Source organism: Benincasa hispida, chromosome 6, assembly GCF_009727055.1.
Source record: "Benincasa hispida cultivar B227 chromosome 6, ASM972705v1, whole genome shotgun sequence".
In the NCBI taxonomy this organism is placed as follows: Eukaryota; Viridiplantae; Streptophyta; class Magnoliopsida; order Cucurbitales; family Cucurbitaceae; genus Benincasa; species Benincasa hispida.
The window spans coordinates 2,124,165-2,268,343 of record NC_052354.1 but is presented as its reverse complement, the minus strand read 5'-3'; the positions used below and the strand labels follow the sequence as shown (position 1 = coordinate 2,268,343).

Genomic DNA, 144,179 nt, shown 5'->3' with positions numbered 1-144,179 from the left:
TAGTAATTAATTAATTGGAATACTAATTAATTATTTAATTTAATCTAATTTAATTTGACTTTATTTAATTAAATTAATTGAATTAATACTATAGGTTATGTGAGAGATGTCTATTTAAATATGATTTAAATGAAACTATTAATTAAATTAGATTTAATTATTAATTTAATTTAAAAGATAACTCTCATGTTGAGAGTTATCAGAAAACCTGAAATACTTTCCACATTTAACTCTCAGTCTCTCATGCCTAAAGTAGACCTGGAGAGATGAAGAAGTTTTTTTTTCTAGAAGAAGATCAAACACAGAAAGTGATTTGGTGGGGAAAAAAATTATCTTTGAACTTTTCTCATTTTTCCAATTTGAGAGTGATTCCCACAAACCAACAACCCCAATTTCGCTCAGAGAATAGGGAGGTTACCAAATGGTGGTGTTCATATATTCCATCCTAAGGAGAATTAGTCTTTTTGTCCGATTCATCAACGAAAATAAATGACATTTTTCTATTCTTTGTAAGACTAAATTCCCAAAAGGTAGTAGGTTGAAGTTTTTTTTATCACTGTTTTAATCTGTGTGTTTTGCTAATGTACTGGTATTTTAGATTCTAGATTAATTTCGAGTTGGATCTTGACTCTTCTGCTGCATTAGGGCTTTTATCCCTGCAGTCATATCACCAATACTGCTAAAATCATTGATATCATTGATACATGGATATCTCTAATATCTACTTAAGTTATATAATTGATATCACTAATATCATCGATTTTAAATGCTATAATAACCAAATTCATATTTTCACATTTTTAAATACGATTTTAGTGATTTTTTTTTAACATATAAAGACATAAGTGATAGTTAGTGAATTGATCTTCAGTTAATGATAGAATCCTTTAATTGACTAATATATAAGTATATCGGTGGTTATCCCTGATAGATTTATATTTATGTCATTATAATAGAAGTCAATCAATTATAGTTACTAATAGATTTTATAAGTTTTTAGACTTCCATTTTGATCTTGAGTATCTAATTACATTCTAATTACAATCATCCAAACTAACTCTTTTACACTAATGTTCATTTATTCAAGAAGAGAAAGTGTTACTAGACAAATACTTACTAATAAATTATCATACATTAGTTGATAAAAGCCTATAAATTATAAATTTCTATCACTGATTCAAGTAATAGAACCCTATCACTGATATCACAAAATATCAATGATAGAAGTTTATTACTAATAAATGTTATACTTTCAGATTCCTACAAAATAAATAAATAAATATTATAGGCTTGTTTGATAACGTTTCCGTCTCTCATTTCGTTTCTAAAACAAATGTCAAATTTGAGAAACAAAGAAATGTAGTTTCTTTCATTTTTCTATTTAGTATTTATATTTAATGTTCAATTTCATTAATAAAACCTAACAATTGGCTCATTGGTGTCAATGAAAAAATAATAAAAAATTAAGCTTGAGAATCAAATTTAGCAACGAAAAAAAAAAAAGAATGCAGAGCACACCAGCTTGGAATAGTATGTATTCGAAGAAGAAGATCTACGTGACAAACTCAAAAAGGAACAAAGAAATATGATTTAATTCACAAATAATAATTTAATTGTCAGTAATTATTTTAAAAGCTACAACAATACCAAATTAAGTTTTCGACCCACATCATATATATGTTAGTGTGTAAAAAAAATGTGTATAACATTTAGAAATTGTGTTTTTTTTTTATCACATTTTGTAGTTGTTTTTAATAGAATTGTTGTATATAGCTTATTTTAGTTGTCATGAATATCAACATTATTAAAGAGAATAATTTTTTAGTGTTTTGAAGATTATTTTTTTAAAAAAAATATATATAAGAATTAAAACATGATTTTTTTTAATAAGGGGAGATTGAACATTTGACTTTAAGGTGACATTGAACTATATTCATTTTAGTGAATTAAGCACATGTTTGATACCACCAAAGATTGTAATCACCTCTAACTTTTAATTTGAAATAAAAATTTAATGCATATATTAGAAACATAAAGTGAAATATATTCTAGACTTTTAATATATATATATATATATAGTTTGATTTAGTTCCTTTAAAAAAATACTATTAAAGTTACGTTGGTTAGTTTTTTCGTTTTCACTTTTTGAAAATTAAACTTATAAATACTACTTTTATAATTTGTGTTTGAGGTTTGGTTGTCTACATATTTTAGGAGTGTTTTCAAAATCAAACCCACATTTGGACAACTATAAAAAGTAGTAATTTTGTTTTTGAAAATTGTCTAAAAATTTAAATGTTTACCTACGAAGTGTGAAAAATATGAATAAAGAAATTGAAAATAAATAAATACAAATTTTAAAAATAAAAAACCAAATAATTATTAAAGGAGACTCAAAATAATATAGTGCTCTATATGAATGACATGATATGATATGGTAATTAAATATTATAGTGCCCTATATAACTATATTTATGATTTAACTTTAATTTTAGTTAAATGATTAATGTACAAACCCTAAATTATTATTATTATTATTACGATGATGATAAATTTTGACTAGGAAGTGTAAGCAATGAAAGATCTTTTGAGGTTTTTGAGTCCTTAAAAAGATTATGATGTGAACTTTTTTTTCAAACACATTGAGAGCAAACCATAGATTAATCTTTTGATTAATTTATTTCCATTAATGATTTAAAGATACACTGCCATTATTTTCAGTCATTATTAATTAAACCTGAAAGCTTTTTAGTGAATTGTCAAAGGGTCTTGATTGTCTTGTAGATTAATTAAAAATTCATAGAAATCTAGTTCAAAAAATTATTAAATTAATATAAAGACATGAAAACTCTTTAATTATTGTATACATTATTTTTTTTACTATATACTTTTTGATTTGTGTGTTGTTTTCGTGCTTATACTCTTTATTATTTAAATTTTATTCTTGTACTTTAATTTGAGTGTCAAAAAAAGAAAATTGTTGAGAGGTGGCCAACTACATATCAAACATTATTATTTTAATTTTTTAAATTAGATTTAATGTCTTTCATTAATGATAGGGAATATTATTGGAAGTGTATTTTCAAAATGGTCTTTGAAAGATAATATTAAATATGTATATTTCCATTTTGAATGTCATTTGCATTTTTAGTTCCTCACTTTGATTTAGGCTTAATTTGAGATTTGTGTGGTAGCTTTTAAAATAATGATTTAGTAATGGTACTTTTAGAAAAAGTAGTTGTAAGCCATATGCTAAGTTGAGACTTTGAGAGATGATGTATTTCTTAATTATTGTTCATTATTTATTGATCATATCACTCACAAATCATAGAGAGGGAAAAAAAAGAAAAGAAAAAAAAGACTTCAGAAATTATTATGGGTTGGCCTAACGATAAACAAAGAGTATTGAGTTTGATAAAGGACTAAGAGGAAATGAATTCAATATATGGTGACCACCTATCTAAAATTTAATATCTTACGAATTTTCTTTAATATCTAAATGTTGTAAAAAAACAGAGAAAATAGAAGATATGAATGGAGTATATGATTTTTTTTTTTTAGTTTAATTGGATATTTTTCACATTTTAATTATGAATATATATCTTATGGAACTAGTTTACAGATATAAAAGAATTAATAGTAAATATTTTCATTTCTTGAGTTATATTAAAGATTCTTTAACTTTTATTCCTTTAAAAAAATGATTTCTTAAGTTTTCTTCTTTCTTAAATCATTTTAAAAACTTTGTAGTTCAATCATCACCATAATGTGATTGTGCTATATGGTAACAAATTTCTGATCACTTGAAAAATGTAGCTAAGAAACTAAATATTATAAATTTTTTCATACATCTTAAGTTTAGAGTCGATAACTATAATGAATTGATCAAGTTGTGAAACTCTATTCGATAACGGTATTATTTTTTAAAATTATACTTTTTTTTACAATTTTTTTTGCTAGATTTTTCACATTTTTTAAAAACTTGCATTTGAATTCCAAGTTTTTAAAACTACTTTGGCAAATCGAATTGATTTTTTAAAACAATTTTTAAAAAAATATATAATAAAGAAAACTAGAAATAAAATAGGGATTGAGAAAGACTGTAATTTTGGTTAAGACGCATTATAAAACATTATTCTTAGAGAAAACGTGTTTTTACTTGTATTGAGTATTTTGACACTCCACTTACAAAATACAACTTCTTACAAAAAAATGTTAGAGTTTTGGAATTTGCTATTTTTTTTAAAAGATTGTTTGGTCCTTGTCGTATGAGACGTCTTGCTGGTTGTCTCAAGCAATATCCTACAAATCCTAACTATTTGTTTCCCTTATCTGGAAAATCTTTTGCTTTTGTTTCTCTTGGATATTTTTCTTATTTAAACTATGCAGATTTTGAATAGGGTATTTTTCCTTTTTTTCGATGTGCCTATTTAAAAGAAAGTTGTTGTATTGCTAGGGTTATTGCTTTTGAGTATTTTGTTTGAAGCTTTTCGCTTTGTATGGTGGCCGAACTATCTGGTTGTACGTTAATCTTTAAGATTGTGGTTCAGAGTTCTTGTAGATCTTGAGGTTCTGCTCTATATCATTTTGAAGCTTAAGGTTGTCTTCATTTCAGGGGAGCCTAAGATATCATTGTTTGAGAAGAGATTCTCTAACTTAAGGGGAGCCTAAGTCCGTCAAGTGGAGTTATCTTCACTAGAAGGTGGAAAGACTACTAGGGAGTCTCACACTTAGGAAGAGTTTAACTGATTGCTTGTTAATTAATATACTTAAGGAGCCTAAGTGATCATTTAGTCAGTAGAGTTGTTTGTGTGTCACTGTATTTGTCATATATCTATAGGTAAGTACGACGTCATAATTGTTTGACTTCATATTAGTAAAAACATATCGCCAAATTGGATTACCAAACTTTTTGTCTTATCTTTTAAATTTTATTTCTTTGGTTTTTTGTCGTTCTTGCAATTACTGACACATCGTGTGTAACAACATTGGTATACTTTGTGACAAATAACCTTAATTTCAGAAAGATTGTGTACAACTAAGCTATCTTACGAAATTTTTGTTGACTTGTATGCTCACAAAAAATCCCTTCTGACGTTGAAGTTTTGAAAACAAAAAGCTTATGTATGAATATGGTAATTTCTATAAAAAGATAGAGAAGACTGACTCATTCATACCCATCTATTTATTTGATAACAATTTAAAATAAAAACAAATAATTAAAATAAAAGGAAAAGAATATTTAAATTATCCAACATGCACTTCATCAATTTTAGAATTGACTTCACTCTCCTTTTACTCTTTAAACCTAGATGGTGTGTAGAAATAAATATAGCACTTAATATCACAAAATTAATTAAATAATTAACAACTACTCACAATTATATTCAACGTGCTAATTATAATTATATTTACGCGTGAGTTTAGTCTACAAAATAATCTCTTAAAATATGCTATTTTTTATTTTTATTTTTATTTTTATTTTTTACTTTGAAGCCTAATTTTGAATAAATAACCAAAAAGGGAAGATCTTAGTTCCATGAATGTGATATATATTATATATCAACACTTGGAAGCCTGACTTGATTAAAAGTAGCTTTTTACACTCTTCTAAGATTTCAATTAATTAAATTATAACACAATCACATAAAATTATATATCACACAATATGATTAGACATTTATTAAACATATACTTTACACTAATTCTTAATTTTTTATAATTAATTTCACAAACTAGATTAGTATCACTTGAATATTTAAAAAAACAAAAAACAAAAACAAAAAAAACAGAACCTTTATGTGTTTGATATATGAATTATTATTTTTATTAAAGTTTTTCGTTCTCAATCTAATGATTATTTAGAGAATCTCAAATTATTTTATACATATAAAAAAATAATATTGAATTGAGATATGGGATTTGTGATTTATTTTTTTTTTTAAAAATTTATAAAAGTTTGTAATGATGGTTACTGCCACTTAAAAAAACACTGAACGGTCAGATATTAACATCTTTTGTGCAGATTTAAAGAGGAAAAAAATATTATCTAGGCGTGAAGCTAAAGCACTTATAATAAACTATAATATCTAATTAGTTGTCTTCATTATATGTTTAATTATGTGAAAGAAAATATTGAAAGAGAATAATAATAATTAAAAAAGAAAAAAAAGAAAGTGGTGGAGGGGAAAAAGGTGGTGGGAGAGGGTTGGCATATTTTTGATTTGGTATATGGTGGCGCATATTTATTATTTATTATTTGAGATCTTTAATTTTACTTAAATTCTTTAAGTGATAATGATTTTCCTATCATTATTGTTAATTTATCATAGTCTATTACAACCGTGTAAAAGCTAGCCTTTCTTTTTTTCTTTTTTCTTTTTTTTTTTTTTTTATATTAGGAATATTATTCCATGTGAGCATATGTGTATACTAAATAGTACGAGTTCTGTGGTTCGAATCTTTTTACTTCGATTGTACTAAAAAAAAAAGTCTTCTAAAATAATTATTTCTAGTAGTTTTCTTGATCTGTGCGTCTAATTAACAAAAATTGACTTGAACTTTCAATCTCAAGAAAAATAGTACAAATAAATTAATGCTTTGAACGATTAAGCTCATTTGGATAATAACTCTAAAATCTATTAGTATACAATATTCATACTTGACAATAAGTCCTACTTTATGCTAGATAGATTCAAAGACATCCTAAGCGTTAGCATGTATTTATGCTAGCTAGTTGAGCTATAGTCGTTTTGGTAAGTGTATTTTATTAATGAATTATTTGTCTTTTTATTAATTAATATATATGAGGGAGTTCTCAAACATTGTTTTCTCTAACCATTGTTTACTTTTTAGTCTGTTTTTCGATCATAATTTAAGGTATAGGAACTCATACCATGATCTCTTAAACCATAGTCCCATACTATTTGTTTGGACTATGTGATTAGTCTATATGCTTTTGTGAATTTATTTTAATCATAATAAGCACAAATTTCAATAATAAAACAACCAATCATAACATTTCTCTGATTTATTTTCAAATATTTTATAAATTGTTCAAAGATGGTATTTTTAATTTTTGGTGTTTTGTATTACATTAAAACAAAAAGCCTATTCGAAAATGTTTGTGAGAGTAAGCTTTTTTTTCCATGTATCCATAAGTGTCGGGCTAGCTTATCTACACCTCGACTAATCTCATGGGACAACCTGTTTGACTATACAACATATGAGTGTCAAGAAAACTCATATGATATTAAATCGTAAGTAGGTGGTCACCGTGGATTATACCCATGACCTCTTAACTTTTTATCAAGATCATGCCCATATTTGCCATTAGGCGAATCCATGAGTTTATGTTTGCTAGAGAAAGTTCATTGGCTAGGAAATTAAAAACATAAATTTAGCCCTTCAAAATTGAAAAAGCACTAGGATGACTCGCCACTCGATATACGGATGTTAAACCGAAAGCACTGACAACTACTGTAACAACAAAAATACAACCAATAAGTAAAGACACACAACAGTTGGTAATCTAGTTCGGTGACAAACACCTATGTCTAGAGGGCAGAAAGCCCAAGAAAGATAATCCATTAATATTAAAGAGTTAATTTACAATGTAGTACTTATCTGTAATATACCAACTACTACAGTGGCTCACGTGGAGTTTAACTCACATTGCACTTAGGCTCTTCCTAGATTGAAACTCCCTCTCAACTAAATTTAGGCTCCCCCTAAGTATGTTAATATTAGCATCAGTCACTTTGACACCCAACAGTGTGTGGGACTCCTCTCAACTTGATTATCTTCCTCTTGGATCAGTGAACTCCCTTCACTGACAACTCTTAGATCTCCCTAAGATAGAGAACTCTTTCTGAAGCTGAGTCTTTGAATCACCTTAAGACTGAAAATCTCTTCTCTAACAGTAATGACTTAGGCTCCCCCTAAGACCTTGAAACTCTTTAACATGTTGCACTCGACGGATGAAGAACATGCACAGTGGAATAGTGAGTAGACAAGCAAGAACATGATATAGAATAGTTCGGTCGGAATATAGAAAAATGTCTTGCTCAATTACACAAGTGTGGCAACACTCACTTTAAATAAATGAATCCAATAAAGGAAATAAGTCTTCATTTGGAATAAAAGGATGTACTTAAAAAAGGAACATATCGGACTAAATATCACAGTCGGATATTTCTAGATATGGAGAAATATTCTACAAGAAAATACTTTAATGTCACAACTGGATGTTAATACTTTATTTGAGACATCTGCAAAACCCCTACCTTAGAGAAAATTATAAAGTCAACGAACCAAAACTCCAACAAACTCTCCCTTTGACTTATAATTTTTTTTTTTTTTTTTATAGATAGAACAAAAATAAACTACCATTCAACAACAAGCACAAATGTTTGAAAGAAAGTCTTGACAGAAATAATAACATCAACAGAACAATACAAAATAAGCTAAAACATATCAATCCTTAGAGCATAAACACATCATAATCATGAGCAGAAAATCAGATAGAAACCTCCGCCAAACTAAACCACAAATAACTCCCCCTTTCTGGTTGGCAAAAAAAAAAAAAAATCAACGCCCTTATTGAGAAGAGGAAGCACCTGCATCCCAACCACATGATCAGTAAAACCTCATCCACTTCAACCTTTTTCTCCTAAAGCTGGTGCACCAAAGACTCTAGATCCCATGATACAGTGGAAAGTAGCTAAAGAATATAACCACCAAATGAAAAAGTTATTAAATCTCGACTTGAATCATCAAGATAGTAAGTAATCGTGGTAGTATCTAGACTAGGAACATGATGTCCCTGCAAAAGTTTAGGATTGATGGAGAAGAGACTTAAAGATGGGCCAACAACATCTGAAGTAGTGAGAAGACTAGGCTTCTAAGACAAAAGGATACCACAAATAAAGCGAGGAAAACAAATAGGTAATTTCAAGGTTGTAGACCCAATGTGACGTTTAATCTGGTTGATTACAAACACAACATAATTGAATTTTGATCTAATCCCAATCTAATATATTAAAGTAGCAAGAGCAATGGACTTTCCAATCCTATATGAAAAGGCATATTTAACACTTAAGACAGTTGTAGACAGTTGACCCTTACGTGGCCAAATGGAACGTGCTTCTCCAGTCAACTCAAACATCAAATCTCTTAAAGAAGAACGTTGTTCTTTCATAGTTTCAAGCACAGTACGAAAAAAAATTGGTTGATCACTGCAGTAGAGAAAACAAAAGCATGTCGCCTAATATGTACCCTTTGAAATTTTCACTAGTTGATTCTGCAAAGTCTGAGGGAAGATTCATACTGAATTCACGAACCAACTGAGGATAGTAGGGCCCCAAACTCAAAACTGTTCTTTTAATATCAGGAGTTTGAATTAAGTCCATAAGCTCAACACATTCTTGAGTACGATCAGATAATTCTTTCTCATCCACAATATTTCTTTTTACGACATACTACCACATGCTTGCACTCTCTTCAGTGTGAAAAAAGACCCATCCAAAGGCATAGAAGGGACATTAGCACAGATGGTTGTTTTCTTTTGGTTTGAGTCGTGGCCTTAGTGACCCGAAAAGATCATGTAGCTTCTTTGTCTGAACTACTCTTGAAACCCCCATTCAGAGGCTTCCTCAGAAGCAGATTGCTTAGAATAATCATCAGAGGACTGAGAAGAAATATCAACATCATTATTACCATCTCTAAAAACACAAGCACTATCAACAACTTTCTTAGATTAGAGAGCAATAATAAGGATATCATATTCATCATCAAAATGAGTGAAGCGCGGAGAATTCTCTAAACTTGGGCCACTGGAATCAGTGTTAACTTCAGATTCAACAACACATTCTCATGAGTCATAAAGATCAATAAATCAACATTATTAGGATTTTGGTCGGATAAAGTGGAGGACTCATACAAAGTTTGACATTTTCTTTAACATTTTGAGCCTCGTCACTAGGCCCAGTGCCAATAACAATTAGTACCACAGGAGGGCTTTGTGAATCAATACCATCGAGAACAGAGGAGGCAAGAACAATATTCTCAACAACAGAGTTAAAAAAAAAAGGTTCATCAAAGTATTTACACCTTTATTTTTTTTTTAAAATCAGCAAAAATTTCAATATTATCACAAACTAACATTACAGTTGAAGTAGGAACAAACAACTTCTCAAATTCATGACAATTCAGATTAACAACATTCGAACATAACTCAGGAGCAGGAGTTTGAACAACCATATCAGCAAAGACAGAACCAGATTCAAGATTAACATGATAAACTAAACTACCTTAATAAACCCTAGCGTCTACATGAGCTTATAAAAAAGGTTTATCTCTTTAGGTTTTCTAGGCATGGCAATATACTTATGCATATGATCATATTTACCACTAGAAGGAGTTTGTTTGGAATAATTTCAACACAACCCCAATTAAATCAACCATCGTTGAGCTCACCTTTCCTTTCTCTTTAATGTCTAATGGTTGACTTGCTTCAGAACGTCTTCTTTTTGCGGAGGAAGGAGGAAATCCAAATTTCTTATTTCAACAGGAAAACCTCGCACATGAACACCATATTTATTTGTAAAGGGCGGTAGAACGTCATCAATGACATGCATCTTGCACTTTATCTTTTTCTTTATATCTTACCATTTTACTGGCAGATATGTGAGACCCTTGGCGATTACTCATCATTAGAGATGACTGAGAGAGATAATCAAGAATACAAACTTTGAACAGAGGCAGTTGAGAGAGAGAGAAACCTACGATATAACAAGAAAATCTGTCATGATCAAACCGCCTATAATTTGAATTCGAATAGTAATTTGAAGTTAAACCCACGTTTAACTTCCCTCAGTTCTCACTAATCATAATTAAGATAATTAATTGCATGATCTGCCTCATGGGCTTCCACAACTGATGCGTCGAGATTCTCAGTTGAATGACCCATGACATTAATTGTTATGCCTTAAGAACATAAAGACCCAAGGCTACCCTCAGAGCCTCAAAACGATCAACATCAAGAGTCTTAGTAAAAATGTCAGTAATTTGATTTTTTGTGTTAACGTGTTCTTACACAATTTGTTTACTTTCTACAAGATCACGAATAAAATGATGTCTGATGTTTATATGCTTAGTAAGATTGTGTTGAACTAGATTTTTAGATATGTTAATTACACTCTAATTGTCACATAAAAGAGTCATGACATCATGTGAAATATCATACTCCATCAACATCTGCTTCATCAAAATTAATTACGTATAACTACTCCCTATTGTAATATATTCTGCTTCAATCATAGGCAAGGAAACAAAATTTTGTTTCTTGTTGGACCACGAAATCAAGTTATTCCCTTAAAAAAAAAAAAAAAAAAAAGCAACATCCGAATGTACTCTTTCTATCCTCTGAGCTACCTACCCAATTAGCATCACAGTAGCCAGATAGAGCACTACTGGTATCAAGGGTGTACAATAAGTAATAATTGCTAGTTCCATTTATGTATTTGATGATTCTCTTTGCACTTAGTAAATGACTATTTTTAGGACAATATTGATATGTAGCACATACCTAAACAAAAAAGGCAATGTCAGATCTGCTGGTAGTCAAATAAAGAAAACTCTCAATGATGCTCCTAAATGGCTATTTTTAGGATAGGATTGATATGTAGCACATACCTAAACAACAAAGGCAATGTCAGGTCTGCTGGCAGTCAAATAAAGAAAACTTTCAATGATGCTCCTTTAGAGACTCTCAGCAACATTAGTTCCACCGGAGTCTTTTGACATTTTTACATGAGTTGGGGCAGGAGTTTTTTTAGTATGGGCACTTTCAAGGCCAAATTTCTTCACTAAATTCTTCGCATATTTTTTTTGTGAAATAAAGATTCCCTCATTAAGTTGCCTGATTTAAAATCCTAGAAAATAGGATAGTTCTCCTACCATACTCATTTCAAATTCATCATGCATCAATTTCATAGAGAGCTCAACCATCTCTTGAGACGTTCTTCCGAAAACATTGTCATCATCATAAATTTGAACAATCACAAATTTTTCACTAGAGCTCTTTCCCAAGAGAGTTTTATCAACCCCCCCCGGTCTGTACCCATTGTTGACAAGAATTTGGGTTAGATGCTCGTACCATGCTCTGGGAGCCTGTTTGAGGCCATAAAGGATCTTATTGAGTTTATATACATGCTCAGGGTGAGAAGGATCCACAAATCCTTTGGGTTGAGCAACATACAGTTCCTCATTTAGAATTTCATTCAAGAAGGTACTTTTTACATCCATCTAATGTAATTTAAACTTTAAAAGAAAAGCAATGCCGAGGAAGAGTCTGATGGCTTCTAATCTTGCAACAGGAATGAAGGTTTCATCAAAATCCACACTTTCAACTTGTGTATATCCTTGAGCCACTAATCTTGCTTTATTTCTAGTCACATTTCCATTCTCATTAGTCCTTTTTCTGAAAATCCACTTTGTACCAATAACATTCACATATTCAGGTTTGGGGACAAGAGTCCAAACGTCATTCCTCACAAATTTCTTGAGCTCTTCCTGCATGTCATTTATCCAACATTCATCAGCAAGAGCTTCTTTAATATTTTCTGGTTCAACAGGGCAAGTGAAGGAAATGTTACTGATGATGTCAAGATAATTAATTTTGTCACATCTAAAGGCATGTTAGACGAGAGGTTAGGCATATTAGTATTAATAACTGAAGTGATATTGAGATCTTCTTCAATAAAAGGTAGTACGAGTTCATTTGTTGTAGACACGGTAAGCTCAACTATTTGTGGAATATCGAAAAAATATCCTTCCATCAGACTTAAAATCCCATTTCGTTTTAGTTTCTCTATCAACAAGAATGTAACAAACACTTTCAAAGACATGATAATATTTTACATTAGGTTTTCTACCTCTCTATATTTCATAAATAGTGTTTGAAGTTCCTGGTCATAAGACCACTCTATTACGTATGTGACAAGCCATGTTTAAAGCTTCCACCCATAAGTGAAATGACATATGTTTTGCATGTATCATCGCACGAGCCATCTCTTGAAGTGTTTTGTTTTTCCTTTCCACAATCACATTCTGTTGTGGTGTAATAGGACCTGAAAATTCGTGTGAATCCTAACAGACTGATAGAACTCAGTGAATTGAGAGTTCTCAAACTTCCTACCAAGATTACTTCGAATATATATCACATTCAGATCTTTCTCAGTTGTAGTTGAAGACAGAGGGTATGAAAAACAAAAAACAGTGTCTGCTTTTTCACAAAGAAAATGCACCTAGGTGTATCTAGAGAAGTCATCAATAACAACCATAACATATTATTTGCCTCCCGGACTCTTCAGATTGCATGAGTCTTATCAAATCCATATGAAGAAGTTTCAAAACAAGGGAAGAGCTTGGGTGACCTGATTGCTTGTGAGAGGCATGAGTTTGTTTATCGGATAGTCAATCTCCAGAAATAATTCTAGGAGATGCTGATAAAGAGAGGAGAGTGTTTATGGCATTCGTTGCAAGAGCCTTCTGAATAGTTCCCATGCTTATATGCCTAAGACATTTATACCATAAACTCACTTCATCTTGTTTAGAGAGATGAAAAACCTGCAAAGAATGATCAGGACTTGACAGATAACAATTATCAGAAGAATACAAACCTGTCATAACGAGAGCTTTGACATCGTCTGTGACAACACATTTGTCCTTAGTAAAGCTCACATTTAGTCCTTGGTTGCACAATTGACTGATGTTAATAAGATTGGCAGTGAGTTCTTCAACCAACACTACATCTTTCAGTGGAGGAAGACCCGAACAATTTGGTTTTCCTTTTCCAATAATTTTTCCACAAGAACCATCACCAAAAGTGACCTTTCCAGAATTAACAGATTTGAGATTGGACAAATAACTCTTTTCACCAATCATGTGCCTAGAACTTCCACTATCAAAATACCAGTCACCCTTAGCAAAGGAGCTAAGCGAAGTTAGAACCACATTACATTTGTTTTGAACATTTTTCTCTCTCCACACTTGTTTGGCTCTTGTCTAGTTTTTATAATGGTTCTGTGCGAAGTAGGGATCTAGAATAGGTGGGTCTGTAAAGAATCTTCAATAATTGATAGTAAAAAGGTATTTGTGCCCCACTTTTCCACAATAATGAAAAACCCACTTTGGTCTAGTCAAGGGATTATCTTTTAATACAGTATTATTAGTAGATGTACCTGTAAAGCCATAAGACTCAGGATCTTCAGATCTAACAAACTCAATCTTTTGCTTCCCTTTTTGTTTTGACTGGTTGTAATGTTGACTTTCTCTTTTAGAAAATTCAAGCCTAGAGTTATCATTAGTGAATTTTCCTTCTATCAAAAGTTTTTCCAAAGACTCAGGTCCAACATCAACATTTTGATATTCTTGCATATTGAATCCTTTTCAGCTTTAACTTGAGAAAGTTCACACTTCAAATCTGCAATAGTAGATATAAGTATGTGATTATCAATTATCAAAGTCTCAATCTTACCTTCTGCACATTAAGGGCTTTCTGATTATCTTGCCATTTGAGAAAAAAAGTATGATAAGAGGGATTTATAGACTCAATTCTTGTAGTATCATGATCGGTCTTTGCATACACATCATGAGGTGTCCGAGAAGATGTTCTAACAAGCGCTTTTGACATCATCCTCTGAGTCACTGCTATCTTGGATTCAGTATCAGACAAAGTTAATATATATCCTTTGCTCCGTCTCTTCAGAAAAATGGGACATGCAACATATGACCGAATCCATCACACTCTCGACATTTGGAGCTCTTTTCCTTGTGTGAAAGTAGATTGCCTGACTTGTCAGATTTCCTTTTACTATATTGAGATTTGAATTGACTAAGAGGAGTATAACCATCTTATTATTATTATAAGAGCCCGACCTCTTACCAAAATGTTTTAGCACACAGTTAAACTGTTTTGAAAGCAAAATAACCGATTTAGCAAGAGAATCTTTTGATTTTCTATTGTCACTCACCAACTCTTCTTTAACCGTGGATTGAAGGGTAATTCCCTTATTTTTTTTTCGACTTTCCCATCTAGGGACATTTCAAAAATGAGTAAAGAGCCAAATAATTCGTCTACTCTCAACTTTGTTATATCTTGAGCTTCCGCAATGACAATGATTTTCATATCAAATCTCTTGAGTGGAGATATAAGTACCTTTCTGACAAGTTATTCTTCTGAAATCTTCTCTCAAAGAGCAAACCACTCATTAGCAATATCTAGCAAATTTACATTGAACTCATCAATGGTTTCTTCTTCGTTCATTCTAAGATGCTCAAAGTTTGATGTCATCAACTGCAACCTGGACATCTTTACTTTAGACGTTCTCTCATGTGTAACAGACAATATGTCCAATGTCTCCTTAGCCAAGACACAAGTGTTAATTAATCTGAATATGTTACGATCTACACCATTAAATATGACATTCAAGGCACGATAATTTTCCAAAGAGGCTTCATCTTATTCTCTAGACCACTAAGAATCTGACTTCAAAATTTCCTTTCTATCATCAGTTTTGATGGTAAGATGAGTCCATCCGGATACAACAACCTTCCAAGTTTTGCTATCAGTCGACTTCAGAAAGGTAGTCATTCGAGCTTTCTAGTAGGAATTGTTTGTTCCATCAAGAACAGGTGGACGAGGTGGTCGAGTCTCCTTCCTTGATTCCGTCCATGATTAAAGCACCTGAGATAAAGGTGATCCGTTCTGGTACCAATTGAAAAAGCATTAGGATGACTTGCCATTCAATATACGATTGTTAAACTGAAAGTACTGACAACAACTGTAACAACAAAAATACCAACAAAAAGTAAACAAGTAAAGACACAATAGTTGGTAACCCAGTTCGGTGATAAACACCTACGTGTGGGAGGAAGAAAGCTCAAGAAAGATAATCCACTAATATTAAAGAGTTAAGAAATTTACAACGTAGTTCTTATCTGTAATACACCAACTACTATAGTGGCTCATGTAAAGCTTAACCTACAATACACCTAGGCTCCCCCTAATGTGAGACTCCCTTTTAACTAAACTTAGGCTCCCTCTAAGTATGTTAATATTAGCATCTGAAACTTCGACACCCGACAGTGTATGGGACTCCTCTCAACTTGATCATCTTTCTCTTGGATCAGTGAACTCCCTTCACTGACAACTCTTAGATCTCCTTAAGACAAAGAACTCCTTCTATGAAGCTAAGTTTTAGGCTCCCCCTAAGACTGAGAATCCCTTCTTTGGCAGAGATGGCTTAGGCTGCTTCTAAGACCTTGAAACTCTTCAACATATTGCACTCAACGAATGAAGAACATGCACAACAAAATAGTGAGCAAACAAGCAAGAACGTGATATAGAATAGTTCAGTCGGAATACAGAAAAACGTCTTGCTTAATTACACAAATGAGGCAACCCTAAATAGTTTGTAACACTTACTTTAAATAAATGAATCTAATAAAATAAATAAGTCTTCATTTGGAATAAAAAGTCACGCTTCAAAAAAGAACATATCAAACTAAATATCACAATTGGATATTTCCAGATATGGAAAAATATTCTGTAGAAAAATACTCTAATGTCACAACTAGATGTTAATACTTTATTTGAGATATCTGCAGATGCAGAACCACTGCTTTAGAGAAAATTATAAAGCCAACAAATCAAATCTCCAACAAAAATAAAAACCTCCATTTTTTCTATTTATAGTTTTAATATGTGTGTAATGGGTTAGCTACAAATATTGGTACTATGTCAATTATATACATATTATAAAGAGCATAAAGTTGAGGAGGGAGGAGAGATTTAGAGACTCTTGAGCCTATACTAAATCTGTCTCTATGTGTATATATATTTAATGGGAATAAAAAAAAAAAAGATAATGGATGATATTTAAAAGGAGAAAAAAAAAAGAGAGGAAAAAGAGGGAGATCCCATGTGAGTTAAAAGGAGTCAAAGCACTAAACATCTAGTTGTTATTATTAAATAATACTTTATAGCAAATCTGAGTTTAATAATAAAAGTCTTTGAGTTAGTTATTTATGAAGGAAAACCCTTGGAACACTTCTTTCCACTTTACGAATTTAATCGCCACTAAAATCCGCTCGTGCAAGTTTTAAACTTTTATTTTAAAAAAAAAATAAATTTATTTATTATTTATTATTATTTAAGTGTGTGTACAATATCCAATCATTATCAGTGGGGATAGTGACTTTTATAACCATCACATGCCTAACTCTTCCACGGTGGAATTTCAATTTACACGTGGACAAATACATATCAACTCCAAAGGAAACCGACGGAAATGAACGAGAAAATTTCTAATACTACAATAGTATGAAAAATTTTCTATACTACCTCAGTTCGTTGTTTGCCACAAAAGTAACATTTAAGAATCATGTGAGTCCATGAAATAAATGAATAAATTATTTAATGAGGTATCAAATAATGAATGAGAGGATTAGATATTATAATAGTACTAAATATTTTTCCAAAATGAATAACTCTACTAGCATCAAACATGTACTACATCATTACATCAACATCGAGATTTAAAGTTTCATCTCTACCTCAAATATTAACAAAAAAAAAAAAAGACCTCAGGGAAGTGAAGCATTGAAGCACAGTTAGTAGTACAAGTTCTAAGGTTGAGTTTACTTATTTCAAGGTTGTAAGGGTGTTTTTTTTCCTAAAAGTTAAGCGTCCATCAGGATTTTGTGACTTTACTTTTTTTTTTTTGTGGCTAGTACAACAACTATGAGGCGAGGAATTAAACCTCCAACCTCTAGGTACGAAACTTTACTTTGAGATGTATTTCTTTATACAATTTTTTATTTAACATTATTTTTTTAAAAAAACTTATTTTATATGTAATCATAATTGTGAGACTTTTAAAAGTCAAAGATTAGTGTATTTCTAAAATCATAATTTATATATTTATTACTTCAAAAGAAAGAACAATCTTAGTTTTGAAAAGGAAAATTTTCACAGACACAAAAATTGTCAAATTATTTACAAAAATAGTAAAAAAAAAAAAAAACTGATAGATACTAATAGATTTTTATCGGCATCAATCAGTTTCGATCACCAATAGAGATTGATGTCTCTATCAAAGAAGATTAAAATTTTGTTATTTTGTGTAAATAATTTCCCTCATTTTTCTATTTTTGAAAATCCCCCTTTTAAAAATAACAAAAAAAAAAAAAAAGTTGGAATGCTATTTTAAAATCTTTATAACGGCTCTAATTCAAAGTCATAATTGAAGAGATGAAAACATCACTATAACCAACACCATCGTCTCATATTGGTCTCATTACTAGCACACTTCAAAAGTCACCTTAATCTAAAGTAAAGTTTTGTTTTATAATCTTATTGTATGTTTTAATATATAGTTTAGAATTTCCAAAATATCAAAAAAGTCACCTTCATCAACAAAAAGAAGTAGGGAAGGACTTTTATATGGTCATTTGCATGTATAAAATCTTCTCTCATTTTCAAAACTTTCCTGCCAAAAGTTACTAATGTGAGGTTCAATGGGGCACCATCCACACTCAATCTTTGAATCTTTTAAAGAATATTTAAAAAATTATCTATAGATATTTAATATTAAATTATTTTCCACTTAACAACATCTCATATGTGTGTTATTTACTAATTAAATTTTAATGGAGAATTCAAGATATATATAAAAACTACTTTTTATTTTTCATTTCCATATTTATTATTATTGAAATGGACAGTATCTTTAAGATTTTTCCTTTTTTGGATATGGTCTACAAATATTATAATTTATTTATTAATGGAATACCTTGAATCTATCTCTTACGTTTCGAACGATTAAGTAGGGATCTCACTATCCAATTAACGAGTTGGGATCTAAGAAGTTATATTCGTATTTGTCAAATATTTTTATTTACGCTTTTTATCTTAAAGTTTAGAGAAATGCTCTATATAAACTCTCTAATTTTAGAGGTGTCTCTGGCTTTGTAATCTGAAATATTCTCTTTAATAATAAATTACTCTACCTCTGTCTGTTTGGACATAGTTAACACACTATTAATAAATCACGTAAATTTATGAATTCATTAGATTTGAAATTAAAAATTAACGATTTATTAGACATAATAGGTTTGTTAAATTTAAAACAGTGTTGAATAATTTATCAAATTAAAAGTTCAAAAAACTTAGCTATAAAATATTCTTAAAGTTTAAAGATCTATTAAAAATAAAATTGAAAACTCAAATTTTATAAAATATTTATAAAGTTTAGAGAAATGTATTAGACATATAAATATAAAAATTCGAACATTTTATAAGACAAATTTATTATACATATTTGACACCAACATTAAAGCTTAATGCCTGAAGTTGCAATAATTATGTTCCATTTAAATATTAGATTGCCGACTTTTCTTATGGCATTATAAATTGATATAAAATAAATAATAGTATTAGAAAATAGAGGAGTGGGAAATGAAAATAGATGAACAATATTTTAAATTAATTCTTTTTAAATAAATAATTATTTCTATTTAGTGACAGCTAATCAAAGTCATAGATTAATGACATTAAAAAACTATCATAACTTTTTGAAAATACGAAGGATTCCACACTTTTTTTTTCAAAAAAACATGCTAAGTATTTTTTTCTTAAATAAAAAATACGTATAAACTAATTAATTATATTTCATGACAGTTAAAAATTGCCATAGATTGATGAAATTTTAAAATTGTCATAAATTTTTAAAAATTCGACAATTTCTATTTTTCCCATTAAAAAAGCGTTTCTTTTAGCATTTATGACACTTTTTTTTCTATCTCTACCTTAGTTTGGCTTGACAACGATATCATGGAAGCCCACTTTTCTTTAGTGTGTATTGAGAACGGTATCCATCATTTTGCACTCTAATCACACAACAAACAAAATTTTAAAATATTTTTATTTAATTATTAGGTCACAAACTGTAGTTAAACAATTAGATGAGGCAGACACAATTAAGTAATTTTTTAAAAAAAGATAGTGGGACGTGAAGATAATTAAAGAATAATGGGTTGCAGGAAAAAAAAAATTAATTAATTAAAGCATCCTTTGAAAGAAAGATTAGAAGAAAATGCATAATGTTTTGGTGTATGTTTTTGTTTATATTATTAATAAAGTTTTGTTTTGGAGCATGTAAAAAGTCATAGACACCCTTTTTTGGGGAAACTGTCTAAGAGAGAAGCTTCAATATAATAACCTCTAAACTCCAAAGTAGTGCATTTGAGGCCAATTAAGAAGCTGCTGGCTTTGACCTGTAATGTAATTAACTCACTTTTTGTTCCATTTTTCTTATATTATACATTTTTTCTTCCAACAAAAAAAACTTATGTCCTTTATTCAAGTCAATTAATCCAATATAATTCAACTGAGATACATTATAATTTGTTAACGATTAAAATGTCGAATAATAATTAAAAAAGAAGAAGGAAAAAAAAACGGTTGCCTCTATTTAATATTGCTCAAAATATAACATTACAACCAAACTTCATATTCTCCCACATCTCTCTTTCTCTTCACAATGACAAAAACAGAAAGAGAGAGCAAAAAGAAAAACAAAAACAAACGAGTGAAAAATGACCAAATCTCTCTCTCGTCTCAAAAAGGAAAAAGAAACTCTACCTTAGAGAAAATTTATTAAGGAAAAGTACTTGAGTGCATTCTACGCTACACCCATCTATTTCAGCTGTCCAATCAATTCTTTTTTTTTTTTTCCTTAAATTATTCTTTCTAGTGTCTGGTTGGAACGAGGTACAAAAAGATGGGTGCAACTCACGATGCATTCAAGTATTAACTCTGTGTATTCAAAGGCTTCAAACAAACTTGAACGCCGTATTTAGGTTTTATAGTGAGGACGACAACGGGTGCATGTCGGTATTTATCGGAGATCGTGAAGCTAAATTTGGAGATGAGCATAGCCAAGATGATCTTAGTTTCCATAAGAGCAAAAGATTGGCCAACACAATTGCGAGGGCCAGAAGCAAAAGGGATGAAACCACCAGAAGTAAAAGCTTTTGAATTGGCAAATCTTTCTGGATTGAATTCATTTGCATCTTTTCCCCATATTTCTTCACTATGATGAATGGCTAACACTGGAATCCATATTGATAATCCTTTTGGGATCTCTAAATCTCCAAGTTTTATATCTTCAAATGCCATTCTTGGAAGAATACTTGCTGGTGGGTATAGTCTTAGCGATTCATTTATCACCATACCTAACTGTAATTAAGGACAAATAAGTAAATGTACACGAATAAAAAGATATAAATAATTATAATCGGAAAAAATTTGGATGCAGTTACGTAGAAAACACTCGATAAAAATCCGTCATGTGATCAATACTTTTAAAATATTCAATTATTTTTATTTTGTAAAAGGTTGTACCTAATCATGTCTATATATGAATATTTATTTATCAAACAAATGTAAGGGTAAATAAGTAAATGTACAAGTATTTCCTTATATTGTAATAAAAATATGTTAATTAAGCTCATTTAAATCCATAAAAAAAAAATTGTAAATGGTAAAAGATTGACCATGTGTTTATGAGTTTTAATGTCTTTTCAGGGCCAACTGAAGTGGCTACAACAATCATTAGTTTTGGTTAAGTGGAATATTTGGATTTTAATTAATTAATTAATTAATTTTCTTCTAAAATTTGTGAAAATTCAGTTGAGGAAAAAGACATTTATAAGTGGTGTGCCATGAAGTAAGCCATATTAAAATGAACTAGGGTCCCACCCACAATCTTTTTTTTCCTTCCATAAATTAATTTATCTATTTAGTTTATAATTTTTATTTGTTCAAAATTAAATCCATAAATTTTTATCTTATTTGGTTATCTACCTTATGTTTTAAAAAATCAAACTATTTTTTTTTTTAAAAAAAATTATTATTATTTTTAACATTTAAATAAAAATTCAATTCTTTTACTTAGAAAAAATAGAAAATGGTAATAAAAAAAATAAAATGATTGCAAAACTCAGGCTTCCTTTTCCAAATTATAAAATTCTTTTGAAAAATCTTCTATTATAGCTGAAAAGACAGTTTGGGAACCTTAGTGGGTTATCCATCCCCCACTTTTTTAGGATATTAAATTTTCATCTTCTTATTAATAATTTTTTTGGGCTTTATATTATAGTAATAGAAAAATGTTATATAAAATACAAATAATAAGAAATTTTAACTTGCTTTAAAAGGGTGAAAAACTTGATTATCACATTAAATTTTTTAAAAAATAATTTATAAAATTAAAATCTCGACATTTCTTACCAGAGAAAGTTTGGAAAGATGATGAAACGAGGGCGTTTCAGAACCACAGATAGCGATAACTTCGGCTCGAAGCTTGTGTTGCCAAGAAGGGTTAGTAGCTAATAACATGACAGTCCAAGTGAGCAAAAGGGCAGTGGTTTCATGGCCAGCAAAGAAGAATGTTTTGCATTCATCCATTATAATTTGCAAATTCAAACTCAAACCATTCCCATCTTTTTTCTTTTGCATTTCATTTAGCAACATTCCCAATAAATCATTCCCATATGAACTGCTTCTCCCAATTTCCACACAATCCCTTCTGCTTTGTATTATCTCCATTAACAATTCCTCCACTTTCCCTTTCAATGCCTTTATTTCTCTGTTATATTTACTTGGAAAAAACCTGCCAAAAACCCAAATTAAAAACTACCCATCATCAAAATATTACTCTAAAATAACATTCACTTTTATGTGTTTGAATTCTTTTTTTTTTTTTTTTTTTTTGCACACTTTCTATAGTATATATCTACTAGAATTATACGGAAGAATAAAAACTTAAAAAAATTTTAAAAAGAAAAAAATTTGTCACATGACAAATTGTACCTAATAACCTTGTTTGATTGAAAAAATGTAATTTATGATGATTTGATAGCTCTTAATAATAGTTGTTTTTTCCGACCAAAATCGAGTTAATAGTTAGAAAATTAATGTTACAAGAAATCGAGCTTAAGAGGTCGTTGAAATGTTGTAAGTGTGACTTGATCTAAAACGATGCATTAAGAGATCAAACGAAGCAATTGCACTCGTGATAATACAAAAAAGACGAAAATGTCCTTAAAACTACAACATTGCACACCCAAGTTTTTTTTTATCATGAGCTAATATTTTTGTTCCAACAATAAAAGAGAAAAGAGATCAAAATGAGCATAGGACACTCACATAATGTTTGCATTATCAATCTTAAAATTATAAGTTCAATTCTACACTCCACGATGGTAAAAAAAAAAAATTAACAAAATGTAGCTAAAAAAAGAGAGTGAAAAGAGAGTGAAAAAAGAGGAGAGAGAAGAGAGAAATTAGATTTTTTTTTTAAAAAAAAAAATGAAAATAAAGCCATGTCAAAGGTTAGCACTGTCAGCATTAAAAAAAAAAAAAAGGAGAAAAGAAAAAAATTGTTACCGGCTACCGGGAAGACAGAGGTGGCGGCTGGCCTGGGCACAGAGATGCTGTAAAACAGTAAGTAAATGAAAGATTTGTTTTCCCTTTTCGTAACTGCTTTCAAACTCCGTTCTCGATATTATATCCGCCGTTAATCTTGTCATATACTCGCCGATTTCAAATTCTGATCGCCCCGATTTCACCTCATTTTCTATTGACTCCAGCATCTCCCTTGTACACTCCACCATATACCCCGCATAACTCTGAAAAAACAAAACAAAACACTAAAATTCAAATCCAAAAATAAAAATAATAATAAATAATCATTTATTCGTGTTCTTAAATCATTTACGCTAGAAGTTGGATTTCCCCACTCACATATTATAATTTTTTTTTTTTAAAAAAAAAAAAAAAACCACAAAAGCGTACGGACCTTAAGTCGGTCACCGACAAAAGCGGGTGCGACAATATGGCGTTGATGGAACCAATTTTGGCCGTTGGCCATTAAAAGACCACGGCCAATAAAGTGCTTAGAGCCTTGTTGTTGAAGCCATGACTTGCCCGAAACGGCGCTGTATTTAGACAAAAGCTCTTTTATCAAATCCGTTTCTGTCAGACACATTCTTGGCTCAATCCCATTCCAAAATATAAATCTCTTCCCTGAAAAGATGAAATAAAATAAATTACTTAACGATGATAATCGTCGCAATGCAAATAATTTGAGGGTCATCATCATGATTGACTCATCATCGACGTACCAAACTGGGTGGACCAGGCGAGGAAATGAGGGAGGAGACGGGGGACGAGGTCGTGAGAGATGGAAGGCATGTCGGAGGAGGTGGATTTGGAGAGGAGGGCGGCGACGTCGAGGATGTTGCCGAGGAGAGGGCGGGGTTTAGGGCCGCGCACGCCTTGCTTTGCCATCTTGTGCTTGATGCGTCTAGGAGTGAAGCAGTAGCAAGAAAGGGTGTCGTATAGTAAAGAGAAGATGAAAAACGACGTCGTTAGGAGAACTAGAGTTGTAAGGAGGAGTGGCAACATGATGGGCATTGAGAGATCAGAGAGGGTATAATAAGTGTTTTGAATTTATTTATATATATAAAACTTAAATTTTGCCAAACACAGAAGAGAGATTCAGAGTTGGGGAAAAGGGAGAATGCCAAAGATAGAAGAAAGACATGCACATATAAATCGTGAGCACATCTTATGTGAACTTTGCTTCCTGGGCCCTACTTCCAACAGTTTTATTACTATTTTTATTTTTATTTTTTTAACATTACCGGTGAAAGATCGAATCGTTGACCTCTAGAGAGGAAGGATTTAAACTCACTTTTTAACTATTTTAAGATTCAAGTTTAATTGTATCTTTTTTCTGAATTTTTATTTCTATTTTTTGTATAATAATTTCTTAATGTATTAAAATTGAATTTTTCGAGATCTACTAGATATAAAATTGAAAGTTTAAGAATTTATTATAATCGCTTTTAAAATTCAATTATTTGTTAGCAATATTTAGAGATAAATTTGTAATTTAACTTTTTTTTTTTGTTCTTTTTTATTTTGGAATGAATATAATAGAACACTTTATTTTATTAATTAAAAAATCTTGGCATTTGAACTTGGATTAAATTACACATGTTTGGTGATCGTAAATATGAGTCTTGATTAATTAATTAAAGTATATATACCATTAATTAAGAGGTCAGAGATCTAAATTCCGCGTTAACACGTAATGTTGAAGTCTAAAAAAGAATTAAAAATTTGGTCTTAAAACTTTCAAGATTATGTTCTACATGTTTGTAAACTATATAAAAAAAAAGTGTAATAGGAATCTAAAACCACAAAAACTTGAAATTTTAATATTATGATATAATTCAGATAATTTTCGATTTTAAATTATTAAACCGGAAAAAAAGTGAATAAAATAAATTGTTCAACCTAAAGTTGGAGGGCATCTTTTATTATAAATTATCATTTTATAGTTTTGGTCCAATATTTCAATATATAAATAATATCTAATCGATTATAATTGATGTGTAATTTTTTCCTTAAAGATAGAAGATTTAAAATTTCAATACCTACATTTATTGTGTTTATGATAAACTATAGATGTAATAGTAACTAAATTTAATTATAGTATTAATAGCAGTTGTACATATACAAATAAATGAACAAAATTAAATTACTATGTAAAGATTTGAATTTAAAAATAAAGAAATACAAATGTGTTGAACAAAAATGTAAAAAATTGTAGAAAAAGAAAACGTGGCCACAAGAGCATTACATTTTTCAAAAGGTTTGACCAAATAGTTTCCATTCGAGAAAATCAAATTCAACCAATTTTCTTGTGACCAAATAGAATTTATTTCGATTCCCATCTTTTTAATTAAATCCCTTCATTATTCAATCTGTTATTATTTTATTTTATTTTTTTTAATAACTTTTCTTTATTCAAACATTTATTATCATTTCCACTTCTACGGTAGAAATAAGTAGAAAAATAATAAAGAAATTAGACATAAGAGTTTACATAAAAACTATAAATTCGGAGAAAAATCACGATCTACAAGAAAGAAATCCACCATGTGAATAATTTTCTACCAATCCCAATTATAAGAGCACTCTCTCAAAACTTGTATAAACCCGATACCCTTTTTTCAACTCAAACTAGAGAATACATAAAGAAATTTTAACTAAAGTTAGCACATTGAAGTTTAAAGTATTTCTAATTAGGACAATTTGAAACCAAAGTCGTAAGTTCCTTTTATAGTACTTGGAGTCTATCACTTTCTTAAACCTTTTCGATATGGGATAACCACATTTCTAATATTTTGCCAAAACCTAATCGAAATGGTTCCAGTTCCAATTTCCCACATTTTTAATTAAAAAAAAATTGATTTAAAATTTGTTGTAAACATTTTGAAAAACTCAGTTCTTTGGTTTTATATATGATTTTTAAAATTAAACTAATAAAAAAAGTGATTATATTAACGTCCCATTTGTTAAAGATTCTTCTGAAACGTGCTTTAATTAGAGATGAAGAGGGCTTGTTGAAAGCTGTTTGTATATCCTTAATAAAAAGGTTCTCAATTTTATCTCAAATATATATATATAATATATATATATATATATATATATAATTTGATTTCAATTTTCATAGATTTAATTTTAAAAATAAGTCATTTGAAAAAATTTGAAGTGTTTTGCAACCAATCAAAATAGTTTTCGAAATACTTTTAAAATTTATTTTAACGGTTTTTTATCAAAAAGAGTTTACATGAAAATGATTTTTTTAAAAAAATTTTTTTTTTCTCTAGTCAATCTTCTAAGTTTTTTTTTTTTTTTTTAAGAAAAGAAAATTGCAAAAATAAGGCATCTTTTAATAACTATTTCAGTTTATTTATTTTTTTGTTTTTGGTCTTCAAAAGCCATACATGTTTTATAATCGTTTTTTGTCTTTTCACAAAAAAAAAAAAAAAAAAAAAAAAACCTGTTTTTTTCTTTAAAAAAAAAATTGAATGATAATTATTTTCAATTTTCAATTTTTTAAAAAGTGGAGATGAAGAGATGCTTTAGAGAGAAAAAAATATATAGAGATGTGAAACTAAAAATTTTATGACATAAATATAAAATTTTAAGATAGAAAAGTTATACACAGTAAGTTTAGAAACATTTTGAGAATGAGAAAAGGTTAAAAAGAGAATATTTGTTAAGACTAAAAATATTAGTTAGATAAAAATAAAGAAATAGAAGTTAGAGAAAAAAAAAAAGATAAATTTTTGAGAGAAAAAATGTTAATAAAACAGAAATTTCACATAATTTTTTCTCTCTAGCATTTTGACCTTTATAATTTCTATTTATTTATTTTTCTAGCTAATATAGCTCTTAGAAACTATTATTTTTACATGAAAATGTTAGGGAGAAACTTTTGTTAAGAGAAAAGTTTTGTTTTTGATATATCATTAGAGAGAAAATATTAGTTGGAAAAAAAGAGATAAATTTATTGAGAAAATTATGTTAGAACAACATCATTTCTCCCTAGGATTTTTGTATCTACAAATTTTACTTTTTAGTGAGATGTATTTGAAAAATAAAAAGTTCATAAAGGTAAAAATGTTTAGAGAAGAAACTAAACTTAAAATTGTTTGACCAAATCGGAATATTTTAGAGTCTGTTTGGTAGAGATTTTGAAAGTATAAATTTGAAAATAAGAGATTATGAAAATAAAGTTATATTTCATGTTTTCAGATATATGTTTGATAGCAAATTCAAAAATTGGATTATAATATAAATAATTGTTTAAAATTTGTTTGGTATATTCATTTCTAGATCATAAAATTGATTGTAGTTACCCACTAATATTTAATTGACAATAAATTATCATTAATTTATTTATCAGTATGATTTATGTTAAAAAATTTGATTTATGTTAAAAAAATTATATAATTAGTATTTTATAATATTATATAATTTGTAATATATTATATTAAAAAAAAACAAATTAAATTTATAACATGATATTATTGTATTTCTAAATATTAATTTCAAAATTTGAATATAATGAACATGTAAAAACATTTCAGAATTTTCATTGTTTAGATCATAGAACTGGAAAACAGTTGTTAGAAATAAAATTTGCTGTCAAACACATATTTACTGAACTCAATAAATTAAAAAATATAAAATATAATTTAGATTGTCTACCAAACAAACTTTTAGTTTCGATTCAAGCACTAAATAATTGTTTTTATTATATTAAATTATACTATATATATTTTTAAACCTACTAAAATAATATATTGCAACTATGAAACAAATTGGAAAAAAAACCCCACAAAATATAGAAGAAGGAAAAGTAAGCTTGACTTACCCACACCCACACCCCGTGCCGTGAAATTAAAAACCAATATATTATTTATATTTCCAATTATTATCACAAATTTAAAAATCAATTATTTTTTTTCCTTTTCCTAGATTTAATAATTGTTATTTTCAATCATAAATCATTGACAAAGAAAACTATCATAAATTTTGAAAAATCTAAAAAACTTCATTTTTTTTATGGTAAAAAAGCATGATTTTGACTTTAATAACCATTTTTTCTCTACCTTTCATATATTTACAACGGTTCATATGTCAAGAAGTAGTGATTGATTATTAAACGATCCCTATTTTATTGAATTTTAGGGTTTATAAAGTATCTCTTAAATACAAAGATCTCTAACAACGCTTGAATTGTATATCTAATCTACAAATTTTAAAAAATGTCAGATAGATTAAAAATTAATTAAGCACAAAATTAAAAATCCATAATATATTAAGAGAAGTTGAGATTTCATCGTTTGAAGAAATGTTAAATACAAAATTGAAAATTATTCTAAAAAAAGAAAAAAATAGAGATCTGTCACATTTTTTTTGTTTAATAACTAAATTTCTAATTTATCACATCAATTGATTCATTAAAGTTTTTTTTTTTTTTTTGTCAAAGTAAAAACTTTTATCCTCTTTAAATGAAGAGAAGAGAACGTTGCCGTCATTTTATGCTAGGAATCAAGACAAGAACTTTGCAATATTTAATTTTTGAAATTGTTCACTAATTTTATTTAAGTTAATAATAATAATAATAATAAATTTATTATTATTATTATTATTATTATTATTATTATTATTATTATTATTATTATCATCATTTTGGTTTCTCATGTTTGTCATATTATTGGGAGATTATAAGCTTTTAATTCGTTGTGGAAGATAGGTCTTGCAGGCCAAAGAATCCTATAAGCATCTTTGTGGTTTCTTTTGGGTTTATTTGTCTTATGATCTTTTGAAAATATAAATATGTTTTAAAAAATTTTAAAAAAATCATAGCAAGTACTTTATTTATTAAAAAAAAAAAAAAAAAAAAAAAAAAGCAAGTACTTCTATTATATGTTGGGAAGAGATTCATTCCTAATAAGAGCTAAGAGGATAGGCAAAATTATCAACTTACTTGAAGATTTTATTATTTCATTACAAAATTATCTTCATTTAAAGTCTTTAATGACTCATGCATAAGGACATAATGGATTAGAAGACACATTCCACCATTTACCTAATAACTTATTTAGTATATCCGTAATTTTTATTGATATGTTAATATTTCCACATTTTCATGGATTATATATCAATGTAAGAAATTAATTATATCGTAAACAAAAATATGAAACACAAAAAATAGGGTAATTATAACGGATAGTATTTTTAGGGTTTATATTAAGTATATAGCATCATTTTTAAAGAATTGCAAATATAGCAAAATCTATCAATGATTGCAATATTTGCAATTGCCCCTAAAAAATAAGTATAAAAGGTGTCATTAATATGAATATAATTTAAATAATAAATATTTTAACTTGTTTAAATATATTAGAATGTCTAATTACTAATTTAAATATATTTTTTAATTTTTTATTTTAAATCTTAGATTATTCAATTGGGAAGAAAGAACTATAAACTATTGATATTAAAATAGATGGTAATTGAAAGAGAGAGAACTAAACAGAGATTTGACTCAAATTGTAGTTTCCACTTTTAACTTTGAATATTCAATTTACCTTTTTCTTCTTTTTTTAAACTAATATTCAATTTACCTTTTAAGGTTGGTTAATGCCTTCTTTCAATATTCCCTTTTTGTTTAATTTGCACAATTATGGTAATGGGTTCAAGTCATTATTTTACAAAAAGTCCACAATAAGGAAAAAAAAAAAAATTATTGACTATGAATGCGAATGGCTAAGCCAATCAAGAATTTTAGACACATAAAAACTCATTAGTTTATTATATGTACAATATCTAGATTTGTAAATGACATCTATATGAATATTTATATTTATGGTATTTATTAATTTATTTAACAAAGAAGAGGGGTACTTTTCCAAGTAAAGACAATTGAAATTCAAAAAAGAAAAAAAGAAAAAAAAAAAACCCTCCATAGACAGTTTTGGCCATTATATACTCACCTAGAAGGAGGACTTTAAAGAGAAGCTATGGCTTTAAAAATTATAATACTTTGACCAAGTTTCTCAAAATCTGCAAGATAAAAGGGCTCTTGTTACTAATATTTTAGAGAATCATCTCAATTCTTTTAAAAAATAATAATTTTAAAAAAAAATTCATTACTAGAATATTATGTTTTTTAAAACTACAAAGAAAAAAGGTCCAAATAGAAAAAGTTGTCACTTGACCAATAAAAAGTATAAGATTAAAATGCTTTCTCATGTGTCAAAGTATTTGTATGACTATGGACTTCTTTCATTTTAACAATCAAAGTTTGATTAAATTTTCATGTTGATTATAATGCCAATATTATCAATCTTGACCACAAAAAAGTGAATTGTAAGAACAGTTAGCTTAGAAAAAATTATTTAAAATCTTATTCATCTTTTAAGATTTTCTCTTTCAATATGCATTTGTATATTAATTTTGGTTTGAGTCTCACTTTTAACCGAATTTAATAAATACCACTTTAAAAAGTAAAAATTCAGATTGGTGATAATAAGAAAACAAAAAATTAATAAAATAAAAAGGTAAATTTGCCCAAAATTATAAGTAAAATTTCTTAATGAAATAATTTAAAATTTTAGGACACTTATGAAATATAAGGTGTAGAGAAGATTTTTCCCACTAAAAAATCTCTACAAAATGAGTTATATGACGATTTGAAAGTAAAAAAAAAAAAAAAAAAAAAAAAAAAAAAAAAAAAAAAAAAAAAAAAAAAAAAAAATCAAGAGTAAAAATAAAAGTTTTTAAACACATCATATGGAAGTAGGTAAGTAATTTAGACCTCATTTGATAACGATGTTTTTTTTTCCTATTTTTAAAAATTATACTTGTTTCCTCACGATTTTTTTTGGGTTATTTTTTTCACCTTTTTACTTGATTTATATAATTTGTTTTCAAATATAGGCAAATAAGTCAACTTATTTACAAATATTATAAAATGTCACTGTCTATCAATGGTATATAGTAATAGACACTCATATAGATCTATTTGACAATTAGAATTCTATACATAACTTTGAATTTTCTCGAGCCGTATGAGGAGAAAACTTCTTGATACCAATGGTAACAACCCGACTCTCTAGGACTTAAGTTAGGTCGTTACTAAACACATGCATGCATGAAACTTAAATCGACACTCTGTTGTGGTGAAATAAATGCTAATTAAATAAGGTAAATTTAAAAGACTTATGCATTAAATTTTAAATAGGATACCCATAAGTCAAATGATAATAAATAAATCTGGAAGCGATTCTAAATAGTAAGTTTAAAACATCAACACTGAAAGCTAAAAAAAACATGAAAAGAAGTTTAAATCTCATGAGCAGAAGCATAAAACATGTCCCAATGGCTCGATCACGAATTCCGTTCGTCATTTGCCGGCACGTGAAAACGGCAAGAAAAAAAAAGAAAATACAAGGAGGGGGGGTCGACGGCGGACCTGGCTCGTGCAGTGGGCGATGGTGAAAAACGGGAGTGATGGTGATCGAATATTGTTAATTTACATCTATCCCAATGAACCGTTTATCGAATCATTGCAATTGATGTTCGATCCAGAAGAGAGGGAAGAGATCTTCGTAAAGTGGACATTTGTCAGTGTCAGTGAACACTGTAACAAAAAATTTAAAAATGATTGCAAAATAGCAAAAACTATAAGATAAATAGTAATATAACAAGAGGTGATTATTATAATCTTATGATAGTCCTTGCTCCAAACATCCCTAAAAAATTATAAAATGGGATGTCAATGACACAACACTTATATTTTGTTTGTTTAATTCTAAGTCATTTTAAAAAAAATTTAAAGGTGTACTTTACACCGTTTTTATCAAAAGAAATTAAATAAAAATGATTTTTTTGATAAACATTTTCTTCTCATCATTCCAAACATGCCTTTAAATAATCAATTCGTTTAAATATTCAGAATTTCATTTTTAATCATAATGAACTAATTTTCTAACTCGATGTATAAAAATAAAATAAGGCAACTAAATTCTCAATGTACCAATGTTGTCATGTCCCCTGTTACAAAATTTAGCCAACACATAAAATAATAAATAATAAATAAGAAAAACCTTAATATTTAACCTACAATCATAATGGCAATACAATTCTATTGTAAACCTGAAAATTGGATCAACTATAACAATGTTTCTATATTGGTAATCGTAAACTGTCATTTCTCTGTTCATTCTCAACGCTCGAAATTTTAACCACGGTATCGTTTTCATCACCTTCTTTGTATACTCTGACACGATCATTATCTGCTTCATCATCGCGTATCTCACGGTCTGAAGGCATCGGGGTTTCGTTTTCTGGGCTTTCACCAACTGGTTTGTGAACCCCGAACAAGCTGACTATAGCAGAAGCTTGGCTTAGTTCTTTTCCTGGCAAAGCTTCATTCTCTGTGCCATGTTCCTGATTGAGAACAATATCAACATTTCCACTTTCTCGATCACTGACTCCTTGCGATCCACTCCGATCGCTGATTAGATCTCCGTCTGAAGATCTCTGACCTGATGAAGATATAGACAGCGATACCTCTTCACTGGTTTCTTCATGTTCCACATTCTCAATCTTCGATTCATCAATTGGAAGAGGAGTGGAGTCTTCCATGCTAACACCAAGACTACTACTTCCAAGAACTTCCTCAGTTTCATGAGATTCTGTGACGTTATCGGTTATCACTTCTCGTGTGGAAGCAGGAAAAGACTGGAAAGTATCCCAGTCATCCTCATCTTCATCCTCTTCGCCGACAGTCGCAGGATTGTTTTCAATGCTGGACTCAGCCGTGTGCGGGGAGGAATCTTTTTCTCTATTCACCTCTATCGCGGGTGCTTTTATCTCTAGCATTGGTTTTGGGAGATTCTTCTCAGTTGGATGTTGATCCTGTGTGACAGAAGCACGAATAACCCCCTGAAACCATAAAATTATTACTTTGTTAGTCAAATTAGTATTGCTACAAAATTGCCAACTGGATGAAATCTGCCTCACATTAAATATTTAAATATGGTGAAACGTTTGTTCCAATACTTAAAGTGCATTGATCAAGTTCAAATCTTTGGAAGTATAGGAAAATATGCACCTCATTCATAAATGAAATTTGTGGATACCATAATTGAGGAAGCAGAATAATCCAACTGATATTTAGACTACCCTTTCAGAAAAGGCCAACAGTGCATATTTTGATAGTGAAACTTGAGATGAGATTTAAACCCGATGTTATTCCATTTTTATTTATATCTATGAATGTTCAAGTCAACTTGTGTGCACCTCAACTAATTTCACGAGACAATCTCTTACCCTTGATGTAAGAAAAATTTGAGGGTTAATTGGGCAATTAGGCAATATTCTATATTAATTTCTCTTTTTACCCCCACTTGTAATAAAACTCTATAAACAGGAGTCTTTCCCCTCTTGTATGAAACACTTTATCATTCTAATAAAAGATCCACAATCTCGATTCTTGGAGGATTATTCCTTGAGGCTACTTAGGCTACATCAATTTAGTATCAGAGCATCCGTCTAGGCCAATGTTGACTACCACCGGTAGAAGTTTGAAAAATTCTTGGTGACACTGATCACAAGAGGGAGCTTTGTGAGTTGTACTCATTACCGAACAACCTACATCTAATTAGGGGGAACTCTTGAAATTCCAAATAAGAAAGAAGATATTAAAGATTTATCAAGATTTTGCAAGAACGGACTATTATCAATCAAAGAAAAAATTCAGTCATTGGTATAGGCAAGAAAATCAATTTTACTTCCAAAAACAACGCCGGAATTCTGACTCAAGTGATTCAGAAGAAAAATTTCGACATACTAATTTTGCCCATGCTCGATTTTCTCAAAGAACCGACCGATCATTAACCACATTGGATATTTGATTCTAGTGATTCTAGTGACTTTGATGATGTTTCAAGGCAGTTTGGGACAGAATAAAAAGACGACAATATCCAAAAAAGGGCTCAACAATCCAATCAAACCCCTTTTTCAAGAAATCAACGTAAAGATTGGAAGTTAGATGAATTAAAGAATCATCAAGAATGGATTTTTACATCCCAAGAAAAACGTTCGAGACTCAAAATTACTCTTTTGATTATGAAATACGATCAAGAAAGGTTGATTCAAGAAAATCAATGGATGAGTCCTATACCCACTATGAGATTGAAACATGTTCAAGAATCCAACAAAATGACTACTTTGATCCCATAGTATTGTAGGAAATAAAGAAAACAACAAAAGATATCCAACGTCCATTGGGGAAAATGACTCAACATATTGATCAACTATCAATTTACTTGCAAGAGTTCAATAACGAATTGATTTCATATACCGAAGAAAAAACAAATGACTCACGGTTGGAAAATTTTCAAATAAAAAAACTTAGAGATAAAATTGAAGAAAAACAAGAATTTCAAGATGTCGATTTGGAAATAGTAGCAAGTGAAGAAGAAAAATCTAACGAAGAAGATGAAAAAGAAGTATCGAACACCGAGCAAGAATTGAACAAGAACGACACATTGATTGCGGTGGAAATGGATCACCAAACTGTCAAAGAACTTGAATCAAATGATAAAAAAGAAGTGATTCTTGAACGATCCTCTTTGGAAGGTAGTTTTTTAATGATTGGTCATTTGAATACAGTTTTGAATGAGCTTGAAGGAAACATGTTTTTTTAGTTTATGGCCGATGGAGAAGTTCATTTGCTGGTGGCAATATTGGATTTTTTGTCTCGAATTAATCCCTTTGATCATAAAATCTTTGTTCAAAATGTAGGAGGTTGGTTTGGTCATACTCTGTTGAACAAGTTTATTTCATTATTTGTTTGCTTCATAAATTTATTCTTTTTAAAATTCGAGGACAAGTTTTCTTTTTGGAGAGGTAGAATGATGTAAGAAGAACAGGGGTTAATTGGATAATTAGGCAATATTGTATGTTAATTTCCCTTTTTACCCCATTTGTAATAAAATTCTATAAATAGGAGTCTTCCCCTCTGGTATAAAACACTTTATCATTCTAATAAAAGATCCACAATCTTGATTCTTGGAGGATTATTCCTTGAGGCTACTTAGGCTACATCAATCCTACTATATTTGGTTGCCAAAGAAATTTGTAGGACATTAAAACTTAGGTAAGTGGCCACCATAGTTTGAACATGTTCTCTCTAAGTTCTTTATTAGTTTTTATGGCACCTTATTTGACCACTAGGCCAACCAAACATGCCCTTTTTTTTTTGGCTCATAATTACACTTTATAAATGCGTCCATACAAAAAAGATATGTGTACGAGGAAAAACTCAGACATTACTTGTAGTTGTTGCCGATGCATCACTGGCATTGACAAAATGACATCCTTGAAAATAACGGCAGAGGCAGGTATCTGAGCAAGATGAGAAACAAGTTTTATTGATGTACTTTTCAATTCTTCAAGCTCCTGTCATTAAGTAAATTTAATGAATAAGAGAGGAAAGAATCTTTAAGCTAGAGCTTCAGACTTGGTTGGGTTCAGTTTGCTTACCCTGGGATTAGAGCCTGAAGATGCAGAGAAAACCATGACTATGGCTTCTAAAAGCAGATTCATAAAAGTTTTCTGGCATTCACCGACTTTGGATACTGTTTGTAGAAACACTAAGAATCTCAAGCACTCAACTGCGATCGCTATTGATTCTTTAGTTATTGGTTTCTGCTAAGTACGGAAACGAAAGAGCTCACATCAATGAATGTGGGATCTATTCAATTATGAAAGATAAAACGATACTAGAAAAGACACACAGTAAGAATAAATTTTAATGCAAAATACGTTGTAGTTTAAATATTGAACTTTCACCCTTTTAAATACTCTGATATGAATCTTAAACTGGCAAGTTTAAATATTGAACTTTCACCCTTTTTGTTATGTATACCAGAAAATCACAAATTTAGATTTCTATCACACCTCAAGTGATAATGAACCCAAAAATAAAATAGCAGTAACATTATGAAATGAAAAATACGCATATATTATGTACTATTGGTTTTTTAAACTCCAAATGCTATATCTGGTGCAACTCTTAAAATGCTGAAGATTTAGGGGAAGTACTGAACGTTCTTTCTGAGTTTTCATGAAGGTTTTTTTTTTCCCTACTGAACAAGGAGATCTTCTTTGCCTAACATCACTAGTTTCCTTTTCCTTTATAGAACAAAAATCATAAACTAGTAACCAATCAACACAATTTATTTTTGGGTAATTTACATTAAGCAGTTAAGCATTCAAATATGAACTTAGAGGGCAATTAAATTAAAGATTAATATACATATATAGCCCTTCAACTTTTAGTTTTGTGTCTAGTAGATCCTTGAACTTTAAAAAATATTTAAGAGGTCCCTAAACTTTCAATGTAACGAACAAATCCTTATCATATTCAACATTTTTTAAAACCAACTGATCTATTGGACACAAATTTAAAAGTTTAGGGATCTATTAAATAAAAATTCTAAGTCCTAAGACCTATTAGACACAAATCTAAAAGTTCAAGGACTAAACTTGTAATTAACCTTAATTAAGGTAAAAAAGATGAACATTGTCATAAAACCAAGGGCAAAATGCACTTTTGGTCCCTCCGGTTTGAGATTGGTGTCTATTTGGTCTATGAGGTTTCAAAAGAGACTCTTTAGTCTCTAAGATTTAGAAAATGCTTTAAATGGTCCCTAAGTTAATTTAACAGTTAGTTGACTAATAAAAAGGTAACATAACTTAGTTGGCAAACTTTAAATGAGGTGCAATTTTTACTAATTTTATATTCTTTTTCTAGATGAGGTAAAAGTTAGAAGGGAAAAATGTCTAACGTAATTAAAATGTCATCAGTTGATGCACTATAATTGTGAGGCTTACTTTTAACTTTAAATTTGGAATCCTAATTCTTGGATGGAAATTTAAGTTTAAGTTCATCATAGACACAACGTTAGAAATAAAAAATATTAAGAGTGAAGTAAATTACCTTCAACATCGTATCGATTGTTGTCAAAACATCTCCAATGAGTTCCCCAACAAAGAACAGAAGGAAAGCTTTTTCTTCATTATTTGTGTATTTTTGGGTCATGCCTTTTAGTACTTGCAATCCAATTGCTTGAACCTGAGGAACAGAAGCTTCCATCATCCAATTTTCTTCCGGTGTTATTATTTCAACTGTTGCAAAAAAATCACTTTGGATAATATTTACCTGCAAATCTGAATCATGAAGTACGTTTCCGATGCATTCAGTTCCATATTTGAAAACAGAAAAACATACTTTCTCAACCTCAGCATCTGCTTGAAGACACCCAGCAAGATAAACGAGCTTTCCCAGTGAAATAATTTGCTCTAGAGAAAAAGCAAGCTTTACTAGCAGTAGTCTCTGGAGCTTGGAACTTTTGTTCTTAACCATATGAATTCCCTCAATACAATTGTTACATGAATCCACAACCAAATTCATACAAGTTCCAAGAAGTTTTTTAGAACAGAGACTATCCTCACCAAGCTTTGTTCCATCTGCAACAAGATTAGTTTTACATTTAAACAAACCGTTTCATAAGTATTCTCCAATTCAAGTTGAGTCTTTATGAGGTAAAATCTAAGAACAAAGTTTAATCTTAAAAACAAAAAAAAAAAGGCATTAGAAGCAAGAGGAAAACAGGCACATAATTGTCGATTCAACCAGGTACTTGCTGAAAAAATCCTCAGTACATGCAAAAGATAAAGAACGTAATATAATTTAAGAAAAGATAAGAATACCTAAAGGAAGCCTATCCCTTTAAAGTAAGAGATAGAATCACCACAAAGTCAGAGAGTTCACTGAGCCTATCTTTATTTATCAACAAGGAAAGTGAACACCTAGGAAAAGATTAGAGAGCTTCCACTCTTCCAGCGTCAACTCTCTTTATGATACTTGCATTCATTTTATACTAATATCGAGTTTGGGATGCATGTTAGAAAGAATACTTATAAGTGTGTAAACACTTCTGGAAGAAAATTAATTCAGGATTTTATCTGTTTATAGTATTTCTCAAACTATTGAAAATTTTAAATAGTGCATTTGATTGATTACCGCTCTTTAAAATTTTAACCAAACGCTACCCTTTCTTAGTAATTACTTTTGGTCAAGCCTAAGCACTTGAAATGACATGCCAAAGACACTCGAACAAACAAACTCATGCCTTCTTGCGTATGTCACATGGATTGTTAAGTCCCTCCCCATTAGCACTTTCTTACTGATAAGTGCATTGCATGTACTACTGGTGTCTTATATGAGATTCTACAATGTTTTCCAATTGAATATTTTTAATAGGACATCTGAAATATGGAACGTTTCTACAACAAACAACAATATTTTCCAACGATAACTACAAAATTACTACATAAAGGAAAAAGGACGCAACTCATTTGTACCTAAGTTGGACATAGAAATACGTCAATAACCTTTACAATCAGTTACAACTGCCAAAAGATTACCTTGGATAAGTTTCTCTAGTATATGGCCAAAGGACCTAATAAAATCATTTACTTTAGATAAGCAGAATTCAGTTGACGTGTGCCTAAAGTATTTGAGTCCAACTGAGAAAAAGGCCAGCAGCAAAGATGGTATTTGTTTCTGCATGCCAAAAGAAAAACGCAGTTCAAGCAAAGTAACCGATAATATTGTAAACTTCTTAAAGATTATGATATCCTAATTGAATATATTCCTTAAATAAAGCAACTTATTTCCGAAAATATAAATTAAATAAAGATTTGATCAGAGAAATGTAATATTCAATGAATAGCTTCTACACCACACATCGACTTACCCACCTTAAATTCAAAGCGCTCCATGAGTACCTTAACTGTAATAAATAATGATGATATCAAATCCTCCCAATTTGGATGATGATCTAGCTGTCTAGAGTTCATACTGGACAACAAGAGGATGAAACATATCATCAGTCTGGCAGCACAGACAAATCTATTTACATTTTAAAAAGCGTTATTATGTACTATTTCATATCACCTCTGATACATTCGAAAAAGGAAAGCCAGACATAATTCCAATGCCAGATAAGCAAAATCTTCATTTTGAAGAAAACTTTCTGGGCAGTTCTGAACCATCTGATTGAAAAAAGCCACAAAAAAAATTGGCATGAATTGTCCAGATATTCTGAAAAGATCATGTGTTTTTGGATTAAGAAGTAACAACCTTAAAGTCGACATTACTACCCTAACCCTTAATCACAGCATTTTAAAGACGGCATTACTAATGCTTACAATTCACAAACATACATTAAGGACTCTTATTGTTCATTAACAACCTTTCAAGAAATAATTTAACAGGTTTGCATGATAAAAATTGACTAGGGAGAAGATATAGTGAGCACAATGCACATATAGCATTTACATACTGGTTTTATTAAATGAATTTCAACCGTCCTGGACTTAGTTATTTTACTAAATTTTAAAAATATTACTCATCGGGTAAACTATAGCTCTGAGCTGGACAGGCAATAATCGGTTAAAATTAGGAAAGAACCCCAAAAATTTTCATTCAAATGATTTTGTAAACTATTGGGACCCAAAAAATCTTTACATCAACACTTCAAAATTTTAAAAATCACTTGGTTTTTTTTGGCACAGTTTTCTTTGTTAAACAAATATAATTTAGGTTTTAATGTTTCTCCAAAATCTTTTGGCTTCTTAGAATGTCAGTCAACTACAATTTTCATAATATTTGAAGTTGGTATTATCAAATTCATATATCATCAGTTAAATGTATTAGGAAATTGAAATTCTATTTCTAAATCAGATATGCCCTTAAAGCTTTCCTATTGAGTATTAATGCATAGTCTTAAATTTCCACATCAGTCAGTGCTGCTCATGCGTACAATTTTAGAGTTTAGAATTTAAAACTGACGTACTTGGAAAAGCATAATGGTCTTTACCTGGGATAGCACAGACGCTGCGAGAGAATTCCAAGAGATATCCAAGAACGTGTAATATGAGAAAACCTACATAAGATAATCAGTAGCATGTGATAAGAAAATCGATTCATAATCATAAAAGAATCTCATAAGGAGCTAAAGAATCTTAGTAAGAAAAATGAAAATCAACATGTAATCAACAGCACAGGACAAGAAAATCAATTATAGAAGTAGCATCATCTAGTAAATACCCTAAAGTGAAATCCCCGTTCATCATTGTTTAAATAAATTAAAGAACAGTTGAGAGCACAATGATTGCTACTTCATGCCCAATGATCAAAGCATCTCATATGTACAGGGAAAAAAGAAGAAAAACAGCATAGCTAACATTCAAAATACAAAGGAGACAAACAGATGCAGTACGTACTATCAGCTTAGAATTTGAGAATTTTGTAATTACGGAATAGGAATCTCTGATTAAGAAGAGAAATCATCCAAAATTCATAATCCTAGTCAGCCATAAAACTCAGTGGTGATTTTAAAGCATGCAAAACTTAACCACCACCTTGTAAGGTCACAGAGTTTCCACGATTCCACATATTTCTCAGGTTCAACGCAATTATACTTGCATCTATGAAGTAGATGCAAATAAAAGAGAATTGATATTCATTGGTTTACAATTTAATGTTAAATGAAACCATAGCCGCGCATGTTTAGGAGTGATTCAAAAATGGTTAAAATTAATGTTGTTATTTTCGACATAACTATGAAACATGTTTTTAATCCTTCAAAACTAATTATGATGATATGGAAATTGATTTTAAAAGTGTAAATTTTAATATTAAATTAATTTTGAGTGATTAAAAGTGTGATTTTAAAAAAGACAAAAGTGATTTTGACAATTTTAAAATCACTTCCAAACATGCACTTAGATATTTATAAACAAGCCCCAGAAATTAAATGATATTTCTAGAAATTTAGGATCATTGATCTTATTAGAGGGATAAAAGGAATAAGTATAAAATGCACCTGAAGAAGTTCTATGCAGATATCAACGGTAAGAAATCCTGCACTAAAGAACTTTACAGTTGACAAAGATTGGAGCACTGGTAGTACAATTTCATAGAGTTTTAGTTCTATAGAATTAGTAGTTTCCTTTGGAGAGTCCTCAACCACATTTGCTGTAGTAGAAGATGATGATATGTTTTGTTTGCCAGGATGATGACGGCCACAAAACAAAGAAAAAAGAGCAAAGCTCCACAGAAATCGATATTCATTAGATTCCAGTTCAACCATGCTATATCCAGATAAAAAGTTGTTTTCCAATGCATTATTAATAGACGAACTTGCAATCCCACCAAAGTTCACTGGAATTGCATCCAGTGCAATGGCCTGCAAAATAACTGGCCAAGATTCTTCTAATGAAGATTGTAACTTTGATATAACCAGAGATGATTGAATTCCATCGAGAAATGGATTCCACTGCAAGAAATTTGAACAAAAGATGAGATAGGAGAAAAGAAACAAAAAAGAATAACAGCAAATAGTAAATTAGTTAATATCATATTCCTTACTTTTTTCTTGGGATGCAAGAATAAGCAGGTATGGCAGTAATCCATTAGAACCCCAATCCAGTGCTTTCCCAATATAGTCGAAGTTTTTGAAAACCATGGTAACAGGGCTAGATACTCGTGTGGAACTTCACTCTGTTGTCTTCTCAAAAGTGCATACGTGTAACATTTGAGAGAGGCGTGTGCAGCCAGAAGTCTAACCTTGATCTATATTTCATAGTTCATAGATTCTTAGTAACAAATATTATAGTTTTGACCTTTGTACTTTTAGTTAAGTAACAATTTAGTCCCTAAATTTTATATAACAATTTAGTTCTAGTACTTTTAAATTTGGAACTATTTGGATATGTAACAATTTATTCTCAACTGTTAAAAATCTCATCTAGTCTCTAATTAATATATCGATCTATATATGCAAGAAAGATCATTTAATTTTAACAACATTTTTCATGATAATAACTAAATCAAGAAAATGTTTATTTTAATTTGAATATAGTACCCTGACTAAATTGTAACAAATTTGACGTTACAGGGACTAAAAATTATTACAAACAAAATTTCAGGGACCAGATCATCACTTTAATGAACGTATAGGGACCAATAATGTTTTTAACCAATATTATATAAGAAGGGAGTTCTTGCTATGTTCAGAGGGAAAGAAAGCAAAGAACAAAGGAATATACCTTGCATGAGACCCATTCAGCAAAAGAAGGATAATAGAGCTCCTTGAAGTCATTCAATAGCCGTGATATCAATGAAAAGATGCGCTTAACAGCAACTTGATCACCATCAATTATTCCACTCGTGAGGATCTACACATGTATGAGAGCCTGTTAACTCGACATAAAGTTTTGAATAAGATGAAGATGTAAATGTTCTAACCTTAGTGGCCAGCATTAGTCCTGCCTCCAAAAGAATAGGGCCAGAGGATGTATCTAAGGCAGAGCGAACTGCAGATACTAATTGGGCCTATAATTCAAAATTGGAAACAAAACTTCAGATGATCAATGAATAACCAACCACATCATACAAAATCATTCGTTAATGGTTTATGACAATGATAGACAGCATCAAATGCTAATTTGAAATGGGCTAAATATATGTGTGCATGCACGCATGTGTATAGAGAGAGAGAAAAGACAAACAGATAGGGAAACACCTGATATTGCTCCAATAGAAGGTGATCCGGAAGCTCAGGATCGGCTATGTGTTGAAACTGCATTCACAAAACACAAGATATACAACACTCTCAAAACAAGAAATCACAAGGAATTAATAAATTTCATTGGCCCGAGAAATACATGTGTGCATATGCATGTGGCTTCATTGCGTTAGGGAACTAAATATTCTTTTACGACAATGGTTATTAGAAAACCATTCAAGGGGGGAAAAAACAAATAATCTGTTTGCATGCAACATGCATTATCATGCAAAGTGTCGTTTTTCATTTTGATATGAAATTAAATTTTGCATAAAAAAGAAAAGAGAGATAAATAGAGTACATTTGACATGTAAAGTTGTAATGTACCTTATCAATAATCAAACTTAGGAGTCCAACGCCAATTGGCTTCATACTTTCAAATTGAATTGTGCTAATCTATAACCAAGAAATCAACTATGAGACTTACTTGAGACAAAATCTAATTAACAGAATCATATATACGTAACCTCATATTTAGCACCTGATAAGCAAGTGAAATAAGCTCTTGCACATGAAGGACTAGCCAATCACCAGAGGTGGGCCCGTTAGCCAATTGATTCCTTGCTAAATAAAGGTGAAAATGAGCTGCATTCATTCCAACCGCATCAGGTAGATGACTCAGACACCTGTAAAACAATTAAATTTTGGTTTTAATTTGAGGGGAAAAAAAAGGGAAAAAAAAAAAAAGAAAGAAAGAAAGAAAAGACAAGAAAAGAAAAAAAGAAAGAAAGAAGAAGAAGAAGAAGAAGAAGCAATTTGTAGTAACCAATGGTTATAGTTTTAGCGTGGATCACTAACTGAAGAAATGCCCTGTGGCAAGTGATGTAATTAGTCTCCTATTAAAAAATTTATTAAAAAAAAAAAAAGAAACTAAGATGTATTAATCACAAAAAGCACAACCTAGGGGGAAAGGCGCGAGGAGCCTCCCTCCCAAAAAAAAACGATAACACAGCCTCCCAATTTTTGGAGGATTTGAGACGAACAATAGCTGCAAAAAAAATAAAAATAAAAATAAAAATCCTTGTCTGAGACTCCACATCAAGGATAACTTGCACGAGGTTACAAAAACCAAAACAAAGGACTTATCTCCGAAGGTCCTGTTTTGTTCTTCCCAAAGCTCCCACAGTAAGTGATGTAATTATTCTCAGTGAAAATATATTTAAAATTTCTAAAAGAATCAATGAAGCATAGGTGAAAGAGCATATGCACATACATCAAAACAAATAAATTCTCCTTTCATTTCATTTTAATCCTGAAGATATCCATTCTGTGTAAATTCACTAATTTCCGAAAGTGTCATATCTTCAACATGATCCACAAGTTTGAAGATATTAACCGGTGCCATAGGCACTTTGACAGCAAAAGAGATAAAAGAAGAATTCCATAGTAAGATTTGAAACAATAATAAGTAATATTTGAAAAAGTGAAAGGCTAAGAAGAATATCTGCTCCATTCATGCCAACTTTACAAATCATTTCAATCTTTAAATTGCCAATGGAGACTTCATCAAATTATGAAAAGATAATTGGTGCAAGGAGTTTACTTAGGATGACATATTAAAGGAGTCAAGAGTTTGAAAAAGACATGAACAAGTTCTAAGAGAACCAAATGCAGCATAACACATCCTTTTGAACAAGAAACAATTTTTTAATTAATTTATGAAAAAGATATAAAAAGCTCAAGGAAATGCACTCCCATTGAGAGAGAAGAACAGAACACCCAGCCAAACTAAAAACACAGAACCAAAAAAGAAAGGGAAAAAAACCCAAAAAACAAAGAACATAGCTCTCCAAGAACAAAAGGACCCAACAAACAAAAAATGAAAGAAGAAAACTCCACAAGGATAGTCAGAGCCACAAAGAGCAAGGCACCATAGCCAACAGCAAAAAGCAGAAAGATCACCAACAAGGCTACAAAAAGGAAACTCCAGAATAAAAACGAAGTAGCATAAAAAAAAACAAGAAGTTGCCAGTAGAACCCTCAGAAAATCAAAACTACATTTTAGGCTTAATCTCTAAAAGAAGTCCCGGATTCTGCACCAAATTGAAATAGATCTTCCTTAGTGAAAGGAGAATGAAAGCATAAGGACGATCTTGGCTTAGGAGACCTAAAGAATCTGAGAATGAAGGATCTATTGAAGGCAGAGGGGCTTCTAGACCATATTGCTTATCATCATTCAAAGAACAAAGACCAACTTAGAAGAAGACAAACATAAATTTACAACTTTACAAAGTTGAGGAATTATTTGATTCAAGAATAGAATGAAAGTGCCCAGTAATGCTGGATGTCTGTTTGGTTCTGCATGTTGCTTCTCTGTAGGCTTGTCCATTATTACTGCATTAACTAATCAGTTACCGAAAATAAGAATGAAAATCATTTCGAAGATATATTAACTAACTCTGCCATTCCACAATTCTACCACAAAGATCGGACACTTTTCCAAATAATTACATCTCAAAAAAATGGCAAATGTTCCAACTGCCTGAGAAACCTTTCCTTTCTCTAAAAATGGGTGGAGGGACAAGTATGTTTTCCAAGAATATCCCCAATACAAAAATGAAAGATTGCTGAAACTAAGAACTTAAATTTACAGAATAGACAAGAGTAAACAAAATAGTGAAGGAAAAATGGCCTCGATCCTTCCAGTGTCGCTTTTAAGGAACGTGCCACTTATCAATAATGCATAAACAAACATTTCTTTTTTTAAAGATCTATAGAAATAAAATACTGATAAGGTTGACTACACTGTGTTCGTCAAAAATTGTAACTGAAGATAGGAAAAAATTTATGGCACATACTCGGCAGCAAAAACTCTGGTTCGATATCTAAGGTGCTTATCCCTCTGAATCATAATATTGGAAGACTCTAGAGCATGTCCTGGTGTTGGAACTCTACTGTGGCCAGAAACCATATTCTCATCATCATCTCCAATGTTCAACTTTAAGTCACTGTCTTGAGCATTTGAAGGATTATTTTCTGAGTTGGATCTATACTCAATATTTCTCCTTGTTGATGTAGCAAGAACCTGAACAATTCAGCAGTTTAAGTCAGGTACATCATATATCGAGAAGTGTTGAAAATATTACATTAATGTAAACTGACTTCAAATCCCAAAGACCACAATACATTTATAACGACAAACATCCAAGAACATGCCAAATTGACCTAAACTTTGTAATCTTTTATCATACTATTATTAAAAGCTTAATAATACAACGGAAAAGGAGAACCCATTATTTGAACAATGGCTCTCACACAAGGATGTAAATAAGTCAAGTACTTCAATCATTTTCCAATAGAAGATGGAAAAAAAAGAACATCACATGAATTTGGGCAAGTAAAAGAACTTACAAGGTTTCGACATATTGTTATCCAGTGAGAGGGGCATGAAGGGCACGATGCATAGAGTAAGCGCATGATTGTGGTCCTCACCATATTTGCAATGCTGCAAAAGTCACATAACAATAGTCAGGAATTGAAGATGTTTGTAACATTTGACAACCATTTTTCCACACTCATATTCTAGATGCAAAAGTCACATAACAATAGTTTCAAAAAAATTGCGTTGGAGTACACAAGATGGTTGATCCCCTGTCATTGGACCCCACATAATCAACATTAACTCCACTCCTTATTTTTAAAAGGAAACGAGTCTCTTCACTGAGATAATGAAATGAGACGATACTAAGTGAATAAAAATACAATAAAGAGACAAATCTAAAGCTAAAGGATCAGTTAGTGTACCCGGACATCTCAACTAGGTTGACACCCCCTTAGCACTCTCATTATATCCAATAAAGTAAAGAACTATCCAAGACCGAGGTTCCAAAAACAACTAGGAATGAATACAAAGCCAAGAACAAAACATTACAAGAGCTTAAAACAATACAGGACAACTACAACTGAGAAAAACCAGCAATAAAAGATTACGATGAGGAAAATGAAGGCCTTCCAATTAAGATTGATGTCTTGGATGGAGAAATCTTCAAAGGCTTTGGAGAGGGAATATCACGAGGAAGCATTAAGCCGAGTTATCTCGAAACGGATCATCCAAGGGGAAGCTTTGTCATGAAAAACATGTTGATTTCTTTCAACCACAGTTCATTGGACCAAATCAACCTTGGTTTTTCTTTAAACTTAGGACCAATCAGCAGCTGCAAAACATTGTCATTGAACTCATTACCAAAACTCCAATCTTGGTTTTTCTTTAAACTCTCCACTTCTAAATCACATTTTTCGATTTCTTTTAGCAAGGCTTCTTGCTCTTTTCTTTTCTCTCAAAATCTGCATTCCAAGACTTCAACGCTGTCTTGATTTTTCTTAGCTTAGAGGAAATAACGAAACCAACCCAGCCTTGTTGAACTTCAATATTCAATGCTCTTTCAATTACTTGGCAGCTTTCTTTAATGTCTAGCCAACTGTTGCAAAATCTGAAAGGAAAAGGTCCCCACTCAAAGGAACCAGCTTCAAGCAAAATAGGAAAGTGATCAGAAAGTGTGTGCTTGTCTTGCAATTCTAGTGTTTGCAAATATCTCATTCCAATTATTAGAGAATAAGAACCTATCGAGAAGAGCAAGAGATATCACGTTGCCTTCGCGTGACCACAAAAAACAACCATTGCTAAATAGAATTTCCATTAAATTTACCTCAGCAATGAAATAATTAAATTTTCTCATTCCTCTTGTCAATCTCCCCAAAGGAAAACGTTCCTACATTCTTCTAGTGATGTTGAAATCTCCTCCAATACACCAAGGCCCTTCACAGTAATCCGAGAGAGAATGTAGCTTTGGCCATATAAACTTCCTTTCTCTATAATCAATAGATCCGTAGACATTTGTGATCCAACAGGACTTCTTACATATAGTCAGGCATTTAATGGATATAGAATAACCCCCTTTCAACACTTCAATAACTGAAATTTTACTTTCATCCCACATAGTTAATATTCCTCCAGATTTTCCAAACGCTTCAACAAAGGCCCAACCAATGTCTTTCAAGCTCCATAATTCTCTGATAAAGTTTGCATCAATTGATTCTCTCTTTGTTTCTTGAATTAAGGCCAAATCCGGATTTATTTTCTTTAAGCTTCTTTTCAATGCCAATCTTTTGGAGTCATCTCCTAAACCTCTTGTATTCCATGAAAGAATCTTCATGATAGGACAAAACGAGAATGGAGCTCTTTTACTGGACTTCAACCGAGGATCAATTCACAATCTTCAACCACTGAAACCAGGTTTTGTGGAATTTCCTTATTATCTATAGGTTGAAGGGATGAGGCACCAACACGGCCTATCATTGTCATAACCATAGTGATTCCCTTCCTCTTTGAATTCCTCTGTTTCTGATTTTTCTATTTCTTCACTGCTAGCATAGGCTATTGAGTCTCCATCTGAATCGCATAGACTGTTTTGAACAACGTTTTGTTGGGATTCCGAGGTACCTCGTACAAAAGGCATGCTTGAGCCAGCAATTTTGAAATTGGAATAAAAAAAAGAACAAGATTCAAAAGAAGATTTATCTGATCTGTCTAGGAAGATCCCATGAATTTGGACTTTGATGCAATACTCTTTCAATTACTTGGCAGCTTTCTTTAATCCCATGAATCACACTCTACTTCGTCATCCTTCATAACTTGATTTAATCGGACAGTATCAATTGGATTGGTAAAATCATAAACAAATAAATCTCCTATTACCTTGCTGGATGCGTCAATTGATGAAATATCACCAAAACTCAAGAAAATATTACCCCTCTTTTCATATGTAATTTCTATCGTTGTAGGGATGAAACCACAAAGATTTTCCTTAACTTCAATTTTGGCTTCTAAGACATTAAGAAAATTTAGTGATTTGATAGCAATATTTTCCAATCCACCAAAATAAGCGCCGATTGCTTCAAATATTTGTTTGTTCCAGCAGTCTAATGGAGATTTTTAATTGAGATCCACCCGCTGTAGCCTTTTGAATACCAGGACTCTCGATTACTTCATCCAATGATCCTCGATCCATGTCAACCAATGCGTTCTCTGCAAATATTGGTTGATTATGACATTTGATTGAAAATAAAGTTTCAATATTTCAGTAATTTCTAACCAACTATCAAACTCAAAGAGGCGTGAAACAACCCATAAATTATTAAAATCTGCTTTGAATACTTGTGAATTCTTTATGACCCAATATCGCCTTATGCTCTGTTTATTGGGTACAAAAACAAAGGACTTAATGCTCTATTTATCAGGAGCAAAAATAGAGGTTCTTTTTTCAATATTCTTTTCTTTTTTTTTATTCACCTGTGAGAGTGTTGAAGTGTGGTGATCAAACCTTGTCGTTGTAGGTTCCGTATGATTTTCACTCTTGTTAGAAGACTCATTGATTTGCATCATTGGAGCTTTTCATGAATTCTTTGATATTTCTTTAACATTCTCAAAAATGTGTGCTAGCCGTTCAATAAGTCACCAAAAAGAACATGGATGAAAAATCGACCTCCAGACAAGGGCCAAACTACACAACGCATAATCCAACTTGAAGATTTTCAAAACTTTAACAGCCGCATTGTGCCCGAGCCATCTTTTCCGTTTTTTATGTAAAAACGAGACATTGGTCCTTGTATCAACTCAATGATGCTTTCTACAAACCAGCTTAGTTGAGACTTAGATAAACGTAGGAATTTGTCTGCCTCCATGTCTTCAACAAGGAAGACATCAAATTCTTTCCAAATACAGTAAGGAGTGTCGTTCACCTTGCAATTTATAACTTCCATGTTCGTAGCTCAACGGAATGGAGATGGGTGACGATGGTCAGAGTAATGCACACAATCAAGGAAAGGAGTTTTAGGATGATCGGAGATGGAGGGCAGAGTTACTTACCGGAGATAGTGAGAGGGGAGAAGAAAGAGAGAGGAGAGAGAAGAGAGCATACTTACCTCCGCAACTATTTAACATTAGCTTCACTTCCGATCCCACTATTAATCAAGTCCCGATCTTCTTCCACGAAAGCCACTACTCTTCTTCGAGGGCAACTATTGGATAGATCCCCTTACACGTTTAAGGTCCATTTGCTCTTGGACTTCATCTTGTGAACCATCAACAAATCGTGCAATTTGGTAGTTTTCATTCTCAGCCAAATTGGTCCGTGCACTGAGTCGGTGGAATTCCTCTATATAGTTTGCTACAGTACAATTTCCTTGCTTGCATCTTTGGTATTGTTGATATAGCATCTATTCATAATTAGCTGAAAGGAATCACGCTCTCATCATATTATGCATTCTCTGCCAATTCCTTCTAGGTCTTTTACTAATTGCTCCTCTATTTATTTGAACTTGATCCCACCTAGCTGAGGTGCCAGACTTTAATTTGAAAGTAACCAACTTGACTTTTCTTATTTTTAGGCGTATTCATATAGTCGAAAAAAATTTCAACATTCTTAACCCAATCAAAAACTGCCTCCACACCTATTTTTCCACTAAAAATCGGCAAGTCGATCTTCATTTTATAATCTTGCTGATGCTTTTCATACCCATTTTTCATATCCATTGTATTGCCTCCTTTCATATTGTCTCATTCAGAAATTGTGAAAAAGGTTTTCTTTATCACTACTTGCCTCTGAATCTTGATCTTCTTAGAAGTAATCTTGGTTTTATGCCATATTAATCACTGCACGGATCCTTTCTTGAGAAGGTGAACGACTGCTATTATTGTCTCGTATATGGTTTTGTTGATTTTCATGGTCAATCCCTCTGTTACTTGCAGTCTTCTGTTCCTCTTCTAACCTTTGTGGTTGTGCAACGGTTAATTGCTCCAGCTACCATACCATGGTGCCTAAGAGTCTGCGCATATCTTCAACAGTTTCTTGAATCTCTCTCTATATTTCCTTCAACAGATAACAAGTGTTCTGTTGTTGATTTGTGGAGGAGAATTTCAGGTGGATGGGTCTAGGCTTCTTCTTCCCTTCCCTGGCTGGTGTTTGCTACGCACTTTCCAGCCATGACTTCCAAGGGATCTTGGGCTCTGGTACCAAATCTTGGTGTAAACCAAGTTCAGGAAAACATTCAATCTTGAATAGTAGTACCTCAATAATTATCTCATTAATGAAAAGAAGCCAGCTTATATACTAGGTGGGCTTCTAAAACAAACTTATCATAACAGTAATTAAGTGTTAGCGGCCATTAACTAATAAAAGACAGCCAACTTAAAGAGCTCCTAAGAGCACAATACAGCGAAGACTTCCAACTCAAGACATTAACGAATTACATCAAAGGAAACGAGATAACCTGTATAAACTACTGAACTCTTTCAAACCAAAGTTTTGGCTGAACATACATGCCAAATAAGTTTGACAACATGCACATGAAACAGGGATGCTGCAAGACCATGTAATCAAACAAAAGAAGAAGGGAGGAAGCTGGATAATGAAGAACCCAAGAGATACACAACAGTCTTCAACTATATTCGAAAAGTGATATTCCCTAATGTGTAGTTTCAACCAATAGGACTACAGAAGAAACAATATGCAAAGGAACATTCTGAAGGACTTTAACCCACTTTACACTAATGAAGACCACAAGCTTCTTCCACAGTTGAAGAAAATTTGGATGGTATCAGAGAAGGAGACAAAAGAGAAGCACTCAACTTTGGATCATGAACACGTTTTTCCTCATCCCTTTGAAGCAAAATATCAAAAGCTTCCCCTATGTTCTACTGAAAATAGTTCCTCGGGAACGGGGTCCAAATGATGAAGATCCGATTCTTCACTACTCACACTAACAACTGAGTCTTCATCACAATCATTGGGATGAGAGAGATGGTTGGAGGAAGAATGACGAGCAACATCTCCAATAAATTGAGTCTTTGAACCTGGGATGGAAAGGGTTGAATAACTAAAGACCTTTGAAGAACAATGACTCCTTGAAAAGTTGTGAAGATAATTTTCCTCTGACATCATAGGAACTTCCCCTCTCACGAGTCAGAATTATCTACTAAAAATTGGAGAGGAATGATTAATAATTCTCCAAGTATAATGCAAAGGAATAGTCGGAACATATCTCCCAAAACTATTCACCGGTCTCAAGGGAAAGATCCAATGACTGTTGTGCTTCCATAGACTTGGAATTAGAAATCTCATTAGAGTGAAGAGAACAATAAGATTAGACCTAGCTAGTTGAGCTTCTTTAGAATCAAAATGATCATTCATTTCAACTCTAACGACCAAAATAGACTTATCGACATGCAGCAAAGGATCGTTAGAGTTTGGCCCTTGATTGTCTAAACTATCAAATAGACAGGTATTATTCAATTCTGGCGCAGATCATCATCATTGAAAGTAAACTCTTCATCTTCCATAACTTGCCTAATTCTGGCCAAATCAATAGAGTGTGAAAAGTCTTTGGCAAATAGAACACCATGACTTAAAGACTTCAAACTTGGAGCTTCCAAAGGAACAATATCTCCAAACCAAAGAGAGAAATCTCTGAGATTTGGATACTTAATAACAATCTGAACTGGAACAAAACCACAAATGTTGTTTTGCACCTCTATTACTGCCCTGGAACAATCTAAACCATTAAGAGTTTGTGTAGAGAGGCCTCATTTGAGTACCAACTATTGCTTAAAAAAAAAGATCTTTGAAGGAGTCTTCGAAGTCCCATTGAATATGAAAGAGTGATAACAAAATTTTCCAACATGCCTACAAAAAACCGCTTCATAAACTTCTTTAACCATGCCTTCTAGAACTGTCAAGTACTTGAATGGAAAAATAACTTAGAAATTTATAATCACGGATGAAACCTCTTTATTAATGTCAGTCAGGTGATTTCTATAACGGAACTTTTTTTTTTTTTTCTAAAATGGAAACGAGCCTCTTCATTAATAAAATGAAATGAGACTAATGCTCAAAGTACAAGAGAATTATACAAAGAGCCAAAAGGCCTAAGGGTAAGAAAACAAGGCTAAAACTCAGCCCATACAAAAGAGCAACAAGAACAAATGGCTCCAACATAAACCAAGACTAGACAGAACAGAATGGACAATTACAGAAAAAATTCAAAACTAAAGAAGATGGTGGTCTCGGCTTTGGAGGTCTGAAACCTAGAAATTTGGCACTCCTTGCTAAGTGGAGTTGGAGATATTTTAATGAAGCAAATTCACTGTGGTGTCAAGTTGTACATGGTCTTCATGGAAGAGATAATTTCAATTGGCATATGCCTAGAAAGTTCAGTCAAAGTCTATACCATGGTTAAAAGTTGAAACCTTAGCGATTTTTAAACTCAGTTGTGGTACCAAAATTGGATTTTGGCTTGATCCTTGGATTGATTTAGTGCCATGGAGTTCAAGATTTCCTAGCCTATTTAGACTTGCATTATAGCCCTAGGGATCAGTTCCAGGATACTGGGATGAAGATACATCTTCTTGATCTATCTTCATTGTTGGTTGCTGAAAGAGGATGAGATTGTTGAATTTCAAAGTGAGTTTGATTTCATGAAGAAGGGTGGTTGAGCATCCAGATTGTCATATTTGATCTTTGGAGTCTTCTGGGATTTTTCAGTGAAGTCCCTTTCGAAGCACTTGGCTATTTCTAATCCTTTGGATAAGTTGGTTTTAAAGCCTTATGGAAGTCAAAGAGCCCAATGTGAGTTAACATCCTCATTTGGGTTATGATTTTCGGGTCTTTGAATTGCTCTTCTGTTCTTCAAAGGAAGCTCCCTTCCCACAGCTTGTCTCCATTTGTTTGTACTCTCTGTATGGCTGATAATGAAGACCTGCAGCACCTCTTTTTTGGTTATTGCTTTTCCAGATCTTGCCGGTGGCACCTGTTTTCCTTCTTTAACATCCATAGGTGTTCTGTGAGGAGTTGAAAGGTAATGTGGTTCAGATTTTGGTAGGTCCAACTTCCTATTTCTCAGTTGATTTGGTCCAATGCATTTAAGCGATTCTGGCTGAAACTTGGTTCGAAAGAAATTAGTGAGTTTTTCATTTTGAAGTTGCTCAGGTTAATACTTCTTTCTGGCATTCCCTTCCCAAGTCTTTTGCAGATATTTCCACTCAAGAATTATGCTTAAATTGGAATGCCTTTATATTTGCAGCTTAGTATTTATGTTGTATTTGTTCTTGCACTTTTTACGTTTTATGTTTTTCTTTGGTTTGGATTTTGAGCCGTAGTCGTTTTTTATATCTTCAATGAAAAGATCTTTTCCTTAAAATTAACAAATAAAAATAAAAAATCGATGAATTCCAGATAAAAATGATACTTACTAGACCAATGCTCCAATTTTAGATGCAAGTCCTCGTAAAGTTGCCATTTTCCATTAAATTTGAAATTCGCAAAATACTAGTCAAACTTTATCAAGACCTTGCCATCCATAAATGGATTAATGGAAATTTGAGACTGAAAATAATCTTCCAAAGCATACTAAATTTCCTTCCAAGAGTAATGTGGGAGCAGTCTAGTAACTACAATAACAAAGTCAAACTTTAATTCCAAAAGCTCCCTCTCTTTTCGAAACCAAAAGGAGGATTCTTGAAAACAAGGAAAACTATAAATTACTTCAATTGAACCAGTAAACTGCCTCAACTTGAAGTTTGGAAATCAACTTTTACAAAGCTTCTCAAATTTGGCTTACAACTCTACAATTTCTCGAGAGGCTGATCCTTTTCAAGAAAACAAAAAGAATCAAAGTTTAAGTTTCTCAGCTTGTCAAACTTAGAGAGAAATCTCTTTTTTAAATGTAAACATGATTTTTCATTGAAATAATGAAATGAGTAGCTCAAATTACAAAAGAGGATACAAAACATTAAAACAATAATAACAATAATCTTAGAGCAAAAGTCTCTATAACCCTTTTCCAATCATCATTTCTTGTCAAAGCTGGTTGGAACATGGATATTCATTCTTGTTGTACTAAAAAAAAAGTTGTACTAAAAAGCATGGATATTCATTCTTCCACCAGTGCTAGACCCAACGGCACACTAAAAATATCTTCCATAAGAAGATTTAAACTTAGATAATCGTATGACTCCTGAAGCTCCACAATCTTTCTTATGAAAAAATGATTGTCCTGGGAGATGCAAAAGCTCAACCAAACTAGCTTCCAACCAACGCATAAGGGAGTAAGAAAGAAAATTATTTTGCTTTTTGCTCTTATCTTCCACAAACAACCCATTCTCGTTATACCAAATATGGAAAAAAAATTATTACGGATGCAGGAACTGTGAGTTTCCATCATAGCATTGGAAAACCTCACAAAAACCCAACAAATGATAAAAACCAGCTTGTGATCAGCTAGAGAGAGAGGTCAAAAACACAAAACAGGCAAAAGAGGCAGACTGCACAGCGGAGGCAGAGGCCAGATAATGTAGAACCCAATGAGAGAGTTCTATTCAAATGATCAAAATCTAGTCAACCCAAGATAGGGATTCTCTATTTATTGAATTACATGTGGGATAGGGTAACTAATCTTGAATTTACTAAATTACCTCAATTCCTATTACATCATCATATTCTATCCCTCCTAGAAAACAAAAAACTCGTCCTCGAGTTTCAAAACGAAATGAAGGTAAAAATAAAAAAGTAATCCACTTGAACGGAGACAACTCTGAACATCCAACATCAAATAATATCCAAATTTCATGATTCAAGCCAACAAACCCAAGAACTTATTTGTTCAAAAAATCCTCTATTGCAAAAAAGATATGCAGAATTCTTAGAAAATGAGAAGAAATTCATTTGGTAAGTGTGAAGAAAAGTCAATTGGGGTTGAATTTTAATTATTTCAGTAGGTTTAGATATGGGTTGGACTGCAAATTCCATTAAAAAATGGACTTCAAATTTGAACTGGGCCTGGGGATGATTTTGGGTCCAATTGTGTGGGTCATGCGCTAAAAAACCCAAAATTGCAGTAAGAGGGTATTGGATCTTCTTTGCCGGGTCAGGAAAAAGGAAATGGGTCAGAGAATTGTTCGATTCGGGTCGGGTCTTGGGCTGCATTTTTTAGGTCGGGTCAGAAAGGGAAAATCGGGAACAAATTTTATGAAGATCTCACAAAGCTGCTTCATCTTCTTCTCTCTTGTAGGTGACTATGATTGGTTTGTTCTTTTTGTTGAGGGTTGTAAATGGATTGTAAACAGTTTTCCAATGATTTTCTTTGTCAGCCACACGATTTTCTTCTTCTTCCTTCTTCGTTGGTTCTTTCAATTCTATCCTCTCAATTTTTAACGTCAAAATACCCAAATGAAAATTTGTGTGGGTTCCCCAATTTTTCCAAAGTTTTTAACATCGATTTCTCTTCCAAATTAGGTTGCGCAATCTCCAATTTGAAAATGGTTTTGTTGTTTTCATTCCCAATGACAATTTCTTTAACCTTGCTGTTGACAATTTCTTCAATTTGGATCTCATTCTCCTCATCTTCATCGGAGGAATTCGAGTCAGTCCTAGTAGATTTTGAGGATCGGTCTGAGCTGTTGATAAGTTCTTGGGAAAATACGACCTTGCTCTAAATTCCTTTGTTGCATAAACTTTGGAAGCAATCTTGGTTGTTCTTGAATTTTTGGAGGAACAGTTCTGTCCCAGAAATCTCCTTTGCTGTTGTTGAAATCCTTTGCTGTCTTACAGATCTTGGACTTCAGCATCATCTTCTTGATCTCTACCTTTGTTTTTAGACATTCTGCTCAATTCTTTAGTAAATTTCTCCAAACCTTGATGCATATCTACCAAAGAGGTTGGCATTGCCGCAAAATTCTCGTTAAGAATTCTAATGGACTGCTGAACTACTGAGAATCTACTACTGAATAACCGTGGGGGAGAGGAAGATGCTTCCGCATCATGAGGTTGGAGGTCGGGAAGCTTGGTGGAATTTTTTCCATCCATCAAGTCCCTTCATGAGGATGCTCTGATACCAGTTAATGTAGAACCAAATGAGAGAGTTTTATTCAAATGATCAAAATCTAGTCAATATAGAGAATTACATGTGGGATAGGGTAACTAATCTTGAATTTAATAAATTACCCCAATTCCTATTACATCATATTCAGTTAATGTAGAACCAAATGAGAGAGTTTATTCAAATGATCAAAATCTAGTCAATACATGAGAGGAGTTCTCTATTTATAGAGAATTACATGTGGGATAGGATAACTAATCTTGAATTTACCTTTTTTTTTTAAAATGGAAACGAGCCTCTTTATTAGGAGAATAAACTAAGACTAATGCTCGAGGTACAAGAGAATTATACAAGGAGCATGAATACATATCATAATGAGACTAAACAAAACAAAATGAAACCTAAGGATCAAGAAGCGCACCCGGACATCTCAACTAGGTTGACACCTCCTTAACACCCTCATCATGTCCATACAAAGGTATTAAGGCCAAAGAAGTAAGAGAAAAGTGTGATACAAAGAGAATCCAAAGCTAAAATCTAGGCAAAATGTCTAAGGAGCAGGGGAGATTAAGCCTGCCAATTCAAATTTATATCTTGTATAGTGAAGTCTTCGAAATCACTACTTAAAGAACACCAAGCTGAAGCGTTTCTTTGTGCTGAATCAAACTAAGCCCTCCAACAAGTTTCTTTATCATGGAAAATTCTTTGATTTCTTTCAAACCATAGATCTCCAAGAATAGCCTTAACTATATTGATCAAAAGTAATCTTGGTCTCTTTTTAAGAGAGGGACCCAATAGGAAATTAAGTACATTACTTCTAAAATTGTCTCCGAACACCCCAACAAAGTTAAAGTTGTAGAAAAAAGTCCACCAACAGCTTTCTGAGTATGGGCAATTGAAGAAGAGGTGTTGCAAGTCCTCCCATGCCTTTTTGCATAAAGGACAAATAGAAGGCGATAAACAGGCCAATTGAAGTTTTCTTTGCATGACCGCGGAACAATTTAGGAGCCCGAAAAGCATTATCCAGATCTGGATGTTAACTCTCCTCGGGCTTTTTGTCTACCATAGTGCCTTGAAAAGGCTTTTATCCAGTGGGGACGAAGGGGAGAGATAATGGGTGAGAGATTTAAGTGTGAAGAATCCTGATACTTCCAAAGACCATGATCTTAAATTTGGTCTAGCTGAAACTGTCTTTCCTGAGAGGAGTAGTAGCAAGGCTTGAAATTATAGTATTTCCTCATCTTTAAGCAAATGACGAAAAACAATGGACCAAGAGCTCAAAGAATGATCCCAATGAAAAGCTATGGAGCCCCTTGGCAACAAGGTGATCCTAAACAAACTTGGATAGAGGGTAGACAAAGGATTGAGTCAATCCAAGGAATAGACCAAAAAGCAATTCGAGTGTCGTCCCCAAGAATGAAAGAAGCCAAAGACTCCACTTTTGACCAGCTTCTTGAGATATTAACCCAAGGGCTTCTCAAACTATTCCCACATTTCCCCAAAGAATGCCAATTGAAAGGACCTTTCCCATGAATACTAGCGATCACTTGTCTCCAATGGGAGTTTTCCTCTACCATAAAACGCCAACCCCATGTAGCAAGCAAGGCCGAGTTTTTAATTTTAAGCCCACCCAAGCCGAGACCTCCATCATTTAAGACCGAGAGACAATGCTCTAATTTATCAGATGGTTAATTTTGCTTCCTTTGTGACCTTCCCAAAAGAAATTTCGTATTAACCTTTCTATTGTAGAAATCACTTTTTCTGGCATTGCAAATAAGGACATATAGTACGTTGGGAGATTGGAGAGAACTGAGGTGCATACCCTTCCTCCTCTTGAGAGATTAAATCTTTTCCATTTATCCAATTTTTTATGGTCCTTTTCTATCACCGGCTGCCAAAAGGAGGTTTGCTTTGGGTAGCCCCCTAATGGCAAACAAAGATAATTGAGAGGTATTGATTCGACCATACAAGTGAGCAGGCCAGCCATTTGTATCAATTCTCCTTCTTCTATGTTGACTCCAATAAAGGCTGATTTTTCCCAATTCACCTTCTGTCCCGAGCACCATTCAAAAAGACTAATTGCTTCTTTCAGTTTAAATAGTATTTTGCTATCATAGTTGCAAAAAATGAGGATATCATCTGCAAATTGGAGTAGTGGAACATGAATCTTCTCCTTCCCGACCACAAAGCTTTCAAAAAGGCCATTTCTGTACAGCTGGTCAATAATGGCACCCGACACTTCACTGACTAGAAGGAAAAGAAAAGGGGACAAGGGATCACCTTGCCTAACCCCCCTAGATGTGAGAATGCGGCCTCGAGGTTTTCCATTAATAAGAATAGAGAATTTAGGATTTTGAATACAACACAAAATCCAAGAGATCCAACAAGAATCGAAGTTTTTTGCAATCAAAACCTTTTCTAAAAAGGTCCAGTCCAGCTGATCAAAAGCTTTTTCCATATCAAGTTTAAGAATCCACCCCTTTTTCTTTTTTACTCGGTAATCTTCCACCACTTCATTACTAAATTACCCCAATTCCTATTACATCACTGGAGACAATAGGAGCAACGCTCAAATATGGCGAGAGAGGCAGACTACATCTGCAACAAGAAAGGATGGCAAACAAGGGTTAAGGCTCCAGTGAAAAGGGCGGGATGATCTAGGTGTTTGACGAAAGAGGGTAGAGAGATATTATCGACAAGGTCAGCGCTGACAGACAGAAACTGGTGAAAAGGAAGGATGAGCTGAGCCAACGGACAAAAACCGACAAACGGAAGACAGCAAAATGGCCGGCAGCAGCGTCAGGCTTAGGTCAAAGAGTTAGGGAATGGTTAAGGGAGATAAACCATCAAGGAGAGAGAAACCCTAAGGAGGTGGGGGTAATTACGATGAAGCACGAGCTAAGCAAGCAGACAAAAACGGAAAAGACTGGCGACAGTGACAACAACTAGGGTTAGGTCTCAGAGTCAAGGAAGAGAAAGAAACCATCGGGGAGAGAGAAAACCACAAGCGCCTTCACTTAAAATCATGAGAAAACTGTCATTATAAAGGAATTACATAAAAAGTATATAACAAAACAGCTAAATATTCATTGAACAAAATGCACCGAGAAGCAAAGTTTCTTTTCAATCAGATGATCTTTTAATAGATTTAAGTCATTTTTCTGCTCCTCCCTTGTATATGTAACCTGCGTGTTCAACAAACAGAAGTAGATGCACTGTAACTAAACATCAGAGGGAAAACAAGAATTCCCACTTAGAACAAAACCACAAAAAAAGTTGACCCTCAAAGTTTAGGCAACATGAAGAAATTCATTCATAGCTTACTCTGAATCAGTTTCTTCATCCAACATATGAAACAAGCTCTCTTCTATTTGCTCATCGATGATGGGTACCTAATAAGAATACATGATCTTAGACATAAATTTCATGAGGGATGCAAACGAGCCATCAAAATGGGAGGAAAGAAAAGGAAAATAGGTAAAGTAAATAGGAAAATAAACATACTGGATCCTTTTCAATAAGATGCCGAAGAGTAGATATGGCAAGATGTCTTAATGTTGGCTGCATTCCCAAAAGAAAAAATTGTGTGATAAAAGAGAGAAGACTAACTTTATCAAGTCTTAAATTTCGTTTTTCAAGGAGAGAGAGAGAAAATACTATTTAGGAGTTGGAATCTTAAACAAGTAATTTGGAAGCTCATTTCATAATCAGGAGGGTCTAGACCTGTTTAGAGGCTAATGTTGGGAGAAGAACTTGCAAGTGGGAGTGCACAGAAACGGCTTGCGGGGCAAACAAAACAAGTTGTTGAGTAAATCGGACACTCCTGCAGCAATAGCATGTGACAGACTATCATTGCCAACAAAAGGGCAAAATTGAAAAGGAAAAGAAAACAACTATTTCATTTTGGCCAAAGTTAATTGAACTTATGCATTTTGGATGTCGCAAAGAGTACAATGGTCAGACACATTCATGCTCCAATGTTCTCCACGTGAGTGAAGCAAATAATAGTCATACTAGTAGATTATACCAGACAGGTGAAGAACTGAAAGGACAATAATTTGGATAACATATTGGTCATGCATTTAATTGAACTTTCTTCTCCAACAATGTTGGTGTGTGGGGTGGGNAGATGAGAAAATCAGCTTACTCAAGCATGATTGACGCTTCTTGCCAGGAGCTTATCTCTGCAACAACGGACTGAAAGTAACACCCATTATAGATAAAGAATTTATTAGTCCTGATAGAAAGTTTATAAATAAATAAAGGCCATTATGTGTAGCCCTTGTTCAATCAGCAGGTATTTCAATGGCTTCAACTTCTATAATCATATTTGTAGAAGCCCTTGAATTTCCAATAAAAGACTAACTTTTAAGACTTGTAAGATATTTTGTTTCAGAGGTGGTGTTTGTTCCTTTTTTTAATCCTCAGCTAAGCTATGTTCATCAATTACGTCTTTTGAGCTATGAGTATGATCTTCAAAGACAAGAATGAAGGATAGGAAACTGTTCGGAGGAGAGTGGCGTTCCAGCTTCATTTTGTATGCTACCTTTTTTTATGTTCTATAAATTGAATATGTATATTGTATCTTGATCCTCTTAGGTGAGAGATTAGCTTTTCTCCCTTATTTTCTTAGTTTAAGCATTCCACCAATAAATATTCCAGCTTCAAATTAAATGAAATGTATCCAACTAAACTTGGTTAAGAAAGTTGAAACACTAGTAATACCTTGCAACGTGAAAAGAAAATGCTCCCTGGGGCCAGTTCAGGACCAAGAACAGCAACAATAGCATTTATTAGGCGACCGACTCCTTGCTGAAGGTCAACTAATCCATTCTCCTCTGATAGAAGGATATCCAGTGCTAGGCCAAGAGTCGCCTAAAAGAGATAGAGACAAATTTGTATGGAAGAAAATATCAAGGAGTCATTCAGATAATTAAGAATAATGCAGGAAAAGAAAAAAACGAAAATGGAAACAATGGCAAGCTGCATCAATAAAATTAATAGTTGATTGTCCAAATGGGAGTTGAGAGGACTCTCCACCGAGAATTCAGATACCAGAATTTTATATTTCTTTGTATGCGTAGACAATATCAGAAATTTAGTATAGTATAATCAACAGGAGGGTGAAAAGAATCTAATCAAGTTTGATATAATCTTTTTTTTTTTAATCGAAACGAACTTTTCATTGATATAATGAAAAGAGACTATTGCTAAAGATACAAAATTCATAATGCAACGATGCAAAATGAACATATAAATCTAGACATCTAGGGATCAATAGGTGTAATTGAGCATCTCAAATAGGTTGACACCCCAATAGCACCTCATTATATCCGTTTACAAGATGGAACTATTAAAGCAATAGACAAGCGACGAATTGAAATGCTCATAATTTCCGACTGGTTCCATAACCGTCAGTAGCCATTACACTAGAGGCTACCTATATTACTGTCCAGCTGCTGTTTTTAACAACAGTGAATCACATACAATCTGCAGCATTCTGTAAATATATAGCTACAGCCTACAGTTCTTCCTCATGAGAATCCAGCTTTCATCAATTTTCATCAACTTCAATTATCATGTTAGTTTTATCCCTCTTAGTAGGAAATAAGAAAATATTCATTCTCATCTCTGAACTGTGTTTTTCAAAATATTTCAATTGGTACCTACAAACACTAAACAGGAGAGCCCTCACAAAGAAATAAGAACAAAAATTTACGAAAAATGGCCTCAAAAAATGAAACCAAAAACATAACAAGAAGTGACTCCAGATGATATGAAAACCATTAATAAATGAAAATTAGAAAATAATTTAGTCAGAGAAAATCTGGAGAGAAATATCTGAGTCCAAATCCTAAATCTCTTCACATGATCCTGTACACCCAAATACAAAAATAATTAATATATATACAAAGACTATCTATTCCTCCCTAACCAAAAAACGGAAGGCTGACAAAAGAAAAGGAATCCCCCCCTCCCCAAAAGGAAAAAAAATGAGAATTCTAGTGTTTCTAGTGTTTCTAGCGTTGTGTATGGTTTTGGGACCTCTTGTATGCTTTGTCTTGCTCCTCTTTATGTTCTCTCTCTCTCCCTTATGGAGTTTGTATTATTGAACATTATTCTCTTTTCATTTCATCAATGAAAAGTTTTATTTCTTCTTTAAAAAACAAAAACCCAACGATGTCCGCAAGATTCTCTCAAACCTCAAATCTCTCTCCCATCATCATATGAAAAAAATTGATAATATCTATGAAGATTGTGGGATTACTTCATATACACTATTATGAACAAGACTACAAATTAGTTGCTTCTTAAACCATGAGGAGTGAAGCAAATAAGTAAGAAATAGGCCCAGCAAATGTTTCTTTTTTCTTTCCCTTTTTTTTTTTTTTATAAGAAACAATTTCAACAAATGTTTCTTTTTTTAAACAAAAACAGAACTTTTCAACAAATGTTTCTTTATTCTTAAAAAAAGTTAATATGCTTATGAAATGTTTCTTTATTCTAAAAAAATCTACGATAAAGTTTATTGATAGCTTTATCAAGATGTTCCTCTTTTTCTTAATTTTCACGCTAGGATCTCAGGTTCAAATACTTGATATTCAAAGACTTACTCTCCTTTTCCCTTATAATGAAAAACTAAACTGTCATAAAGACAAGTTCAAAAATACAAACAGTAAATTCAAGCCCTCAACAAATGAAGCAAAAAAGTAAAAAATAGTGCCCAACAAAAATACAAAAATTACAAGTGCTCCAATAAAGAGGCTAAAAGGCAGTGCAAAGATAAAATGTAACCAAGATCGGGTTCAAAAATGAAGATTTCAAATTTTAAAAATGCTCAATCATAATTCGAAGACCTGAACTTGGGATACAAAGGACAAGCCAGCAGCTTCAATAGTCAAAAGAAGTCCATGCAAAGACCATGTCTGCAAGCTGGTAATTGAACTCCGAGCCAGCATAGATATTGAATTCACTGTCGCTGTAACTAATGTTGACAGAGCTATCCCTCCTGCACTGGAAGTAAAGGAAAACGCATAGGTAAGGAAATTTTTGACATAGAAGTACACAAGTACTTGCAGACCACATGAGTTCCATACAAGAACATTGGTAAAATAAATTCAGACACGTTTCAAGAATGAAAAATATTTTATATTTAAAATAGGAAAAATGATGATCAACTTCTTTCAGTCTTAACTGTAGAAACTTGATTAAATTGGATCATTCCTCATAAAGGCCAAAGCAAGAGGACACTATCGTATCTACCTCACTGTGAATGCTGCATATGAACCTGTGGAATAACTTATATAACTTGCTTGTTCATTGCCCTTTCTTTTTTTTTTTCTTTTTTTTTTTTTTTCTTTTTAATAGAATCAACGACTTTCATTGAAAAAATGAAAGAATAGAAAGGCATTCGAAAAAAAAATAAGCCCACAAAGGCACCCCTTCTAAAGAATGGGCTTCCAACTAAGTAAGATATTACCTAGGAAATAATTATCAAAAAAAAACTTCAAAACCAAAGCCCAGGGCAAAATATGAAACCTCACTCAGTCTGCTTGTTCATTGTCCTTGGTAACTCAATCAGTCTGGTGTATTTTTTCTTTATAAGAAACATGAGTAATAGACTAAAGACAAAAGAGGGAACAAAACAGCCTACAAGCGGGGGAAGAGAAACCCCCCTCCTATGGCCAACATAAATGAAATAACCTCTAATGGTCAAAAGACAATTCCTAGTAGCTATATAATGCCTGCAACGACAATAAAGAAAAGTAAGCAAATGCAAACTTTTTCATTACCCTTCAAAAGGCCTTCCTCTTCCGAGTTGAGCATTTTCATTTGTTCACTAAAAAGTTCTGATTCTTTTTTTAAAAAATAATAAAAATAAAATAAAGTCTAACAGAAAAGCAGCTAGTTGACCGAAACTTAAAAACGTATAGCTTAAAAGGTAAAGCCAATTTTTTTTTTTTGAAAAGGTAAAGCCAATTACCTCCCTGATACTTTTTTTTTTCTCTTTTTTAAAAACAAGAAACTTCTCCTCCTGTTCTACCATCCATTCTGTCCAAGTTTGCTTCTCTAATTGAAGCCTGTGGACTTGAGTTTCATGAAATTTCTCCATTGGTTTATGAAGTCATGTCAGTTTCTAAGTTTGCCGAGCATTGTTTCGCCATACATGAGGCCTCAATGTTTTGGTTCTTCTCTAAAATTTTAAGCCTGTTTGATTGCTTTTATGATTTTTTCAACCTTGTTATATGACGGTGGTCATGAGTTTTCATGAATTTCCTCCTTTGGCTTTGGAGGATGAACCTTATTGGTTTAGTTCGACAAAGTTTTGTTTTGGCTTCTCTGAGATATTTGGTTTCACTTACATAAAAAGATTTTATTTCTTTACTAGACATATGATCTTAGTACGAGAAGTGAGGAAGCTGAAGCACATTTAGTTGATATAGAGATTGATAAATCTTCTATTGAAAACTCTTTTGCATAAGCATTTGAAAGCATTTTTTCGGTTGATGACAAAAGGAATTCAATTGAAGTTTTGAAATCAACAGCTTCAGTAGTTAACCTTCAATTCCTCCTATACTTCATTCCTTAATTGAGGTTTGTAGATTACAGATGAAGGAAATAACACCTCAATCACCCACAATTAAGATCTAATTGTGTTTCACTGGTTTTAATGATTGTCCTGCAATGTGTAGTTCTTCCTGGTTCTTCAGCGGCTTTGGAGGTTGTGATGTGTAGTAGGATTAGAATATGTGAAGGGTATCTCAGTTAAATCCATAATTGATTAGAATTTGGAATAGTTTTTTTTATTGATTAGGAAACTATGATTAGTTTCTTTGGTTATTAGAATTAGGATTAATTTCTTTGATTAATTAGGATTAGGATTAATTTGCTTTGCAATTCTCTATAAATAGAGGATGTCTTCTTGTATTGATAATTTTGATTAATATTAAAGACTTTGTTGACTTGGTTTGAGCGCTTTGGGACAGCCCAACTTAACGCCTTGTCCCGGTGCACACTATCCAAACATTTTGCAGACTTTTCAATTCAAGAACTGAGCTTAAACGAGCGGGCTTTCATCTCACGATTTTTAGTAGTATTTTTGGTTGTTTTGTGTATTGCTGATAGATTAAGTCTTGTGGCCATGTTTCGTTTGTCATTAGTTAGTCTATTGGCTGAGTTGTAATTGGTTTCGCCAGACATTTGATCGTATGTATTTGTTTGATATTTAGGATGATTTGGAGATGATGGAGATGCTAAGGGGGTGTCAACCTAGTTGAGTTGTCCGGATGCACCTCTTGATCCCTAATTTTTGTTGCTCGTTGTTTCCTTTTGTATAAGATAATGAAATGAGACTAATGCTCAAAGTACAAAAAGAGATACAAAAGTACAAGGAGCTAAGGATCAACAGGTGCACCCAGGCATCTCAACTAGGTTGACACTCCCTCAGCACCCTCATCATATCCACAATTGATCAAACAAACAAAATCCGAAGAAAAAATAAACAAGAACACAAAAACAAACTAGAACAATACATCGCGAAAAAACTTAAGCTGGAAAAATAAAGGCATGCCTAGTTGAGATGCCCGAGTACGCCTCCTGATCCATATGTCTTATGCTTTATGCTCTTTGTATAACTCTCTTGTACTTTGAGCATTGGTCTCATTCAATTATATTAATGAAGAGACTTGTTCTCTTTTCAAAAAAAATAAAGGCACGCCAGTTTAAACCTAAGTCTTGAATGGAAAAAGTCTTCAAATGGCTTGGAAAAAGTGCACCAAGATGAAGCATTTAGCCGAGCTACTTCAAAACGATCCATCCACCCAAGTTGTTTGCCATTGAACACCCTTTGATTCCTTTCTAACCATATTTCAGCAAGCAACGCCTTAACTGCATTATCCCAAATCAACCAAAGGCCTACTTTCAAACTTGGACTGATAAGGAGTTGCACAACATTATCCAAATAATCACCACTAAAACCCCAAGCAACATTAAAAATAGAGAATAGCCTCCACCAGCAGTATAGATACAGTCAAAGAACAGATGTTGCAGATCTTCACCGGGCGCTTCACAAAGAAGGGAAATGGATGGAGAATGGATGGAGACAAGTAATGTGAGGGTAGCTTTCTTTGCATGACCGAGGAACAGTTTAACTGATTGAAGACCATAATCCATACAAGGATGTTAACTCGCTGAGGGCTTTTTGTCTTCCATAAAGCTTTAAAGAACATTTGACGAATGAACAAAACAAAGCTTAAAAATGTAGGATATTGAAAGGGCATGTTAAGGATTCCACATTGGAAAGATAGACCTCCCGATGTTTATAAGATAAACAAGTTACTCCTCTCACTACCAATTGTTTTTTAGATGAAACCCATGTTTCTTCAAATATGGTATCAGGGTCTATGAACCCAAACGGGCATTCAATTAATAAAGAAAAATAAAAAGATCGGATCCAAGAATGATGAACCCAAAGAGGCAACATCTTGAGGGGGATGTTGAGAATTTCACATTTAGAAAGATGTGGAGTCCTCACAGTGTTTATAAAATAAATGGGCTACTTCTCTGATTACCAATTAGTATTGAGTTGGACCCCTGTTAGTTAATATGGTATCAGAACCTATGAAACCTAAATGAGCATCAGTTCAAAAAAAAAAATTGGGATTCAATCCAAGAATGGTGATCATAAAGAAACATCATCTTAACGGGACTTTTTTATTTTAAATGGAAACGAGCCTTAAGAGGACATCTTAAGGAGCATATTGAAGATCTCACATTTGGAAAAATTAAGGGACCTCATGATGTTCATAAGATACATGAGCTACTCCTTTACCAATTTATTTTGAGATGAAACCCATGTTATCTAGTACCCATAAACTAAAACCCATTCAAAATAATGTATTTGTTTAGGATGATCATATACCACAAGGCATTAGGCTCCCAAAAAGAAACGCCGTAACCACTTCCTTGTGTATTCTCCCTATTCATTTTTAATAAGAAACAACTTCTCATTGATAAAATAAATTAGCACAATAAATAGATCAATCAGATGGAACGCAATCAGTATGCTCAATTTGAAACTATTGATTTAAGATATTATACAATTCTCAAAGCCGATAAAGGATAAAAAGGATCATTTTTTTTTTTTTTTTTGTTTGGGGGGGGGGGTGTTAAAGGATATTTTAACTACCAACCTTCGATGTATGCAACCGAGTGCCAAAGCAATTGATCCAGCATAAGTAGAGTCTGTCATTCCAGTTAGGTCACCAAGCAGCGATCTGATCTGTATGATAACACGTAAGATGGATAAAAAGCATATCTAAATAAAAATAGATGGCAAAGATAAATTGGAAAAATAGAAGAATGCCACCTTTCTAGCATAATCCTTGATATACAGAGACAAGTTTGTGTGTGTGAATTGGAAAAGAGTATACCATTCTTGCAGTAAAAATGTCATTCCCAAGACGAGCCAATAACCCAAGACCTTCGGCAGCAGCTCTACGTTGTGATGCACAAATGTCTCCAGCAGCCATAATACTCTGTTCAAATCAAAATCTCTAAGAAAGAGGCAGAAGAAGTAACAAGCAAAAAAATCCTGATTAATCAAGGAAACACAACATAACCAAAAAAAAAATTACCTGAAAAATACCCTGGGCAGAACTTAAAATCTCAAGGCTTACAGGTGGCACACGTAAAGATAGAAGCGCCTAACAAAATTTATTGGTTCATTTGTCAATCTCACCGTCTCAGAAAGCCACACCAACAAATAAGAGAACGTAATTATTACCTTGAAACCTGCAAGCAGCCCCACGCATATATTAGTGACACTAGCAGCATGCCATGGCTGTTTCTTTCCGGTTTTCAGACACTGCTCCACAACTCCAAGAAGAGAGAGCATTCCACTGCTGTCCTGGTTTTATTTATACAATCATGTTAATAACATAAGGAAACGCCATATTTTGGAAAAATGTTTACGGATCCAAACGAATAATGACAATTCAAACCTGACAAGCAAAGATAACCCCAAAGCACAGAAGCATCTCGTTCACCAATTTTTTGTTTATTGTCTCTGGCTTCATGTTCAGAATAAATTCTCAGTGTGTAAAACAAAAGCCAAAAAGGGAAGAATAACGGAGGGGGAATCAAGAACAAAAACTTAAGAAGAAGAAACGCCCCAAAGCTCTTTTCAAGCTACAACTTTCTGGTAACTGATATTTACCCAAAAACAAGCTATTGCCTTTTCCTTCACAAACAAGAGATCTCATATTCCATACTGCAAGAAAAGCAAGTTCGGAGCAGAAAATAAACAAAATATAAATTGAATGGTTCAAACATCGTTAGCAATGTGGAAGTGGGTTTATGAATTGATCTGTTATATGAACTAGAAAATTCAATTCTCTAATAAGAATGATTCATGGGTACAACTGGGATCTATCATCTTTGGAAGATAAGACAACCATCTGGTAGAACCATAGCAGCCCACTATCCACGTTTACTATATGATGTAGGGACATATTGGCTTTCGTGGCTTTTCTTTCCATTCTTGTTAATTCTTTCTCAATTTCTTGAAAACCTTTGGTCTGGTAGGTTTATTTCTTCAAGTTCTTGGTTTAGTTCTTGTATTTGGGTAGTTAGGTTTTCTTCCACCAACCAGCTACTTGTTAGCCGGTTATATTCTCCTTTTATCAGCTCATTTACTGCCATGTCTATAAATATGGCAGCTATTGTACATTTTGAGGTATAGAATAGATCTTTTGAGGTACTTTCAAACACATGTGTGCATCAATGTAACAGAAAATTTTGATCATCGCTGTGTTCTCACTCTCTAATCCTTATCTCAAAATCCAATCTAATCTAACTTAATCATAAGTTGCAAATAAAACTATTCCGAACTACACTCCTATAAAAATGTCTAAGAATAAATATTTCCTCAGGCACAAGTTTCAGCCCTTGAATGGACTGAACAGAGAAAATTCGACACCAAAACATTAACTCCGAAAAATACTCTCACGAACTTTGGATCTCCATCAACTCTTCCTTTCTTAACCAACTCCTCGAGAAATAACATTCTTCCACTCTAATGTGTGATCCCTCCAACACCCAACCTCCATCCAATGTTATGAACAAATGAGAGTGCTAATTATTCATTTTAGGAAGACACTCCAAAAGAACTTTCTTTAGGATGATTCAATCACTTTCCTCTTTCTTTCTTTCTTTTTATTTTTTTCCTTTTTTTCCTTTTTTTTTTTTTTTTTTTTAAAGGGAAAGGTCTTCTTTCCGAGTTATGGGTGGAAATAAATCAGCATATATTTCAGGAAGCTTCTTGTTCATGTTCGGACCATCTTGAGTCATGGGGTTCTCTTTTCGAAAGTTTCAAGGGTTTTTTTCATCCAAGACACTAATAGCAATTCAGAGAGCTTTATTCTTCCTTTTTAGATGCTCTTCTTGATATTGTTATATGTCCTTTTGTAATTTTAATGACTTTATCTATGTGGCTTCTTTTGGTTTTTGTATTTTGAAACACTAGCCTCTTCTCATTTTCTTAATGAAATATTTGGTATCCATTTAAAAATACATAAATAAATAATTTAAAATTTAAAAAAAAAAAAAACAAAAACAAAAACAAAAACAAAAAAGAAACAAAGAGAGAGAAATGAAACTTAATTTTTCATTGATATAATGGAAAGAGGCTAATGTTTTTTTCTTTTATGAAAGAAACAATTTAATTGATGGAATGAAATTACAAAAAAGGACAAAGACCCCATAATGGAAAGGAGCAAGGTAAAGCTTTGATGTAGACTACGAATCTTGGAGAATTCTTGGAGTACAAATATTATTCATTAGTTGTTCATACATGAGGGGAAAGACTCCCATTTATCAAGTTTTAATACAAGAAGGGGTAAAAAAGGAAATTAACCTTGATGTGGCCTATATGATAAAAAGGAGTAATCCTCCAAGAATCAAGATTGTTGATCTTTTATTAGAATGATAAGTGTTTCATACAAGAGGGGAATGTTCCTACTTAAGAGTTTTACTACAAGTGGGGGTAAAAAGGAAATTAACCTAGAATATTGCCTAATTACTCAATTAACCCCTATTCTTCTTACATCATGCTACCCCTCCAAAAAGAAAACTCATCATTGAGTTTTAAAAAGAAAAAAATGAAGCAAACGAGGAATGAAATAAACTTGTTCAACAGAGTATGACCAAACCAACCTCCTATATTTTAAACAAAAATATTATGATCAAAGGTATAAATTCGAGACAAAAAATCCATTATTGCCACCAAAAGATGAACTTCTCCATCGAGCATAAATCCAAAAAAGATGTTTCCTTCAAGCTTATTTAAAATTGTATTCAAAGGACCAAACATTAAAAAAACCACATTTCAATGAGAATCGTTCAAGAATCACATCTTCTTTATCATTCGCTTCAAGTTCTTCGACTGTTTGTTGATCCATTTCCACCGCAATCAGTGTGTCCTTATTCTTGTTCAATTTTTGCTCGGTGTTTGATACTTTTTTTCCATCTTCTTCTTTGGATTTTTCTTCTTCACTTTTTTTTTAAATGGAAACGAGCCTCTTTATTAGTAAAATGAAATGAGACTAATGCTCAAAGTACAAGAGAATTATACAAAGAGCAAGAGATACCAAGGATCAAGAGGCACACCCAGACATCTCAACTACGTTGACACCACCTTTGGATTTTTCTTCTTCACTTGAAACTATTTCCAAATCAACATCTTCGAATTCTTGTTTTTCTTCAATTTTATCTTCAAGATTTTTTATTTGAAAATTTTCCAACCGTGATTCCTTTATTCTTCTTCGGTATATGAAATCAACCCATTCTTGAACTCTTGCAAGAATTGATAGTTGATCAATATGTTAAGTCATTTTCCCATGAGCGTTGGATTTCTTTTGTTGTTTTCTTTATTTCCTCCAATTCTACGGGATCAAAGTAGTCATTTTGTTAGATTCTTGAATATGTTTTAATCTCATCGTGGGTATGGGACTCATCCATTGATTCTCTTGAATCAACCTTTCTTGATCGTGTTTCATAACCAAAAGAGTAATTTTGAGTCTTGAACGTTTATCTTGGGCTGTAAAAATTCATTCTTGATGATTCTTTAAGTCATCTAACTCTCAATCTTTACTTGAAAAATGGGTTTGATTGGATCATTGGGCCCTTTTTCGATATTATCGCCTTCTTATTCCGTCTCAAACTGCCTTGAAAAATCAAATTTCCAATGTGGATAATGATAGGTTCTTCAAGAAAATCAAGCATGGGCAAAATTAGTATGTTGAAATTCTTCTTTGGAATCACTTGAGTCAGAATTCCAGCACTGTTTTTGGAAGTAAATTTGATTTTCTTGCCTATACCAACTGCTGTATTTTGTCTTGGACATCTTCTTTGATCGGCAATAGTCCATTCTTGCAAAATCTTGAAAATCTTTGATTTCTTCTTTCTTTCTTGGAATTTCAAGAGTTCTCCCTAATTAGATATGGGTTGTTCGACAACGAGCACAACTCACGAAACTCCCTCTTGTGATCGGTGTCGCAAAGAGTTTCTCGGACTTCCACCAGCGGCAGTCAACGTTGGCTGATACCAAATTGACGTAGCCTATATGATAAAAAGGAGTAATCTTCCAACAATCAAGATCGTGGATCATTTATTAGAATGATAATGTGTTTCATACAAGAGGAGAATGTTCCTATTTATAGAGTTCTACAAGTGGGGGTAAAAAGGAAATTAACCTAGAATATTGTCTAATTACCTAATTAACCCCTATTCTTCTTACATCAAACCTAGAATATTACCCAATTAACCCCATTTTTCTTACATCATTCTACCCCTCTAAAAAAGAACCTCATCCTCGAGTTTTAAAAAGAAAAAAATAATTGGAACAATCAAGAAATAAAATAAACTCATTCAATGGAGTACGGCCAAACCAACCTCCTACATCTTGAACAAAGACATTGTGAAAAAAGGTCCAAGACAATTTTTTCATCAAGTTCATCAAGACTCCAAGCGTTGTAGTTGTTCAAGTACCCACTGACCAAGTTAGTATTTTTAAGCAAAGAAAAAAGCTCCTTCCTTACTGAATCAATAGTCTTCACCGATTGTACAGAAAGGAAGTTCTTCCAATAGAAGTATCCACCAAAGTTCCTCTTAGCTTCTTTTCATTCCCCATAGGCCCGAATAGAAGCGAGGTTGTCAACTTTTATTCTATAATCTGAATCTTGGTGCCAAGATTAATGATTCACATTTTGGTGTTGCCAATCTTGATAGTCTTGGAAAGATTCTTGGTCATTATGTCTAAATGATGGATGATGTTGACCATTATGATAAGTTGGATAAGTGTAATACCCTCACCTAAGGATAATTAAGTAGGGTTCGTTGACCCCCTGACTATCCCGATCCCATGCTCTCCTCATGGTAACAAGCATTCATTAATTTTGACAGCCTTACACTTAAAGTTTTTTCATAGCAACCCTCATATAGAAACTACATTCAATTTAAAAGCTTTTGGTTCAAGAATCACCTGATTGGCACGAGTAGTTTGGAAGAACTCCTCGTTTGAACTTAGTGTTGCTGTCTATCCGCACAGTCTGCACAGTCCCTGCGTCCTTGCTTTGATAAACGCATGGATCAATGCAACCCTTCCTCTGTTCGACGCAAGGTTCCCTCTGAATTACTCTCAACCTCTCCTTTTAAGTGATTCTCGAAGTGGAAATGTTCTTGTGAACTGAAGTGAAGTCCTTTGCCTTATTTATAGGCGTTCCCACTTCACCTGGTCTTGATACCTCCAGCTTGTTGCATGTCGGGCGTCCCTTACTCAGGCTACCAACGCCCTCCCTTGCCACCACCAGCTTGAAGTGTCTGTCTCTTCTTCCTCCAGCTCAATCTAACCGATTTGCATGCCTTCTCCTTCGCCCAGCTCAAATTGCATGGACTTCAGACATCCCTTTGATTGCCACATGTCCAGTTAAGTTCTTTCAGCCCACAACCCTCAAATGTCCTTGGCTCATAGCACATCATATAGCTCTTGCGCTCATCGTCTAATAATCTCTCGTTGTCGCTCATCATCCAACTCTCTCGCTATTGCTCATCGTCTAGCGCCTGCGCCCATCGCATAGCTCATCGTCTAGCTATCTCTTGTTGTTGCTCATCATTCAGCCCTCTCGTTGTCGCTCATCTTCTAGTGCATGCACCCATCATATAGCGCTTACGCCCCACTGCATAGCTCTCCCTGTCGCTCATCGAGTAGCACTGACCCCATCGTCTAACGCATCACGCCCATCGTATAGCGTTCACGCCTATCGTGTAGCGCCATCGCCTAACGCATCCTCTAGCGCTGCAAGCAACTACGCGGTCATCCACGCGCATGCTCCAATGCCCAGCGCCCATGCTCGAGCCTACTGGTCAGCACGCATCCTTGCCTGCACCCATCATGGTCACTAGACGAACCTTCCTTGCTGCTTGCTCACACAGCCTCTTATTATTCCAATGCATGAGCAGCCTTTTGTCACGCTAACCCCGGCCTCATGCCCATGCTCAGCCAACATACATCCACCACAGTTTGACTCAAAGCTTGGTGTTTTGGTCACACATCCTATACCAATGCATAGTCCTTTATGCGTCCACCTCTTAGTCAACATGACACCCTTCCACATGAAGACCAATGCATAATCATGCGCCCATGCCTCACAAGCCTCAACGCATGGTTGTCCTAGGCTTCAACACTTAGTCAAATTTCAACCCGTTAAGTCTCAACTTAAAGCTACTCAAAGGTAACTCATGGTAGCTTATGTTCATGGCTTGGTCTCTCATCCACGCGTTATGGAGGTTTACCCTATGCGTCCAAGCCTCCATTTCAACGCCTAGCTTATTCTTAGGTTCCACATAACCTTGCACACTCTTTGGAAATCTTGGCCACTCCTACACAAAGCCCCATGCATCCTGGTTATCTAACATCCACGCATGTCTAATCTTGTACTTGGCCAATTTTTACCACCCTACTTGATTATCCTTAGGTGAGGGTATCACAATTCCTCCCTCCTTAGAAAAAAAAAAATCGTCCTCAAAATTTGATCATTGCTAGAAATATTGCTTTATTACTTTAGAGTATTTACAGGCTACATTTTTATAGAATAAACAAGCACCCCTTTTTCACTGTTATCCTAATACCAATAGTCCTTCCATGCTTGATTCCCTTCTGAACCACTGCAGAACTATTTGTTGGGCAGTTTTTACAGTGATGTCCTGGTTGCTCACACTTTAGGCATAACCCTTCTCTTCCCTTTTGATCTTTTTGATGATTCCTATGACATCTGCGGTAGGGAAATCCTTACTGGGGTCGGGTGCTGTTTCCCGATGGCTGAGGAAACGAAAGAATTCTGGGCATTGTTTTCCTTTATGTCCCGTTTGTTTGCACACAACATTTATTCGTTCCTTTCAAGCATCTCGCACAGAGAGGATTTCCTTCTTCCCTTGATCCCATCTGTTAGCTAGCAATTATTTCAGCAAACAAACACAGATTGTCAAAATATACTTTATTTATCACATTGTAAATAAAACATATGTACAAAAAAGTAATTTCAACTAAGCACATAGTATGCATTTCTCTCTGTCTCCAAGGCTTTTCCCTTCCCTTTGTCCTCTTTTCCCGTATAAGGGCAGTTTCGTTTGTAATGACCAGATTCTCCGCAATTGTAGCACACATTCGCTCCTCCATAACATCGTCCAAAGTGATACTGCCTACAGTTCGAACACCATGGCCTCTGGGTAACACTCGCTATGGACTGTGAGAGACAGGAAAAGGTGCACATTCCCAAAGAGTAATTCAGAGGGAACCTTGTGTCAAACAGAGGAAGGGTTGCGTTGATCCATGCGTTGATCAAAGCAAGGACGCAGGGGTTGTGCAGACTGTGCGGACAGACAGCAGCACTAAGTTCAAACGAGGAGTTCTTCCAAACTACTCGTGCCAATCAGGTGATTCTTGAACCAAAAGCTTTTAAATTGAATGTAGTTTCTATATGAGGGTTGCTATGAAAAAACTCTAAGTGTAAGGCTGTCAAAATTAAAAGGAACCGAGAAGTGTTCACCAGAAAGGAGACAACCGGGCCAAGTGGAGAAAACTTGAGACTCTGAAGTCTCGAGAGGGAATCTCAGGGCCAAACTTTAAGGTAAGCTAGTTAAGACATTTCTAAACATGTTTGTAGAAGGAAGTGTCTTGAGATATTGTCCGGAATGATGAGAAATCTACGCTCCAAAGTGAATCTGAAATAGGGTTCAACAAGAGGCCAAGGGAAACTGGGTGAACTGGGAAGGAAGAGTAATCCCAATAGATCACTGTGAGTGGTTTCTTATTTTAGTCTTTTAGCATATTCTGGATTATATGCTATTGTTATGAATGAATGCTTGTTACCATGAGGAGAGCATGAGATCGGGATAGTCAAAGGGTCAACGAACCTAGCTCCTGAGCCCGAGATAGAATCTCACAGGATGGTCAGGGGAGCGAGATGTCTAGTTCGTGAGCCTGTGGGAGGAACCTTGCATGGTATGGTGAGAGCGCCCACGGGCCTAGCTTCTGAGCCCATAAGAGGGAGAATTATGTGCACATAAGGTTGTGAATGATTTAAATGTGAGATGTTAACTATCTATCGTGTGTGTAGGTAAGATTGGAAGAGGCTTCATTCAGGATGGAGGCTTGCGTAGTAACCTTATATTATGATATGTTGATATGTTTATAAGTTGACATAGACTTACAGAACTATGATTCCACTCACTGGGCTTCAAAGCTCACGTTTTATTTTTATGTCTTCCTTGCAGGTAGCAAAAGAGTCCGAGAAGTGGTCAAGGTCTGCCACGAGATAGATAGTTACTAGAATAAAGTTTATAGTCGGGATGGGATTACTGTTGTAAAACTTATTTTAAACTGGTTTCCTAAACAAAGTTGAAATCTTAGTTATTTTTCGTTAAGTTTTTCCGTTGCATAATTATTTGTATTAAAGGAAACTAGCAAAATTAGTGGACAATGGATGCAATGAAAGAGTGATATATGTTGTCTTCACGCCTCCTTTTAGGTAAGAGGTAAAACCCAGGAGGGGGTTGTGACAATAAGTTTCTTGAAAATGAGAATATTGAATTTGATAATCTGGAAATTGGTTGCCCATGATTTCATCATCTGAAGAATTTGAATAAAATCCCAACAGATTGAGAGGAAAGTTTCGTCGTTGGCACACGGGATGCATTGGAAGTTTATTTTGACTCTTGTACCTCAGTTGAAGTTCATGTGGGGAGCCTCTTGGGAAATCAAAATTGGCTACTCTTGGATGGAAATGCCCAACTTCTTGGTTTCTTGCCACATTAATAGTATGAATCTCCGGAAGTCTTTGTTGTCTAGGTCTTCTTCCATCTTGGGGATCTTGCAAATTGCCCGCACATTCTTGGACACGAGGTTGAATGCCTTGACGTTCTTGAAGAATTTACCCTCTGTTTTTAAGGTTTTCTTAATTGTAGATAGGATTATCTTGGATTCTTAGTTGGTTATTGGCTATCTTTCTTACTTCAAAAGTCAATTTCTCAATGGATTGTTTCATAACAACCATTGAAGTGTGCATTGCAATCATCTTATCCAATAAACCACTTACAAAGATTTCCAAATTGTCAAGTCTTCGGTACACGGTTTGAGGAGATGTAGAGAAGGATGCTTCCACATCATGAGTTTGGAGGTTGGGAAGCTTGTTGGTGATCTTGATCACCATCAGGCCCTTTCACGAATGCGCTCTGATACCAATTTGATATAGACTATGAATCTTGGAGAATTCTTGGAGTACAAATATTATTTATTAGTTGTTCATACATGTAGGGAAAGATTCCTATTTATAGAGTTTTAATACAAGTGGGGATAAAAAGGAAATTAACCTAGAATATTACCCAATTAACCTCATTCTTCTTACATTCAAGCATAGCATCAAAAAAATCTATAGAAGGGGATTTATTTTCCTGGGAAAAGAAGAGACTAATGCTGAAAATTCAAATACTCTTAAAAGGGAGTAATAATAATAAAAACATAAAGTGACAGGTCACAACTGAGAGTTAAAATCATTCCAACTAAGACAAAGATCCTGAATAGAGTAATTCACTAACAATATGTTTGGGGCAAGGAGTTGGTTGTTATAGTCCTAGGTTATTTTAATTGGGTTATAATAGTTTGTGTTTAGGGTGTAGATTATTTTAGCTTGGGTTATAATAGTATGTGTTTAAGGTGTAAACTATTTTAGTTTGAGAAGGAAATAGTAAACATTATAGAAAAGAATAAAAAAAATGATGAAGATAAAATAGTAAAAACTATAGCAAATAGTAAATACTGTTACAAATGGAGTGTTAAAATAGTATTGACTATAGGTAATTGGGGAATACAAAATAGTATTTACTATAGCAAGAGGTGGTTATTATAGTCTTAAAATAGTCCTTGCCCCAAACGCACCCTAAGTGTTTGGATAGAGTGCACCAAGAAAAAGTCTTAAGACGAGCATAACCAAAACGATCATTCCATGGAAGCATCGAATTTTGAAAGATCCTCTTATTTTTTTCAAACCAAAGATTAATATCCTCTTTTTTTCTTGATAAAAAACATTATTCCCATTCAGCTAGAAGTACAATCAGAGACCAGGGAACATTTCCAGCCAACTAAAGGTCATAAAAAACCCCAGCATCAAGATCAACCGTAAAAGGTTGATCTAAAAAAAGGTTTTGAAATATTCTTCTAGCATCTGTTTAACATCTTTCCAACAGCCAGCTTTTAAAGTTGAAGCACTTTTAGGGAGAACACCAAAATCTTTTTGAAAGGAATTAAGGTAGAAAGGTCATTTATCTCGTTTATTGGGTTTTGGTCTCCACTTCTTAGAAGAATGATCATCTTGGTTTGGAAGGCTTGAAATTGAAGCTTCATCATCGGCTTCTTTTTTTTTTTTTTTTTTTTTTTTTTTTTTTTTGAAGAGGAAACAAGTCTTTTTATTAATGTATAAAAAAACTATTCATTTTAGAAGTTTGTTAGAAGATACTGAAATTTCTGTGTTCCATAAGTTTTTTCTTGTCTCTCCGGGCAGCTTTGTGACATCTCTTTTTTATTTTAGTAATTGGAGTATGTTAGACGATTTTGTTATCTATTTTTCATCTCCTTTGGGACTTCGGAGACTCTTTTAAAGAATTTTGGTTCGAGAGGATTCATAGGAGCTTCAATGTTAATTCTCTCCATTGGCTGGATTGTTTTGAAGTAGCAATCGTTTTTCTTTAGTGTCCTTTCTAAGATTTTTGTGTATTTTTCTTGTCAAGATTTTTTTTTTTTGAGTGCTCATCTTGCTAATATATGTTCTCGTGAATGGTTCTCTTGGGATTATACTTCTCAGATTTTCTAGCTCTTCATTTTGTATCCTTGTATTTTGAGCAACAGTCTATCAATGAAAAGTTTTTTTTTTTCTTTTTTTATAATAACAATAAAATGCCATAAGCACACTAGAGAGAGGCCTTCAAGTGAGCTGTTTCAAAACAATCAGTCCGTTGATGCTTCCTTTCAAAAACTCTTTGATTTCTCTTTAACCAAAACTTTAAGATAACAGCCTTAACAACATTGATCCATAATAAAAGAGGCTTAGGAGGGAGACAAGCGCCAATTACCAGTTGTAGTAAACTGTACTTTGAGTTATTTGAGAAAACTCAAATGATGTTGAAGCTTCAAAAACAATGATGCCAGAAAGAGAGGGCATAGGAACAATCAAACAGTAAGTGATTTAAACTCTCCAAACGATAAGGTTGACAAAAAAAATCCCAAAAATCATGAATGGGAACTTCAAATTGAAGCTGAAGAGCTAAAAAATTAATATTAAAAGCCACAGTTGAGAAATCAGAGATAATCAGTGATTTTGACTATGAAAAGTACTTGCTGCCTTCAAATTAAGCATTACTCCGTAAATTGGAGCAGAAAAGGTGGGCAAAAATTGTAAATAGGGTTTCCAAGATTGAGGACAAATTCCACTACAGATTGCAAAGGTATGAGTAAAAGTGACCTAGACTAAAAATAACATAAAAACAACCAGGAGGAAATTATAATTACCTGAGCATTCCCTACATGAACAAATAAAAGGGAGAATGGTAATTACCTGAGCAAAATTTGAAATTTCATCTTCCCATATCGTCGGAACAAGCCCATCTTTTCCCCCTTGAAAAGCTCGAAGCTCATCCTCAAACGAATCCCTACATGAAAGAAAGAAAAAAAAGGGAGAACTCTGTTTAAGGATAGCCCTAAAACTAATTTCTAGTCAGGATCACCAGAAATTAATCTTTATCACCTTCCAGGAATCCAAGGACCCAACCATGCATCTCGTCTGTCAAGTAGTAACCTCAAGCACGAGCTTTCTTCACATCCAGAGGCATCCCTTTCAATTTAACCAAAAAGCAGGAGCATACAGTCACATCAATAACACGGAAGGGAAATTTTTAAACTAAAGGGGAAAAATGATAACACCACCATCAATTGAAGGTGCTTGCTACCTGAAAGGGGTTGTGCATAACTGAATAATCTGAGAGTGGTCATTTTTATACACCATCGGATCAGGAAGAGACTGATAAGCAATTAACGTTCTTATGATCAAGATGTTTAACGAAGGTCTCGAACTGCCAAGATCCTTGGTTGCTAATAATGAAATATGGGATAGGGCTCTGCTTTCCATTCAATTGCAAGAATATTTAGATACAAACCCAAAAACATGCTCTTGCATGAAATTGAAGAAACTATATTCTCAAATCCATACTGAAAAAATAATTTTAAAATAAGTAAATAACTAAATAAACCAACCTGCTCAAGTATAGAATCACTGGTTGAAGAAAAACCCCAGCACTTATGACATCTGGAGAAATAAAGCATCTAATAAATGCTGTAAGCGCATCAATGGCAGTAGACCAAACACTGCAAAAAAATTAGAACACTAACTAGGTAGATATAACCAGATTATTCTTTTAATAAAGTTCACCGTAAATAATAAATTAGTCAAATGTTTGTTATTCTAAATAATGTGCACTGCTAATGCTAAAAAATAAACTCCAAGAGGAGCGTAAAAGAAGAAAATACAACGAGCAAGCAATCCACAAAAATTTTGATGAAAATTAATACTAAACTTTTGAAGAAGGGCGTCTATTTTCTTGGGATTCTTGTATTGTCTTGAGACATTTCTTGTATTTCATTAGGCCGTTTCTTGTTTAAGTTGGGCATTCCTTTACTTTCTCTCTTTTGGGTTTTCTCTTTTTTTTTCTTTTAAACAGAAAAGAGACTTTTTCATTGAATTAGTGAAATGAGCCCAATGCCCAAAGTACAAGATCAAAACAAAAGGGAGCTTAACAACAAGAGAAACTACAAGAATATAACCATACCAGTACTTTAACAAACTCTTTATTCTGGGCGATGCCCTTTACTCTTTGGTAACCTTGTGTTTTTACAGCTTTACTTACTAAGCTGGTTGGTTAGTTACTTTAGCATACCTGAGAGCCTTCTTTTTCCCCTATGTTTGCTCCCTCAGTAAACATTTATTGGGGAAGATAGCCCTGATCCTTTTGTAGGAATATTTGGATAACTATGTTTATTTCGCACGATTTGTACTTGTAACAGGAAAATACTCAACAGGAGAAAATATAATCCTAAAGCAGATATCAAAAACCCTAGCGAACTTATAATAGGAGATGTCCCACATTAGCAGTAAAATTCTTCATTACTACACAATAAATGATGGTCCTTTTCCAGGCCAAGCTAAATTTTCCAAATTGGCTTACCATAACTTAGAAGTCAAATCCCCAGTTTGGTTGATTTCATGTTCCATGTTTCCAGTAAAAAACATAGCCCACAATGAAAGAATATCAAAAACCTCGTCTTCAAGTTCCTTTATGCATCAAGAAAAGCAACTTAAACGTCTGTAGCAGATAATAGTAAAAACAAAACCAAAAAAAAAAAAAAAACATACACACACACACACAAATCTGGCAATCATTTTGTACCTCCTTAGGCATACAGGCTAATAATGATGATAAAAGTAACCATCCAGCTTCGTTCTCTACAGTGGAAGCAACAGGATTGCGGGAGGGATCTGTCAGCATTTTCTTTAATACTTCAAGAACTGACCTAGGAAATCTGGTCATGAGAAGGGGAATTAAGCATGATATTACCTCTTTGGTGTAAGAACTACCATACAAAACGCTATAAATGTTAACAGAATTTTGAAAGCTCAAATTTGAAGAAATGTTAACAGAAACGTCAATAAATATGCTAGGACAACTACTCTGCAAATGAAGAAGTGTTTTGTGCACAAGCAAGGCCATCCTATTCAAACCCAAATCCATTATAACATCAGAAATTGATAGAGAGAAAGATGCTTTCTCATTCATATACAAACGTGTGGCAAACAGTCTCAACGCAGAAGACACGACTATAAAACTCTATATTAGGCAGGAAAGCAGGCCTGCATTTTCTTTTCTTTTCTTCTTCTTCTTCTTCTTCTTCTTTTTTTTTTTTTCTTTTTTTTTTTGGATAAGAAATTTATAGACTTTGAACGAAAACGAAAGGGAAGTTACCTAGATGGATAACCAAGAGGTAGTTTGGGAGATACAGACACTAAAGCTGCCAATACAGCAGCTTGACCATGCAAAGAATCGAGCTCCAATTGCAAATTGTAATTCTGTAGTCAGACATAATGCCAATCAACAATCACCAACCATATGACAAGTTTCTAATATACATGGAATTAGAATGGAAAGAATATACGCATAGATAACAAAATATAAGACAAACTGGTCTGCTTTCTTGATGCTTTGATAAATTCAAGAAGATGTTTTCAACTTTGGAAGTTTGTGTGCTTCCTCCTATCTTCGTCGTTCTATAACTCGAGAACGAGTTTAAGTCAAAGGAAATTGACGCAGCATGGTCTAGGCTCTCGCTCTCACTTTAGTCCTCTAACTCTAGCTCTTGGCCTCTAGTTTACTGAGGAGGGAATTTCCCTAATAATTAGGTCAATTCTTGGTTTAATCTTTATGATTTGTTTTTAGTATTTTTAATACTTAGTTTTTATTAAATAACCTATAAATAGAGGGTTCTTCTCTTATATAAGATATACTTTGATGATAATAAGGATTAGAGTTGATATCCTAGAGAATCCTCTCCTTTAGTTCCTTGAGCTAGACCAGAAAGTGCTGGAAAGCAGTTGAGAAAACAATTGTCCTAAGTTCTAAAGCATATAAGATAAATGTCTTTATAAGCATACAACCAGAAGTAGGAAGGATGATAACTAGTTGTACCCCTCTATAGTACATTCTGAAGTATATTGCCTCTTTTAGAAGTAAATATGGGAAACTCGCTAACAAAAGGACAAGAAAAGTAAACTAACATGCAAGTTGATGTAGCTCTTTTATTAGAATGATAGTGTGTTTCATACAAGAGGAGAATGTTCCTATTTATAGAGTTTTATTACAGGTGAGGGTAAAAAGGGAATTAACCTAGAATATTGCCTAATTACTCAATTAACCTCTATTCTTCTTACATCACAAAAGAAATACATAGAATGAAAGTATGAGGGCTAGAGGCTATCGCGAGCAAGCAGCCACATGCAACAAGTTGTGGTTGAGCATAATTATGACAATCAGCACCCAATTGAAATTAGCAACTTCAAAAGACTCAAAGATGCATGATATATTTTCTAAAAAATTACAAAATTGGTTTCTAAGGTTTAATTTAGGTTATATTTGAGTCCTTAAGTTTTCAAACTCAACAATTTTACCCATGAGGTTTGCATTTGGAAGCATTATTGGCCCCTCCATCAATTTTCCTATTAGTTACTAGCAGAAAACTGACGTGGCACTTATTGAACTTTTTATATATTTCCATAAGTTTCAGGTCATTGTTTTGGCTTTATCTTTAGTTTTTCACTTTTGATGTTTCTTTAGGCTTTATCATCATTTTGTAATCTTATTATTATATCTCCCAGTTATGGGTTAGAATTGGAGATGATGAGGGTGCTAAGGGAGTGTCAACCTAGTTGAGACGTTCGAGTGCATCTCCTGATCCTTTTATAAGCACTTGTATTCTCGCTTTGCTCTTTGTATAACCCTCTTGTACTTAGAGCTTTCGCTCCTTTCTATTTATTAATACAATGAATCGTTTTCTTTTCAAAAAAAAAAAAAAAGAAAAGAAAACTGTCTTGGCACCTTTTTTGTTTTAAAACTATTTTTCTAATTTTTTAATTATAACACTAAAAAACATTTTTTAATTATTTTTTTGTATTTATATTTTAACATATTTTAATTATTTTTTTGTATTTATATTTCTCACACGTCTTTCTCCCTCTTCTTCTTCCATCTTCTACCTTCACCATCATTGGTGGTGATTGTCTGTCATTCGACAGTTGACTTTTTTTCTTTTCGTTTTCTCTTTCCCCTTTCTCCCTTCCTTCCCGCATTTCAAAAGAAAAAAGTTTTCAGATCTAAAATGAAAAAACCAAAAACATTATTTTTTTTTTTTATTTCTCCCTTCTTTCTCCCTCTTCTACCATCACCATCAATGGCAGCAACCATCTATCGTCTCCTTCAGCGGCATGTGACATTTTTTCTCTTCTTTTGGGAAAGGAAACAAGACTTTTCCTTGATAAAATGAAAAAAGACCAACGCTCAAAATACAATGAAACAAAATAAAACAAAATATAGTAATTACAACAATTACAGCCAAATACAAACAACAATAGCACTTAAAAAGAAATAGAAGCCATTTTTTATCAACTAAGCAGAGAGTAGACCAGCAAAGAGAGGGACTGACTTTTTTTCTCTTCTTCTTCTCTTCCACTCCCCCGCCCGAAAACAAAAGAAAAAAACAATAAAAAAAAATGAAACGATTTTTTTGTCGAAGTAACTGATAACATTTGCTGCTCGAAAAACGATATGTTATTTAACCTGATCAAAGGGTTTTCCCTACAATCAAATCGTTATAGATGGATGTATATTGGCCACCGTTTTACCCAACAAAAAAAATGAAACGATTTTCAGATCTAAAACAATTCACGAAACAAAAGGGAATCCCCATTTGAATCAAATACATGGGTTCATTCCAGATCTGATATGAATTTTTTTAATTGAAAATGTAGGCAAGAAGGGGAGAAGGGAGAAAGGAGAAAGGGAAAGTGAAAGAGAGATGAAAAAAGGAAGGAGAATAAAGAAGAAAAAGGGGGAAAGAAAAGAGAAAGGAAGAAGAGGGTCGCCAGCTACTACTGATGGTGAAGGAAGAAGATGAAAAGAGGAAAGGGATATAGAGGGGGGAAGTGGGAGAAAGAAGACTGAGAAAATAGAAAAATTAGAAGGAAAATATATTTCGAGTTTTTTTTTTTAAACAAGAAACAAGCCTCTTCATTAAGATAATGAAACAAGACTAATGCTCAAAATACAACAAGATACTAGCATAACAAAACTTTAGGATCAGGGGAGCACCCGGACATCTCAACTAGCTTAACACCCCTATAGCACTCTCATCACTTCCATGAGAACAATAAAAGGAAAAATAGTACTGGGAAACAAAACAACCCCCAAACACTGAGGGTCCAATTAATACAAGATGAAACAATCAACAATACAAGCAAAGAAATTTGTTACAAACACCCAAAAGGGAACCAGAAATTCAAAGATCCATGCTAAAATAGGAGTCTGCATGGTAGAAGAGTGGTATATAAGCAGGAGCGGCAGCTTAGAGGTCCGGGTTTATAAAGGCTCTCCAATTGATACATATATCTTGAATTGTATAATCTGCAAAAGCCTTTGATAGACAACACCATGAGGAGGCATTCAGTCTAGATGTCTCGAAGCGAGAAAATCAAGGAGTTTCTTTATCGTGGAAGACCCTTTGATTTCTTTCAAACCATAAATCTGTAAGCAAAACCTTAACAACGTTAATCCAAAGGAGTTTTGGTGTTGGCTTGAACTTTGGCCCACAAGCACTTGTAACACACTTTCTTTATCAACTTTTCCAAACACCCAGCTAGAAGGGTGCCAATTAAACATGTACCTCCCACGAATACTCTTTACTACTTGACTCCAAAGAGATTTTTCATTATTTATTAGAAGCCACCCCCAGTTGGCTAGGAGAGCCAAATTTCTTACTCTTAGTCCACCAAAGCCGAGCCCTCCATCCTCTTGAGCCTTAGTAACAAACTCCCATTTTAATAAGTGATTGATCTTCCCTCCTTTGTGGCCCTCCCAAAAGAAGTTCTTCATGATTTTTTCCAAAATGACTAGCACTTTTTCTGACAACATAAATAAAGACATATAGTAAGTAGGTAAATTTGAGAGAACGGACATACAAAGTATGGCTCTCCCTCCTCTAGATAAGTTAAATCTTCTCCATTTATCCAGCTTCCCTTGCAATTTGTCAATGACCGGTTGCCAAAATGACACTTTTTTGGGATATCCTCCCAACGATAAGCTAAGGTACATCAAAGGTAGATGCTCCACTTTACAATTAAGTTGTGCAGCTACTGAATTCAGCTTATTGTCCTCTATACGAATCCCACAAATTGCAGATTTTTCCTAATTTATCTTTTGGCCGGAACACCATTCGAAGATCTCAATAGTTTTTCTTAGATTTTTTATCATCTCATCATCATATGTACATAATAACAAGGTATCGTCAGCGAACTGAAGAATGGAGATATGCACCTTATCTTTTTCCCACAAGAAAGCCTTCATATTTCCCTTTTTCGTGCAGCCTTGCAATCAACGAACTTAGAACCTCACTGATCAAGAGGACTAGAAAAGGAGAAAATGGGTCTCCTTGCCTAAAGCCTCTCGTACCCTTAATTCTACCACCAGGTCTTCCGTTTATAAAAGTAGAGAACTTTTGTTTGGAAACACAACCCGTTATCCAGGAGATCCAACGAGGATCAAAAATTTTTCTTTGTAGAACTTTCTCCAGAAACTCCCAATCTACTCTATCATATGTCTTTTCCAAATCAAGCTTTAGTACCCAACCTTTTTTCTTCTTGGATCTATACTCCTCCACGGCTTCATTGGCAATGAGGATAGGATCAAGAATTTGCCTTCCTTCAATAAATGCACTTTGTGTAGTGGCTATTATGCTTGGCATAATTACTTTGATTCTTTCAGTGAGGACTTTTGCTACTATCTTATAAGTAAGTGTAGTTAAGCTAATGGGCCTAAATCTTTAACCATCACTGCATCCACCTTTTTCTGAATTAAACAAATGAAATTGTCTTTAACACAAGAATTAAGCTTTCCATTGCCATAAAATTCCTCAAAACGCTTCATGAAGCTATCATTTAATAAATCCCAAAATTTAAGGATGAACTCTGAAGTATATCCGTCCAGACCGGGGGCTTTATTCTTCCCCAATGGTTTCACTGCTATTCTAATTTCAGATTGTGTAAATCTGGCCACTAGCTGACTGTTTTGCTCTCTTGACACTTTTGCCCACTGTAGGTTGATAGGAATCGACCTTACTCCATCAGCCTTGGAGTAAAGAGATGTCTAGAAGCCTAAAATCAGGTCTTCAATTTCTCTAAATGATTTGGTTGGGATGCCCTGGTCGTTGATCAGTTCTGAGATCAAATTCTTCCTCTCTTTTGCTACTAAAAACCGATGAAAGAACGTTGTGTTTTCATCGCCCAAATTTAACCAATTTAACCTGCTCTTTTGCAGGAGGTTTCTTTCATCCATTTGGTATAGGGATATTAATTCTGCTTTAATGATATTCTGATGCTTTGTTCCAGCTCATCAAGATCTATGCTTTCAGCAACAATTTCTCTTCTTTCTATTTCTTTCTACAAAAACTCTTCCTTACTCCTCCTACTTTTCTCATATTCAAACTGCCATTTTTCTAAGGCATTATTCAAGTTTCTTAACTTAGAAGAAATAGCATAACCGGCCCATCCTTGCTGGCAATCTACCACAAGTTTTCTTTCAATCAAACGACACCATTCTTTGACATTCAACCAACTGTTGCAAAATCGAAATGGGGCTGGACCCCATTCGAATGCTCCGGCTTCAAACAATAGGAGGAAGTGGTTGGATAGAAGTGTAGCTTGCCTAACCACTCTTGAATTGTCGAAAACCTCCTCCCAATTGTTTGATATGAAGAATCCATCAATAAGGGATCGTGAAACTATCATACCTTCTCTTGACCATGTGAATCTTCCATTAGAAAGGGGGATTTTCAACAAATTAGTATCTCCAATGAATTTATTGAATTTTCTCATTCCTCTTGTCATTCTTCCTATAGGGAATCTCTCTTGAACACGGCGGGTCATATTGAAATCTCCCCCAATGCACCAATGGCTCTACACAGTGATTAGCAATAGAAGACAATTCTAACAAAAACTTGCTTCTTTCTCTATAATCTGTTGGGCCATAAACATTTGTTATCCAACACACTTTTCTGCATATAGACAAGCATTTGATTGATAAGGGCATTTCCCCTTTGATGACCTCTATTACTGAGATCTTTCCTTCGTCCCACATGGTTAAAATACCTCCTGATCTACCTATTGCTTGATATAATACCATCCAACATCCTTTGAGCTCCATATGCTTTTGATGAACGCTCTATCAAACTTATCTCTCTTTGTTCCTAAATTAACACTAGGTCCGGATTTAGTTTCATCCAAAATATTTTAATTATCACTCTTTTTGTCTTGTCTCCAAGTCCTCTTATATTCCATGAGACTATCTTCATCGAGGTCAGCCTACTATCTTAACATTATAGTCAATCCCCAATATCTTCCACAAACGATCTTGATCATCCAAAGGTGATTTCACAGTCTTCTAATAGGGAATGCAGATTCTGGGGAATGTCGTTCTTGTTAAGGGGAGGGAATGAGAAGAATTCAGATTTATCCACTGTGGGTGCTTCCTCTACTTTAAACAATTGGTCCATCTCCTTGCCATATTCATTCAAATCGATAGAATTCTCGTGTTTCTTCTACCTCCGAGTTCTCAATCTCCTAACTGCTTGCACTTACAATTGATTCTTCATCAGAATCTTGTAGCCTCTGCCTTGACTTGGATGAAGAATGACTTGAAATACCTTGCACGAAAGATAAATCTGAGCCAGATAGCATAAATTCTGAGAGAGTAAAGGAGCACTGTTGTAAATTAGAGTTTTCTAACCTGTTTGGGAATCTGTCGAGGATCTGAATTTTAACACAACATTCTTTGTGAAGATCTGAGTTTGTAATTGTTGTCCATGAATTAAAAAGGGAGATCTTCTCTTAGCAAAGGGTTTGGGAAATGGCTTCGGCCAATGAGCACGTTTATTGGAATGTGAGGATGGTTTGCTCGTGCTGCTTTTTGCTTTTAGATTCACCAAAGAGAGACTTTTCTTCTATTGGAAGTTACCAACTTCTTTCTGTCCCTGATAGAAGATTGTACTATGATCACTAACTTTCATGTTCTTACTGCGGGAGTTGGCAACTTTAGAATTAGAAATGTCACTCTGTATTGGCTTCGAGACAACTTTTGGCATGGTTTCATTAATTGGGGAGTAGTGATCAGCAGATATAGTTGTGCTTTTGACAAGCTTAGCCTTTTGGGCTTCCTTCGAATAGCAATCAACGGACAAAATTTAAAACACCTTTTCGCGCCTTTGCCAGCATCGTCCCTCGAACTTCCAACTAATTTTCGAGGTGCCTCCGAATTCTCTTTCCTCATTAATACATCTCTGTTCACACCTAACTGGATTGGGCTTCTATTGGGATGAACTTTCGCCTGTGGTTGAGAAACAAGTGTCGGAGATTCCCTGTGACTACACTCTAGCGATCTCTCCGACGAATTCTGTATCAATTTATTCCTTTGATTTTTTTTCGAACAAGATGCAAAAGGGTTCCTTGAGGAGTTATGGTGGTTACAGGGAGTAGCTAGAAAGGTCCATTCTTGATTTGACCCAAAGAAATCTATTTCCTCATCTTCCAAAGCTTGTTTTAATCGTACTAAGTCAATTGGGTTGGAAAAGTCTTTAACATTAACAAAATTCAAAGTTTCGAGTGCAATAGATTCTAATCCGCCAAAGTAGGCCCTAATAGCTTCAAACATTTGCCTGCTCCAGTAGTATAATGGAAAATTTCTAATCGATATCCAACCTCCGTATCCCTTTAACACATTCGGTCGACTGTGCACTTGTTTGTTCCATTTTTCAAATTTCAAATGAAACAACTAACCACATTCCTGCCATTTCCCCATATAATCTAATATTCTTCCAAATTACCCTACTCTAACTTCATTAAAGCGTTTTTTGCAGATAGGGGGTTGATAATGACGTTTGTATCAAAATATAACTTTAGTGTGTTAGCTATATCTGACCAATCATAAAACTCAAATAGTCATGAAACAGTCCAGAGGTTGTTAAAATTTTCCTTCAAAACGTCATAGTTTTTTTTAATCCAATAAGAAGGTTTGCTCTGTTTATCAGGTGCCAAAACAGGGGCACTGAATTTGACGTCTTCCTCCAAGCTCTGTTTTTACTACAGTAGAACAGAGTATTGAATTTCTGGTGATTCCTCCATCTCCAACAAGTTTTTGAGTATTTCAGCAAAAGTCTGCCATCCTTGTGTTGAGACGCCTGCAGATATTTGTAAAAATTGTTTGCGTCCTAAAGATAGCCAAACAACGCACCTCATAATCTAGCCTGTAGAGATATGTAACCCGAATCACTTTGTTGCCCTACTTCCATCCCTTCCATTTCTGAGGGAAAAACTAGATAGAGAACTCTTGATCAAATCTGATATATTTTCCACAAACCACAAAATTTGCGATTTTGATAGGACAAGTTGTTTCCTTGCTTCAACATCTTCCACAATAAATTTGCTAGATTCTCGTCGTGTGCAAAAAAAAAATATTGTTCATCTTACAACTCTTTACTTCCATGGTCAAAATATCCAGGGTTTCAAGTGTAGGGGACGACGGGTTGATGGGAAAGGAGGTGGATGTTGGTGGCTAGAGATATTGGATTGAAGAGAGGGAGGGAGGAGAGGTCCTTTAGAGATGCTTTTAGAAGTAGCTAAGGCAATGGGTTTTGATGAAAGAGGTTGAAAGATTGATCGAAGGAAGAAAGATGTCGGAACTATGGTCGGAGAGGGAGAAGTGTGGAGAGAAGGGAATTCCCCCATCGGGTCATATTTTAAGTTTTTATAATTAAAAAAATTAGAAAAAAAATATCTTTTACTTAAAAATTAGTGACATGTCAGCTTTTTGTTAAGTTTTTTATGTAGGAAGAATGGGCTTCATTGGGTAAGATTCTGGGTTAATTCTCTATTTATCCTCACTTCCCCCCTTGTATGAAACATACTATCATTCAAATAAAATATTCACAATCTTGACTCTTGAAGAATTACTCCTTGAGGCTACTTAGGCTCAAAGCAACGGTTAGAGCCAACATTGACTGCGGCCAATTGAATACCAGGAAACTCTTGGCGACGCCGATCACAAGAGAGAGCTTTGAGTGTTGATGCTTGTTGTCAAACAACTCACATATATTCAATGAGAACCCTTTAGAGTTCAAAAAAAGAAAGAAGAAAATTAAAGAAACATCGAGGATAGACGTTTACAAGCCAAGAAGAATATTCAAGGTCCGAAATTATTATTTTGGTTATGAAACACGACCAAGAAAAGTTGATTCCTATTCAAGAAAATCAATGAATGAGTCTTATACCTACGGGATTGAAACACATTCAAGAATCCAACAAAATAACTACTTTGATCATGTAGCACTAGAGAAAATAAAGAAAACAACAAAGAACTCCAATGTTCTTATGGAAAAATATCTCAAAGTATAGATCAATTATCAAGTCATTTGCAAGAGTTCATGAACAGATTGATTTTGTAGACTAAAGAAAAAACAAAGGAACCACAATAGGAAAAATTTCAAATCAAAAATCTTGAAGATAAATTTGGGAAAAATTTTGATGAGACCCATGTAGTTAATGGAGGTGATTGGGGCAAAAATCGTAAGGATGAAGTAGAAGAAAAAGAAGAATTTGATGATGTTGATTAGAAAATAGTCTCAAGTGAAGAAGAAAAATCCAACGGAAAAGATGGAAAAGAGGTATCGAACACCGAAACTCTAAACATCAAGGTGGAAGTCAAAAAATTGAGCAAGAACAATGAAACACTGGTTGCGTTCGAAATCAACCACCAAAACATCAAAGCACTTGAAGCAAATGATAAAGAAAACATGATTTTTTAGGGGTTCTCTTTGCAAGTGTTTTTTTTGGTGATTTGTCCTCCACGCACGGCTTTGAATGAGCATGATGGAAATTTTACGTCTTGGATTTACCTCTTTGATCATAACATTTGTTTTCAAGATGTAAGAGGTTGGTTTGGCCATACTCCGTTAAACAAGTTTATTTTATGCCTTGATTCTCTTTTTTCTTTTAAAACTCAAAGACGAGTTTATGTTGATAGTACAAGCTTTATGCTTGTTGAGCTATGCTCATATTGATAGCTTTCCATTAATGGTTAATGGAAAAACTAACAAAGAGACCAAGAATGCTACCAAATGCAAAAACAACAAGTTTTGAATGAAGGCACACAAAAAATTGAGAGGGAAAACAGAGAGTAAACCTATAAATTAAAGATGCAAAGAAACAAGAAAATTATTAAAATTGAAGTTGTAGTGAGTGAAGAATTGAATAGTTAGCAGAACCAATAGGAAGATACATAAATGCAGGAAAAAATGGTGAGAATATGGAAAAGAAATAGTCGCACCTTTTCAAATGAAACATTCTCTCTTAGAGCTGTTAGCATAGTTACTCCATAAGAAAATAACCCACCAACACAGTTAGGATCAACCTCTGTCAATGTGCACAATGATAGAGCAGCTTCAATGCGTACCTGAACCAAATGTGTGCAATTAACTAAAAGTGTGCAATTTTTTTAACAAAAAATGTTATTTTCCATTAAATAAATGAAAGACACATCACTAATCATTCAAAAAGTTTAATTATAACAATACTTCAATACTCTCCCTTACTTGTGAACTTGAAGATTTTTAGACGGCCCAACAAGTGGAAATCAATATTAACCGGAGAAGAAATGACATCCTAGGGATCAAACATAGGACCTCGTGCCCTAACACCATATTAGATAAAGACACAAACCAGCGTAGCTTACTCCAATACAAGGGGGCCTATTTATAGGGAACTATAAGATTCCTAAAAAGATAACTAAAAATGGTTACAAACTAGTCTTTCCTTTTATCGTATCTCTGGTAGATTGAGCATTTGTCTCATTTCATTATCTTAATAAATAAAGAGACTCATTTCCTTTTTTAAAAAAAATAAAAAATAATTATTATTATTATTATTATTTGGTAATTAAAATGTAATTAATCAAGGATTAATTAAGATTAACTTGATTTTACCAAAATATCCCTATCCTATTACATCAGTGGATTGCAAATGAAAGAAATCAGCCTCAGTCACCACAAATTAAGATTTTACCGAGGACTTGGGGCCTGATTTTAAGTTGTTTTGTACTCTTCAGTTTTTTTCATCAGAAGTTATTCAATTGAAGAACCTTTTGAAGCCTTTTAGTAAGTTTTTCAGTGGGTGCAGTATTTTTGGGAGTCGGTCCACCTTTTTTCACTTTTAATGGCTGTTTGCTAGGTTGTTTAAGGCCAACGGTTTTCAGTTTGGTTGGACATTTTAGAAGATTTTCCTCAGTTGTTTTGTTCACTTGCAGAAATAGATTACCTTGAGGAGTTTCGCTTAGGAAGAATTCTTCAAGTCTTTCAAGATTAGTCACTTTCTTGGGTTTTAGTTTGATATCGCTTAGAGTTTGGCCTTCTCTTGTTTTATTTGGCTTGTTTGTTGTAAAAGGATTTGCCTCTTATTTTATTATGTTTGTTATCACAAGAGTCTATGGAAGTCTAACAGCCCTCGAAGGGTTAATATAACTGTTTGGATAATGCTGTTTGGAACCCTAAATTGTTCATCGGTGCTGCAAAAAAAGCTGTCTTGCTTTTCTATTTCCCCCAATTGGTGTGTCCTTTGTAAATCAGCCGAAGAAGACCTCCAACCTTTATTTTTTGACTGCTGTTTTGCCTTCAACTGCTGGAAGAAATTCCTTAAGTGCTTCAACACTTCTTGGGTCTTTAATTTTTCCTTTAGATGCAATGTTCAGCAGCTACTTTCAGGTCCTATTCTGAAGAAATACTCCAATTTACTATGGACTAATGGAGTAAAAGCAATGCTGGTTGAAATCTAGTTTGAAAGAAATCAAAGAATATTCAATGGGATTGAAACTCCTTGGTATAATCGCTTTGAGGCAGCAAAGCTCAATGCCTCGCTTTGGTGCTCCATTTCTAATTGCTTTGAAGCCTACTCCTTGCAAGACATAAGTTTAAATTGGCAATCTTTTTGTCAATTGGAAGATTAATCGAAGCATCAGAAATAAAGACAGCAGCTTCGCTTTCTTTAGTACTCTTATTTGTCTTAGCTTCTTGATGTAATTTAGATTTCTATAGCCTAGTTCTATATTTTGTTCGGTTGCAACATTTAGATTGTATTGCTTCATTAGACTACTCTTATTTTAGCCTTTGTTGGATATGATGAGGGTGCTATGGGGGTGTCAACCTAGTTGAGATGCCCGAGTACACCTACTGATCCTTTGGTTTCCTGATTGATTTCCTTGTATTTTGTTTGTATCTTGAGCATCAGTCTCTTTTCATCATTTCAATAAAAAGATAAGTTTCCTTCCGCCGCGAGTGGGGGAGAACATTATCTTTTATCCAACCAAAAAAGAACAAGAAGAATGCCTTGCAGTATCAGGTGCAGTTGCCTAATAATATTTAGGGATAATGAAAGCTAAATAATGATTATACTGTAAAATAGCCAAATCATAAATGGCACAACAGTGTGTTCTAAAGAGAAATTCAAAGAATCAGCTTAAAAAGGTGTAATCAGAACTAAAAGTTTCTGTCAAATGACGCAATGTTATAGTATACATGAGTAGATATAGGAGTTTATTAGTCTTTTGTCTTTTACTGCCATTTTATAATTCTTAGTTTAGGGTTTTCATGTATTGAATGCCTATATATATTGAACTCTAATGTATGGATGTAGTGGATTCTTCAGTATTTTGGTCTCACAATGACACAAACCAGCGTAGCTTACTGCACAAGAGTTATCTAAACTAAGCCAATATCATAGAAGTTTCGGCAAAATCAAGGAGAGAAAAATAGGTGTAGCATGAAGGTTATTCCACGATCACTAAGCAAATAAATAATTTAAATCAGGTAAGCATAGAAACAGGATGTTCAGACTGGAAACTACAAACAAAATATAGAACTTACAAGTTGTGAAGAATGAGAAACTGCAGCAACAACTGTGTTGTCAAGTACTTCCTTAAACTCGGACGGGACCTACATATAAATAATCAAGCAATGTCTGACCAACTTCTCATTCGGCACAAGTAAAGTCCTAATTCATGATATGCAAAAGGCATGGAGTTTGTTTCTTTTGACCATTAGCCTCTTTTCATTTCATTAATGAAAAGTTCTATCACTTGTGGAGAAAGAAGAAAAAAGAGGGATAAGTGCACGGTAAGGGTGCGTCTGGCCCACTGAGTGGAGTTAATAAATCCAAGGTTAATATGTTGGAGTTGATGAGTTAGTGTTTGGGGTGTGAAGTTGTAAGATAGAGTTCCTCACTAAGTGTAAAAAGTAGATTAAGTGGGGAAGATGGAGTTACTCAATAAATGTGAAAAGTAAAGATAGAGGAGAAGATGGAGTTTTTCGATAAATGTGAAAAGTAAAAAAAAAATTGGGAAGATGGAGTTACTTGATAAATGTGCAACTTCAATAGTGCCTACTATTGAAGTTGAGTTGTTTACACCAACTTAAGAAGGCGGGCCAAACGGCCCCTAAAAGTAGAAGTGTAAACTAAAACTGGCAAATCTGTGATAAGGCTCAAATCTATTTTCTTTTCTAAAGATACAAACTTTTCATTGATAGAGGCTAAAGCTCAAACTCCATAAAAGAGTGGAAGTAAAAACATAACAGAATGCATATCAAATTAAGTAAATAAAAAAGCCAAGATTATCAATCAAGATTCAAATGCTAGGATGGATAAACAAAGCAGCCGAGTTGAGTCAAATGTCTTGCACAGACTGCTTGGATAAAGAAAACCATGAGGAAGCCTTTAAACGAGCAGATTCAAAGCAATCTAGCCCAAGGAGATGCTTGTCTTGGAAAACTCTTTGATTTGGCTCAAATCATGTTTTCTTTGTAGGAAACAATTTCATAAATAATATGAAATCGCAAAGAGGGGATGAGAGCAAAGCCCCACCCAAAGAAAAATTACAAACAAAGTGCTCCTTCAACTAGCGCAAATAGTATATAAATAAAGCCGTTGGAATGGCCATAAAACTTACACCCTTATCAGTACGAAATAATTTCACTGAAAGTCATTTCTCCTTTTCTTTCATTAAAAAATTAATCCTTCAAAAATACAATTGTACCTTACCTCTCCCAGAGTTTTCAGAGTATAAGACAAAGTACGCAAACAAGCAATCTTCATTGAAGGGCTAGCATCTTCGGATTGCAGCTGTCAAATTTCCAGAAAATTGTCCCATTAAAAATATAATTACACATAACCAATATGATATTTGGTCTAGACGAGAAGTTCGAACTACTCTGCAGTCAGCACCAAAACTAAACTATATTCAAATAAATTTTGCAACCTGCTTTCCAAGAAAAACCAAGAAGTTCCTTTGGGTGGGTTCTGTCATCTGATCAGTAATGCCAACCCTAAGAATATAGAGCACACAAGCCTACAGCAAACAGAAATAAAAGAAGTCAGTGACGTAGACAAAATGGAGGAAGGTTCTCTATTAATGAATCTGGTAAGTTGAATAATCCAAAAGAAATTTTACTTATAAGAAGAAGCTAAGCTGGTAAACCCAAAAGGTAACCGGTAAACTATGAAGTATGAACTAAAGTTACTGTCTAACTGAAACACCAAAAACAAATACCGAGAATAAGACTACTGAAACAAGACTAGATGAACTCATCATAATTCCATCCAGAAATAAAACTTCTCTCGAGTTTAAGAAGCTAACTGAAAACCATATAGAGCTTGAGAATAATGAAAATCAGGAACGTTGAAGATGGGATGTATCCAACTAGTAGGTGGAAGATCGACCTGATAGCCATTAGCACCTCGATACGTACACAGGGGCAGAGGGGGGACAGGGGCAGAGGCTTTTGCGAACTCGCATCTCCAGAGAATGTGATCCAAGTTTTCCTCTGCCTTTTGACAGAGGATACAACAAAACGAGCCAACTTCCCTAATGAAGGCATCTTCTACACAAAGTGGTCCAAAGTACTAACTCTTCCATGTAAGACCTGCCAAGAAAAGAACTTAACTTTCCTGGGGATCTTTAATTTAGCTCAATGGTAATTGGCGTGACCTTCCACTCAAGAGGTTGAAGTTTTGATCTCTAATTCCCACAATTATTGTACTTAAAAGCGCAAAGAAGACCAATTCACCTAAGGGAGAAGGATCCATAAGCCTACGAAAGAAAGAGTTACACAAGAATCCTTCCAAAAGATCGAGACTCCACACCCTAAAATCATTCCTCCCCTGTCTAAAAACAACCGACTCAATCAAGGACAACAACGAGGCCACACCATCACTTCCCTATCGGACAAAGGGTGACGGAACCAAAACAAAAAGGAGAAGAAACTTCCTAACAAAACTAAGAAGTCCGGTACAACGCATTTTTAAAGGACGAGAGGTGAAAAAGACACGATATGACGGATGTTCTACTGAGACCTCAAATTTTCGTTGTCCTCATTGGAGTAGTAAATTGATTTCTCTGATAAATTGTTGATGTTCATTACCAAAGGAAAAAAAAAAATTAGGGGAGAGAACTTCCACCTGGGCATACGACGTAGCCAAGGTCTAAAAGTAATAATTATGGATATTATATATAAAATAAAGTTTGGCAATTACCAATGCATGGGCATCTACAGAAGTATCAGCACGAAGTACTTCCATAACCTGCAGCGCAAAGTCTTGGAGTCCGGTATCTGGATGTAAATATCTGAGACGAATGGCCTACAAGACATTTTATGGTGTAAATAGATCCATAAAATATATGTAAGTATAATTGACAAATACATCAAATCTATAGTCAAAATTCAACATAGAAGAGGAAGTAAAACCAACATTATCAGTGCAAAATAAGACAGCAAAGAAATTCAACTCAAACCTACACTGAAGGGAAATCTAGATTCATGGTAAAACATCTTAAAAAGAGCAACAAATTATACTACATGAAAAGGCGCAAGATATGAAAACATGGGTGAAAAGTTAAATGAAGACATTGAAGAGTATACTTGAATAAGATTTAACATAAAGCTTCCAAACATCTAAGAATTTAATTATTATGAAATAGTCTTCCAAAACCACAACATTCAAAAGCTATAATATCTCAAACAGAAGCGAAGGGAACAAAGGAAAAAGATCTACTACAATAGATAATAGAAAGCACAAACCTGCAAAAAGAACACCCAAGATAATGTAAGGCTAACACGAATTTCCTTCAACCTTGGTCCATTTGCTGCAACATGACTCATTATGCAAAACAGGCAATTAAGTATATTCATCTACTCAATGGGCAAAATTAGAAAGAAAAACAACCATCGACTATAAAGAGAAGAAATACTTGCAAGTGTGAAATGGGTCCTTCCAAAAGATGATAAAAAATTAATTTGGGAACTTAGTCATGGGTGCCCCAAACTGATGTTTTACAGAGTAGGGCTCCATGGCATTTTACTTCGCCAAATTGGTGTGTCCTTTGCCAAACAGACCACAGGAACGCTTTTTTAATATATATCCATCAAACTTCCTTTTCTTTAGTGAAAGGATGACCCATGATGATCGTTTCAAGCAAAAAGAATAGTGTCATTTGAGAAGAAAACGTGCTGCCTGAAAGCCAAGAGGAACTTCTTCCACTAGTTTTGAGCAAATTGGCAATTTCTGAAAGGGTGCATCATGGATTCATGGTCTCCACAATATTTTTTAATTTAGCAAAGGACACACCACTTTTGCAGAGGAAACAATCCATGGGGATTTCATGATTAAGATTTCCACCTTATTAACTCAATGATATTATTTCTATTCTGAGAAGAAAAATAGACTTACTATTCTAATTTTCATGGACCTCAACATGGAAAGTAATAAATAACAAGCAAGCCACACAACATATAAATAAGTAACCCCCATACCTTTACTGAATGGCAAAGATAGATGCCGATGTAAACCGCCTTCTAGTTTCTTTGCTGGAGGGAATGGACCTTTTCCCCTTGGTTGAACCTAGTAGGACATAAACTTAATTAAATCTTTAAAGACAATAATAGTTACACATACGAGATAAATTGGTCAGAAACAGCAAGATTATTACATAACAAATAACTTATGTACCTGAGCTTCAGGATTCATTCCAAGTGCCAGTAACAAACCCAAAGCTTCAGCAAATGCATCCCGAACAGATGAAATTGGATCCTCCAGGGCCTGTTTGATTCAACCGGATCATTTGGGAAGATAATTAGAACATTGTAGATGTGGAAGATTGGAAGATACTGGCAGTATATATTCTAGAAGACAGAGAACTTTTCATTGATGGTGGACAAGTTACCATAAAGGAGTAAACAAACCCTATTTAAAAATAAATAAATAAATAAAACTTAAAGGGTTATTTTGGGGTTCCAATTTGGAACGAGTTGAGTGGGCTTAAATGTTTGGGGAATGTATTAAGAAAATGGGAGGGGTAAGGGTTGTTTTAACCCCCATATTGCTACAGTAGCACTATCTACTACTCAATATTTTAAAATAATCAATTCACCCTCCCTCCAATGTTTCCAATTACTCCCTTGCGGGCGGCCAACTCCAGCGAAGACCACCTCTGACGACTAGCTCTGACAACTACCTCCTGTGGCCAACTCTGGCAATCGCCTCTAGCGACCAACTTCAACAATCAGTTTAATAATCTTCTTTTATAGTAATTTGACATTAATATAAACACTTTGAGTGTATTTAAAATCAAACAAACTTATGTATAAACACTTTTGAGAAAATGTAATCAAATGCATGAGTGTTCTTATTTCAAAATTTTTTATAAAAAGTATTTAAATGAAAAACACTTTTTGTGTTTCGGCTCCCTACCCATTAGCTCCTTGGGAAATCCTTTTGTCGCTCCGTGGGCCAAAGCAACAACTTCCCCAACTGCCTCCTTACCAGACCTTAACCTTCAAGTTGGCTAGGCCACAATCAGCTTCCCTTTAATACCTTGGAAAACCAGACTTAACTTCATCCTCTCCATCAATTTCCTTTCTGAGCCTCTGAATTCTTTCCCTTTGTTCTTTGTCGAGGGCCAACCTTTGGCCAATCAGCTACTAATGAGGGCCCAACCGCGATACTAGGCCCACCTTTCTGCAACCGACCTACCTCCTTTCTCTTCAAGTTTCCCATTGAGCCCCTTTCCCGAGACAACTGACACAGCTGCTGAAAAGAGAACAAACTCAGTCGTACTTTCCCTAATTTCCTTGGGAGACTCGCCGAGCCACCGGAGGCTCTTCCTCACACCTCCCACCAACGAAAAATCTGATCGGAAAGGAGAAGTCTTCATAGTTGACAAAGCACATCACCTGAATAAAGTCGTTCTCATTCCCTAGCTTGAAAATATACATCCTCCTCCCACAAAGCTCCCTGATCTAAAACTTCCATGGCTTCCTCCTCAGCTAGACCACCACACCATAGAGCCAGCTCGGAGAAAAAGCTATTAGATCTTAAAAACGGAGGAACGTCCAGGACTGTAACCCACCCCCTTGCGAAAGCCACCTGTCTACCTTCTGCAACCACACGAAAATCCCACTCTAAGTCTACTATACCTTCTGAAAGAAGAGTTGATCCACGAGCCATAAAATCTTTAACCATCTCCTAACTGTCACAAAGGAAAACAGCCAGATTAGAGCAAAATGGTCGAAGCTAGAATGTTGATTTCCTCCCTCAATCAACAACTTACTAACCAACTCCCGGCTTACCTCATTATTTGATCTCTCAAACAACACCGCTATAGAATAGTCAAAGGCAAATTTGCAGTAACACAAAAGTAACAACCGATTCCTTTTCCTTGCATCTTCCCAACAGCAACTCGGGTAACAATTCTCTCTTTGGCTCTCTCACTTTCACTAGCCCCTATGAAGTTCAACGGGTCTTTGGGCAGATGCTAGTTGCTAAAGGACTCTTTTGAGGGTGGAGAGGGTAAGAGATTCAATAACTCATCAACTAAGAGCCTCCACCCTCTTCTGTGAAAACCTTCTGCGATGAAAATACGAGCTTTCCTTCCTTTGAAGGATTCTAACGAGACCAGAGCCAATACACCTCCTAAGTTAGAGAGTACTTGAAAGAAAATGATTGCTCCGTTTAAACGTCGTCTTCTCCAAAACCCTTTCGATTTCCGCGAATCTAGCACTGCTTGCAAGCAATCCCGCAACCAGGCTGCTACTTCAAGCTCCAACTCCAATTTACTCACCTTCAAGCCTCGACGCTCCTCAATAGAAACCCTCCTACCAATCCCACACTTGCACAGGACAAAGATTTCCTATCGACTACTACCTTCCCCATAGAAACTCACATTCAGAAAGACCTCAAAAGGGGGAGTCTATGAAAGAAGCTCAACACTACCGGAAATTGAGGAGGTTGGTCCGAGAAGAGGTCTGCCATTCAACCTCCCAAAAGTAACAAACAGGGGAGTTCATAAAAAAAGCACAACACTAACCGGCAACAAAGAAAATGTATAAGATGTGGTGTGCCATACAACCTTCCAAAAATAACAAAACTCTTTACTAGTCGCTTTGAAAATTCTATTGTTGGTTTCTATTCAAATTATGTAAAGTATAGCTCTTATAGTAGTACTCTTCCAAATAATCCCAGCTTTTCCTTTAGCCACCTACCTAATAGATTATCCAGGAGCACTATCTAGAGCTCTTTGCAGACAGCCATGCATACAAAAATAACTGTAGCATGTGTACCAGCTTTGTTGCAGCTAATGAGCATCCATAACAACTTTATCTAATAGTTAAAGAAATTCTTCTTGAAGTTTATTGGAAATATAATCACTAAAAAAAAAATACCACACTTTTCATTAGGAGAATGAAAAATGACTAGTACTCCATGACACAATGTTAACAAAGAAAACATAACATATCTAAACAGTCCTATCCCCTTTTTAACTAACCTATGGAGTTTCCTCTATTGTTTTCTGTAAATGAAAAACCACAGTATTGATGCTGTCATAATCAGTAAAAACAAAGAACAAACATATGACGACAAGAATAAAATGACTACCTTAACACAAAAGGAGGCTGAATTATCAAGTTCTCCAATCCCCAACCCCGGTCCTCCAATGTTGGCAAATGCCTTCAGACATCTCGCTGCTGCTATTCTAACAATGAATGATTTATCACCAATTCCCACACGAGTAATCAGACGAAATGCTTCAGTGTATGCTGAAGCAGCTGCAGTACCCCCTGATCCTTCTAAAGCATTCTGAAGCAAACGCAGAGCTTCTAGTCTCACAAAATCCTGATATTTGGCACACAGATAATCCTTAAGCAATAAATAACTAAACATAAACAAAATGGGAGATACTTCGACGAAAAACAGACCATTTTTGAGTTTTCATTAGAAACAAACAAAAAGACAGCCTCACAACTCTCATAGTCCCAAAAAAACAAACAAACAAAAAAAAAGGGAGTGTGATCCTTGGACTAAATTCAAAAGTCAACGGAAGTGAACAAAATTATTCCAAAAACTACTAAAAAGAGGCTCCTTGGTGCCTTCCAATTCAACGTAAACAAAAATTCAATGTGGCATTTGAAAACAATAGAGACAAATAGAACGGTTGTCTGTGTTATAACTAATTAAAGGAAGAAGCCCAAAAGTTAAGGAAATCCCCAATTATTACTCCTAAATTGCTTTATGAAGCAAGACAAAATCAATAATTAATATTATGGTGTGTCCAGACCAATGTACACCAAGAAGTTCCTTGCAAGTCTACAATGTTTAAGCATGTACGCAATGAAAACACAGCACCTGACAGCTTCAACTCTACAAAATTTGATGAATTTATGTGGAAAGGGAAAATTACGAGAGACAAGTACTCATACATCCCAAAAAGAAAAAGTTTACAAAAAATAATTAATAAATAAATAAAAGAAAAAGAGTTCAAGCTCCAACATAATCAAGTTAAACGAATACAAAACAGGCTCGCTGTAATTATAAGCACAAGTTTGTGAGAATACTAGAAAAATATCACGTTAAAGACAGGTGACAATGGGAATCAATGGGAACCTCATTAAATCTGATAAGCTTGGCAGCAATAATGGTTGTCTCAAGCAAACCAGAAGTGATTCTTCTCCCAAAGTGCTGATATAATTCTCCCAAACATTGGGCAATGCCTATAAAGATAAGATGTAATAAAACATGACATGCTATGTAAAGAAAGAGTTAAGAATCTCTAAAGATATGAAGCATAAATCTGGCACGGCTTGGGGGCATTCCCATGGAAAACTCTTAAGTACAAGATTAGAGGAAATTTTCTTTCAAGGAAATGAAATGATTAAGAAGCCCAAATCCATGAAGAAATTTGCTATTATGTCTACTCTGAAATATAAATCTTTATAAGAATGATAATACAAATATATCTCTTTGAGAATAGATAAAACCGAAATAAAAGGACATACAAGATTAACGGATCAAAATTTCAAAGAATATATAATTATATTAATTTGAACTCTTCAGCAGAGAATAATAGCCATCAAATAAGGTAGTCTGAAGATAGTTAGGTGAAACTGCATTCTTCTGAAGATAGTTAGGTGAAACTGCATTCTTTCCTTTAAAATAAGTTTTTATTAAGAAATTAAAAGAATTAAACAAAACAAAACAAACTTTTTGATAAAAATTAAATTTTTACAAAGCTTCAACTGAACAAAATATAGCATAAACTACTCTAAAAAAACAAAACAAAAAAAAATCGCAAGGCACCAACCCTTCCAAAAGGCAAGAAATACAGGTACTAAATAACATTTTTGATGAAGAAAAAAATACATAATTAAGGAGAGAGTTTCTCTTTTTATTTTATGCAACACTTTCTACCGTAAAACGTACACTCGAACATGTGCACATGAAACACACTCCTATTGGTGATTATCTAAGATTAATCAAGTTCAAGCTTCCGTAACAAACCAGCAATCTTATGAGGTTCGTTCCTTTTCCCATCAGACAGAAACCCTTGAAGACTACTAACACGTGAATATACTGAAATTGTATCTCCCTTGGATATAATTCTTGCCATTACTACTGATGCGAGATGACGCACTGGTCGTCTGGCACCAAGACTGAGTAGAGAATAGAGTGCTTCCTCGCATTTTCTTTGCCACAACAGTATAGATTCCTGAAATTTGTAATGTTCATTTCAAAAATTAAATAATCGCCCTTGCCAAATAGAATAAAATTATTTATATATTTATTTATTTCAAAACACAACACACACACACTCACACTCCAGACATTTTAATTCTGAAATGTTAGGATATAACTTAACAGACATAAAAAATGTTTGAACAGTGTCATTTCCAGTTAAGGAATATACTGTAATGTTAGCATATGACTTGACAGAGAGACTAAAAATGTTCAAATTGAACCGTTTCCAGATTAAAGAAGATACTGTAGCAGTGTAGCTATGAAAGCACTCTTATGTTAACTATGGAAAAACTCTCTTGTATCATTAGCTTGGAAATGGCACTAAACTTAATTGAATTGCACTATTGGAGGAATTTATAGGGTCTGTTTAAAGTAGTTCAGTGCGCTGAAGTTAATCTTATCACATAATTATCCACCAAACTTGCATGCTTTGGAACTTTAATCAAACTGAAAAAAGAGCTGCTTGTTAGGATATGATTTTCTGTGCTTTTCTCTCGTTTTATTCATTGTATCTTTTATCTTTTTACCATTCCTTTCATGTAATTTGCTAACCATTGTAAGCAAGATATGGCTGTATCTTCTTCTTTAAAGATCTATGAAGGTCAATGATCACTGTGCTTTGTATCAAGCATTGCTCTCATTTTCTATGATTGTCCCCTTTATTCTCACCAGAGATTTTCATACAGTAGCCTACTGGTCTCATCGGTTCTAATTATCCTAATCATGTGATTCTCCTTTGCAAGGCTCTCTACGGTTTTAAGCAAAGTCCTAGAGCCTGATTCGGCCGGCTTTTCTTGATGTCAAAGCTGATTCATCTATGTTTATCCTCAAGGATGGTGGTTCTGTTGTTGTCTTACTCATATATGCCGATGATATTATTGTTACTAGGAGCAATTCTTCTCTTGTTCAGTAGTTTATTACAGATTTAAATCAATATTTATATCTAAAAGACCTTGGTAATCTATCCTTTTTTTTCTGTGTAAGTTGTCCATGATGGAAACTCTATGCATTTGTCAAATACATTAATGATCTTCTAACCCAGGAAAACTTTAGTGGTTTCCCTTACACGATGGAGAGTCTTTGGCAAATGGAACCGAATACCTCAACTTGGTGGGCATTTAGCAGTATTGTACCCTTACTCGGCTTTAGATTTGTTTCAATGAACTTTGTCATTTCCTCCATGTTCCAATGACTACACATCTACATGTTTTTGGTTCTATCTTGATTTCATGGTGTTCTTCAAAACAAAATATGCTGTCTCGTTCAAGCACAGTTGAAGGGTCGTGGAATGTCCAATGTTGCTACTGAATTAATGTGGGTCTAATCTATTATGTTTGAGATTCACATGCGTAATCTTCCTCCTCCACTTTTGCTTTGTAAATAATTTTAGTGCTACTTATTTGGCTGCTAACCCTATGATCTAGTTGAACCAAACACATTGAAATTGACCACCATTTCATTCGCCAAGAGATAGTTCACAAGCAGCTTTGTGACAAATTTGTTCCATTTGTTCATTGGCTAACTCGTGTTATGACTAAAGCGCTTCCTTCTCCTTAATTCCATAGTCTAAAAGTTAAGCTCGTGATGGTTAGATCACTTGCAGGGGATGTTTGGGATATTATTCAACGTGCTTTTTCTCTCACTTTACTTTACTCATTGTATCTTTTATCTTTGTACTCTTATCTGTTATATACTATCCATTGTAAGCAATACGTGTGACTGTATTTTCTTCTTTAAATATCTACGGAGGTCCTTGTGCTCTGTGCTTTTCTGTGACGGTCTCCTTTATTCTCCAAGTCGTACAATGCTGAATAACAATTACATGACGGGAGCTATATAACCCTCGTTAGCACGGAAGCAAATTAAAACTTCATAGCCACATACCAAATGAAGACAAATATTCCCACCCGTGGACAATCCAAGATGGAAACAATGATGAAAAGAGCAGAAACATATGCCGATATGGTGTAATACCAAATACTAGATTTGAATGAAATGAATCTCTACCTCTAAATGAGGGGAGATGGTCTTTATTTATAGGGAAAAACGAAGTATAAGTTCTGTATTTATAACAGAATTACAAACAAAGCTAACAATTTAAAACAACAAACAACTAATTAACTAACTAACTATCCTTCGATGCTAAAGCTTCTTACAACGTCACAATAAAACTGACTACACAGAATAATTCCATATCCGATATCAAATTCATCGAAATCGGCGTAACATCGCAGAATTCAATATCGTGTCTTGTTAATATAAAAGTTGGCAGTTCAAAACCAGTAGAACATGTTCGAAAGAGGACAAGATGGATGCTAATTAGCTAAATGAAAATGCAGCGAAATTAAAAGAGTGGACCTTGGGCTCTTCGTCGATGGCGGAAATGAGATCGGATAGAAGATCGAAGCAGAGAAGGGGATCCGGAGGTTGTTGAGCAGCGGAGGCGACAATGGATTCTAGCTGAGCTACCAAGACACCAAAACGAGAGAGAGGCACATTCTCTCTCACGTAAGTCTTCACCATTGTAGAGTGCGAGCAGAAATCGAGAAGAAGTGAGCAGCTACAGTGTGCAGAGTGGCAATTCTACGTCGATTGAAGCCGGTGAATCGGTGTCATTTGAAGGTCGATCGTTTGCCGATCGCTCTGTTTTTTCACTTTTTTTTTTTCTTTTCTTTTTTTTCTTTTTTCTTTATTTTGTTAAAATGCTTTTTTCGTAAATCAAATTTGTTAAAATGGCCCAAGCTAAAATGTCCTGCTATGGACAATTATACCCTACCTTCCTCAATAAATTAGGTCCATCTTGATCTTACCGTTGAAGAGGCTGAAAGGGGTAAAACAATTATTACTTCTACCTAAATTGTAAATTTTGGCACTACTAGTAATGACCTTGTACTGACGTCACATCCCTTGTAGATTACGAATGATGCCCATCTCGCTCTCTCGCTCTTTGTTCTTTACTCTCGATCTGTGTGATGATTTGATTATTGGTGTATGACTCATTTGGCAATTTCACGAAATCATTTGTTCCACCTTTAAATCAACAATACCCTAAACATGCATTTATGCAAATATTTTCTTTAAACCTTGAGAACTAGAATAGTTCATTTCAATGGTGTTTCTTGAATGACGTTATCTTGAATGGTGTTTTCTTGAACAGCCTTCCTTGGACGACATTTTTTTGGAGCGGCGTATTTTCAAATAGGTACACAAAGAACATTACATACTTGTATCTGCTATTGACAGTTTATTACATTCTAAACAAAGAGCAAGAGTGGGTGAAAGGACAAGACAGTGAACAAGGGAAGTGGGAGCGAGAGAAAGCGCGAGAGACATCGGGAGAAAATGAGATCAAAAGCGAGAGCGAGATTGAGAGGGGTGTGGTTATAACCATAACGAGATAGCGATAGATGAAGCACAAGATAGAGAACAAGAGCAAGACAAATAAAGAAAGTGTGTATTAGACTGATATTCTCTTGCTTGTACAACGTTTGATTGATATTTTATTGCTTGTAGGATGACAAATAAATTCCTACTCGTTCTATTTGAAGGTGACTAGAATGGGAACCAAAGTTCATATATTGGAGGTAAGTTGACAAAAATTGTATTGCCTATTACATTAAAGTACGAATAACTTAAATTTGACACATATGAGGTTACAAATTCAGTTTTTCAAACTTTGACGTCATAAAGAGGGTTAAATATAAGCTGGACTATGAAGCCCCTCCACAGTACATAAGGAATGATGGTGATGTTTGTTTTCTTCTTTTTTTTAGATAATCTTTGTAGAGTCTATTTGTAATGCTAAAATCGAAGCATGAAGAAAATGGGAATATAGGGTTTGACAATGTGATTTGTGATCATACGATTGTAGATAGAAAATTCGACGAATCATTTGAGATTGATTGACGAGAGGATGATGTTCCATTATATGAGAATTCTATACCATCAACATTATCACTGGACAACGACAACACAATCCATGGGGCTTGTAAAGGAGCAGCTCGATGTAATCATCGGTGGGGTCGTAATGATTCATGGGACCCACAAATAGCAACTGGGTTAATGTAAATCTCGTGCTTACAAGGAAGCATTAAAGATGGAGCATACATGTATAATGTTTAAGATAGAGCTTCGAAGATTATGTGTATTTCGAGTACATGTTTATGGCATTAGGGCCTTATATTAAAGGTTTTGCAAGTTGCCAGCCTGTGATTTGTTAGGGTCGATGCCCTAAATCTCGTGGATCTTGTATTTTGTAACTGTAATGTACAACCAAATTTATTTATTTAATAAAATATGAGATATTTTATTCCACATTTAGTAGCATTAACCTACAAACCACTAAACTAACATCCAAGGTTATCTTCTATAACTTAAACATGTATGTAGAGACATACAGGTGGATCATGTTTAAGTGATAATCTAAATGGTCTGTAGTAGATGGATAAGACTGAGTACCTTATCCTGGTGACACTACGAATACGACTCGATTTGTAGATGTTACAATTGTTGTAAAGTGCTACAAATGATCTGATCCTAATAACTCATATGGAGACATATGAGCGAAGGTATTCTATACAAAGAAGTTTGTATAAGACCAAACTACGAAATGACTAGTCTCATTATATAACACTGTTAATAATAGAGACTTACATCTTACTAGGATGACCATAGGTGACATGACCTGAATCCTGAGTGAGTTATGAACTCTTGCCTATGAAGGCGGTCCATTTATTTGTATGGGTGAGAGTGGCTAGATCGTCGAATCAATAAGTCTATCATTTTGGGGATTCTTCTAATTTGAGAGTTGAGAACACAACTATACAAGACAGAAATGACTTGGAAGTTGAACTAGGCAAATATTTTATAAGCATGCAATAAGTGATCAAGTTTGCTAAAGAGTTTAATGAATAAGATCAATATTGTTAAATATTCAATATAAGCATTATTTTTTAGCAAATTAACAAAGAACTTAGCTGAAAATTGATTAGTCGAATTTTACTAAGTTAATAAACCCAAAAGGTAGAACACTAGTGGGAGGAAAAAGATGTATATGATATGTCATTTTTTCACCCACGCTCTCCCTAAAAGTCCACAGGGCGAGATTCATACTTGGACTCGTGGTGTTCTAGGCGCACCTTCTCTTAGGAAGGTATTTACATAGGTCAATATCAAGGTGAATGGAAAAAGTGTTTATAGTAAGTGGGAGAATGACGTGTGACGACATATCCTACAGTCTTCTCCATTAGTTTGTAATGTTCTTTCATGCTCGGTCTCGTGGTGCCCTGGGCGCACCATCCCTTAGGAATGTATTTGCATGGATGAAAAGAATTACAAACTTCATAAATGGATAAGGTCGCTATAATCAATTGTTCCAATCATGTTCTTCCCCAAGGCATACTGGTTAGCGCAAGGTTATAGGGTTGAAAATGAAGGGTTACACTTACGATGAAGCATCAAGTCAGTTAATGCCAAATGGATGGTAATTGAATATTATGTGAATGAGTAGCTATTATGGGATAATATTTATTTGAGAGTGTCTTGCTTCAGTGATATGAATAACTATACACCATGAGGTGGCATTTATTTCAAATCACTGAATGTATCATTGTAGAATAAATGATGTTGGGTTCATTATTAGTTGTTCTTGCTAAACTTATTGGATTAAAATGAAAAATGATTTTTTTGCACAAGTGTCTAATATAAGTAATTTATGTTGTTTCAACATGTCTAGCTTAATCGTTACTTTTCTTGGCGCCAAAAAATTAACTGGATAAAATTAAACAACATGGAAAAAAACGATGAATACAGTTTTGGTAATGGATGATCTCAAATTCGATCTCACGGAGGAATGTCCTCCAATCTCCTATGCCCAACGCATCATGAAGTATTCATGATGCTTATGAAAGATGAACCAAGGCAAATGACAAGGCAAAGGTCTATATTTTGGCAGGCTTATCTAAAGTCTTGTCCAAAAAGCATAAGACCATGATCACTGCACGCTAGACCATGGTCTCATTACGTGACATGTTTAGAAAACATTCCTCACAAGACATGCATGATGCTCGTACGTTCATCTTCGTTGCATGGATGACAAAAGGATCGTTTGTTAGGGAACGTGTCTTTAGCACGATGAACCATTTCAACATCACTGAAAGAGCTCTATCATGCAATCTCTACTGTATAGATTTTTGCAATTCTATAGCAATTGTATTATGAACAAAATTGACTATAATCTCACCATCCTTCTTAACGAGCTACAAACTTTTGAGTATTTGATGAAAGCCAAGAGAAACAATGGGGAGGCAAATGTTGCTTTCTCCAAAAAGAAAAAGTTCAACAGATGTTCAACCTCTGGAACTAAATCAATGCCTTCATCTTCATCTAGTGTGAAGAAATAAAAAAAGAAGAAGTGTGGAAAGGGGAATAAAGCCACCACTGTTGTTGCTGTCCAAAGGAGCAAGAAGATCAAGGTTGTAAAAGGAACTTGTTTCCATTACAACCAAGATGGTTGTTGGAAAAGGAATTGCCTAAAATGCTTGACCGAGAAAAAGAAGGAAAAATAAGGTAAATGTGATTTACTGTTCTAGAAGCGTGTTTAGTGGAAAATGTTAATCATGCCTGGATACTTAATTCAAAAGCCATTAACCACGTTTGTACTACTTTGCAGGAAACTAGTTTCTGGAGACAGCTGGTAGTTGGAGTGATGACTCTAGGGGTTGAAACAGGAAAGATCATCTCAACAATTGTAGTTAGAAGTCTGAAGTTGTTTTTTAATCAAAGTTTATATTGCTAGACAATGTTTACTATGTTCCTAGTTTCAAAGGAACTTAATTTTAGTTTCATGTTTCTTGGAACAATTATTTTATGTGTCTTTTATCTGAAACATTTATTTTGAAATATGGTATTGATATTTTTTATGCAACAAACAAAAGAAATTTATATGTACTAATACCATTAGTATACAAAATGCTCCACAATATTGAAATGTTCAATACTGCAACCACTAAAATTAAGAAAAGAAAAATCTCTCCTAAAGAAAATACTTATCTTTGGCATTTAAGACTAGGTCACATTAACCTTTGTAAGATTGAGGGGTTAGTTAAGAACGGACTTCTAAACGAGTTAGAAGAAAATTCTTTACCTGTATGTGAATATTGTCTAGAAGGAAAAATTATAAAACGACCTTTTACTGGAAAAGGTTATAGAGCCAAAGAACCTTTGGAGCTTATACACTCAGACCTTTATGGTCTGATGAGTGTAAAAGTTAAAGGAGTGTTTGAATATTTTGTCACTTTTATGGATGATTATTTAAGATATATACATGTTTACCTGATGCAACATAAGTCTGACATACTTGAAAAGTTCAAAAAGTATAAGGCTGAAGTTGAAATTTAGGTAAAAAGATTAAAACGCTTTGGTCAGATCGAGATGGAGAGTACATGGATATTGAATTCTAGAACTTTTTGATAGAACATGGAATCATATCTCAACTCTCAGCACCTAGTACACCTTGACAAAACGGTGTATCAGAAATGAGAAATAAAATTCTGTTGAACATGGTTCGCTCTATGATGAGTTATGTTTCTCTACCTATCTCGTTCTGGAGTTATGCGGCGGAGACTGCAGCTTACCTCTTAAACCAGGTTCCACCAAAGAGTGTTATCAGAACACCTTTTGAATTATGGAGATGTCATAAAAGTTAGTTTACGACATCTCAGGATTTGAGGATGTCCAACATGTGTGCTTGTAGCAAATCCATAGAAATTTGAACCACGTTCAAGATTATGCTTATTTGTAGGTTATTCTAAAGAAATGAGAGGTGACTTGTTCTTTGATCTAAAAGAAAACAAAGTATTTATATCAACAAATGCTACTTTCCTAGAAGAAAACTACATTAGAGAACATAAGCTAGGGGGTCAAATCGTATTAAATGAAATTTTCAAAAAAATTATTGAAACTTCGACATGAGTTTTAAAGAGGTGAGCACTTCAATGAGAGTTGTTGATGCTGCTTCATCTAGTAAAACACATAATTCTCAACTGTTGAGAGAATCTCGATGTAGTGGGAGGATTGTAACCCAACTTACTCGCTATTTGGGTTTAAAAGAAACTTAAATCACCATATTAGATGATAAGGTTGAGGATCCATCGTCTTACAAGAAGACAATGGTTAATGTTGAAAAGGATAAATAGATCAAAGTCATGGATCAATAAATAGAGTCTATGCATTCCAATTATGTTTGGAAACTCGTAGATCAATCTGATGTAGTAAAACCCATAGGTTGCAAGTGGATCTACAAGAGGAAATTGAGTGTATATGGAAAGGTGCAAACCTTTAAGGCTATACTAGTAGCAAAAGGTTATATCCAGATTGAAGGAGTGGACTATAAGATTCTTTCTCACCTGTTGCTATGATTAAGTATCTGAATTCTCTTGTCCATTCCTATGTATTATGACTATGAGATATGACAAATGAATGTTAATACTGCCTTTTGTAATGGTAATCTTAACGAAACCATCTACATGACCCAACCAAAGGGATTCATTGAACAAGGTCAAGAGAAAAAAGTTTGCAAGCTTAATCGATTCATTTATGGATCGAAACAAACATCTCGATCTTGGAATAGAAGGTTTGATACTGCAGTTAAATCTTATGGCTTTGACAAAATATTGATGAGTATTGTGTTACAAGAAAATCATCAACAATTCAGTAGCTTTTCTTGTGTTGTATGTGGACAATATCCTATTCATTGTGAATGAAGTAGTTTACCTGACTACCACTAAAGAATGGCTAGCTGCTCAATTCCAAATGAAAGATTTGGGTGAAGCATAACTTGTTTCAGGGATCCAAATTATAAGGGATCGAAAGAAGAAATCACTAGCCTTGTCTCAGACATTCTATATTGACAAAGTGCTTGTCAGATATTCGATGAAAAATTCCAATAAGGGTTTGTTACCTTTCATGCATGAAATTATCTTGTTTAAGGAACAATGTCCTAAGACACCTCGAGAGGTCGTGGAGATGAGACATTCCTTATGCATTTGCAGTGGGTAGCATGATGTATGTCATGTTGTGTAAACCCGACATCTATCATGTAGTGGAAGTAGTCAATAGATATCAATTCAATCCAGGATTCGATCACTAGACGACAGTTAAAGTTATTCCTAAGTATCTTGGGAGAACAAGAAACTATATGCTCGTGTATGGGACTAAGGATTTGATCCTTACAAGAAATAATGACTATGATTTTCAGACCGATAAGGATTCAAGGAACAAGATAAGTGTTCACTCTGAATGGAGGACCTATAGCATGGCGCAACATTAAGCAAGGTTGTATTACATATTCCACCATGAAGGTTGAGTATGTAGCTACCTGCTAAGCTACTAAAGAAGTCGTTTGGCTTAGAAAATTTCTCAGAGATTTGGAAGTTGCTTCAGCCCTTGCCCATCACACTTAATTATGATAACAGTGGTGTTGTGAAAAACTCCAAGCCTCGTTAAGTATCATCTTATTAGAGAGATTGTGCAACAAGGCGATGTGATCGTCACAAAGATTGCCTTGAAGTACAATATTGTTGATCCATTTACAAAGGCTCTTACAACTAAAGTATTGTTGGGTTTTATGTCCTAAAAACTCGCAATTGTAAAATAATAAACATCTTCTATATCAATATACTTGTTATTGATCTCATAAATTGTATGAAAGTCTAAATCTAATAAACTAAGATCCAGGACTATTGTATAAGTACTTGAACTTTATGTGGAGATAAAAATGGATCAGGTTCGAGTAAATAGTCAAAATGATCTATGGTACATGAATGAGGTTAGGTACCTTATTTTGGTAACACCATTGGATGCGGCCTACTTTGTAGTTGCTACAAAGAGTTGTAAAGTGTTACATACGATGTGATCTTAATTCGTACATGTTATGACATGAGGAGTGGGGGCATCCTACGCAATGAGTTTGCATAAGAGCAGGACCAAGAAATAAGTCACTCTTACTTTATAACGTTGTGTACTATTTAAGACTGACTATTTCACCTAGATGACCTAGGTAACTCGATCTTAATCATGAGTTAACTATGGACTTTTGTTTATTGGAGATTGCCCTTAGATTTGCATAGTTAAGGGTTGACTCAATAGCGCCGACTCAATAAGACTCCCTTTCAGGAGTAAGATCGGATAGATAGTTGAGGACATAGGGTGCAAGACAGAGTTTATGCCTACCCGATTTAAGGATAGGAGAAAGGTTGTTCTCTCAAGTACTGAATCCAGGTCTTGAACAAGGGGTCCCACTCTTTCACTGGGCTGAGAGAGTTTGATTTAGTGATTGGATCACAAACCAGTCGTTCATTAGAGGATCAGTAGAGACTTGAGGAATAAAACGTAATCTCAGGGGTAAAACAGATATTTGACCCAACCGTTATTACGAACAACCTGTGAAGGGTTGACTTGCTGATTATGGTTAAATTATGTGGACATAATATATCTATAGTGAGGGGAATGCAACTATGGGCTTTAATGGAGTAACCCATTAGTTAATGAATGAGGATTCTTTGGTCTAATGAGTTTAGTCAATTAATCTCGGATTGTTGGAGCCCATGATCTATAGGTCTGCGAGGTCCCCCTACTAGCTCGTAACGGACTAGCTCTAGAATAGCATGATAAGTTAATTTTGAATAGTTCAAATTAGAATTAAGGGATTAGTAATTGTATGAGATATAATTACGTGTTTAATTTAAGAATTAAACATAGAGAAATTTATGTATATATATTTAAATATATAAAGATGAATATTTGTTAAAATTAATTTAATATTTGATATTAAATTAAATAAGTTTTATTTAATAATTAATTTATGAAGTTCATTATTTTTCCTTTTTTAAAATCAAAATAGTTTTTTTAAAAAATCAAAATTTGATTTTATGATAAAATTGAAAAGAGAAAAAAACAACAACAAAACACAAATGGAAAAAAGGGATTTTCCATCATCCATCTTTGTAGTTGCTCATACATGAAGCATTTGCTTTGGCTTTGTCTTCTCCAAGCATGAGCTGCAACTCATACAACTCACTCTTTTGCATGTTGATTTGCAATATAGTGAAGAGATTGGAGTAAAAAATGGGCATGCAATCTATAGAGATTTTGAGAGAAAATTTGGTTTGAAGAAAGAGTTCTTCAGCTGGTTTTCTGCCGTGAGCATTTCTCCTTCTACCCTTGATTCAAGCTTGTTTTGAGTCCCACAGCTCAATCTAGAGCACCAAGAGAATAGTGAGGAAGATCTTGTGGCGGTCTACAACAAGATTTGGAGAAGACAGCAACTGGTGAAGGAGCTTTGAAGAAGTTTTACGAGAGGTATGTCTTGAAACTCACTTGTTTTTGCAAAAACATGCTTTATATCTTGCCAAAATTAGTAGATTTTAGTGCTTAGATTATCTTTGTGCTTCCGCTACTGTTGATACAATCCTACAAGTATTTGAAGGTCACCTAAAGGGTATGGGTCTATGAGATATGAGTCACTTGAGCTAGGGCAAGTGGGAGATTTTATTGGGTATATTGTATGCCCTAGTTTATTATATTGTATATTGATACTTTAGAGCCTGTTTGGTTTGCAATCCAGATTTTGTTTTATGTTTTCAGATTTATTGAATTCAATTCATATGTGTTTAGCAGACAATCCGAATTATGTTTCTAAAGTTAAAAGCTAGTCCATATGGTTTTAAAAATTAGATTTTAGTCCTTGCGGTTTGATAAAACTTCACATATAATCTTCATGGTTTGTTAAATATTTTAAATAATCAATTATTTATGAAGCTTTTATCAAACCATATGGGGTGAATTCAAATTAATCATAAGACTTAAATTTTAACTATTCCAAACTGCAGGGGCAAAATTTTCAATTTATCGTATAAATTATATACTATTACATAATAATAATTTTACAATTTTTTTTAACATAAAATATGTTCATAAATAAATTAATAATAGTTTATTTATCAAGTAATATTTAATGGATAACTACAACTACTTTGCAGTTATTTAAATCGGAATTCAATTTATGAATTTTATTACCAAACACATACCTAAAAATATGAAATACAACACTGTTTTCATTTAATCCCTTGTTTTTCAGATTATCTGCCAAACAGACTCTTACTTTCCCACTCGTCTTTCATCGTATGTTGATACATTCTACTGGCTTTGGACAAGTGGGAGATTGTTGGGATTGATGTCCTAAATCTAGTGTATCTCGTGGTTTGTAGTTTTGTTAACACAACTTATTTATCTAATAAAACCAGAGGTATTTTATTCAACATTTAGACAACATTAATTCAATCCAATAAACTAAGATCCAAGGTTATATGATGTCATTTAAACAGTATGTGATTGACATGTAGGTGGTTCATGTTCAAGTAATAATCTAAAAGGTCTGCAATAAATGGATGAAGATTAGGTGCCTTATCCTGGTAACACTGCGGATACGACCCACTTTATAATTGTTACGTGAGATGTAAGTGTTACAAAAAATATGAACCATATTGTTCATGTAGAGTCATATGAGTGAGGGTATCCTTGTATAAATGAATTTATAAATAGACCAGACAACAAGATAATTAGTTTCTCTTTGTAACATCATTACTTGAAAAAATTAATATTTCACTAAAATGACCATGGAAGACGTGACCTTAATCTTGAGTGAGTTATGAAATTCTGTTTATGACGGCAATCATTTGATCTATATGAGTGAGAGTGGCCATGATAGCCCACTCAATAAGCCTACCATTTGGAGGATTTTTCTGATTAGGGAGTTGGGAACACAGTTACACAAGATGAAATTCACTCATTTCCATTCCTCAAGAAAGTAGATAAATTGCTCATTTAATAGTTGGTTTCAGGTCTTGAACAATAAGGTCTCAACCTCTCACTCCAAAAAGGTGTTAATTTATAGTTGGACTATAAACTGTTTGTCCGTTAGAGAAATCAATGGTACTTAAGAAGTTAGGTGTAATTGCAGGGGTAAAACGGTATTTTGACCCAGTTGTAGTTATGAACATTTGTGAAGAGTCGTCACTCTGTTGATTGGTTATATCCATGGGCACATAAATATATATACAATACGAATAATGCAGCTATCGATCTTTAGTGAAGTGATCGGTAGTTAATGAATATCGATTAATTGGATTAAAGGACTTTAATCAATTAATCTCATATTATTGGAGCTTTTAACTTGTAGGTTCATAAGGTCCTTTGTTAACTCACTAAAGGATAATAATGAGGAATGATTTAAATTGTTCAAATCAAATGATAAAATTTTATATTAATGAGATTAATATATAATGGTTAATTATAGACATGATCTATAATCCAAATTATGCAAGAGAGATATAGTTGAATAAGATTAAAATATTAGATACATATTAATTAGATTCATAAAGAGATGTATAGATATAAATATGTGATATTTATACTTTAATTAACTCCATACTAAATATGATTTAATATAGTTATTTAATTGATTAAGAAATAATGGAGATTGAAGATTAGCATAAACATATGATATTTATGATAATCAATTAAATGTATATTAAATAAGATTTAATATATGGTTATTTAATTAATGTGTCAATTAATTAAATAAGGGTTATTTAATTAATTAGCACTAAGGGTATAACAGAAAATTCTTGGAGAAGGGGTTAACCTTTCCCCATATAAATATATCCTTATAGCCTATTTAGGGCAAGAGATTTTTATTAGACTAAATCCTAGCCTCCAACCTCCACCTTATCTCTAACTTCTCTCTATAAATTATCTTCACCTTTTTCTCCTCAAATTTCTTGGAGTTCACACTTCCAAGCTCTTTGAATCATAGAGAATAGCAAGACAATCTTGTTGGTAGTGTCCATCTTGATTTGAGAAGCTCAAGATTATAAAAAAGGATGGAAAAAGAAAGCTTAAGGAATCATCAAAGGTAAGGTTGATTTCTTCTATTATTCCTCTATTCTAGCATGCATATGTTTTTTTTTTTTTTTAATATTTATCCTACACATGCACGATTCGTTTTATGTTTTTGTTTCTTTAAAAATCGATTATCTAAATTCAAGGCATTCACCCGCTTCCGCTTGGGATTTGATCCCTTCAAACTGACATGCCAACTGTATCATATAGTTTATCATTATATTTTGTGTTATTACAATTGGATTGACACCAATCATGGGATATTCCAAAATTTTAATTGCAAATATGCCACGATCTAGGGACCCATGTTGTATGTTCTTACTTGTTGGTCCCAATATGCATCATTGACCCATCTTTAAGTCTTGCTTGAAGCATTTCACATCGTAATAATGAAGCAATGATGACAGGGGTGAAAGTCAACGACTCCAAGAAAAGGCTTCTTCATGGATGTGTGGGACGATAGTGAATCAAACACGAATAACCAACTTCTGTTAATGTCCATTGCAATGACCACCTGATATAGCCTTTTACCGTCGCCTGTAAAGGACCAATCAAATGAAATTTATATTGTACCAATTAATACTACCTATATTACTACTAAGTAGTACAAGTGGCAAGACATGGTCGATCCACATGGAAGCACGAAGATTAATTTTTCGAAGTTAATTAGTTAGTTAGAGCGATAAATGATTTTTTTTTTTTTTGGTAGTTTGGGATTGAGTATACATGGAAATAAAGTATAAGTAAAGTAAAGGATAGATATGCAATCAAATGCAACGTTTTAACTCAGAGGAACAGAATCACCCAATGTAATTTTGATTAACGAATTATCAAAGCATGATGTTAACTTATTGCCTATATCTAGCCCAATTGATAAGAAAAGTTAACTAATTTTCCAAAATATCAAATTAGCCAATTTAATTAGACGAGAAGCATCCTAATCAATTTAACTAGTCGCATTACGCTCTAAAGATTGCGCTAAGATAAATTTCCAATAGGAAAAACCTAATTAAAAATTTAATATGATTTTTCCTAGGTCGATAGAGCAATGCTCTTTGTTGTTTGCCACAAATTACAAGCCTATCTAACCTATTGCTTCTTGAAGATCGACATACAACTATTTGTCACATATTATGCGTTAATCTAAAACTTTGAATTGCACAATCAAGCATTAGTTGTCAACCGATAATAAGAAAATTTAATTAATAATCAATAAATCAATAGCAAAACTTATAGACAAGAAATCTCAATCAAATTATCAAAATACTCCAAAAAAAATACAATAGTTTCCTCTAAAATCCCCTAAACTAGAAAACCATAGATTTTATCTTCCCATGGTGGTGGAAAAGATAGAACCCAACATTGTTTTTGCTTGATTACATAAAGAATATGAAAGAAAACCTAAAATCTAATGTTGTAGATGGATAAAGGGCGAAAAAATGAAGAAACGAGTGGTTATCTGCCTAAAACGGCCATTTGGATAAAAACAATGTGACCTAAAAATCGAAGTGTATTTTTATAACTGTGTGATGATGCTGCACCATTTTCCAACGTTCTGTGTGTTGTGGTTGATGCCCTAAAGTCTCGTGTCCTGCAGTTTGTAAACAAATTGTACGAACGCTTGTGTTGTATAATATATGATATTTTACTTCACATCTTGTATTTTACTCAGTTGCTTGTTTTATTTGCTTTACCATAAACTAATAAACTTAAAATCTCTGGTTATCTGTATGTAACTCAAGCATGTATGTGGTGACATACAAGTGGATCATGTATTGAGTGATAACAAAAATGGTTTGTAGTATATGGATATATGAGGGAAACCTTATCCTAGTTACGAATGCGACTCACTTTGTGGAATGGTCACAAGTGTTGTGATTTGTCACAAATGGTCTGATCATGTTCATTCGTGTTGGGGACATGCGAGCAGGGACGTCCTATACAAAGAGTTTGTATAAGACTTGACCACGAAGTGTTAATGTCTCGTTATGTAACACCGTTCATGACAGAGATTTCACATCACTAGGATGACCATAAGTAACATAACCACAATCCTGAATGAGTTGGGAACTCCTCCGATTGAGTGTGGTCCTTTGATTTGTATGGGTGCGAGTGGCCAGGTCGCCGATTCAAACCTACCATTTTGGGGATTCGTCTGATTTGAGAGCGGGGAACTCAGCTACACAAGATGGAATCCACTCATTCCCCAAGATAGGGGTAAGTAGATAGATAGCTCCCTTAAGGGCTGATTTCGAGGCTTGAACAATGTGGTGCCACACATCTTCTCTTGGCTTGAGTGGTGTTCACACATAATTGGACTATGTTGTATTGTTCATTAGAGGAATCAGTGGTACTTAAGGAGTGAAATGTAACTATATGGGCAAAACGATAATTTAGCCCAGCTGTACTTACGAGCATCTGTGAAGGGTCATCGTGCTCATGATTGGTTATATCTGATGGACACAGAAATATATCTGTGGTAAGAAGAGTTCAGCTGTTGGTCTTTAGTGGAATGTCTGACAGTTAACGGATGGTGGATCTTATGGCTAAAGAGTTTAGTTAGCTATTCACGGACCGTTGGAGCTTCGAGTTACAGGTCCATTAGGTCCCCTGAGTAGCTTGGATAAAGTCGAGAATCGGTGTTTCGGTTAATTTGAAATGTTCAAATTGACAAGAGGAGCTTCGATTATATATGATATAATTGGACTGGTTAATTATATATGATACAATTGGCTAAATGTATGAGATACATTATTTTGGAGGAAATTAGATATAAATATGATTTATATCAAGTAGAGGAGAAATTACTATAGTAGATATGTGATATCAAACTATAGGGTAAAAATATAGTATGATTATATTTATTAATAATTTATTTAGAAAACGTAATCGATCGTTTAAACTCGATAGCCTATACGATAGTCGCTCAGCGCTTAAACGATTGCATACCTAGCACCTAAACGATCGCCTACCTAGCGTCTAAATGATCGCACACTAAGTCTTAAACGATCGGTTAGCTTTCCTAAATGATCGTATAGTGTGTCGTGTCTGCTAAACGATTGCCTTCTGTTTTATAAACGATCGTTTAGTAAAATCTACACGATCGTGTAGTTTTTCTAAGCGATAAGCATTTTGCTATGTGATAGCTTCTTATTCTTTCCCACTTGCTTATCGCCTATATGATCATTTCTTCCTCCTACCTCTACCAAACTCACCGAAGACCACGCTTTTGGTTCTCAATCCGAGAATACCCGGGGCTCATTTTTTGTGGTGTTGTCCCTGCTACGTTTGTGTGTTTGCGATTTCGTGCTGTTGTGTCGACGCATCTGCCGGGTATTGGTTGTTCGGGTAGAGGTCTTCCGCTGCATTGACTTCCATAGTTAGAAGAACGTCTTCAACTGGTATGAGAACTCTCTCCCTTATTATTTCTTAATCAAAGCATATCGTTAATTGACTGTTTGTTTGCATAACTATGCGTTTGAATGTATATGGTGTATTTCGGTCACTGTGAAATCGGAACGATCCGAACGCACTCATGGAACTCTTCGTTAAGAGATCCTTCACTGTGAAGAGCCCATGCCCCAGCGCGGTAGGGCACCGCGACACTCTCGCCTGGGGGCAGTTTGTCATTTTCTCTCCCGTTTGTAGCCTCATATGCCATTTTAACTTTTATTCCTCCAATTAACCCGAACAACCCACTGAAATGCTTGCATTACTTGAGATGATAAAATATAAATATTTAAGCACATTAAATATCATAAATGAAATATTAGAGACACTAAGATAGTGCATTTTTGGTGTTATTACCATCCAATGCTCATCGATGTTCACTACACTATACACAAAGTCTACATCTGCTCACTTGATGTTTTTCGATACCGAATTTACCCATGATGTAGTCCTCATATGTATCTTCTTCCTCCCATAGTACTGTAGCGTGCAATCCCGCCTTTCTCATAATCAGAATTAAGGCGACCTTGCAAGATTTAAGTAGTTAGTTGGATATTAATTGACGATAAGTTTACAACATTACCATTGTGTCGGTTAGCAGGATGAACTTGTTGGTGCACATATCTGGTTGGCTATAAAACTCTTGTCTTTCATAAATAGAAAGAGGATATTTACCACCTGCATCCATAATAAAATTTTAGTTATATGAATATTTAATGAATCACGGTGTAAAAAATAAAATGCAAACCTACATCATAGCCAACCTAGGAGCTCGATTCAATTAGTTCCTGAAAAATGTCTTTAATAATGGCTCATACAAACTTTTTCGAACTTTTCTATTTTTATTTTTATCAGCGATCAAACTCATCATTTTTATAAAGATGGTAGAGTGGAACGTTGTATACTAAATTTTAATTGGTCATCGCTCTAAAGACTGGTGTACAAACTCTAGGGAGATGATACTTAAACGCTGGTCTAGTTGAAGAAGAGTGTACCTTGGGCTCGACCTCTATATGTTGTGTTGACATCACCTTAGTTTGCTATCATTTTGCTTATTTCATGGCTAGTGTCGTCGTGTGAGTAAACTTGTTCACACCTTTTCGCTTTTGCCGGTTCTTCGAGATTTGAAAGTTACCTACAAACATAAATAATCATGGATAAATACAAGCATAGAAAAATTGAATGATATACATAATCATACCAGTAGATCTCCATGTGTGGTGTTGGAGGATGCGAGAGGCAATGGCTTTAGCATAGGCCATAAAGTAGGTAATATGGATGATTTAGGTGCACCTAGAGTAGGTAGTGTGGATAATATAGTCAGAGGTGGGATAGGTGACCTGACAGATGAGTTACCTCGTGGTAGGTAGTGGTATCGGTAGCCAAAAGTGGAAATGGGGTGGTAACCTCGTGGCGTCGAAACCAGGAGTTGGGATGGGCGACCTCGTGGTATTGGGCGCTGAAGGTGAGGGTGGTGGCATCGGGAACCAGAGGTAAGGTTGGTGGCATTAGAAGTCGGAGGTGGGTAGGTGATCGTATCATCGAGAGTCGGAGGTAGAGGCGCCGACCTCATACTATGGGAGCCAAAGGTGGGATAGGCGATTTAGGCATGTCGGTGAGACCCTTCAATCATTAAGCAAACATATTAGTTGACAAACTCGTATGAACTAAATGTAAACTGTTGAAACCAAACAAACTTTGCATAGAGCACGTAATGGATGATGGTTATGCTTTCATATAACCAAAGCCATCCTCGAAATTGAAGACACTGCCCTTCAACCTCGATATTGAACCGTCAATGCTCTATAAGCATGAATAGACATTTGGTGTGGAATTGGCTCCATTCCCGTGGGTAAAGTTTGAGGGCTCATGACACTCCTCCTCATGACTCAAAGAAACACGGGGTTCACCTCGTCCTCCTCATATATGTGGACCATCCTCGAGTCATGAATGTACTCCACAGTAGCGGTTTATGTCGTGAAACCCGAATTTCCATTTGTCCTATTTAAGCAGGAAATAAAAAGCGATTAATTAGGTGAAAGTTAAATCCTATGTTAAAGTGAAGGAAAATTCTAAGTGTTTAAATAGATTTGTTAAGTAGCTTTGAGATAAGCCTTAACTAGTAAAAATTTGGTTAAGTATAATGCCAAAAAGGAACTATGCGTTGGAAGCCAAGGCAGAAATGGCCTAAGTACTAGACAATGCATTGGCCTTGAGCTAAGTGTTAGTGTGATGCCATGTGTTGGCCATGAATATTTGAGAGGTTATTTGGGTATTGAAAGAGGCTGGAGTATGGCCGAGAGGAAGGGCTATGCGGGGACAAGCATGCGGTAGCCTATATCTTGAGAGGTTAGAAAAACGCATATGGCAGCCTCAAGTTACGCGGACAAGGGCGTTGGGCGTTGGAGTGCGCACGCTGGTTGATCAAGGGACAGTGCTATGCGATGGAGGCATGCGGTGATGCTACGCAAAGGCCTGCAGTAATACTGCACGACGGCATGTGGTGATACTGCGCGATGTCATGCGGCAATACTACGCAATGAAGGCATGCAGCGATGGTATGAGGCGATGCTATGCGTTGGTGCTATGCAACAACGCTATGCGATGGTATTATGTGGCAATACCATGCGTTGGTAGTATGCAGCAACAATGAACTATGCGGTGATGAAACGAGCCATGGTGGGCACATAGGGGAACGACTTGCATTGTTAAGGCTTGCGGTAATCAGGGTCATGAAGTTGGTTGCGTTGGTCACAAGGGATGCGTTAGTAAGAACCTAAGCAATGGTGAGCTATGCCTTGAGGTGTTGAGTTGAGAACCAAGTCTACCCAAAGGTTGTTATGCATTGGTGATGTGCTATGAGCCAAGGACATCCGAGGCATGTGGACGCATATGCTAATTGGTGGTGTTCGGACATAGGAATGTTGCGGCAATTGGATGGGCGCATTTGTGGTTAGATGAACGCATATGAGGATGGATGGACGCATTAAAGGACGTCATCCAGACATATGGCTTGTTAGAAAGAAGTCTTAGGCCTTAAGTAAATGAGGTGGATGCACAAGAAGACATGCAAAATTGAGGGCTATGCGTTGGTAAAATGGGAGCAAGACACCTTGGATTGCGATGACGCAAGGTTCGTTAATAGTGTAAGAAAAGGACATTTGGACATCCGGCCAAGTAGAAGGTGTTGGCCTTAGAAAGATTTTGGACGCTTATAAATAGGGCCAAGAACTTCATATAAGAACTCAAATTCTCTTCAAAGGACATTCAGATGAGTGTATGAAGGTTGATCAGGAGAAGATTATGCGTTGATGAAAGAACATATGCGTTAACAGCAAGACCATGCATTAGTCAAGAGGTTCCAAAAAGGGAAGATGATGTCGAATAGAAAGGACAGAAAGTATCATCAACTTGGGACGAGAAGTTCTCCCAGAATACTTGTGCGTTTGGAGTGATTTCAAAACCATATGAAAGCTATGAGAGTCTAGTTTTCAAGGTAGGGCTGCCGGAGAAGAAGCTCTAAGGAATCGGGCTAAATAATGAGGAAAAGACAGAAGAGTCGAGCTGTCGGGTAAGCTTGGGCCAGTCTTGATGTTTTGAAGATTCTGGCCAAACCACGAGGAATTCTGAGCTAAGATTTTGAGGTAAGCGTCCTGAGATATTAAGAGCATATTTGTAGACGGAAGTACTCAAGAGAAAGCTTAGAACTATGAGTAATCTGAGCTTTAAGTTGAATATGGAATTTAGGGTTCAAGATGAGCCGGGAAGACCAAGAAACTTCTAGAGAGAAAGGTTCCTAAACGACCAAGGTGAGTGGTACTTTCCTTTAAGTCTTAAAGCATATCTTTTAGAATAAATTGTATATGCTTATGTTATGAATGAGTACCTAGCATGAGAATGAGATTATGTGATTGGGATGGTCAGGGGGTCAATAGATCTAGTTCTTGAGCCCGTAAGTAAAACCTCACAGGATGGTCAGGGGACCAAGAGGTCTAGTTCCTGAGCCTGTAGGAGGAACCTTACATGGGATGGTCAGAGGGTCGACGGGCTTAGCTTCTAAGCCCATGCCGGGGATCTATGTGCACATAGGAGACATTGGGAACAAAAGGGAACTTAGCTGAGTAAGCGTTCATGATTAGTATTAGTTAACTATCTACCGTGTGTGTAGGTAGGCAACGTACTCATTCTATGTAGTTATCAGTTTAGCTATCTACCGTGCATGTAGATAGAGTTGAGAACAGACTCATTCAAGGTTGAGGGTTGAATGTAATCTTGTATTTATAATATGTTTGCTATTATGAGTTGAATTAGACTCTAGAAGTTGCTTACCACTCACTGGGCTTTGTGAAGCTCATTCTGTTATTTCATGTTTTTCTTCCTAGGTGGCAAAAGGTGAGGAGTTCTAGGGTGCTGCTAAGGTCAATATCTGCCACAAGCCACAGTTACACTTCCAGAGAGTTTTAAAGAGTTGTTGTTGTAAACTTTATTGTTAAGTCTTGGAGTTGTATAAACATTACATTGTTGTAATAAAATGGGCCTACTTAACCAGTTGTTGTTATCTCCTTGACTTAAAGTTTATCGAGTGTAGTAGAGAGGTTCAGTTGGACGGTAGGTATCACAAAAGGGTGGTATTTGTGGTCCCTTATGCCTCTCATCGGGCTCGGGGCGGGGTATGAGATATGTGGTCTCATTTGTGTTCATGTTATTTAAGCCACCATCGTCATCCTCATACTCGCCATTGCCCCATCCTCTCTGGTGATCATCTTCCCCACCATCTTTACTATTCGAACCATCGTCGTTATTATTTTTTTCATGAATGGGTATTCACTTGACTGAAGTGTCCTAAAATTTCCTCTCAATATTGGACATGAGCACCCTATTGATTATCATAGCATTAACAACCGGCCTTGGTAAAAGGGTTAATGTTAATATCTAAACCAAATGAATAAGATTTTAGAGACACGTACATTTCGAGACTCGAAAATGTCTCTTTGCAATACTTTAAAGGACACTGAGTGAAAGTATGACCATTGTAACATATGAGGCACAACTAATTTTCTCCTTCGAGTTGCAATATTTATTGCAATTAATGATAGGATCTTGTATGTCCATACCTAAATATGAAACACATGTATTCAGAATTATGGGCAATGTTAAATCAAAAATAAGAATATGTTAAAGAACATGTAGTATCTGAAATGCTTAGGGAAGCCCATCTAAAAAGTACTTGACAACACAATTCTTATTTGGTTTCACCTTATTCTTGCATACTACAACTTTGTCTTTCAATGCAGTCTTAAGGTTCTCGAGTGTCCTCTCCCAAATGATGTTTTCTCAATCTAAGATGTTGTAATATTCTAAGTTTTCTAATTCTTCGAGCCGTCTATGATTCACTGCACCCTCTTATTTATTTTTTTCCTTCATTGTAACCTCTATGTAGTACACTAAGGTAATCTTCGTAGCATTGTTGTCATTTTCAAACTCAAGCTTTGTACAATTCTTCCAGCAAATCAATGTGGAACGAGTCAAACCTTAATCGGTTATCAAAGTACTTGGTCTTAAGTTATTTAGAAGACTCATCATTGCGAACCATTCGAGTAAGGACGTGCCATTGACCAATCATCAACAAAAAGTCGTCCTTCGAAAAGGTGACGACTGTGTACTTTAACGGATAAGCTCATCGAGTCCACTTTCTTGTCCTTCACTTCCTTCAACAACATACGGTGGACAATTGGAATATTGAATACAAAGCCAATGTCAACAAACTGCCCCAAAACTATTATCCTGAACATCTCGAGCTGCCGTAGGGTAAGCTTCTCCATCACAATCTTGTTCGAATTCACAATGTCGGCCAAACTTGTTACTTATCTAGGAAAGCAATCAACTTTCAATATTTTAAAAATTGTCGACATCAGAACCTATGTGTACCAAAAAAAAAAAAAAACAAGATGTCTGTTAAAATCAGTTCCCAAAAAATAAGCTATTAGTGAACAGTATGTTGTCTGTTAAAATCTCGCTCTCCTTTACGAAACTAGTTGCCCAAACATCTCTCATGGCTCTAAGTATAACTCTCTTCCAACCTTAATGCCATTTATATCACACAGAAACATAAAAGAATACTGCAAAAGATTAAAAAAAAAAAACCTAGAAAATGATCGATTACTAAACTCTCAAATGACCGAGTGATTCTATTCATGTAAACCAAACCCAACAACATGCAAATCAAAGAAAAATATCACTTGCTGATTGAATTAGATTTGTCACCAACATATGGACGATTTTGCAAGGTGGTTGATGGGTTTCAACAATAGAGCAAGAGCGTTTGGAATCTTGGAAGATGAGAGTGGGCGAGAGAAAGTTGTTTGATTGTAGAACATTTAAAAAATAAAGAGCATATAGAGAAGTCAATGGAAGGGCATTTTTGTAATCTATGTCGGGTGTGACGTCAGTAGAATGTTATTTGCCATTTTTTTCAACCAAACATTTGCCACTGTGGGCTCAGATAATGGGTCAATCGTACAAAATTTCCAATTTTTTATTTACGATGTACATATATTTTATTTTTTAAAACGATAATGTAAATTAATTATTTATGTTATAGCTTAACTTAAGTTCCTAAACTTCAAACGTACCCGTAATCAACATGGAATTTAAATAAGATTCAATGACATACAAAAATAAAATAGTACAAATAAAAATAATTTGATTTTATTCATCAACATAGACTATTTTTTATCTCTCAAATTGTTTGTTCTTTTTTTTAAACATGGATTGTATGAAGTCAATTTTTAAGACCGTAAACAAAGGTATTTTTTTATATTATTATTATAGTTACATCCCACTCCAGTGAAATAATGTACTAGTTCAATATGTAACCACGTCTACCTGTACAGATGTAACCTATTAGTATCTGTTGTATTTATTGGACTCAAAAGACACATACATGCGTGTAATCATGCCCCATCTCGATGAGTTGGTATCAATTGCACCTCAATAGACTTATATTTGAATAGTTGTGTCTCACTTAGAAAAGGTAAAATATAGATTTATTAAAAAAATAGGGACATGATGAGGAGATAAAGATTATCCCCTCGTAGCACTTTTTATAGTAAGTATAGAAGTATGGATATAGATGTGTACTTTTATAACGTTGTCTTGACCAATTACCCTCTTTTTCTAAAGTACCTTGCCTCAAAATAAAGTAGTTAAATTGCAAATTTAGTCCTCAGACTTTCATTTGTATCATTTGGTCTCATTCTCTCAAATATAATAAATGTAGGGTGTGTATGAAAATTTGACCAAGTGGCAATTATCTTTTTAGATGTGCTCATATTAGCAAGTTCCTAAATTTTTACAAATATGTCTATCAAGTTTGTGATTATTTAATGTGTTCATTCTAGAAAAAGGTTTATCAATGTTGATGCCAAAATTTAGATTAAGGAAAAGACATGTGACATTCACATGACAACAATGATAAATCTGTAAATTGGGAAGAAACGACCTGCAAAACAGAGAAAATGACTCCGATGCCAGAGTCAAAATAATAACTCTATAATAGATAGGAAGCCATAAGTTTAAGTTACCTAATAGATTATCCTAGGGATGACCCAGGACACCTCGTTGTTAGGATCGAGTTTTGGGGTTCCTCTAAGTTTAATTATTTTGAAGCCAATCCCCTTTTGGGGACTAACCTCATATTGAATCTTGTTTGAAAAAAAATGAAAATTGATTTCTTTAAGATTATAAGCTCTCTCGAGAGAGAGATGAATACCGATTTTTGATAGGCGGTATGGCGAACAAGTAGCAATCTTTGTCAAACATATGAAAAATGATTTTTAAAGATTATAAGCAATTTATCAAGAAAAAATAAAATCAATTTATGAGAAATGGTGTAACTAGCAAATGATTATATTCAAAATTCTTTCCTAGAAAGATGAATTTTTATTTCTTATAAATTATGTATACCTTCTCGAGGAATATGAATATGGATTTTAGAGAGGCAACGTAATCAGTATTTGGCCTTTTTTAGGTTACTAAATCTTATCAGAAATATGGAAATCGATTTCTTTAAGATTATAGACACTTTCTAGAGAAAGGTAAAAATCAATTTTATGAGAAATGGTGTGATTGGAATATGTTCTTATTTGAATTTTTTCTTTAAAAATATCAAAATCTATTTCTTAGAGATTATGACACTTTCTCAAAAAAAAAAAAAAAAAAAAAGAAGAAGAAGAAGAAGAATATCGATTAGGTAATCTTTGGAGCCTGGTATTTTCTTTAAAAAAAAAAAAAATCAATTTATAAGGGATGATATGACTTCCATTTAGTTATTTTAGGTTTCAATTAGCCACCAATTTACTCAGTATTTCATTTAGAAAACTATTTGGTTCCCGATAAAATTTTTCCTCCATGTGAATAATCAAATCTCGCTGGAAGTTCTTCAACTAATTTGTCTTTCGTTTGAAAAGGAGGCATATCCCATACGAACATCTACTTTTTGTTTAACTGGAAAGTATATCCCTTGTGTAGCCTCAACTTAAAGAATCATTTTACTTTGTAAAGGAGATGTGTATGGTTTCATGTTGATTTTGTTGTCGGGTAGTCTTAGATTGCCTTTTATGGTTGTTTCTACCTAATATCAATCTCTCATTTGGTATTTAGACATAGACTTCGTTTATTCTACATCCTCGACCAAAGAAGGCTTTTCCTCTGGCAAGATTACACACTGAAAACTCATCTTATGTTGGCCTTTTGACCCTTAATCTCAAATTAATTAATTAATATTTTAATGATAATAAGCCTACTTTTATTCGTGTTTTGAAATGTCTATTGCGTAGAACTCGGAATAATGGTTCCAATGCAATTTGAATCACTCAAATCAGAGACAAAGAAGATATGACCGAAATAAGCCTAACGAAAAAAATCTGAGTTGATGACGTGACGATTTTTTTTTTTAATTTTTTATCAAAGAGGACCAATTGGAACACCTTAAGAGGAACTGGAAAGTGGATGTAGGCCGGTAGTGCTAGACCACTATAAAATTCTCAGTGTTAATTTCTCTATCCATCTCCTACTTTAATTTTGCAATTAATTTGTTGCTAATATTTTATTGTATAAAATTAATGCAATATTTGTTCATTAAATTAATTGCTTAGGAGGTATTTCATAAATGGGTATGAGTTACTGGGTTGGGTAGGTATTTATTACCCATATTTATTAAGCACATAAAGAAAACCTATGAGTTATTAAAACCCTTTTTCACTCACTCAAAACTTCTTTTTTTATCCCCTCAAAACTAACCCTAAAAATCAATATATTTTCATTTATTTCTCTTTTCCCTCATCTTTGCCGTTTGGATCCAGATTTATTTATTTATTATTATTATTTTTTTATCGTCAAACGTATGGGTTATTAAAACCATTTTTTACCCACTCAAAACTCCCCATTTTTATCCCTCAAAACTAACCCTAAAAATCAATATATTTTCATTTATTTCTCTTTTCCCTCATCTTTGCCGTTTGGATCCAGATTTATTTATTTATTATTATTATTTTTTTATCGTCAAACGTATGGGTTATTAAAACCATTTTTTACCCACTCAAAACTCCCCATTTTTATCCCTCAAAACTAACCCTAAAAATCAATATATTTTCATTTCTTTCTCTCTTCCATCATCTTTGTCGTTTAGATCCAATCTGATTTTATTTTTTTTTAATCGTCAAACTTTTGGATTCTATTTTCATTTTTTTCTCTCTTCCCTCATCTTTGTCATTTGGATCCCCAAATATACTATCCATATTATATAAAAATAAACTGTATGATATGTGAAATAATAAAGTTAAGTTAGCAAGATTCAATATATATACATACAATATACAAATTAGTAATTGGGATAATTACCTGCAATATATATGCATACAATATACAATATACCAATTAATTGAGCAGAAATATGAAATATATTTTGTTGGTATGTTTTATCGATTGAAGGGAATTTGAATTATTACAGTTTTTGAAAAAAATATATGAAAACTAATATATTATGTTCTACAGATTGAGAAAAAAATTGAGATTGTCCAGTTTATGTCATAAATGATTTGAGAAAATACGTATATATTTGAAAATTAATCAACAATAGCAAAGCATATAACTAAAAAAAATAAAAGTATGAAATAAAAAAACAAACAGAAAAAAATAGAACTAATCTCATTCACAAAAAAACTGCATTAGATCCCCCAACTCAACTCAACTCAACTCTGCAAACAAACACAGACAATTTAACTCCCCAGATAATTTAACTCTCCAGATAATAATTACCAACTCAACTCCACTCAACTCTCTACTTTTATCACATACCAAACACACCCTTAATGTTTATTTAGGTTGATTGAATTGATCCTTACATATCTCGTACCAATCTCATTATTATAATCAAATTGGGTGTTTTAAAGTAGCATTATTAGCTTTTTGATCGTTTTGAAGTGAAATTATTTGTATAAATTTATTGTTTAAATTACTTGTTAGTATTTTTTTTTTTTTTTTTGTATAATTGGGCCTACATTAGTAAAGAGCTTTAATTAGTTTGAATATACCCTATTCACCTCCCATAGGTTTGCCATACCGATCCTACATCTTAGACCACTACAATAAAGTTTCCTTGTCGAGAATCTCCAGTAAATGAGCTAGATCTTAACTCATTCCTTTCATTTGTTTGTCTAGTGTTTCCAGTCTTTCCTTGGGTCATCTATTGCGTGGATGAAGACGAGATGGGATATGGTCTCGTGTGCTTCATGGGTGGCAATCTTGATTGGAGTCATTTCTATTTCGATTCCTATTCTTGTCCCTCTTACTCATATTTTATAAGGTGTCTAGATTATCATTAGAACTATTTCTTCCCCATATACAACACTAAGTCGTTGATGCCAAAAATTGGACCAGGGAAAACACATTCGACTTTCATGTCACAACAATAACAAATTTGTAATTTGAGGAAAAGAGGACATGCAAAACAAATAAAAATGGCTCTGATGCTAGAGTTAGAATGATAACACTATAACAGAAAAGAAGTTAGAAGCTTAATTTACCTTACATGGATGTGATAGCAAAATAGGTATGTTTGATATAAATCTATATATGAAAAAACAATAATATTGTTGACAAACCTCTAAGTCCAATTTGTATAATACAGCATCAACCATCATTTATTGGTCAAGTACTTAATAAGCATATGAATGATATAAAAAATGTAAAGAGAATGAGTGTAAATTATAATGTTTGCCGTGGCAATAGGTGCGTGATTTGGTAATACACCTCGTAATTAAAATGATTTCTTTCACTTCTGAATCCCAAATAATTCGATTCGGAGTTAGGACACTAAGATTTAAGGTCATTTCTTGGTGAAACAACATTTTATGAGAAATAGTCACAAGACGAATAAAGTGATAAAAACATAAGTATGTTTTAAAATTTAAGTTAAACTACATATTTTGTCATTATAATTTTAGTTGTGTTTAATGAGTTTTTATTTTGTGTAGATAAAGTTTATAGATTATAGAATTTATGCAAATTAAACTTGGATATTTAAAAGTATATAAGATCATCATAATATAAGCACCAAACAAATGTTGCAACATTCACTTGTTTATGTAAACTCCAAATATTATGATTCACGAATCCTAAAACATTAACTTTTGTATTTTTCAAATCTTCAATCGGTCTATTCTAATATCGAGTCTAAAAATATTAAATTATTGTGTTCATTGATGTTGGTACACATATTTGACTTTGTGAAACCCGGATTTTCATTTTCCCTACTTAAGCAGGTGATTAAGAAAATTAACTACATGAAAGTTAAATACTATGTTAAAGTGAAAGAGAAAATGACTAAGTGTTGGACTAATTTGGCTAAGTGTAAGGTCAAAAGGACTCATGCGTTAAGAGTTAGGAGACATTAACGCATAAGTTGAAAAGGCAACCATGTATTTGTAAGGTTGGACGCATGATTGGCCGAAGTATTGGCAAGAGGCATTGCCAAGAGTAACCATGTGGTGGAAGCTAAGGAGAAAATAACTAAGTGTTGGACTATGCGTTGATGTGATATCATGTGTTGGCCATGAAGTTTTGAGAGGTTACTTGGGCATGGAGAGAGGCTGAACTAAGACCAAGAACAATGCATGCGGCAACCACTGTCTTGAGAGGTTAGAACAACGCATGTAGTGCGATGGCTGCGATGGTACTATGATGCGGCCGATGGTTTGCGGTCAAAGGGATGCGTTGGTGGCATGCAACAATGAAGGATGCGGCGATGGATGGGATGTAGTGATGGGGGTATGCGTCGACGGTATACGGCAGCAGCTATGCGTTGGCATCATGCGACGGTGCTATGCGTTGTGCGGCCGAAAGTATGCGTCGATTGTATACGGCAGCACTATGCATTGGTGTCACCCAATGGTGCTATGCATTGGGGGCATGCGGCGGCTTTACTACGCGATAGTGTGTGGCCGAGGGCATGCGGTGATGTGGCCTATGGTATGCGCGTATGCGGCTGAAGGAACGCGTTGGTAAAAGAGGAGCAAAACACCTTAGGTTGCGCTGATGCAAGATTGCGGTAATAGTGTAAGGAAGATATACTTGGACATGCGGCCAAGTATGAGGTGTCAGCCTTAGAGCAATCTTGGATGCCTATGAATAGGGCCAAAGACTTTAGATGAGAACTCAAAATCTCTTCAAAGGACATAAAGAATAGTCTATTGGGAGGAGACTATGTGTTGATAGTAAGACCATACGTTGGTCAAGAGGTTCAAAGAGAATGAGATGCTGTCAGATATGAAGGTCTAGAAGTAACATCAATTTGAGACGAGGAGTTCTCCCAGAATATTCGTGCGTTTTGGAGTGATTCTAAAGCCACCTGAAAGCTATGAGAGTCTAGTTTTCAGGGTAGGGTTTCCAGAGAGAAGCTCCAAGGAATCGGGCTGGAAAGTAAGGACAAGAAAGAGGGATCGAGCTGTCCGGTAAGCTGGGCCAGTCTTAATTTTTTGATATTTTTGACCAAACCAAGAGAAATTATGAGCTAATATTTTGAGGTAAGCTTCCTGATACATTGAGCATATTTGTAGAAGGAAGTAGCTCAAGATAAAACATAGAACTATGAGTAATATGAGCTTTAAATTGAATATGGACCATAGGGTTCAAAAGGGAGCCCGAGGTGATCAAGGAACTCCTAGAGAGAAAGATTCCTAAACGATCAAGGTGAGTGGTATTTTCCTTAAGTCTTAAAGCATATCTCTTAGAGTAAATTGTTTATGCTTATGTTATGAATGAGTACCTAGCATGAGAATGAGATTATATGATCGGGATGGTCAGGGGGTCAATAGACCTAGTTCTTGAGCCCGCAAGCAAAACCTCACGGGATGATGGGATCGAGAAGTCTAGTTCTTGAGCCTATGGGAGGATCCTCGTATGGGATGATCGGAGGGACGATGAGCCTAGCTTCTGATCCCATGAGCGGGGAGCTATGTGCACATAAGAGACAAAGGAAACTAAAGAGTAAGCGTTGAATTAGTAACAGTTAACTAGTTACCGTGTGTGTAGGTAGACAGACAACATACTCATTCTAAATAGTTATCAGTTTAGCTATCTACCGTGCGTGTAGATAGAGTTGAGAACAGACTCGTTCAAGGTTGAGGTTTGAATGTAACTTCATATTTATGATATGCTTGTTATTTATAAGTTGAAATAGACTTTAGAAGTTGCCTACCACTCACCGAGCTTTGTGAAGCTCACTCTGTTATTTCATGTTTTTCTTCCCAGGTAGCGAAAGGTGAGGAGTTTCAGGGTGCTGCTAAGGTCAGGGTCTGCCACAAGTCACAGTTACACTTCCGGGGGGTTTTACAGTTGTTATTATAAACTTTGTAATTAGGTATTGGAGTTGTATGAACATTACATTGTTGTAATATAAAATGAGCATACTTAATCAGTTGTTTTTTGCCTCCTTGACTTAATCAGTTGGTTGTTGAATTTGTACATTGGTATCAGAGTTATTTATGCAAGAATTATTAGGCAGTAAGTGTCAACAAAATGGTCGATAACTGCTGCAGTCATGTCCTTTCCTAGGCTTAGAGAGTAGTATGGGACGGGGTATGATAGACTTGTTGGGCATGAGCTAGATCAAGCTTGATCTAGTCAAATTGTCTTCTATGAACTCGAGGTTGAGTAACTCACACGATCACATTGATGTGGTACTATGTCCATCACTTTGATATCTAAGTTACGTAGTATGAACAATGTAGATGGAAAGATCGATTCGTTTATTTACATGTTTTTTTTAACGTATATGTTGGGTTGATTGATACTAGTGAGAACTAGGATGCATGTCTTGATTTAGTTTCTTTTGGGCTCTGTAAATCATGTCCCTTTTGGTGGTCAGACTCTCTTATTATCTCCCTTTATGGAAAACTCCGTTATTTTTTCTGTGAGTTTTTAACCTAATTGAGCACGAGTTATTATTATCATTCATAGTCTATAAGCTCTCTCGAGTCCACCCATGACAACTAACATGCTTTACAACTAAATGGTTTACTATGTACACACCATTGAATTTGTATGTATCACAAAACTAAACCCTAACTCATGCATCTAATTTTGGAAGATGTCAATTGAGTAAAAAGATGAAAGTTCAACAATCGCACGACGTTAAATTGAAAAGAGGTATCAGATACCTTTAAACCTCAAATCAGGTACAAAGTCGAAAGTTTAATGATCTATCAACAAAAAAATTTCAAAAACGAGCATAGCTCAACTGAGATAGTGCTCGTATTATTAATATCGAATTCAAATGTTTGATTTTCCCACATATCATAAAAGAACACAAATCTTAAAAATAAAAGACCACATTTAGAATCAATATAATTTTAAACATTAATGCATGCTCCAACTATGTATTGCACCTGCCGTCGACCCTTGTTTACCTTCCTTTTGTTTTAGGATAAGGAAATTTAAATCACATACTTATGGAGAATGAAAAAATAGCCTTCGATTTTCTTGGTTTGGAAAAATAGTCTTCAAAGTTGAATCTCAAACTAAATTCGAATTTATATACCCGAATAATTTTTCGTCTATTCAGTGCCCTAAAACCCTCTCTCACCAGTTGCCCGCCGTAGTTTATTACTTTCCCTCGTAAACCATTTCCACTTCACTCTGTTCTTTGCTTCTCCTTCTTCACTGAACTCGACACGAAGCTACCAGAAAGATGTCGCTGAGAGTACTCAATCCAAATGCGGAGGTTCTCAACAAATCCGCCGCTCTGCACATGAATATCAACGCCGCCAAGGGCCTTCAAGACGTCCTCAAGAGCAATCTCGGTCCTAAAGGAACCATCAAAATGTATGATGTTATTTTCGATCTTCGTCATTTTCGCTTTAGAAATCTGCTTCCATTTTCCCTTCTCCCTTACTTACTTCCGTTTCTATCCGATCAGGCTTGTGGGTGGTGCCGGAGATATCAAGCTCACCAAAGATGGCAACACTTTGCTCAAAGAAATGGTCGGCTCTCTGCCCTAAACCCTACGTTTATCTTAGATCTCTCATCTCTGTAGTTTTTTTTTTTCGCGTGCTTCTTCAATCGGACATGTTATAACTTTTTTCTCCGTCAGGGTTTTACAAAGGAGAAATACCGCCTTAATTGTTGGTTTGTTCATATTTACGCTCATTTTCTGACACGCCCATAAAAAAAGAACCATTGGAAAATTTTCACAACCATTCAACTAAAAAGAGGCTTATTTAAAGGGAGACCATTAAATGTGCTATCCATATTTGTTTCAATTGGTTGCAGCAAATTCAAAATCCCACAGCAATTATGATTGCACGAACAGCTGTTGCGCAGGACGACACGAGTGGAGATGGCACTACTTCTACCGTGATTTTTATAGGCGAGCTTATGAAACAGTCAGAACGATACATTGATGAAGGTTGGTACTTTACTCTTAGTGATACCGCTCTTTGCGATTATGAGCTGTAGAACGTCAATGTTCTCCGTGGGAACATATCTCGGTACTTCTGGAATAGTTGCGTGAATGATGGAGTTACAGTAGTGAACCTCAATACAGAGCTCTGTGTGGTGAAAAATTTAGCTGGAAACACATTGTTGTTAGAGAAGTTTGTATAGCATAAATAGCTGAAAGTCTCCCTTATATTTAAAATGGACTCGTCATCTCAAAATTATCGATGAGAATTAGTCATCTTAAGATTCTATGACATATCTCTTTATCATGTACTTTTTAAGCAGAAACCTCTTAATATCGGGAATTAGGCTTCTTTAACATCTTTTAGAAAAATCTGATACAGGATTGGTTGATATTCTCCCATGGTTGTGTGTATTGTTGGTATTTTTTTTTTCTTTTTCTGATGGGATTTATTCATTGATCCAGGCATGCATCCACGTGTCCTGGTTGATGGTTTTGAGATTGCCAAAAGAGCAACTCTTCAATTTCTTGAAAAATTTAAGACTCCTATTGTGGTTGGTGATGAGCCAGACCAAGAAATTCTGAAAATGGTTGCAAGAACGACATTAAGAACGAAGGTTATTTGACCTAGATCTCTTATCTTCTTATGAGTAATTTGTGTTGAAACTTTAGCTGTATCACATCTTTCTAATGGTTAAATCTTTTGTACAGCTGTATGAAGCATTGGCAGATAAGTTGACTGATATAGTTGTTAATGCGGTGAGTATTAATCTAGCAGTGAACACAAACATGTATGCTCCGAGCTCAGATTGAAAGTTCTAATCTTATATAAATTATGATCATATGACATAGACTTTTACTGAGCTCAGATTGAAAGTTTTAATTTTATACAAATTATGATCATATGACACAGACTTTTACTGAGCTCAGATTGAAAGTTCTAATTTTATATAAATTATGATCATATGACATAGACTTTTTGTCATATTACAATTAACAATTTCCTATACCTTCTTTTGCTGATGGGACGTGTTTGAGATATTACAGGTGCTCTGTATACGTAAACCAGAAGAAGCCATTGATTTGTTTATGGTGGAAACCATGCACATGCGTCATAAGTTCGATGTTGACACTCGCTTGGTATGTTTAAGAAATTTTGACAACTTCTTTTGCATAGTTAGATTTCCTTCTTCTAGTGGGAGCTTCCTTTTTTTGTGGGCTGGTTTTTTATATGCCTTTATATTTTTTTTATTTTTTTTCTCAATGAAAGTTGTTTTTTTTTTTAAAAAAAGGCAAGCTGCAAAAATCACCCAAAAGTATGGTGGTAGTTGCAATTATACCCTTAAACTTTCAATTTTAAAAATTGGACTCTCAAAATTATATAAATGTTAAAATTGGGTGAAATTCTTCATTCAAACTTACATAATTGTATAAATTGCAACATTTGTAGTTGTACAAGTTTAAGAGTTCAATTTTTATCATTTTTGGGTTCAATTTCTACCACTATTATGAACTTGAGGGTCCAATTATAACACTTATAAAAGTTTAGGGGCCCAATTTTTATAATTAAAAGTTTGATGGTATAATTGCAACTATCACCATACTTCAAACGTGGTTTTTCAATTTGCCCAAAGAAAGAAAAACTACTACTTCAGGATGAAAAATATTTTATACAAGAATAAGGATGCCAAATGATAAAATATCTTTGCAATCCAATAATCCAAAAGAGATAGCAGGTGTGATCTCCATTTGGCAATAATAAAAAAAGAGTAATTACATCATTGTTTAGCTAGAGCAGTGTTTTAAAATGCCCTCTCGGGTGCGTGCCTAGGCTCAAGATGCAGGTCTGGCTCCTCGCCTTGGAAAAGTGAGGCTCACAAAATAACACGCCTCAAGCACGTGCCTTTTGTGAAGCCCCAAGGATCAAAGCCCTGTGCCTTGGAGCTCTTCAATTATTTTTAAAAAATAGTAATAATTAAGAGTTTTCCTTCTTATTAATTAAAAGAATCAAGTTTTCCAAATCTAAATACAAAATTTCTTGTGTTTGGGTTTTTTTTTTTTTTTTTTTTTTCTCCATATTTCCACTTCAATTATACTTTCTCTTTTTAATGTAATATTTTTATATATAGTGTGCCTCACAAAAAAAGTCAGTGCCTTTTTGTGTGCCTTGTGCCTTGGGCATTTAAAAACACTGAGCTAGAGAATTTCAACTTAGTAATGAAGAAGTTTAGGATCTTATTTACATCTCTCCTCTTTCCTTCTAAAATTCTATCGAGAGGTTTGGTTTTAAGAACATGATCAGTTTGGATATTGTTTTCTTGCTTGTTGTTGACTTGCTGTTAGTGCTACCTGTGATATGTTTAAAGTTGCTTTACATTTAAACAAGTGCTAATATATTCAGTCTGTGACGGAAAATTAATAAGTGCGTAATTTTATGGGGAAAAAACAGTTTGATTTTGCTTTGCTCCCTCTGTGTCGTTGCTTTGTTGCTTAATGGTTGATATGTAGTAGAGTGCTCTATTGTGATCCAATGTACATGCAATGAACGTTCCATTTCTGAGAATGCTCATAGTTCTGTTCATTAGTCATTTAATGGTTTTTATTTTTTATTTTTCATTTTGGTATTCTGGGTGGTTTTTTTTTTGGTTTTAAAGAATAATTTCATTCTATGTATGAAATTGTATTTGTCAAATGAAAAAGGTCTGCACACTTAGTTTCATCCCAGTTTTCTTTCCATTATATTCTTTAGTATGTCTCTCTTTCTCTAACGAAGTTGTGCATTTCCTTCTATTTTCTTTTTCCCCCTCTCTTCTCCCGTGATACGATCATTTGTAATTTGGTAAAACTATCCTTGTCTAAAGAACATCTAACTTCTGAAGGAAAGAACATTTTTTTCTTTACCATGTATATTTTTGTGGGCTTATTTTGTATGGATGCTTTGTTATTCTTTCAATTTTTTTTTTTCCTTTAAGGGTGGTTCATTACCAGATATTTTTTCTTTTCCACGTATCTGTTAATTTTAATGGAAACGTGGAAACCTCTTTTGTATTCCCTATAAAATAGGCCCTAATTGTAACTTTGGATATTCTTGGATATTTCATTTAATCAATGAAAACAATTTCTTATAAAAAAATTGTGGAGATTGCTTTTGCCTTAATTTCCTTAATGCTCGTCGGTAGGGTTTTTTGGTTGGAGAATTCTGCAATTATTCAGTTGATTCATGTTATCAAGAGCTTCTCTCTCTCTCTCTCTCTCTCTCTCCTCCTCCTCCTTTTCCTAATCTCATTTGCTTGGCAGAGTGGGTAGATTTCTCATCTTATTGTAATTGTTTTCTAGTACATTCTCTGACTTATTTTTTCTTCTTTCATTCATTTTTTATACACTTCATTGTTTCTGAAATCTTTAATTGTCAATCACTAGGTTGAAGGTCTTGTTCTTGATCATGGTTCTAGACATCCCGATATGAAACGGAGAGCAGAAAATTGTTATATCTTAACCAGCAATGTGTCTCTGGAATACGACAAAAGGTATTGATCAGGCTCTCTTCGATTTTAATATCTACATGGATGGATAAGTATGTTACTTGTAATGTTAAATCTAGGTTGTGTTGGTTGTGCTTTCCTAAATGTAGAATCAATGCATGCATGTATATTGCTACCCCATCTTGATGTAATATGGAATTAATGTGTTGAATTAAACTAGTTATCTTGATTATGAAATGTGGATCATATTCTTTTATAGCCATATATCATTTCAATGTATTGTGAACATTTAAAATTTGATGGCTTTTCTCTCAGTGAAATAAATGCTGGATTTTTCTACTCTAATGCGGAACAGAGGGAAGCAATGGTTGCTGCTGAAAGGCGTCAGGTTGATGAAAGAGTTAAGAAAATCATTGAATTGAAAAATAAGGTAAGAGTGGTAAGGTTGTGCATGTTAGTTATTAATACCATCTGTATTTCGTAATTGTATTATATTCTCGTCATTTGCAGGTTTGTGCAGGCAATGATAAGAACTTTGTTGTCATAAATCAAAAAGGAATTGATCCCCCATCTTTGGATCTGCTTGCAAGGGCAGGGGTAAGGCCATATTTCTTGAAATTGTACTCATTTTTTTTCCTTTCTTCCCTTTATCATGACTTTCGGTTTACAAACGTTGTTTAAGGCTTTAAGCCTCATCATGAAAAGACTTACTTTAGCAAACTTGTAAGACTGACTAAACCTTAAAGCTGATATCATCACCATAACTAATGAGCTTAAAAAGTTTTGTTATTAAAAACAATTGTCCATCGTTATGACCAGATCCATCAGTGTATAGCTGAGCAAACTCAGTTAGGTTTACAAATGATGTTTAAGCCTCGTCATGAAAAGACTTATTTTTGCAAAGTTGAACGACTGACAAAACCTTAAAGCTAATATCATCACCATAACTAATGAGCTTAAATAGTATTGTAAAAAAATCTCTGTCCATCGTTCTAACCAAATCCACCAATGTATCGCAATATGTTTTTTCTTTAAAAGCTGATAGTCCAATAAGTATTGAAAAATGTATCTAGAAGCGATAAGTTTTCAATTATAGTTATGTTATTTTTTTAGCATTTGATGAGTTCTTAACTAGTCATACATTTTTATGAATGTTTCTTTATCTTCCCATCGTCTGTCCTAAGTAACTAGGAATAACATGTTGCAGGTTCTTTTCTAATACACCTTATGAAGAAAAAAACATATTGCGATGTAATGTATATGTTATTCCATTCAATGTATTACAAAAGTTTTATGCTTAATAAACATCAAGATCTATATGTTTCGAGTGATGGAGCATGAAATCTTAGCTCAATCATCATTTATTTGTCAATTTATATCAATTTGTTTCATACATATTGCCATGTAGATCATTGCCCTTCGTAGAGCCAAGAGAAGAAACATGGAAAGGTTGGTTTTGGCCTGTGGTGGAGAGGCTGTAAATTCTGTTGAAAATCTTACTCCTGATTGCCTTGGATGGGCCGGACTGGTCTATGAACATGTTCTTGGGGAAGAGAAGTACACATTTGTGGAAAATGTGAAAAATCCTCATTCATGTACAATCTTGATCAAGGGTACCTCATTGAAACTTCAATCCTCATTCATGTACAATCTTTTTAATCAATCATATTTTCTTTTTCTCATTGGGTATCCCTGATGGTGCAGGACCTAATGACCACACGATTGCTCAAATTAAGGATGCTGTCCGTGATGGTCTTAGAGCTGTTAAAAACACCATTGAAGATGAATCCGTTGTCATGGTAAGCTTCTTATATTTTCCGGCTGTAATCAGACATGCAGCTGAATAAGAATTAATGTCTCTTGTATCAAGTAGAATTATTTCTCTGCTATAATTTGAGATGTAATGGTGCATCATTTAACTAAAATGTCAGAAAATGATGACCCAGAGCAACGAGCATCCTGAATGCAAAGTTAATGGAGACAATAAATTATGTCTGCAGCTAACGTGTTGAGCATTTGGCATTCTTATTCCCACGTTTGGCTATTCACATTATTTCTTAATTCACAAAATGGATTTTTTTAATATTAATAATTAATAATTTTATTTATTTATTTTTATTTTTTTAATAATCTTTTTCTTCTCTTCCTCAATTGTAGCCGTGCAGCCTCAATTACGATATATTGGGTTACAATTTGTTTTGCTCTTATCCCTGTGATTGAAAGAGAGGAACCAAGTTTGTGTAATGCTTGAAGCTTAGGAAATAGCGTCTGTAGACCATTGGCTGAGATTGTCTAGCTAAATTTGGCTGCCAATGTTTGAGATTAGTCTTAAGAAATGACTGTTGTAATTTTCAGGGTGCTGGATCCTTCGAAGTTGCTGCCAGACAATATCTGATAAATGAAGTGAACAAAACAGTTCAAGGAGTAAGTTCCCTAGAAGTATTCTCCGGTATCCTTTTGCGTACGTCTCATTTACCTAATCATATTGACCTTCTCAACCTTTATTATAGCGTGCTCAACTTGGCGTTGAAGCTTTTGCTGATGCCCTTCTTGTGGTTCCCAAGACACTTGCTGAGAACTCTGGGCTCGACACACAGGATGTGCTTATTGCTCTTAAGGTATAGTCCCTTAGACTCCCACTCTGCTTTGTCTTATAATTTTACGATTTCCCTCCTT

At 34.0% G+C, this 144,179-nt stretch overlaps 3 protein-coding genes across 4 annotated transcripts in view; 1 reads left to right on the top strand and 2 right to left on the bottom strand.

Moving 5' to 3' along the window:
• Positions 1-20,536: 20,536 nt before the first annotated feature.
• On the bottom strand, positions 20,537-24,632 carry LOC120080333 (cytokinin hydroxylase-like). The gene is made up of 5 exons (XM_039034977.1): positions 24,253-24,632; positions 23,928-24,154; positions 23,516-23,757; positions 22,358-22,739; positions 20,537-21,304 (listed from the first exon to the last, which is right to left on the bottom strand). The coding sequence occupies exons 1-5, from the start codon at positions 24,542-24,544 to the stop codon at positions 20,876-20,878; spliced, it is 1,572 nt and encodes a 523-aa protein (XP_038890905.1). The 5' UTR covers positions 24,545-24,632; the 3' UTR covers positions 20,537-20,875.
• A 7,871-nt stretch (positions 24,633-32,503) lies between these two features.
• LOC120080503 (protein SWEETIE) lies at positions 32,504-107,370 on the bottom strand. 2 transcript variants are annotated; one of them, XM_039035175.1, is made up of 48 exons: positions 107,013-107,368; positions 104,418-104,625; positions 103,524-103,630; positions 102,519-102,755; positions 99,594-99,683; positions 99,398-99,485; positions 98,666-98,730; positions 98,121-98,225; positions 96,847-96,936; positions 96,630-96,710; positions 95,459-95,527; positions 92,872-92,997; positions 82,699-82,802; positions 82,126-82,258; positions 81,904-82,010; positions 80,936-81,046; positions 80,632-80,799; positions 80,430-80,516; positions 80,241-80,334; positions 69,081-69,149; positions 68,864-68,986; positions 68,715-68,783; positions 68,511-68,615; positions 68,271-68,359; positions 63,936-64,092; positions 61,804-61,953; positions 61,226-61,275; positions 60,802-60,901; positions 60,583-60,639; positions 60,403-60,470; positions 46,561-46,654; positions 46,008-46,234; positions 43,691-43,835; positions 43,537-43,605; positions 43,168-43,224; positions 42,891-42,977; positions 42,692-42,820; positions 42,012-42,215; positions 41,467-41,919; positions 40,459-40,524; positions 39,534-39,631; positions 39,338-39,437; positions 39,002-39,140; positions 37,734-38,041; positions 37,512-37,646; positions 36,053-36,217; positions 35,843-35,968; positions 32,504-33,448 (listed from the first exon to the last, which is right to left on the bottom strand). In XM_039035175.1, exons 1-48 carry the CDS (start codon positions 107,175-107,177, stop codon positions 32,687-32,689), a joined length of 6,636 nt encoding a protein of 2,211 aa, XP_038891103.1. In that variant the 5' UTR covers positions 107,178-107,368; the 3' UTR covers positions 32,504-32,686. The 2 variants fall into 2 exon arrangements, with proteins under 2 accessions (XP_038891103.1, XP_038891104.1); XM_039035176.1 differs by lacking the exons at positions 32,504-33,448; positions 35,843-35,968; positions 36,053-36,217 and having other exon boundaries at positions 37,558-37,699; positions 37,803-38,041; positions 107,013-107,370.
• Positions 107,371-137,170: 29,800 nt separating this feature from the next.
• Positions 137,171-144,179, top strand: part of LOC120080445 (T-complex protein 1 subunit zeta 1) — a 7,775-nt gene continuing 766 nt past the window's right edge. The window contains exons 1-13 of the mRNA XM_039035101.1: positions 137,171-137,444; positions 137,539-137,602; positions 137,892-138,027; positions 138,487-138,638; positions 138,733-138,780; positions 139,069-139,161; positions 141,442-141,548; positions 141,819-141,933; positions 142,014-142,100; positions 142,912-143,116; positions 143,208-143,302; positions 143,859-143,927; positions 144,014-144,121. Of these exons, the coding sequence (XP_038891029.1) occupies positions 137,311-137,444; positions 137,539-137,602; positions 137,892-138,027; positions 138,487-138,638; positions 138,733-138,780; positions 139,069-139,161; positions 141,442-141,548; positions 141,819-141,933; positions 142,014-142,100; positions 142,912-143,116; positions 143,208-143,302; positions 143,859-143,927; positions 144,014-144,121 (1,413 nt within the window). The 5' untranslated portion in view covers positions 137,171-137,310. The remainder of the gene's footprint in view (positions 137,445-137,538; positions 137,603-137,891; positions 138,028-138,486; positions 138,639-138,732; positions 138,781-139,068; positions 139,162-141,441; positions 141,549-141,818; positions 141,934-142,013; positions 142,101-142,911; positions 143,117-143,207; positions 143,303-143,858; positions 143,928-144,013; positions 144,122-144,179) is intronic.

Bases quoted from the DNA above. Each gene is read 5' to 3' on its own strand.
- LOC120080333 (XM_039034977.1), bottom strand. From the start codon at position 24,544: ATGCCCATCATGTTGCCACTCCTCCTTACAACTCTAGTTCTCCTAACG. The intron at 24,155-24,252 runs GTACGTCGATGA...TCATCTTTTCAG, and splicing joins CGCCTGGTCCACCCAGTTTG to GGAAGAGATTTATATTTTGG. The intron at 21,305-22,357 runs GTAAGAAATGTC...CCTTAATTACAG, and splicing joins ATCTTTCCAAACTTTCTCTG to TTAGGTATGGTGATAAATGA.
- LOC120080503 (XM_039035175.1), bottom strand. From the start codon at position 107,177: ATGGTGAAGACTTACGTGAGAGAGAATGTGCCTCTCTCTCGTTTTGGT. The intron at 103,631-104,417 runs GTTTGTTACGGA...TTATCTTTATAG, and splicing joins CGAACCTCATAAGATTGCTG to GCATTGCCCAATGTTTGGGA. The intron at 42,216-42,691 runs GTATATTCCTTT...TATGAAATATAG, and splicing joins CTGAATGGGTCTCATGCAAG to ATCAAGGTTAGACTTCTGGC.